This window comes from Chiloscyllium plagiosum, chromosome 10 (assembly GCF_004010195.1).
Source record: "Chiloscyllium plagiosum isolate BGI_BamShark_2017 chromosome 10, ASM401019v2, whole genome shotgun sequence".
Taxonomy (NCBI): domain Eukaryota; kingdom Metazoa; phylum Chordata; class Chondrichthyes; order Orectolobiformes; family Hemiscylliidae; genus Chiloscyllium; species Chiloscyllium plagiosum.
The window spans coordinates 76,454,622-76,585,008 of NC_057719.1; the positions used below are offsets into that span (position 1 = coordinate 76,454,622).

The window sequence follows — 130,387 nt, forward strand, 5'->3', positions numbered from 1 at the left end:
ATGCACCTGCACTTTGTGTCTTTCACTGTGTCTCACACCTGCACCCACACACCATGGGGGCTGGGGAAAAAATAAGCACTACCGCAGTTAGGCGGTAGTGTGGGGGTTAAATTTTTAAAAAAACTAAAAAAAAAGAAAAGAAGAAAAGAGGAAAAAAAAAGAAACAATGCACCTGCACTTTGTGTCTTTCACTGTGTCTCACACCTGCACACGAAAAGAAAAAAAAACAAACTAGCTAGGGCCTGGGTGTCCTTGGAGAAGGAGCATGCGGTGTCCACCAACACCCTGGAATTGTTCAGGGAGAGGTGGGCGCCGCAGGGAGTGGAGTGCATTATTTCCCCCTCCAACTCTACTTTGATTTAGTCCCTACCCTCCCCTTCACTGTTTTGATCACACAGCACTGTCCTTTGATGTGAAGGTGGTTGGGCGGGGGATGGTTCACCAGGATACAGAGCAGCGATCCAACTCCTTGTCATCGCACCCTCCCACCGCTGCTAAATGGCTCACTAGCAGCGCGTGTGATCTACTGGTTATACTGGTCAGCCAAAGTTCTCCTGATTGACCTAGGTTAACCAACACAGTAAAGAATCTCATAGTAAATGAGGTCCACCTGGTTCCAATCACTACATATATCTTTAAGTTTTATAATGCTCCTTGAACCACCTTGGGACATTTATTGCATTAAAGGGGTTTTACAAATACAATGTTTTTTATTATTATGGCAACATTTTGAAATGCTTCTTAACCTTTGTTCAGATTACATTTGATATTTGACTTATCAGGAATCTATCTTTTTTTTTGTACTGGGGAACCTAGGTAAAAGGTGGAACGGAAAGCTTTATTCGTCTAGGATTGAACATTGATTACTTTTCTATATCTGGAAAGCTCCAAACCTGTCTGATATTCCTGGACAAATACCAAACAAAGTGGAATTGACCAATGCTCAGTTCTATTCCAGTTGATGGAGTGTAATGGGTGGCCTATTTTATCATGGCCATTTTACACTTGCAGTCGGAAATCACTCTCTATTTCATAAATCTTGAGCAACCGTGGTCAAATATTAATGATCTTGTTTCATAATGCCAAGGTAAGTAATATAGGTGCTTTAATAAAGGATTCTAAAAATGCTTCTCCATCTCTGTCCTCACTCAATTTCACTCTTGTTGCCACATTGGAGGTGAGTTGTCTGCACAAGAATGCTCAACCACATCATAAGGTCTGAAGAGAATACACATTCCATGCTAAATGACCCTCTTACAATTAGTTTCACCATTTTTCACAAGTTTTCCTGTCTTTCTCTGGCCTGTCAGTATATTGGTCATCAATCTTTTAAACATTGTTCTCATTCTTTCTAAAGTCCCAGTGTGCCAAATGCATATAAAGGTACAATTCAGGAGCAGGAGAAGGCCATTTAGCACACTCCATTATCTGATAAAATCATTGCAGATCTGATTGTGTCCTCAATTCCACTTTCCTGCCTGCTATGTCCTGGAATTGTCTTGGTCGATTTATTTATCATAAGCTTCATTCTTTAGGTAGAAAGATCATTTGCTGCTAATCCCTTTGGAACACTTAGAGTCATATAAGCATGGAAACATACCCTTTGATCCAACCAGTCCATGCCAAACATAATACCAAACTAAACTCGTCTCACCTGCCTGTTCCTGCCCCAAATCCCTCCAAACCTTTCCTATTCAAGTACTTATCTATGTGTCTTTTAAACTTTGTAATTGTACCTGCATTCATCACTTCCTCAGGAACTTCATTCCACACATGAACCACTCTTTTGTGTAAAACATTTGCCCCTCATGTCTTTTTTCAAATCTCTCTCCTCTCACCTTAAAAATATGCCCTTCATTCTTGAAATCCCCCATCCTAGGGAAAAGACACCTACTGCTTACCCTATCTATACCCCTCATGATTTTATAAATCTTTAAAAGGTCACCTCTCAACTTACTACACTCCAGTGAACAAATCCCACTATATCCAGCCTTGCTTTTGACAAATTTGGCGAAGTGGTTTGGAATTTCAGTGCCACTAACATTTGTTGGTGCTTATTTTGGATTTACGATATGGGTGAATTTCCCAAAATGGTTACTGCTCATACACTTGGAAACTGAAGTTATTTCACCCATGTGTTGAAAATTGCGGGAAAATAAATTATTTCTGGGACACATCAGCAAAAAAACCTCTAAAACCATCTTTTAACTGAGCCAGGGCAATAGAACATGAGTCAGGTATGTCAAGAGTGAATTTTGAACTGACTCTGGGAGGTTTGCCTTAACACACAGTGATCATACAGCTGTTGTAGCTTGTTGACTTTAAGATGAGAGGGGAAAGATTCAAAAGGAACCTGAGGGATAACTTTATCATGCAGTACGTGTATGAAGTGAGCTGTCAGAGGAGTTGATGAAGGCAGGTACAATTATAACACTTATAAGGCATCTGGATGTAAATAAATAAAAAGGGTTTAGAGGGATATGGGTCAAATGCTGGCAAATGGGATTGGATCTGTTTAGGGTATCTGGTCAGTGTGGACACATTGTATTGAAGGTTCTGTTGTCCGTACTCGGTGACTCTATGGCTCTGTGAATCTATGACGTCCTGTCATCATCAGTTCTCTTCCATTCTTAAAAGCTAAACTAAATACATTGTCTTCTCATCTAATTTCCCAGATCTCCTGTAACTCCCTATCTCTTTCCATGCTCCCATCAACAACAGCAAATGTTGATATGACATCATAAATTTACATAGCGTATTAAAGTGTCCCAGGGATTTTCGCAGGACTGTAATCAAGCAACAACTGATCCAAAGAGGCAGCTGTCAGGAGGCAGCTGGAAGATTAGTGGAGGAGAAGAATTTAGGAGACGTCTTAAAGATGGAGATGCAGTTCCTACAGTCTTCAGCCTTTGAAGTTCATGTTTGTTATCACCGTATTTAAATTTATCTTCTGCTCTTTTTAATATTGGCTCAGAAATCTGGACAATATATTTCCACTTCAAGACTAGAGTGGTGCTGGAAAAGCACAGCAGGTCAGGCTACATCCAAGGAGCAGGAAAGTCGGATGCTGCCTGACCTGCTGTGCTTTTCCAGCACCACTCTAATCTTGACTCTGATCTCCAGCACCTGCAGTCCTCACTTTCGCCTAATATATTTCCACCTGTGTAACTACCAACAGCCCTAATTCACTTTGTCACTGCTACTTTTGTCTCTCCAGGTCTAACATTTCCAACATTTACCCTGTCATTTTCACCTTCATCCAACACAACCTCTATGTCATCCAACGTATTATATATTCTAAGCTGCCCTGTCCCAAATGCTATCTTTACTGACCTCCACTGAGGCTCTATCACTACTGTTTTCAAGAGCAGCATTCTCCTTTACAGATCTACGCATGGCCATGCCAAAATCTCAGCTCTCACTGTCCCCATTGTCCATACTGGCTGTGTGGAGTTACACATTCTCCCCATGTCTATGTGGGTTTTCTCCAGGAAATTTGGTTTCCTTCCATCTTTCAAAGACGTGCAGGTTGGGTGAAATGTCCCATCATGTCCAGGGACATTTCTCATTCATGAACATATCCAAATGTCTTTTTAATACTATAGCTATACCTGCATTCAGCATTTCCTCTGGAACTTGATGGGCCAAATGGCCAGCTTCTGTACTGTCGGGACTCTATGACATTCATTGGCCTGCTGAATGTTTTTCATTTCCTCTCTCACTCTGTTTTAGTTAAACAGTAACTGATGTTGTGAGTCCTGTAACAATTTTTGTTTAATTTACAATTGTCCATATAGCATGCACGGAACAGCTATATCAAAGTATTTAGAAGTGGATTAAAAGATCATTTTTAACAGATGAGGATTTGTTAGAATGCCAGCTTGGCCATTGAAGAATTATAACAGATGATACCACATGAACAGCTAATTGTCCTGTGCCCAATGCCAAAACAAGATTGCAATGGAATTAATACTTCAGCAACACCAAGTTAACATGTTCTGTCTCCAGCACCTGATAGTAGATAACAATAATAATCGTGGATGAACACTCTGAGGTATGAAATTCAGCTCTGTTGAATCCAATTGCTTTCTTAAGATACCCACTATACTGTCAGCTGCTTCTGGCATACCCTGTGTGAGATATCTTCCTCAAAATTTACTTCCTAAACATTACTTCTTTCCTTATGTTAATTTATTTCAATTCCACAACCTCACAAGAGGAAGTCTCAAAGAGACTTCTGTGTCTTCTTTGCTGAAGACTAACTATCTATTTCTGATTAAAAATTCTCCTGTCTCTGCCTGTACTGGAATATTACTTGGCTTTCCTAATCTTGTCCTTTTTACATACTTATTTTTACAACTCGTTTTCACGTTTCTTCCTATTTTATTTCATATTGTTTCTCTTTATTTTTTTTGGTCCATCCTTACTGAATTTTAATATTCTCCAAGTCTTCAGGCTCTCAACATTTTTGATAACTTTTTAAGCCTGTATTTGGTTCTGATACTAGCTTTAGCTCCTTCTGTTAGCCATAGTTCTGTTGATGTTCCTTATTTTAGTTATATTTGCCTTAAATTAATGCACATTTTAAAAAAATTGACTGATTCTTTAAATACTAGCCATTGCTTGTCCACTATAAAATGTCCTAATACATTTTTCCAATTTACCACAATAACTCTCTCCTCATACATTTAAAATTGCTTAGATTTTTGACCTTAGATTGAGATTGACCGATATTTTCTTCAGTCTTAATAGAAACTTCTGTCACGTTATGGTCACTATTGCTTACGTGTTCTTTTACAACCATATTATTAATGAGTCATTTCTCATTGCAAAATCCAAGATCCGAGATAGAGCCTGTTCCCCAGTTGGTTCCTCAACATATCACTCCAGATATATATTGCTCACACATATTCCAGAAATTCTTCCTCCAAACCATTGATGCTCATTAGATTTACACAAGCAATGGCAGGCTGGTGTCCCCAGGTGCATTCCCTGAAGGCTTTGAGAAATGTAGTCCCTAAAAGGAAAGATGTGCTTTTTCATCTATCCAGAAGAAGAAATCTTTCAAAAGGGTGACAGAGGTTAGCAGGTGACTGTCACAAGGAGAACATTGGTTCATTGCAGAAAATATTTAAATAATTTGATAAGGTCTGGAAAGGCAAGTGGCAAACAAAATAGAAGATGTACAGAAAATGCTTAAGACAAAGATGACTTAGAAAGGTGTCTTGGATTCTTCAACTTTTTAAACCTATATATTCCAAACTTGGGACCAAAGGATCTCTTCTTCAAAATCTTCTCAATGAAGACACACCATATATATGGCAGGAAGACAGAGTCATGTAGCATGGAAACAGGCCCTTCAGTCCAACTCATCTATGTCACGAATGTATGTCTCAATCTCAAAAAGATGTTTTATCATTCAACAAATGTGTACCCCGACATTATGATCTTCCAAGCTCACCACATTGGAAATAAATGCATTAGAGAAAGAGTTCAAAATGTGAATACGACAGGGTGGCAAACCCATTGCATCTGGTTCTAAGACTCTTACGACAGTTCAGGCTAACACTCCAACACTGAAAAAAGACTGCAGCTTCAGTTTTCAGGATACAACAGTTTCACATGTACCTACTTGACAAGTAGTTCATTGTTTATTCCAACCTCAACCTCACACATGCACCATGACTACAATATCTGCCTGTGAAGATTCAAGGTAGAAGTACCAAACAAACTAAGTTCCCAAATAACCTTTTCCAATGATTTTAGCAGACTTCCAAACCCCATGAAGAACATTTGGTTGACAAACTATTGAATCTGAACTGGAATACAGTCTCCACATTGACCTCGTAGATTTTGGTCACATCCAAACACAACAGATTCAGCAAATTGGATCAGATCATGACCAATTGCAACAGCTCAAAAAAACCATCAACAGCAGGTGACCTAAGTGCATCTCTGAGGTATTCTTTTTAAAATTTAGTCACGGGACATGGATGTTGCTGGCTCAGCCAGCATTTATTGCCTAGTTGCTCTTGAGAAGGTGGTGGTGAGCTGCCTTCTTCAAGTGCTACAGTCCATGTGCTGTAGATAACCCTCAAGGGTTGGAATTCCAAGGTTTTGAGCCAGCAGCAATGAAGGAATTGCAATATATTTCCAAGTGAGGACAGTGAGTAGTTTGGAGGGGAACTTGCAGTTGGTGGTATTCCCATGTATCTCCTACCTTTGTCCTTCTCGATAGAAGTAGTCGTGGGTTTGGAAGGTGCTGTTTAAGGGTCTTTGTCAAACATCTGCAATGCATCTGGTAGTACATGCTGCTGCTACTGAGCATTGGTATGTTCGTTCTGAGCATTTAGAGACAAATTAGTACTTTCCAAAAGTGTAGTCTTCAAAGGCAAACAAGCTATAATTTTGCAAGCTCTATATCAAGATACACCAGACCACAGATCTTATAGGTCAAATAAGAACAGAAAAGAATCAAGAGGTTGGCACATGAATCCAAATCCAGTAAAATATATTTACCATGAATACTAAAGGAACGTTGTCATAAGATTGGGTTTGATACATTGAACTAACAGGAATTGACATCCACCAATTTCAGTACCCAAGCTAAGTGAATTCTCATGTAACCAGCAATCTGAAAGGTACCTCCCTTGGCATGTGGTGGTTCTCCCATAATGCAACAGTCCAAGATTCAAAAGGGGAAATCAGAATTGTGACTTCTTGAAGGACTTACTAAGGCAGAGTGACTTACTGACCAGAGACAGAATGAATGCAAGCTCACAGAAAGAAGAGTATGAATCTTACCCTTGCAGAATGGAGGAAGTTGTTGACCTTCTTCCTTCATTGCTGGCTATTTCTCTGGACTGTGGAAACAGCACTGACCTAGTTGACCACTTTGGACCGAATAGTGCCAGTAGGTGTTTCTTATTTCTGCCACGGGTTACTTTTATAAAATAATGATATGGCACTAACTGGGGTATCTAAATGGAAATATCAATAGCTTCAAACAATTCAGCATCATTTGTCGAAATAAGATTAAAGGCTGCTCCCTATCACTGGAACAGTGAAAAAGATTGAGTCATCAGTTTAGATTCACTATTGTAAAATCAACAGAAATGTTTCAGTTGCAGTTAAGGCCTCTTGGGGGAAGCCAGGATTTTCTTTCAAGGAGTGCTCACAACCTACATTACTCATTGTTAGACATTTCCAGAATGGTTATCTAAGTCTAATGTTTAGCTTTTGAGTTAAACTGGATTCAAGAAATTCCCTCAAGTATAAATAGGTGTACATTCTCAACATCCTCGATGAAGTCAACACAACAGTATTAGCATGTTACGACCACTTGTGCAGTTATAACAAATTACCTCTCCCTTGAGTGACACCTCTGAATTGAATTAGATCACTTGTTCTTTCCAGTTTCTTGGAATGATGTTTCTGTGCTTCTGAGTTTTGTTGAGGCAATGATACTGTGTTGGGGGTGGGGGGAAGGGGGTTGGTAATGAACAAAATTTGATTGTGTAGACTTAAGTACCTGTGATCTGCTCTTAAATTGAATCCTAGGTTACTCAGGGTTTTGCTTTGGCAAAAAAGAATTGCAACTTTAAATGGTTAGAGATTTTTCAATGTGTGTATCTTTTTAAACTGAAGCAAAGATTGATGTCGACTTTAAGTCATTAAAAAATAAACAAAAACATCTGATGGCTTTCCTTAGTTAGTCAAATAATATATATATATTTTAAAAATTTTGAACATAAAAGAAGGCGATCCAATGTTTGCTCTGATAATCTATAATCCCTTTGTTCTCTATCTCTTTCTGTCACTTTCCCCCACCCTGATCTATGGGTCATCTGGGGCACAAGTGTAACATGCTTATGGCTTCGGTCAATGACAATCTGAGATAACTGCTCAAAGGCCCACAACGTAGCCTGGGGTTAACAGCTATTTTACGAAATGCCTTTGCCCTGCAGATAAGCATCTAGCCTTCACTTAACTCAGTGGGGGAGTTGGGAGTAACTGGGAACTTCACTCTCATGCTGCAATGCCATTATGTTGCAGCTGTACAGGTTATTAGTTAGGCCACTTTTGGAATACAGGTTCAAATCTGGTCTCCCAGCTATAGGAAAGATGTTGTCAAACTTGAAAGGGTCAGAAAAGAATTGCAAGGATGTTGCCTGGCTTGGAAGGTTTGTGCTATAGGGAGAGGCTGAATAAGCTGAGACTATTTTTCCTGGAGTGTCAGAGGTTGAGAGATGACCTTATAAATCATGAGGTGTATGGATAGGTTGAATAGTCAAGGTCTTTTTCCCAGAGTAGGGGAGTCCAGAACTAGAGGGCATAGGTTTAAGGTGAATGGAGAAAGATATAAAAGGGATTTAAGCGGCAACATTTTCATGCAGAGGGTGGTGCGTGTATGGAATGAGCTGCCAGAAGAAGTGGTGGAGGCTGGTCAAATTACAAGATTTTAAAGGGTAAATGATTAGGAAAGATTTAGAGGAATAGGGACCAAATGCTGGATAGTGGGTCTAGATTAATTTAAGATATCTGGTCAGTTTGGATGAGTTGGATGGAAGGGTCTGTTTCCATGCTGTATATCTCTATACTCTATGAATGAATGCTCAGCAGGAATGAATTGATTCATTTTTATCATGAGTACCTCAGCTGTAAGCTAAATGCTAACGTTCCCAGGATGTCTTTATCTCTGATGGATTCACTGCAGCTGAACAGGAGACACTATAGGAAACTTCCTTTTAATATTGATTTTGAACGTTAAAAATCACACAACACCAGGTTATAGTCCAACACCGGCATCTCCAAATCAGATTTTGAACGTGATTCTTTTTCTCCATTGAGCATCAGCAAAGTTCAATATCATTCCTCTTGTGCGATGCTTTAAACCATGCATCTGAATTGATAAGAGATTCCAGGAAATGTTATTGCAATCTTTCCACATATGCTACTTTACTGTTCTCTGACTTGTTGTCACCTGGGTGATTGCATTCCAGTTAAAAAAACATATGCCTTTCTGACAGCAAGTCTCTTGGCACTTTAATAAGGTGCAACTGCAAATCCAGTCATAAAACTTGCACTCCATTTCCTGCAGCAATTTCCCTTGCAAAATTCAATTAAATGATTCAAACTCACTCTGCCTTTACAAACCCATGTTGATAGTCAATGTTTTTGTTTTGAAACTTCATTTTGTTGTGGCTAAATCACCACAGCTTACCTTCAATTTGGTTGCTTATTTAGAAATCTCACAGACAATTAAGTACTGAAACAATTACTTAAACTTTATTGCACATAGCAACCAAAATAAGACCCCTCAAGTAAGCAAGTTAAGTCTCATAATTCAACTTGGCTTTCACCTGATTAATGGTAGAACTTAGCTGCAATTCCAACCAGCTATGTCTGTCTCTGATGTCCAAGGTTTGATCCTTGTGCAGTGTTGTTCTTTGAAGTTCTGCTGCTGAGGAATTCTGGTGGTTGGATTCTTACACAGTTTTTTTATCCCTCATGTCCATGGTATGGCATTACTGATTATCTTTTATATTGCAAATATTGCAAATTGGCAGCTTGCCTTCTTATCAGATGCAGCTTCTTCATTCCTTGTTGTTCTCTTCATGTGTAACAGTTTATCTGTGTTGATTCTTTCCATCTATAAATAGTTATTCAACTTCTGAAGTTTACACTATCACTTCATCCTATGTTAAAGCTTTACCCACAAAAGGAAACTAATTGGCCCATTGTTTCTGAGCTAAACATGGTTGTGACATTAAATACTCTCCAGTCCTTTGACAAGTTTATTTTTTTTCCAAAAATGTCCTTGAAAACTTCTGTTGACACTTCTATTTTCTCCTTCCCAAGATTCTTGAATGTGCCTGGTAAGTTTCAGGCTCACCTTTTAATTGTTTCTTTTAGTTGTCTGCAGCATGATACTTTTGAATTCTCCTGAGGTACTGTTGTCATCCTGTCAAGAAAAGATGGGTTGGATGGTTAGACACTGATGAACATGACTGACATTGTTCTAATTATCCAGTTTCATTGTTATTTGATTTCCATTACTACAGTTGTGAACTTTGATTGAATGTATTCTTGGAGGACTTCTTATCTTGAAACCTGCCCCACACTCCCACCATTGCTCAGCCAATGTGTAGATCAGTAGAACCCATTATTGCCTTCTCACAGCCAATGGACGTGAAACATTGATGTTTTAGGAAACGCAAGGTGAGAGACTGAATACATCTGAGTGAATATATTTACCATGACCATTAAAGGAACGTTGTTGTAAGATTGGGCTTGACCACATTGAACTAATCGGAATTGACTTTCACCTTATTTCAGTACAAATGTTGTCAGGGGAACTTGGGAAGTGTAGAACAGGTTCTACTTATTGAAGTGCGGAGCTTTTAAAATATGGTCTTGGGCCTAAAATGTGACCATCACAGTGCAGCACACAGTTTCATAAAGATGCTGATCTGCGCTTGGCCTGCAGGGGGCATTCTGGATTGTTGTGTGACATGAGGCGACATTGACCACCGGACGCTGCTTAGTAAACATAATTTTCAATATTCTCTGTACTTGAGGCCAGGCCAGTCTCTCAACGTCGCACCCGAACAATCAAGATGGAGAGAAATACAGAGAAGTAAGGCAGACAAAACTAGGAGCTCATTGTATGATTATATCACATGTTGCAGCATGCATGTTCTCTCTGTGCATAAACATAGCCATGCAAACCATTTCACAAGACCAACGTGTATCAGTTCCATCAGTTAAGTGCCTTCACAGCATGTTTTGGGAGGGATGGGGTAAAGGAAGCAACAATGTCTCCACCAAGTGGCTGACCTGCAATGCCCTCCTCCCATAATCAGAGCCCAATATCACTGCTCCCCTCCCACCCACACTCAATCCAATTTCTTCTTACTCTGCAATCTTGCCTGCCCCTCCACCCCACGGAAACACTGGTAGCAAAGTCTCCCTCTGCTCTGTCATTCTGCCACAGGTTTGTACAGGAGACAGCTAGCCGCCCAATCAATTAAGCCTGGCTATTGGGCAGGAAACCTGTTGCAAGATGTTCAGCCCACTTTGCAGTTTTCCCTTTTCTAACCTCTCCCTGATATACCGAATGTGCTTCCAAGGTAATATCAGGGCCTAAATGCATTTGCAATCTGTAATTTGCAAACTAAATTCTACTCTATTTTGTGGAGAGATTTATGTTTCAGCAGGTGAATTGCCAATAAACTAGCTCAACGCTGAAATCTCTTCATCCAAAGTGCAAAGATAATTGGAAACAGAAGTTCTGTGAACCGGCACAATTTAGGCTTAATGAGGGATATGTGGCTTGTTGAATCAAGGTGAGATTTGGTTATATTTGTTGCTCGATTAAAGTAAGCTCCAAATTTGCTGTGGTTTAACTTTGAGTCTTAAGTGCCTTGCAGGTCCACTGACTGACATTTATCAATGTTCGAAAAAAAATGGGTTCAAATGATAAAATAAAGTTGAATTTTGTTTGGTAAGTGGTGGGGTGAGTAACACCAACAGCCTACTCTTTGGAGAGAATATTGATAGCTTCCTGCATACATCATAAACCTACTTTATAAAAGTTACCACTAAAAGTACAAATAGAATAACAGCCATTTATTTTTGTATTCACAACTAGTAGGCCACAGTCTTTTTTTTTAAGATTGAAACTCCTGTAGAATGCTTAAGCACCAACGTTAACTTAAACAGAGATAGAGAAGAAAAATTGTTGCAACAAGCTTGTTTGGCTGTGATCCATCACTGCAGTGAATGTGCAGACAGAATCCAGGCAGGGTGGCATACTTAAAGTGCCGGGCACTTGTTTTCTCTCAAACTGGGCAAACTGGACTGGTGAAAAGATTATTGATGAGTTTCCAGCTGTTATGGCTTTTGTTTCTTCAACAGCCTTCAATGTTTGATTACTTTCTTGTGCTAAAGCAGTGCCTGGGAATTTGGCATTTCATAAATTTGCCTGGATAATTATATCAATGCCTGAGTCTCTGAACCTGAGCAAGGTCTGGGTGCATGGTGGGCTTACCATAATATGTGGGCATGTGGTGCTGTCGGAGCACTATATGCATTTACAGCATTCAGTGTAATACTTGGATGTGTGACATTTCAAGTTAATATGTAGATATATGAAACTATCAGTGTAATATCGATCCAAGTTGCACATCTGGCTAACATCTCCATGGAAGCCAAATCCATGTTTTTAGTGTGGGGAGACCAGCTACAAGATGAGATTGGTGAGATTTGCCCTCTAGCATTGAGTATATCACCATCCATTCCTATTTGAGAATGTAGATGAAATCTGTACATATTTAATGGATACATTATTTAATTACTTTTCCCCCAAAATGTGCTACATCGCAATTTCTCTACTATAGATTAGATTCCCTACAGTGTGGAAACAGGCATTTCAGTTCAACAAGTCCACACCAACCCTCCAAAGGGTAACCCACCTCCCTCTGACTAATGCACCTAACACTATGGGCAATTTAGCATGGCCAGTTCACCTAACCTGCACATCTTTGAAAGGTGGGAGGAAACCAGAGCACCCGGAGGAAACCCGCACAGATACGGGGAGAATGTATAAACTCCACAGAGACACTCACCCAAGGTTGGAACTGAACCCAGGTCCCTGGAGCTGTGAGGCCGCAGTGCTAACCATCAGGCCACTATGCCAACGGCAGAACTGCAGAAGTCATTTTAGCCCCTAAGCTTTTTGTTTTCCTGCAATATCTTACATTCCTAGTTACAGTTTCAATGGTCAATATCATCAGTAAACTATAATGTTATTGTTTCTATTTATAAAAATAGAAAACAAAGGATGTTCAGGTACACAACAGGGATCATGCCAAGACCTACATTAATCTGATGGATTATCCTAGGTTCTGGGATTTACTTTCTGGAAGATAGTCATTCCTCTGCCTTTATCCATCAGACTGAATTCTTTCCATATGCCTTAATTTTCTTTCTCTTACATGGCACCTTATCAATGCCTCTGAAAAACACTTCTACAACTTCCTTCCCAACCCAGTTTTATCATCTTCCAAAAGTGCCATTACATTATTTAAACATGACCTGCAATTAACAAATCTATGCTGACTGTTCTTGTTTCTTTAAATATTCATGCATGTTGTGTCATATTATCAACTCTTAGTGGTCTGATTTTATGACAGTACGTCACTGGCATGGAGTTCTGGCTACCCATCATGCATTGAGGGAGCATGACTCAGGATTTTCTGGAGAAAATCTACAACCATTGCGATGGATCATTGAAATGATTAGTTTTGGGCTGTGTGACGGGGTCAGGGTGGGGGAGTGTTGGTAGTCGATATGTCAATTAAATACAGATGGTAATTAGAGAGAACTTTACAGGGTCACATGTCCATTTTTTGCACGCTATGTAACCTAAGCCCTGTACATCTATTCTTGTTTGAATCATAGAATCTCTACAGTGTGAAAGCAGGCTATTCGGTCCATCCAGTCCACAGTGATCCTCTGAAGAGTCTCACTTAAACCCAGCTCCTTATCCCTGTAAACTTGCATTTCCTGTGTCTAATCCATCTAATCTACACATCCCTGGACACTATGGGCAATTTAGCATGGCCAATTGACATAACCTGAACATCTTTGGACCATGTGGAGGAAACTGGAACACCTGAAAGAAATCCATGCAGGCACGGGGAGAATGTACAAACTCCACACAGACAGTTGCCCAAGGCTGGAATCCAATCCAGGTCCCTGGTGCTGTGAGGCAGTGGTGCTAACTACTGAGCCACTGTGCTGTCCTCTAGCCATTCTCTAGCTCTGTTTAGTTTTTGTTCTGTGTTTTCCCTTTTCTGTTAAAAAAGGTAGTTATCTATTACTGCCCATTCATTCCATCTCTATCCAAGGTTCACCGAAAAATGTTCTCTCACTCCATTTTTGCACTAATTATCTCTAACTCTTCAACAATTTGAATTTTCATCTCAGTTCAGTTTATCCTTCCCAACCCCAACCTAAGCCTTTCACATTTGTGAATTTCCTAAGCCTTTCACATTCGTACAGATATACCTTCATTGTCACCAGCCCTCATGAGCCAGCTACAATTACTATGAACATCAATTTAACCTCACAACATTAACTTTGTCATGTCCAGAGGTTCTTTTATAGCACCCCTCCTGATCCCTGTCTGAAAACTATTCTGGGTGATATCTGATTGCAACAGGTCTGTTTCCAAATATGTACCATACTCTACTTTCCTCGGTATGGTTTACTTGCCCCTCTTGTTTTGCATGAATTTTGTCATGCCCCTCGGATCCCAATGCGGGAATGAACAGGGATCCTGAGTCCAGACTTGTTACAAGCCAGACTAGCTCATTGCTTTTAATAAAAGGCCTCCTAACTGACCTCCTGCAGCCCCACATTCCAATTAAAGATGATGGGTAGGCGCTTGGTGCTGTTGGCTTAATCAGTAAGCCTCTGTAATCTCAGTAGGAAAGATGTGCACCACTGAAGCAAAACTTTGGAGAAGTAAGTATTATCAAAAGTTCTGGAAGGTGGAGGATGGAAGACCCAACTGGCCAAATGGGAGATTTATTGGATGGGGTTATTAGGGTAACAAGGGCTGCTATGGAGTCAGTTTGACACTGAGCTCTATTCTTAACTTTCCGCCGTGAAGGCCTCCTACTTTCCTTCCTTAACATCTTCCACCTCCTTGTCACATTCTGCTTCGCCTACTCACATGTACTCCTTACTCGTTTACAAACCTGGTCCTGTCATATACTCCAGCTCATCCACGATTCTGCCCCTCATATTCAATCCTGCATAAGGTCGTCAATCCTGTCCTGGGTGAGCTGTGCTGGCTTTTAGTCTGTCAATCTCAAGTTTAAAATTACTATCCATGCTACTTCAATACAGTGAGTGAGTTTTTTTCGATCTCTCCTTGCCCTTGCCATTCTCTACTCCAGCTCTAAAGGCTCTACTTTAATTTGTATTGCCATGACAATGGCTTTTATGCAATAGTACCCTTCCTCTATCGTAGAACATAGGAAATTGAAGACCATTTTCAAACCACTACCCCCCCCCCCAAACCTCCACCTCCAAGCCTTCTCTGCTATTCCATAAGATCACGACTGATCTGATTGTGGACATGGATCCACTTCTCTGTGGAGTCACAACATCTGAATCCATTGCAGATCAAACATTTGGATTAGATTAGATTACTTACAGTGTGGAAACAGGCCCAACAAGACCACACCGACCCACCGAAGCGCAACTCACCCAGACCCATTCCCCTACATTTACCCCTTCACCCAACACTGTGGGTATTTTGGAATGGCCAATTCACCTAACCTGCACATTTTTGGATTGTGGGAGGAAACCGGAGCAAACCCACGCAGACACGGGGAGAATGTGCAAACTCCACACACAGAGTCGCCTGAGGCGGGAATTGAACCCAGGTCTCTGGCGCTGTGAGGCAGCAGTGCTAACCACTGTACCATCGTGCTGCCCAACCTTGAATATATTCAATGTCACAGCCTCGGATAGCCCCAAGTTCTAGCTTTCCCATGTGAGGGCAAATCTCCTCTGAGCGTCCAATCTATCAACCCTCCCCCCACCTCTGAATTTCAATGAGATGACCTCTCAATCATCTAAATTCCAAGGAACAAGGCTCAACCTTACCCCATAAGACAACTCCTTCACCCCAGGAATTTGACTGTCTCAGCTCATTTTCTGTGTGACCCTCAGTCATATGTTCATGACCTTCAGACCTAAATATTCCGATATACTCCTGACTGGTGTCATACATTCTACCCTCCACCATGAGCTCATCCACATCCCCGCTGCTCATTCATGAAATGCTCATGTGACTCCTGAATTTATTTTAAATTCTCCTTTTTGCTTTCAAATCCCTCTGTGGCCTCAACCCTCCCTATTTCTAGTAATCTCCATCAACCCTATAAACCCCGCCGCCCCCGAAATAGCTGCAATTCATAATTTTGGTTTCTTGTGCATCCCAAGTTCTAATCATGATTTCTGGCCAGCCATTTAGTTTTTGCCTAGCCCCCAGGCCATCGGAATTCATCTCTCCAACTCACTTGCCAGCTTAAAGCTCCTTCTTCTTTTATCATCTGCTTTAATACCTTTTTATGTGACTGGTGTCTGTCATACTTTGTTCTTTTTCGTAATGTAAAGCATCTTGGGATGGTTCATTACGCTACTGAGGAAAAAAAGTCCTCTTCAGCAATGACCGATTGAAACAACATATAAAGGAAAGGACAGGGGTCTTAGAAACATTAGAACAAGCATTGACTATTCATTGTTGATGTATATGTTAACTCAATTTCCCCACCTTTTTTCCTTAATGAATATCTTTGCTATCAATCTCAGTCTTTCAGAGGAATTTGCAGAGTTAAAGTGTTGGAATGAAAAGTAGGATTTCAAAGGTAATGAATAATTGAAGCTGTTGTTCCAAATTTTCACAGGACCTAATGCTAATGTTGAAGCAGAAGACATGTCTTTGAGAAGTAAAATTTAATGCATATCTGTGTCAGGCTTGTGTGTTTTATCATATCTGAATGAGAATGCATATCTTTTCGAGTGAAAGACAGGCAAATATCAAAACCTTGCCTTAAATAATTGAATTCAATTATTCTGCATCCAGTCGATTGGTATGCCTAAAACTGACTGAAATGTTTCTCTATTTAAATCGGTGCTTTTTTATTCTGCTGGAAGGAGATGACAGGTCCTCACACCAAGTGAATGCTTTTGAAATGTGAATACCCTTATAGCTATTTCAGAAGAGCTGTAACTGCTAAATCAAAATGCAGTTCTACCAAATATATTCATTTGGCGCTCCTCTCCATTTAAAAACATAACCTATTCTGATATATCATGTTCTTTCAAAAAAAAACTTTGCCTCCCTTATGGTTTAAATGGAGCTTAGAGCTTCAACAGAAATTTGTATTCAACTTAAGTGGGGCAATACTTTCAATAAACAGTCAGTAAAAGTAAAAAAAATGGGTTAATATTTCAGGATGGGCCCATTTGCCTGAATGGGTGCAGCTCCAACAACACTCAAGAAGCTTAACACCACCCAATAGAAAGCAGCCTGCTTGTTTGGCACGACATCCACACCCTCCCCCATCAGTGCTCAGTAGCAGCAGTGTGTAGCAGCAAGATGCACTGCAGAAATTCATCAACGGTCTTTAGGCAGCACCTTTCAAACCTTCAATCACTTCCATCTAGAAGGCCAAGGGCAAAACGTATATGGGAACAAGTTCCCCTCCATGCCACTTATTATCTTGATTTGGAATTATATCACCATTCCCTCATTGCTGTTGGGTCAAAATCCTAGAACTCCTCTCCAAAGAGTATTGTGAGTCAACCTACAGGACATGGAGGCTCAAGTTCACTACCACCTTCTCAAGACCTACTAGAGACGGGAAATAAATACTGGCCCAGCCAATAATTCCCACATCCCATGTGTGAATAAAATAAAAATGTGCAGAAAGACAAAGGGCCAAAAAATAATGCGATGCAGAAGTGAAATGCTATTATTTACTACTTGCTGAGTAAAGGGAAAAGATCATTCACAACAAATGGGGAGAAAGGTCCAATAATGATCACCTGAAAGAAAATGAAGAGCAACAGTAGTTAATCAGTATCTTCAGTGAGAAAAGGCTTTCCATCTGTGACAATCCTCTGACGCTAAGCCTGACCATTTACAACCTTATTGCTAAGGTTAGCTTCCAATTATATAGGTAGCCATCACCAAGCTCTGTTATTTCCAGGTTCGTAATACACTCCAACTCCCAACTTCCTTTACCTGATTACCTGCTGCTGAGATGCTCATCCATCCCTTTGTCATCTCTAGATTTGAGTGTGTCAGTTCTTACCTCATCAATCTCCCATATTTTATCCAACATAATCTCATGCACATCCAAAACTCCACTGCTAATATCTAATATTGCATCTCATCCATCACCTTTCTGCTAATGTACTGGCAACGCACAAGTGAATGTCTCCATTTCAAGATCTTCACCTTTATTTCCAAGACTTTCAATGGTCTTTCATCTCCCTCCTGCTGCAAAGTTCTCCAGGCCTACATCTCTTTGAGATCTCTGAGCTCTTCTAATTCTGGTCTCTTACACATTCCCAATTTTTGTAGGTTCACCTATTGGAGGCCATAATATCATGATTAACAACAGAATCCATGGTTATTGGAGTGGATGGGAACATAAAGTTGAGGCCACAACTTATTGAATGATGGGGCGAGCTCAAGAAACCAAGTTACCGAATTTGCATATCAGTTAGCTCTAAATTTTAGCATTCCCCTCTTAACCTCTACAACTCTCCCCTCCTTTAAAATGTACCTTCAAAACCTACCTCATAGATAAAACTCTTGGTCAGCTGTTCTGATAGCTCATGCTGTGGCTTGCTGTTAAAAATGCTTCCTTTTTTGGGGGTGGCGCGGTAGCTCAGTAGTTAGCACTGCTGCCTCACAGTGCCAGGCACCTGGCTTCAATTCTTGCCACGGGCAACAGTCTGTGTGGAGGTGCACATTTTCCCTGTGTCTGTGTGGGTTTCACCTGGGTGTTTTGGTTCTTCCCACATTCCAAAGATGTACAGGTTAGATGAATTGGCCATTCTAAATTGCCCATAGTATTCAGGGATGTGTAGGTTAGATGCATAACTCAGGGGAAATATAAAGTAATCGGATTGGGGAAATGGTCTGGCTGGGATACTCTTTGGAGGGTCGGTGTAAACTTGTTGGGCCTAATGGCCTATTTACTTACTGTAGGGATTCTATGATAATAATGCTTTTGTCAAATGTGCTTCAGCATTATGTGTGCTATATGAATGTAATTTGTTGCTGCTGTTTATATTGTTTAACTGCAGGAGACTAAGATAATGAAGAAACAACCTGATAGCAAAGAGACAATGGATGGATTGACAGAAAAGTAAAGTCTTGTAGATGCTGATCCACCATTATTCCATGATATTCCCAAAGAGTATTCTGATTTATAAGTGTAGACTAAAATACATATTAAAGTACTCCTAACAAATCTTGAAAAAAGTTACTTCAGATCATGTTAGCCTGATAAAACAAATTAACCTGTTTGTAAATAGAGTGCGGTTTTCTTATGTATTAATCTATGTTTCTGTCTATATAATTGTACTTGTTAATAAATTACACTTGTAGTTATTAACCTGAATCATGTGGCTGTCCAATACCATATCTATGTCATATATTCCAACAACTGATCGGTATGTTATTCAACACAAAGCAAAGCTGGATCAGTATTAGGTTCAGTAAGCTGTGGTTCAATTTGTAGGCATACCGACATTTGACTTTTATACTGTACACAAGTAAATACTTTTACAAACAAAATCCCTAAATTTTGACACAATGTATTGTCAGTTGTTTCCCTTATCTGTAGCTAGAAGCATGTCTGGTATCATAATTTTTAAAGTGCAGTTAGAAAATTATATGAACCTTAGTACATCATTGCTAATAAAATTATTTTGTTGTCAAGACAAATTTTAAGTGCATAATTACATTCTTTGTTTTTGTCTGGTATACAAATCAAGTTAAAATTAACACACTTCATATTTCTGAGGCTGCAATCAACCAATTAAACAATCCCTTATTCTAAACGTGACATTCAAAAATTATCTTATTTATTTGTCTTAAACAGATCGTGCGGAATTTTTCCAGTTATCGTCAGAGTGATTTTTCAAGTGAGATTTATTGTGGCTAGTTCCACCATTGCCCATGTCAACTTTTGTCATACAATCTTCCATTCTTCAGTCATAAATGCGTAACTGGTCTTTTTGGTGCCTGTCTCATGGAATTGTGCAACAGGAGAGATGGAGGTGCTCACCAATGCTTGCACTTTGCAATGTTTACAGTGCTGTGGCCACAGTTAAACCTGACCTGTACCACTTCAGATGTTGCAAAACAGGAACCGCTTTCACACCGTTCTGTTCCAAGTGTTGATCTCGATGTTTTGTTGGACAAGATAGTGGAGAAGAAGGCTGTCCTTTTCTCTGCTGATTAACAAAGAAGGTCACATCACTTGCTTCAGGACTGAGTTAGCAGCCCAACTCAGTCCATCAATGCAGGGAAGGGGCACATGATCTGTACTCCTCAAGGTTAAATGCCAATGTCTTTTCTCTGCTACAGCACACTCATAGGGCTACCATTAACTCTAAGTTTATCAGTACACATGCCTGAGATCAAGACCCTACAAGTCTAATACTTACTTACATTAGGTCCATTCAACAGCTCTCACCTACCTCATCCTCCCAAACTACTAACCTTTTTGTCCTCTGTACTTCCTACTCACTCACTGGGAACACTTTATCAACTCTCCTGTTCGTACATCACCATTAATTGCTGTTCCATCCACTATCATCATACTTAGACCCTCCCATTTTCTCATTCCACAATATCCTGACTGATATATCTATAATCCCAAGGCTAATTGTACCTGACTTGCAGGACTCACCATGGCCAAAGCCCTGGACTGGAATCAGACTACCCCCTTGACTGACAATGATGGCAAACTTTAACTTTGGTTGCCCCTTGATCCCAAGGGGGATGTCCTTTGAGTTTGAGAAATGGCCCTTAGATTGGGGCATAAGTAAATATACCATGTAAGCTGGCATATGCTGTAGGTGCAATATTGACATAGCACAGGACCATGCAGCAACATGTCCAACCCTTGACTACTTGGTGCTCTAACCTGTGACAAGCTGCTACCTTTCCCTATGCACTAAACAGCAATGCAAGCCATCGAGTCTGGCAGTCTCTAAGTGCGCAAAATGAATGGCACCGAAATGAAGGGTCATAAGTTGCAATGTGTGTGAGATGAGATGTGTGTGTGCTCCTACATGCAAACTGACCCAAAAAGCTTGCAAGTCATAAGTGTCTCTGAGCTGCATAGTGAAGTCCTGAATAGTTGAGTGATGTGTGGGTTGGGCCGAAAGCTGCCATGATTGGACACTGTCACCTTGCTTGGAGGTAAGGTGTAAAAAGATGATGTTCATATGTTCATGGAGCACATAGGGGCATTGTGGTGAAGACAGACAAAGACCTGGAGAAGCAATATGCAATGTGCCACTACCAGGTTACTGCATTGACTTTCATGTTGGAAATTGATGTTATCTAGTTTCTTGGGGAAAGAGAGGAGAATTGAAAGAGGCATAGAAATGAAGCAAGCTTAGCTAGTTTTGAGGTGCAAATGCTTGGAAATAAGGTAACAAGATTCAGAACTCCCTGTTTAAACATAAAAGTGTAAAAGCTGCATTTTTTTTCTCGCGGTCAAGAGTCTGATATCTTTGCAATCTCCCAGCTTTGTCACCATTGCCCATTGTTCTCAAGGGAAGGGAAAACACCATCAATTTTCAATTTTGGTTCTCAATGGTAAACACATTGTAACAAGGTCAGGGCAGGTTGACATCAGAGGATTGATAAATTCTTAATCTCGTAAGGAATTAAGGGATACAGGGAAAGTGCGGGTAAGTGACGTTGAAATGCCTATCAGCCATGATTAAATGGCGGAGTGGACTCGATGGGCCAAATGGCCTTACTTCTACTCCTATTTCTTATGGTCTTAATATGAGTTTCCTGATTGGGACTGTTAACCTGATCCAATCAGGGAGCCCTGGCTGACAAATATAAATAGGAGTGTTGGCCAAACTGGCCATTAACAGGTCCAGGCAGCGGGCCGTGGAGGGGGTCGTTAGGGCCGACTGCCTGCCCCTCTTCCGCGGTTACGTTAGGGCCCGGGTGTCCTTGGAGAAGGAGCACGCGGTGTCCACCAACACCCTGGAGTTGTTCAGGGAGAGGTGGGCGCCGCAGGGAGTGGAGTGCATCATTTCTTCCTCCAACTCTATTTTGATTTAGTCCCTACCCTCCCCCTCACTGTTTTTGATCACACAGCACTGCCCTTTGATGTGAAGGGCCGTGTTTGTCACTGGCCACCCGGGTGTTTTCCTATCTTCCTGGTGGTGGAAATTGAATAAAGATTCGTGCACTTTGTGTCTTTCACTATGTCTCACACCTGCACACAAATAAAAATAAAAAAAATAAATAAATAGGAGTGTTGGCCAAACTGGCCATTAACAGGTCCAGGCAGCGGGCCGTGGAGGGGGTCGTTAGGACCGACTGCCTGCCCCTCTTCCGCGGTTACGTTAGAGCCCGGCTGTCCTTGGAGAAGGAGCACGCGGGGTCCACCAACACCCTGGAGTTGTTCAGGGAGAGGTGGGCGCCGCAGGGAGTGGAGTGCATCATTTCTCCCTCCAACTCTATTTTGATTTAGTCCCTACCCTCCCCTTCACTGTTTTGATCACACAGCACTGTCCTTTGATGTGAAGGGCAGTGTTTGTCACTGGCCACCGGGTGTTTTCCTGTCTTCCTGGTGATGGAATTTGAATAAAGAAAAAAAAAATAAAAAATAAACAGGAGATGTGTCTCACACCTGCACACACACACCATGGGTGCTGGGGATAAAATAAGCACTACTGCAAAAAAAAAGGAGTGTTAGAGGTTATTTCTACCCTGAGAGCAGGCTCTGAGAAAGCCAGTCTAATATCAAAAACAGTGCATGCATAAATAAAGGGTGCCTTGGTGTTGGGATACTGGCCTCTGTGGACATGTTTCCAAATCCAAGTCATGAGTCTTACCCTTTACTCACCAAGAGCTTCATTCCTTATGTGTTTTTGATGTTGACAACTCTACCATTCATTAATTGCTAAAGTCATCAAATTAAAAAAGAACAGCAGTTACTGGTTCTTCCAGCTACTATATACAATATATGTTCATAGTTATTATATTCAGCATTACATTTTTATAAGAGGAGTATTCAAAAAGTTGTGGGGAGAAATAGGTCAACTCCATTGACATTCTACGCATTGACATTTGATTTGAATTGTCCCTCCCTATTAATTTCCTTCCCCATTCTAAAAGGTACAGTTACAGAGGTACAAGCAGTAACTAGTCACTCAATATGAACATACAATAATTAGAAGGTGTTCAATGGTTAGGGAAGCGAGTACTGGTTTATTGGGTGGCACTGTCTGACAGAAGAGCACCTCAGCTGAGACGCGTTTACTCAATAGATGTAGAGATGAATTCCAGGGTCATCCTGATCTTCATGGATCAGTTGCATTTAGTAACTGAGCCTCTAGGGAGAATACAGATTCTATAAGTAACATGCAAGCTGCTCATCACTATATCAAAAACAGTAATACACCATCGGGTGAACAGAGACATCCTTGAGTTTTTTTCAGAACTCATTAGAGAACCATAAGTTTATTAGACATAGTTATCATGTTAAGTGCACGATTGCCAGAGAGGATTTTTTTTTGCAATGTTAACCATTTCCTTATATTAAATATTCTGTTACTTTAAAGCACATTGTAAGTAAGAGTGACATCACAGTGTAGTACTTATATGAACAGAGCATTTTGCACAGACATTGAGTAGCCACAGAGCCCTGAGTGGTAAATAGTTCATCCAGCATCTTACACAATAGGTATCACTTAGATTTTCTATTTACTAGATATTTAACACCTAAATATTGAATTATAATCTTTAAAGCAACAACAGCAATTTATTATTATATAGCACTGTTAATAATTTATAAAAGTACTTCATAGGAGTATTGTGTAATGGAACATGGCAATGGGCCACGTATGGACAAATTAAGAGAGGTGATCTTATCAGAAATGTAGGTTTTAAGAAGGATCCTGAAAGGAGAGAGAAAACATGAGAAGAAAAATGTTAAAGATGGAAGCCCAGAGCTTTACACCTATTCAGCTGAAAACTCATCTGCCAGTGGTGGTATGATTAAAATCAGGGATGTGCAAGAGGTCAGATTGGGAGCACTGCAGGGATGTGAAAGCATTGTAGGACTAGGGGAGATAAGAATGGGTGGGTCCTTGCATTGATTTGAAGTTTAAGACAAGAATTTTAAATTTGAGGCTTTGCCACATGGGGTGCCAATGTAGGATATTGGGCTTAGTAGTAATGGGTGAGCATGAACTGAAATGGGTGCAAGTTAGGATATAGGTAGCTGAGTTTTGGGATTAGCCTCATGTTTGAATAGAGGGGAATATTAGGTGTTGGTTGGGAAGGCAATGGAATAGTCACGTTGAGAAGTTTAAAAAAAATTTGGTGATGGTTTCAGCAACAGATATGCTGAGGCAGAGACAGAGTGAAACACTATTATGGAGATAGATATGGGAAGTTTTGGTGACTGGGTAGATATGTAGTTAGATGCTCATTGCTTGGTCAAATTTGGATCTAGGATTGCAAATGAGCTGTTTTAAACCTCAGGCATTTGCAAAGGAGAGAGATGGACAAAGTGGAGTTTGTAGTACAGACAAAAGACAGCAGCTTCTGCATTCCAAATTTTAGCTATCATTTAAAAAGTCATTAGAAGGGCCTCATTGTAGTTTCCATGAAGCTTTGGTTGATGGATTTGAGTAATTCAAACTAACAAAGGTCACTTGTTCATAATTTGCCTGACTGTGATAGATAATCACAAATGATGTAGCAGTTGGGACCTTCCTTGCAGATGGAGTAGGAACACCAACAATCAGCCACAGTTCATAATCCTCATCATTATCCGGTGCTAAATGCTTAGAAGCATTTGTGCAGATGTCAAGTGCGGAGGGGATTCATTATGATGCTGTCCACAAATTTAAGTGTTTAAAATTTGACAATTTGATAATGATGAAGTGGCTTGTTCATATTTGTTCTGCCATATGGTCATTACCCCTCACCTCATCACTCTGCACGTTATTACCAGTGATCAGAGTGAAGAGCAAGCAGTGAAGGGCAGCATTTTCACACAAGAAATTCATGATTTTGTATCAAATGCATGTGCCTGCTATTTAAAAGGAGGCATCAATCCACATAAAATAAGCATCAATATGCAGAACAACACATTACAAAGATTCCAGAATATAAACCTTACTCTCACTACCAAAATGAAACTAGTATATTTCAAACATTGTTTCTCATTATCATAGAAATTATTGCAGGGATCAAGATAATCCTGTCCACTATTCTGATGATTTTACATTCTCTCTATTTAAATATCTACCTAGTTTGAATTTAAATAATATTGCCATCCCAATCTCAATATTGTCTTGTGGTGAAACGTTCTATGTTCAAATGATGTCTTACAATAATTCCTGTAATTTTCTCCCTTTGTTCTTTATATTAGTAACATGTTTAATTTTCTTACTGTAAGTAAATAATGCTTCTCTGCTTTTGGCACAACCCTGAATAATGCATAGAAATATAACTAATACTATACTTTATGCAATTTGTGTTAGAGAGGTTTGCAGTTAACTCACATTTGAAATAGAAGATCCACGTTGAGGTACGCAGAACTATCAACATCAAGCATTACATTAGGCTCACAGCTCATGTCACACATAACAGCTTACCTCATGGATCAGAAGGATTATGGGTTACATTGATCCTCATTAAGGACGATCAGCTACATTTGCCAATACTGTACAAAGCAAACATGTTGCACTGTTGCACAGTGACGTAGGGTATACAAGCCAGCAGTAGGTTCAAATTGTTAACTCAGATACCCTGCCTTTAAGTTAGATTCCATCTGAACTATATTCATCTGTATCATTTATGGAGACTGTATATTTTATCCTTCAAAGGAAAGATATGTCACCGATAAGACCAGTCTCTATTGCCCATGAGACATTGATTGTGAGCTGTCTTCTTTAATAGAATTTGGCTTGCTAGGTCATTGAGGAGTCACCCACAAAGATGTAAGTTAGGAGGCAGGTATATGGGAAAGGACATAATACACATTTCTTTTCCCTGAATGACATTAATAAACTAGATTTTTTAAAAAAAGTAATAGTCCTATAGTTCCATGCTCACCAAGACTGCGTCTAGCTTTTCAATCCAGATCTTTTTCCATTTATTTAATTAATAGAATTAGAATTCATGTTGTTTTTGGGTTAAGTCCTGTAACATAATCACTATAGTATCGTATATAGGAATTACCAGTTCATTAGTTAGAAATTAGTTAGCATATGATCAGTGACCAGTTCCAGGTAAAGTAAGGCCTATGACTAAGGAAAATAAACATTTAAGCTTTAACATTGTCATGTCAAAATATGTGATTTTCCAAGAAAAGCACATGATGTGATATGCTTGCCATACATTTCAAACCAGTTTTGGAATTATCAGATGGCTAAAGAGAGATATACTAGAACATACTAGTTAGTAAATTACATTGAAGGTATCTCCCGATACCTTCACTCAGTTATTTTTAAACTGAGTGTTAACAATGATTATGCACCATTTTCTTTATTTGGATTCACGTTCCTGGCAGACTGTCTATTTAATCGCAATGCATAGCTGTCTTACAGCGTTTACAGTCTGGCACTCGATGTCTTTACTACGTTTGGCAGAGACTGGAGCAGATCATCTTTGCAATGAAGATCACGACCATAGCAGCATTTCAGCCAGCCTAATTGCAAAGCGTTGTGGCTCATGCAGAACAGGAGACTTGGACGATCCGAACACTTCTCCACCTGCTGAAGCTCGGCCTTAAAGCTGACACGTGAAGTTTAGGAAATAGATGATGTGGGATCAGCCCAACGAAGTCTGACATCTTCATGTGGAGCTGCCACGCCCGATACCTTAACAGAGATTCTAAACGGTTTTAGAATCCCGTCAGAATAGCAGACAAACTCGTTCCAGATAAATGAACAAGGCGTTTGCACAGTACTGCAAGATATAAATAAGAAATGCATGGAAAGTAGTAGGCTGTAGTTAATTAAATTATGCAGCATATTCAAAACCTGCTACTTAAACTATTGGAAACAAAATGGAATAGAGTGCTAATGGAGTGCAGGCTGGCTTTAAGGTGTCCAATAGATCATGGGGAATGGGACGCAGGAAGAAAACAGACTCAGGTTGTTTATACTTCCAATCTGCTAAAGACAATAAGACAGTCGCTGAGTTGAACTCTATGGACAGCAATAACTGCTTAAAACTGTAAAAGCACAATAAGTCACAGTGAGATCCCATAATTTACCCCTCGACCAGTCACTGACCTTGCTCACTGGTTGGGAGTGAGGACGCTGCAGTGAATTTGAATGCTGTAGGTTATGAAGGGGAGGTGGTTTTTGGTTGAGTGTGGAATGGGGAGGCGGAGGAGGGTATAGCAGGGGGACGGCGAGGTGATGAACGCTGGTGTGATGATTGCCAAGGGGATCAAAAGTGACGGGGAGAAAGCGGGAAAACGGGGTTGAAAAACAAATCAGCCATGACAGGATGGCAGAGCAGACTAGATGGGCCGAATGGCCTAATTTTTTGCTCCTGCGATCTTACGGTGGAGGTGACACATTTAGGGTGGAGCTTGGTCAGGTGAGGGCGTGACTGGGCGGGCACCCGATGGGAACATGACTCATTTCCAAATCTTTGTCCAAATTCATTGCCAGCTGAGCCATTTCCCAACACACAAAAAAACACCAACAGAATGAAAAAGGGGCGGTGGCTGGGGGAAGCAAACTTGCATGAATCTGAGGATGGACACTTCAAAAGCTGGTCTTGGGCAAGAGATGGAGTAGTGTGAAATTAAAACAACCTGCCTCTGGGGGGAGGAGGGAAGGGGGCAAAAGGTAGTGGAAACCGGGAGGGCAGAACTCCCCAACGTTAGACATGAAGAAAACTATCCTCTATTTTGCTTAGAACCCTCTCGCCCCCCCCCCCCCCCCCGGGTTTACTCTCAGTAAGGCTGACCTGTTCCTCTGCCATTCATGCCCATCATTAACATCGGCTGTTCACCCACATCCCTGCTGGCAAAGTTCCATTCCCACTCCCTTAGCCTTTTTCCACCTTTCCCATTGGAACCACCCGGTCTTCTCCCTGTGCTTCCCGCCCCCGCAGCATTAAAATGAAACTCCGTCACTGTGGGGTCTTTTAGCTCAGGGGTACCTAACCTGGATGTGTGTCACAACACAAAGCTGATCAAAAAAAACTTTAATAATTTTAAAAAAAAACTTTTCCGGCCCCCTTCAGTTCTGAAGAAGTCACATTGGAACTCAAAACATTGACTCTCTCTCTCTCTGCACAGATGCTGACAGACCTGCTGAGTTTGTGTGGTGATGTGGAAAACGGGTGATTTGTTTTAGAGGGTGTGGCTGATCTGGTTTATGTGTGTGTATGAGAGAGAGAGAGATTTTTATACCCTGCAGTGAATTCGACCAATCGTTAACACGTCTTAAATGTACGACTTGAAGGGTGATTCGAGGTGCATTTAACCTCGACCCCGCTTCTCTCTCTCTCTCTCTCTCTAAACCGCTTCCAACTCTTTCTGTGATCTGTGATTTGCTTCTGCTCACCTCTCTCGACACTGATCGCTTTAATTAGAAACTGAATCAGGGTTGGATTACGTGTGGATGGTTCCAACTCTTCCGGGTCGACAATGATTTTTTAAGGGGGAAAAAAAACCACACACACATAAGAAGGGCAGATCGGAGTGAGTGGTGGACAATTCCTGCAATCAGTTCTAGGCAGAGAGACGTAAACAGACAAACCAGCCAGCAGAAGGTGTGCTAGCAAACATGAGGTATCGGGTCGGCGCTGGTGGCAGCAGCAGCTAAGAGATGGAAGAGAAAGCGGTGCCTGGGAGCCAGTGCAGCTCCGACGCTGGGCGGCCAGGAGATGCTGGTGGGTTGGGCGCAGGGTCAGCTACTCCCCGGACTGTCTCCAAGTGCGAGCACGGTCAGCCGGACTCCCAAGGCACCCTTCACAGAGCCCTGGACTTCAAGCTGCAGGGCAACCAGTGCTACAAGGCGAAGAAATTCCGAGAAGCCATCGGCAAGTACCACCGGGCTCTGCTGGAGATGAAGGGCTTCCTGGCGGTCACCGACCCCGAGCCGTCCCCGGCTGTCCCGGTGCAGCCTTCCTCCTGCGGGAGGGCGCCGGTCACACTGACCGAGGAGGAGAGGAGGCTGCTGGAGAGTAGCGAGATCGAGTGTTACAACAGTCTGGCGGGTAAGCCTCCCCCCCCCCCCCCAAAAGCCTTGTCCCGCGCAATTTACTGCTCTGTGTGTGTGTGTGTTTGTCTCTCGGAGCCACCTCGCCCAGAGTTCACCCGCTCCTTTTCCAGCCGGGATCAGCCGCCCCCATTCCTTGCTCCTTCAGCATGATATCCATCTGCTGAGGGATGGCCATAATTGATGGCATTTCTGAGTTCGTGGACCCTCAGGTTGGAACTGAAGTACTTCAGGCAACCTTCAACCCCAGATATATTCCAACTACCTGCATCCGTTCCCCTACCCCTGTAACTTGCGTTGCACTGGGATTTGCCAGGACGATATATTGGCTTATCATGTTGTGGAGAGCATGACATCACTGGGTGCAGTTTACACCCAGGGTTGTGAGACCAAGGACACGTTTAGAGGATGTAATACCACAGAAGTGATTCACAAGGATGTTATTCAGGAAAATGCCAGGCTATTCCTTACCCCGTGGACAGCGTGTGCTGACCAATTCCCAAGGGAATATGCTACCGTCCTATAGAAGCCGGAATTCTGCATGTTTTGGAGCTGTAGTCACAGAGGAAGTGGTGGAGGCTGGTACAATTACAACTTTAAAAGGCATAGAGATGGATATATGAATAGGGAGGGTTTAGAGGGATATGGGACAACTGCTGGCAAATGGGACTAGATTAATTGAGGATACCTGGTCACCACAGACAAGTTGGAGCAAAAGGTCTCTTTCTGTGCTGTACATCTCTATAACTGCAGATGCTGGAAATCTTAAACAAATACAGAAATTGGCAGAGAACCTCAGCAGGTCTGACAACATAAGACCATAAGACATAGGAGCGGAAGTAAGGCCATTCGGCCCATCGAGTCCACTCCACCATTCAATCATGGCTGATGGGCATTTCAACTCCATTTACCCGCATTCTCCCCGTAGCCCTTAATTCCTTGTGACATCAAGAATTTATCAATTTAACATCTGTGGAGAGAAAGCAAGGTTAATGTCCACGTCCAATGACCCTTTTTCAGAACTGGGCAGCACAGTGCTGCCTCACAGCGCCAGGGACCTGAGCCCAATTCCAGCCTTGGGTGACTGGGTGAAGTTTGTACCTTCTCCCTGTGTCTGCATGGGTTTCCTCTGGATGCTCCAGTATCGTCCAAGAGCCCAAAGAAGTGCAGACTAGGTGGATTGGCCATGTTAAATCTGGGATTACAGGGATAGGTTGTGGGTCTGCGTGGCATGCTCCTTGATGGGCCAAATGGCCTCCTTATGCACTGCAGGAAGTCTATGATTCTACATCTATATTAAACCCAGCCAGTGATTTGGCACAATATCCAAAGTGGCATATGAAGCAGTTTACAATGTTCACAGGTAATTAAAATAAGCTACCCAAGTATGAAACATCCAATGCAGAAATGCCTCTCTGCCATGTGTGTATTAGGCTAAAAGCAGCCCCCACACTACACTACAAACCAGCCAGCAGAAGGTGTGCTAGCAAACATGAGGTATCGGGTCGGCGCTGGTGGCAGCAGCAGCTAAGAGATGGAAGAGAAAGCGGTGCCTGGGAGCCAGTGCAGCTCCGACGCTGGGCGGCCAGGAGATGCTGGTGGGTTGGGCGCAGGGTCAGCTACTCCCCGGACTGTCTCACCTACTTGCCCACCCAGCCACATTGTCACTATATGCCCAGTAGGTACAGACAAGGACCCCTGCAATTTTGTACAATTTGTAAGCAAGCTTTAATTCCAAGCTCCTGTTATTGACTGGGTATGATCTCCATATTCTGTGCTATGAATATTTCAGAAGAATATATTAGCATAAAGCATAATGGTCTTTGGAGAAAAGAAAACTTAGAAACATATACTCAATCAAAATGTTAGTAAGCTTTTAGAATTAAATGATTGGAGTCTTATACTAATAAATCAATAACTACATATGAAGTAGTTATGTAGTGCTTGAATGCAAACTCAAATTATACCTATTGATCAGTGTTGCCACTTGCATGCAAAATAAATAAACTTTTGATACAAAGAAGCACCAACACATCACAAAGTACTTGAAATATGATTGGTTCAATTTGCTACAGCAATATTAATAGCTAGCCTAACAAGGAAGTTAAAGCTAGTTTATAGATGATAACCAGAGTTAAATCTAGTCAACCATCTTAATTGTCCAAGAGGTGGCTGGCCTGTCAATTACTTGCTACAAGAAGGTACCAAGACAGCTTGTGTCCACAGGCTATTTCTTTTAAAGGCTGCTGCTGACTTTGTACCATTCAATGTCCCTCGTACACATTTGATAGAAAGTTTAGGCTAGCATCTGCCAAATATTTTCCCACTGTGACTCCATTTTGACACTTGAAAATGGTCATGACCACCTTGTTGGTGAGAGCTGAGAGAGTGGGGAACCTGGCTGTTGTAACTTGATGCAAACTCAATGGTGGCCACTACTGCTTCGCATCTCACGATCTCCCTTGGAGTATGGACCTTTGTTTTGGCTTACATCAAGGGTCAACATAAGAACAAAGGCTTTAGGAATAAGCCCTTTGAGTCCACTGTGCTATTCAATCAGATCATAGCTGACCTGGTTGTGGTCTACTTTCTAGAACACTTGGCTTCTTTGTCAACAAAAAAAGCCTTGTAACTCAGGCTTGAATATATTTAATGACCCAGCCTCCACTGCTCTCTAGGGGAAGAGATTTCCACTGACTAATGAACCTCTGAGAAAATAATTGTCCAACAATGTGCAAAATGTACAACTATTGCATGTTTTTGGTTTCTGAACTGGAAAAAGAATTGAAGAAAATCTAAATTTTGCTAAGTCTGTAAGCAGACGGATGCATCATGAGTTGATTACTGAAGTGGTGGTATCCCCAACTCTCAACCATCTGCTGCAAGCATTTTAAAGTAGAAATGTCCCTAACTTGTAGAGAGCAGACATCATCAACCCAGCAGTCATCATGAAGGGAGATTAACCTGCTGGAGAATTCCAAAATCAGTCTGTGTGTGTAAATACCAAATAAAACATTTAAATCAAATCTGAGATTAGACTGTGACAATGAAGAGATTAATTGATGGAGGGACTTTGCAATACGTGCAAGTGTGACATCACACACTTGCTTCTAACAATTGCTTCGGACTTAACACTGCAGCTATAAAATCAGAAAAAGCATAGATTTGCAGTGGAAAATGTACATTTAAAATATTAATGGAAAATCCACAGAATGACTAGAACGCCAATGGAATTCATATAACACGAGAGAATCTTCCAGCGAGCCACACAAATCCACTGTAATCCACTGCTGGTAGCTGTGCTGACTCATACATTTGATAAGGGGAAGTGGTACGATAGAGAAATTCAGTCCGTTCTTGAGGTCTTTTAGAGAGCAAGGTAAGTCTGAATGCAAATTTCAGACTGCAGTTCAATAAAACCTACAAAGTCAATGCAAGCAAAAATCAAGACAGATGTATAAACGGTGGCTAATCCAATATTCTAACCTTGTGTATGCTATCATCACAAGTTAAAATGACCTGAGCCAGTATTGACAGGGACATCAACCACCTGGGGGAAAATCATATCCTGTCTTCATTGTACATTAACTGGCACTTTCCAGTAACAGTGGGAATAGGAATTCTTGTTGGAGGAACGAAGATAATACTTGTGACTTGTGCAGGTGAAATCACCAATCAAATTCCCCTCGCCCTTAAGTTAGCACTGATGTACACAAGCAGGAGGCTGGAAGAACACAGCAAACCAGGCAGCATCAGGGGGTGGAGAAGTCAGCATTTTGGATGTAACCCTTCCTCAGGACTTCACCTCCTGATGCTGCCTGGCTTGCTGTGTTCTTCCAGCCTCCTGCTTGTCTACCTTGGATTCCAGCATCTGCAATTTTTTTGTCTCTACTTAAGTTAGTACTTGCTAGGTGCCAATTCCGTGTGTGGATACCAGTGTTTTACACATTCATTTTGAAAAGCAGAATGTATTTTACAGTGCACAATGTTGCTATTTTAATACTGAGCAGGACTAATTTTCTTAGATTGGAAATGATATGATTAAAAGTGTGTTTGTATCAAATCATCATTCCTCCAGCATTGAAGTCCTCAATGTAAGTTTATCCGCCTTCAGGTCTCTTGCTTCCTTCAGAGTTGCACATAGTTATGTTTTTGTTGGTGTAGCTTGGTTTATATTTTTCTTATTCCCACTAAGTTTTTTTTTGGCCATTATAACTTTATTCAAAAATGCTGAGATCAATTGTATTTAACTCTTGAGTATCCATCATAGTCCTAACATTCTCTATGAAATGTGCCCCTTATCAGTTAAGCTGATTCTGTTGACTGCTAAAGCCACATATTTGCAGGCTAGAAATACCATAGTTTGAAGTCTCTACACTAATGGGATCCAGGTTTGTTGTGGGGGGGGTGTGGATATGGAGAAACAATGGATAAAATGTAGAGGAGTGTTTTCCATTGCTGTGACAAAGGCTTGTGTTGATATAGTCAGCAGGGCTACTGTAGATGGCGCTCTTGTGTCATCTCGCAATCTTCAGCAATGCTATTTGCAATCACCATAATTGTCATCGGGGCAATGGTATTTGTACCCAGAAGGAGGTACCAAGGGGTGAATAAGAATTGAAGTAGTACGCTTTAGCAGGAAAAAAGCACTAGAGACACTTGAAGCAGTAAATTCTCAGGACCTGATCGTCTGCATCCCAGGACTACATAGTTGTGGATGCAATGGTTATGACTTCCCCAGCTTCTAGATTAGGCATTGTGGATTGGAAGCTAGCAACTGTTCCATCAATATTCAGGATGGGAGGTAATGGGGAACATGAAGGCCAGTTATCCTGAATTCCTGAGTTGTTGAGGAAAATGCTGGAATTATTAAGGAAGTCCTAGCAATATACCTTGAATCAATGTGATCAGCCAAATTCAACGTGGTTTTCAAAAATTGTTTCTGAAATTTATTTATTGGTGCTTTTTGATGTACCTATTCAGGAATGTCATAGAGTCATAGAGATGTACAGCATGGAAGCAGACCCAACCCGTCTATGCCGACCAGATATCCCAACCCAATCTAGTCCCACTTGCTAAAGGGGAACAAGTAGATGCAGAATACTTGGATTTCCAAAAGATGTGCAATGAAGAGCCACACAAAAAAAAATGCACAAGATAAGGGCTGAAGAAGTGGGGGTAATATATTAGCAAGGGCAAGTGATTTGGTATGGATAGGAAGAAGAAAGTAGGGATAAGCAGGACTCTGTACAAGAAAGGACAAAGACAGCAGATGTTGGATGATCTTAGGTTGATGCTAGGTAGAAAATGAAAGATCATCCAGAAGAGGTCAGTTAATGCAGAAAGAACTCTCCCTTCCTGAAAGATGGGCAAATTACTGGTTCGCCACATGTGTCAAAGGCATGTTGTCCTATCAAACTCAGTGGGGAATGCATCCATTTCTAAAGGCTGCTTACTTGTTACATTCATTAATCTACTAGGTTGCACGTGTGAACTCATTTTTCTTTCATAAGAAGTGGCCATTGCTGGTTATGCCACCATTTATTGACTGTCCACTTTTTCTCTTGGGAGGCAATTAAGGAAGTAATAGCAAACCACCTTCTTGAATCATTGCACCCCATCTACACCAGGCACATCCACATGCTGTTTGAACGCAAGTGAAAAAATAGTGATATAATTCTAAATTGGGATGATGTGTCTAGGAGGAGAACTTGCAGGTGGTGGTGTCCCCATACAGCTGAAGTCCTTGTATTTCCGTGTGGTAGACCTTGCAGATTTGAAAGGTGGTTTTGAAGGGGGCTCAGGAATGTTGCTGCAGTGCATCTCGTAGTTGGTACACACTGCTGCCACTGTACATCAGGTGATGGAGGAAGTGAATGTTTAAGGTGGTTGGAATGCATGTCAAGTGAGCTGATCAGTCCCAGATTGTGCCCAGCTTCTTGAGTTGTTAAAGTCAGTCATCCAAAAAGGTGGAGCACTTTCCATCTCACTCCTGACTTCTGCCTTGTAGATGGTTGACAGGTAGGAATCAGGGAGAAAACACTCTAGTCATTGGAGTTGTGCCTTGCTCAAAGGAAGATTGTTTTAGGTGTTGAAGAGAATCAACACATATGACATCAGTGGAGAAGTTCCTCATGGTTGTATTCTCAATTCCACCATCTTAAAGTTGTTCCAACAATGACAGGCTTCATGGAGTCAAAACTGAGCTACTTGTCTGAGAACTTCCAGCTTCTGAACTGCTTTTGTAGCCAGAGTACTTATAGTTCCGTTTCTAATCAACATTAACCCCAGGATTTAGATGTCTGTGTGTGCCATAGACTGTCAAAGGAAGATGATTACATTCTGTCTTGTTCTCTTGTTGCCTAATACTTTTGTGTGGCGTGAATGTTTCCTGCTGCTTATCAGCCCAAGCCTGAACATTGCTGGTCTTGCTACATATGGTAACTGACTGCTTCAGCCCACTTATGAAGGAGGGAAGGCCATTGTTGGAACAACTTTGAGATGGTGGAACTGAGAATACTACCCTGAGGAGCTTCTCCACTGATGTCATTCGTGTTCATTCTCTTCAACAACTAAAACAATCTTCCTTTGAGCGAGGCACAACTCCAATGAATAGAGTGTTTTCTTCCTGATTTCTACTTGCAACAATTTTGCTAAGGCTCCTTGAGTGAAAGTGGAACGAAGTGTGAGAGACTGGATTCCTGCCAGTTGTTGCTATGGCAACTGGTCGTCAGTCAAAGCTGTAATGAAAACTCCTGCTTTTTTTTTTAGTTCTTATCACTGTAGATTTAGAGGCTTCAATTAATTCTGGCCAGGGAAGATATGTTTCAGCGCTGTTTGATTAAGATAACGGTTTGTGGGTATCTAGCTATAGTTGGGTGTGAACTTTGAAGGTGAGCTTTAATACCTGGCTAAGGTGCTGATACACTGAAGCTTTGCTACTTAGCCCAGTAGTTGCCATGGAAATTGTGAGCAGCCAATTAGAAAACACTCTGATAAGGTACAGCCATAAAATATGTGCTTGGATCCCTAATAAGATTTTGCATTATATTAAGTGAATTAAAATGCAGTCTTGTTTATTTAAATATTTTCTTATATAATGCACCTTAGATTAATAAGGTGTAGCATTCAAGAATTCAGTCAATGGTATTTTAGCCTTAATTGCAAAGGGTTGGAGTATAAGAATCAGGAAAGGTCACTACCATTTCTGACACTAGTTCTTGAACATTTTAGGTTAAAAGATCCTCTTTCAAATAACGTAGTAATCATGGATTGCATCCAAGTTATAACAGCATAAACTCATACTCATATAATATAGCAGAATTGCATGTCAAGGACATTTTAATAATGTTTTTCAGAAAACAGGTATTCATCTATACATTTCAATGAGATGGCTTTCTCTGTATCTCAATGCATCGCCTATCAGTGATGTAGTGCTTGCCAGTGATACTTGTAAATCACACTATACAAAAGCAAGTGTTTCTTTTTAAGAATAAAAAGGTTCAAACTGCAGAATGGGATCTCTGTAAACATCTGTAAAATTCCCATCACATTTAAAAACAGAATTTGATCTATTTATAGTCTGGTTAAGCAGTGGCTCTGCAGGGCTCAGAGTGACTAATCTGAGAAGCTAAAGATTGATCTGAGACAACTTCTTAAGTTAACCTGCTGCCTGCCCCCAAACCAGTGGGAGAATCTAGAATTGGGTTCAGGATTAGCGATCATCCATTTAAGACAGGTGAAGAGGGATTTCTCCTCTCCAGTTGTGAATTTTAGAATGCTTGACATCAAAGTTGCTTAGGAGTTGTGTCATCAGATATAGGTGAGGCTGAGATACAATTTTTGTTTTAAAATATTAAAAAGCAAGGATTACAGGGAGCAGGAAAGAATGTTTTTAGATTCAGGGTTTATTGTCACATGTACTGCAGTGCAGTGAAAAATGTACAAAGTAGCCATTCCTGGTGCCATTTTAGCCACAAAGGTACCTATGTATAAAATCTTAGGTAGAAAAATAAAGAAATAAGTTTAAAAAGTTCAACACTACAGTTCTTAGTATGGCTAAGCTCAGATCAGCCCTGATATTACTGAGTGATGAAGCAGATTTGAGGGCATGCAGCCTACTTGTGCTCCTATTTCAATTGCTATGTACAGCACATACACTGCCACCAAAATATGATTTAGGAGCAAGAGAAGGGCATTTGTCCCCTCAAGCACATTCTATCATTCAATGAGATCATGGCTGATCATCAGCTCCACATTCTTGCCTACCCCTGGAACCATTGGCTCCCTTGTTGCACCCTCTGCCTTTTAAAAGAATTCAGTGAAGCAAAAAAAAACTCTCATTCTCAGAGCTTCCAAATCTCTTCACAACCAATGAAGTATTTTAGAAGTAGTCACTTTTGAAATGTAAGGAATATGGCAGCCTAGGTTATGTGCTCACAATATTCCGACTCAGTGGTGAGGTTAGTATTTCTTACCCAGCACTTCATGTAGTCTTGAGATACAAAGGATCTCACTGAGCTTACTGGGATGAACTTAAACCTGTGGAGATTCGTGGTAAACCCAGGATGAAGGGTGAAAATGACAAGGACTTGTTATAGAATTTGTTGGGGTTAGGTAATTGATGTCTGGGAGGAGTGTCACAGGCACTCAATGCCTGGACCACTACTACTTCCAATCCAGGATGTAAAATAGTAAATAGCTAGTTAATAAGTGTTGCTCTTGCAGTTAATGTTTAAAACAGATTTTACAAAATGCTGCTGAAAGTGATTTTTGTTGAAAAGATATTAATAATGTTTAAGGATGTTATGTAGGACATTGCTACAATTGTTCTTGTAGATTTATCCATTGCTTATTCTCATCTTTGAGTATTATTTAAATTACGTGGCTGAAAAAACATCTTTTATGTAAACACAACGTTTTAATGTATTAACAGTTAGCCAATTATGATTTCAATAGTTTAAGTGTGTATTTACATATCTATTCCAATCTATGAAAATGATCTGGATTCAGAAATTCAAAGTAATATTCTGGAAGATCCAGTAGAGGCCAAACTAGGAGGACCAGTGGATTCAAAGAAGGCAGCTCAGAAATTACAGCAAGAACTGTGCAAAATGTAATAACTGCGCAGAACAGTGACAAATGAAATTTAACAGAGAAAACAAAACATTTTGCATGTAGCAAAAGGTTACAGTATCATGGAAAATGTAATGATATATTAAACAAATTTAGATTAAGTCTTTCGTCTTTTGGAATGATATATGCTAGTTTTGGTTCTTTCGTATGTACATTCCAGAACTCCTTTAAAATTATGTTCTTAAGATAGCTTCAGCCTTTCGAACAATAGGTGCCATCTCAGCTCAGACAGTGCACTAAAGGTGTGAGGTTAAAGTCTGTTTGTGTTCCAATGTTGAGTCATACTGGTTCTATTTCAAAAGTGGGACTTGCAGAATCTTACATGGATTTATGCAGTTTTTGAGCAAAATAAAATGTAATTCTGCAAGTACAAATTCACCCCATAAACTTATGGGTGCATGTGCAGGAGAGACAGAGTGAGTGAGTTGTACGTGTGTGTGTGAGAGAAAGCTTGGTCAAGTATGTGTGTGAGTGTGATGGGGTATAAGTCTTGAGAGAGTGTGTGCTTGGGTGTGAGTGCAGGGTGTGCATGTGTGTGTGTATATGAGAGAGGGTCTGCGTGTGTGTATGTGTGACAGAGACAGAGGCAGAGAGTGTAGAGTGCAGTGGGGTCACATTTAGTGTGACATGAACCCAAGGTCTCTGTTATGGCCGTCCCCATGGGTACAAACTTGGCTATCAGCCTCTGCTCGGCCACTTTGCATTGTTGCCTGTCTTGAAGTCCGCCTTGGAGGATGGTCACCCGAAGATCTGAGGCCAAATGTCCCGGACTGCTGAAGTGTTCCCCGACTGAGAGGAACACTCCTGCCTGGTGATTGTTGTGGGGTGTCCATTCATCCATTGCCATAGTGTCTATCTTGCCAATGTACCATGCGTCAGGGCATCCTTGCCTGCAACGTATGAGAGAGACCACGTTGACCGAGTCACATGAGTACCTGCCACGTATATGGTGGGTGGTGTCCCCACGTGTAGTGGTGCTATCTTTGTCGATACTCTGACATGTCTTGCAGCGGCTGCTTTAACAGGGTTGTACGGTGTTGTGGTCGTATGTATAGGTAAAGCTAAAAGATCCTCAAGTAATGTCATCGACCAGGTTGAACCTGCCCGACCAACATAAAGTTGGTAATCAATAAAACTGGAAGAATGTTAAATGACAGGGTCAACGTAACAGAAAAGAAGCCAAAAACTGTCATGAGCAAATGCTTTTTGGAATGAGTTGAATGCTTTGATTGGACTGAAACTTGAATAAGGCACTCAGTTGTGGTTGTCAAGACACAGAGAACCTTTTCAAATACTTGACACAAGAGAATGCTCATGAGCCTGAGCTGCCTGGAAGACAGGAGGCACTCCAGCTTTTGAAACTGAAGTTCCCTGAGAACAAACCTTACGAGTGACATAAGGTACTTGGGGAAACAACTGGGAAATCAGAATGTCTTACAATTAACGTTAAATTTGAAATGAAAATGAGATGTAGGTTCAAACATGGGGAGGAAGAAATTAGGACGAATATGGAAATTAGCTGTGCACATGAATAATTGTAATTTGGCACAGGCTTCCCGATAAAGTAATAGAGGATAAAATGTCAGCAAGATTTAAGAAGTCATTAGATACTTAAAATAAGGAGACCTTTAGATATTACTAGATTAATGCAATTGCGTAGATCAAATCGTTCTCTTTTTAATCCAAAAAGCTATCTTAATGCATTATGAATGGACAGGCAGATAAGAATCTGCTTAGGTTTATGGTATAGAATTGCAAGTCTACCAATTGGAGCAAGAGAGTGTGGAATAGAATGGTTTTGTGACAACCATCTCTGAAGTGAGGTATGTGAATAGAAATAAGTGTTGTTCAATTGTATTATAATAAATGAGTTGCTGCAATCAGTACAGTTTAGCATCAATGATATAAAGCCATGGCACCTGCCATGAGAAGGATCTCAGCCAACCCTTCAATTTATTAAAATGTTGCAATTCAGTCGATGAAGAGATAAGTGTTTGTACGTGGGCCTCCCAGCTTTGAGTTACTTTCTTCTATTCACTCATTGACAGCAGCTGCACAGCGTTCTGTTGTCGGTTCCTTGTGTATAGGTTTCAGAAAGGAATTGCTTACCAACACTTTGGAATGCAGCCTGTTCAGTACACATCTCATTAATTTTGGCAGAAGGTTGAGTTTAAGTGGGTAATGTTCCTGTATAAGTGTGAACTATTTGTGAAGGATTGAACACAGGGATATATTGAAAGCCTCCATTGTTACCTTTTGAATTTTTTTTTGTGTTCATCATTTTCTAAAGATGTCTATTTAAACACACCAAACACTACAACTTGTTCTCCTTTCACTAACCCCATTTAGAGCCTGTGATTAAAGGCGGCATGGTGACTCAGTGCTGCCTCACAATGCCAGGGACCCGGGTTCGATTCCAGCCTCCGGAAACTGTCTGCATGGAGGTTGCACGTTCTCCCGTGTCTGTGTGGGTTTCCTCCGGGTGCTCCGGTTTCCTCACACAATCCCAAAATGTGCAGCCTAGGTGGATTAGCCATAGGAAAGCTAGGTTACAGGGAGAGGATAAAGGGATGGGTTGCTCTTTGGAGGAGCAATGTGGATTTGATGTGTTGAATGGCCTGTTTCTGAACTGTAGGGATTCAATGATTAATGCAAATTGTGCTAACACCAAAGCTGACTTAACTCATGGTGTTATTACTCAGCTGATGGTAATACTGGAAATGTCTCAGAGAAATCTGGCCTGATAAACAACAAATTTTTATTTTTCCTTTTTTGTTTACCTTGGACATCAGTCACCAAACCTGGTTACAAAAGGCTGACAATGTAATTCAACAAAAGAACATGAAGGTTTATTACACAAAGGAAAAACACCAACTATGTTACATTATAAAAGAACTATTCAAATAATCTATGATAAACATCAGAAGGAAATGGTCATCCACTTTTCATGAGTGAAACATTTTACAGGCATTAAACTTCAGTGAAGAGCTATCCCTATCTACATCTAAAGTTTCTAATTCAGCTGGCATGGCTGAAACTGGTTTCCTTTTGGCAGATTCCTGCACATTTGCTTGATGCTATTTTCTTCAGTTTCTATTTGCCTCCAAGACCTTTTAAAGCAACCTGCTAACTAAGCTCTCCTGTTGCTTAATGTGTCCCCTCAACCCATGTCTTTCACAGCCTTGTAGGATGTCTTCCTCTCTGTCTCCTCCATGGCGTTATGCTTCTGGAACTTTCTTCACACATTTCTAAAAAGCTCAGCCCTTCTCTTCAGCCCTGACTGCTGATAATAGTATCCCTCTGTTGAATATTCTGTTGGAGTCGGCATTAGTGTTGGGCTCATCTCTTCCTTTTGCTATCCCTGCTGACAGCAAGGCAAGACCAAGAGAATTGGCATGGCTTGTAAGAAGAAGCACACGGGAGACAGTAAATAAGGGGTGAGACAATTGAAGTATAGGAATTCGGATGTCATGCTGACGTTGTACAGGATATTGGTGAGATCTCTTCTGGAGTACTGTGTCCCATTCTGGTCGCTGTGCTATAGAAGGATATTATATTGGAGGGGGGGTTCAGCAAAGATGTACCAGTGTCTTGCTGGGACTGGAGGGTTTGATTAATAAAGAGGGGGCTGGGATATTTTTCACTGGAGTGTAAGAGGTTGACCTTTATAAAGATTTATGAAGTCATGAGGAACATAGATAAGGTGAATAGCAAGGGTTTTGTTTACCTAGGATAGGGAATTCAAAACAAGGGGACATATTTTTAAGGCGAGAGGAGAAAGGGTTGAAAAGGACATAAGGGGCAACTTTTTTATGTAGATAGTGGTTCGTGTGTGGAATGAACTGCCCAAGAGAGTGGCAGATGTAGGTGCAGTTATAACGTTTAAAATACATTTGGGGAAGTATATGAATAGGAAACATTTAGAGGGATATGGGCCAAATGCAGGCATGTGGAACCAGTTTGGTTTGGGAACTTGGTTGGCATGGGCCAAAGGATCTGTTTCCATGCAGTATGACTCTATGCATTCCCAGCCTTTTCACTCCTATTAGGCTTCTGTCAACAAAGCCATCTCGTTGTAGTATGCCAAAAGAGATGGTAAGGAACAAGGTCAGCAAAAACAAAGTTTAGGACCCCCTAATGTGATCTAAACATTCTATCCCAGATAACAATCACACATAAGAACTTAGGTACACCACTTATAGTGATATCTACATTTAAACTGCTAAGGTATAGCATTTACCTAAAAAGAGAAGGGGTCTTAGGAGTACTATGTGATGGATCTGCCTTGGATGACATTAAGTAATCCCTAATTTTGGCCCATTTAATATATTTTTAAAATTACATTATATTACTATTTGAAATTGTACCTTCTAGTCCCCAATTTCAATCCTGCGCTTAAATAAAAACAAGTGTTTGTCTAGACTGTTATCGAAGCACACTTCAAAATCTCCAATGCAGAGAAGAATGAAGCATTTTTACGATCTGTCTCAAAAAGGAGCCACAGCTCCAGCAAAGTTGAAAAATCACTCTGCAGACTTTTGCAAATCCATACCTCGATTAAAATTTTAAACATTCTGTTCTCAAACTCTTAATTGTCAGGATAGCAATTTCTCCTTCGATGTTCCATTTCACCACCATGAGAGCACACAGAATTCTTCCACAACCAGTTTACATTATTTAACATGAAAAGAAAATATGATTTGTTATAATGCATTGCCTTACAAAACCTTTGAGTATGTGTGTGTGTGTGCATGGGCATACAAAAGGTGGGGCAGGTGATCAGGAGAGAGAGATGCAACGTCATATGAAATAAGGCTTTGACCTGACAAAGGACTTGGCAATGTCTGAATGGAACTAGAATTAATTGGTGGAACGTTGGTTTGTTCTGATACATCTGCAGAGTCGCGTTTGCTAGTTCTCCAGCTGGGTGGGGAGGTATGACAGACATTTCTCCCCTTATTGCCCTCCAAAGATTGTCCTTGTTCCTACTGAATGGAGACAATCTCACTGCCTCTTAAGCATTATCTCTGGAGTATAACGAATAGAATAGAATGAGATTTAATGTCACATATACTCCAATGAGTGCAGTGAAAAGTTTACAGTTTGCCAGTTAACAGCGCCATCTTAGGTATAAAGGTACCTAGGTATAGTTTCTTCAGTCACAAGACCTTAAAAGAGAGTAATAAAAAGTCCAGCATTGTAGAAATAAATGTTCAGAACAATAGTCTTCCAGTCCAGACTGTGCTGACACCTGGCCTCCTGTCCACACCGGGCCTTGGCTTCACACCATGCCTGGCTTCACCTCGAAGTTCATGAGGCTGGGTGATGGCTGTGGAATAACCTCGAAACTGGGAGTCCACACTGAGGCCATGCCAGACCGAGGCCGCCATGCCAGGTGAGAGGACCCCTTGGCAAAAGTGAGGACTGCAAATGCTGGAGATCAGAGTCAAGATTAAAGTAGTGCTGGAAAAAGACAGCAGGTTAGGCAGCAGCCGAGGAGCAGGTAAATCGATGTTTCGGGCAAAAGCCCTTCATAACCCCTCGTCATGTCCACACAGAGTCGACTGGGAGCCAGGAGAAAAGGAAAAAGAACGCAAAGAGAATAAGAAAAGGAATAGGTGGAGCAGACAAGCTGAGGCAGAAGCATCCTACTCTGCTGCCATCTTGGATTGGAATCATGAGTGTAACCGCCAAGTAAATAGTCAAATCACAAAATGCATCATGGAACCTAAATAGAGATATCGGTTCTTTATGACTGAATTGCAATATATAACAATTAATTTGCCCCATTCATTGGTATTTCGATTGTGTCTTAATGAGTATTAAATGCTGACCCAGCCAGTAAGGCCCCCTTATTCACTGTCACTAATGGCATTGTTGGCCAACCCACACCAAGTGAACTGCAATGGTTCAGGAAGGGAGCTCACTACTACCTTCTCAAGGGTAGCTAGGGACAGGCATGAAATGATGGCCAGCCGGAAAGGAATAGTGCATTGAAGCTTTGAGACAAAATGTTTGACAAAAGAGAATTTTTAAAGCTATAGAGATAAGATCTAGACAGGAATATGCTCACCTGTCAGATTGCTGAGATCTAAGGCAGAACATTCAAGAGCTCTGCTGTTTCCTCTCCATGTTGACCGTTCAATGTTCCATCGTCTTTAAAGACTCCTGCTCCCATTTGTTTGAAGACTTTAAATAACAGCATCATGACTTACAGCTGGTTGTAAGTGGCTTGACTTACAAGTGTCTATTTAACCAATTCTAAGAGGGTGTGGGTGATCCCTATGAAAGGGAGGAGTGTACTTTTATGAAGAACATTAAGACATCCCAAACAGCCAATGAAGTGTTTTTTGAAATACAGTTACTGTTATAAAGTAGGAAATATAACAGCGAACTTGCACACAGCAAGATCCCATACTGTTGGAATGACCGTGTCAGCTGTTTTCAGGGATGGTGTTTGAAGGATGAAGGTTGGCCAGATCACATTGTCAAGTCAAGAGGGTAGACTCAGACCACACCTGAAAGAGTTCACTGTTTTATTCAATCATGGGTAGTGGGCCTTAGCTGGCTTGGTCAGCAGTTATTGCCCATCCCCAGTTATCATTGAGAAAGCGGTGGTATGATGCCTTCTGGAAACACTGCAGCCTTCTTAAGCCTACCCCCACACGCACAGCAATAGCAAAGGAACAGCAATATATTTCCTAATCAGGATGGCAAGGAGCTTTTGAGAGGAACATGTGGGTGGTAGTGTTCACATGTGTCTGCCACCCTTGTCCTTCGAGATAGTGGTGGTCGTAGGTTTGGAATGTGCTGTTTACAAATCCTTCATGAATTTCTGCAATGTATCTTGTAGATGCTACACACTGCTGACATTGCATCAGTGGTGGAGAGAGCTTTAGATGGTGTTAAGCTTCATGAGTGTTGTTGGAGCTGCACTAATTCAGACGAATGGAGAATATTCTATCACATTTCTGATTTGTGCCTTTGTAGATGGTGGAGAGTCAGGAGGTGAGTTACTTTAGACACATTCCGCTTCACATTGTATGCCCATGTTTCCACGTGTAACCAATGCCTGGATAATAGTTTGTGTAGGTGCAAGTATCCATGGAATATCACTAACCTGACTTTTCCACATACATGTGCTAGTGGATGTTTATGGATATTTTCTAGTCAACCTGTTTAGAGATGTTATTACACATCTCTGGAGCACGTGGGACTTGAACCCAGGCCTCCTGGCTCACAGGTAGAGACATTACCTCTGCATCACAAAAGGCACATTAGTGTATGCTTATATTTAAATATTTGAGCAGACTAGGCTGATTTTCACTGTTGCCATCCTTCCCCCAAGCTGAGTAATGGTAGGTCCAGGTTGCAGCACTCCTACCGCAGACTGGGGCAACTCTCCCCTCTGTATGGTTACCCATGGTGGCCTTTCCAAAATGTATGGTGAACTCCATTGGAACACACACAAATTATTGTCATTGGGAGCAGTCCCTAGAGTCTGCAGCTGAGGGACTGAAGCATTTTGTTCAGGAGCTTGAAGTATTAGCTGTGTTTAAAGAAGAATCTCTGTGAATGTCTGGACAACACATTTTGTTCTCTTCTGCAGACAGTAGCTGTATACACGGCTGTCTTCCTGTGTGTACTCTTCTGTGTCAGCCAAAGGTACAGATATTTAACAGAGAGCTGGGCGCAATGAATTGTGAACTCATGCTTGCTTATGTATTTTAAAAAAAGACACCAGCTCCCCCATGCATGTAATGCCACGGGAAAGGTTAAGTGGATTAGCAGCTTGCATACCATGATGGAAACATTCACTGCAGTGCATGAGAACCAGTGTCCTTTGTTTTGAGTTTTGTTGAATTCCACTGCAAATCACACAACAAAATTCACCTTATGGGTTTGTCACAGGATAAAGGCCATCCACAATTAGGAGAGAGAAGAGCTTCTGGAGTTATTAGGAGTAACGTTCTTGTTTGAATGGTGTGGAGGTGCAGTGTTGGACTTGGATGGACAAAGTTAAAAGTCGCACGACATCAGGTTATAGTCCAACAGGTTTATTTGAAAGTACAAGCATTTGGAGTGTTGCTCCTTCATGAGGTAGCTAGTGGGGCAGAATCGTAGGATACAGAATTTATAGTGAAAGATCATAGTGTCGTACAACTGATGCGATATATTGAACAAGGCTAGATTGCTGTTAAGTCTTTAATCACTTAGCATGGGGATGCAGGTTTTGATTGATTTAATATGTAAATTCCAGAACTTTTTTCAAGTCACAGTCCCAAGATAACATAAGGTTTTATATTAAAAAAATGACATCTCAACTTAGGCAATGCATTAAAGGTGTGAGGTTAGAGTCTGTCTGTATTTCAACCTTGAGTCAGACTGGTCCTAATTCCAAAGTTGGAATTTATAAAATTTCATTTGACTGACTGCTGACAAATTGTATGCTTTTTGAACAAAATAGAATGTATCTGCAAATGCAAATTCACTCCATAGACGTGTGTGTTTGTGTGGACGGGAGAGAGAGTGCGTGCATGTGTTTGATAGAGTGTGTGCATGAGTGTGACAGAGTATATGCCTGTGAGGGGCTGTGTATGTGTCTGAGAGAGAAGGTCTGTGTCAGAGTGATCATGTGTAAGAGTGTGTGAGAGAATGAAGGATGTAATGGGGTCACCTATAGTATGACATGAACTCAAGATCCCAGTTGAGGATGTCCTCATGGGTATTGAACTTGGCTATCAGTCTCTACTTGGCCACTCTCTGCATTGTTGTGTACCCCAAAGTCTGCCGTTGTTGTGTACCCCAAAGTCTGAAGATCTGAGGCCAAATGTCCTTGACCACTGAAGTGTTCCTGGACTGGACCCCATCTGGTGATTGTTGCACGGTATCCGTTCATCCATTGTCGTAGCTTCTGCATTTTCAGATTTGCAGGGATTGTGATTTGAAAGAAGTTCTGATATTTACATATTAATTAATCAAAACTTGCATCCCCATTCTCACGTGATTTAAGACTTAACAGCAATCTAGCTTTGTTCAATGTATCGCATCAGTTGTATGACACGATGATCTTTTACAATAAATTCTGTATCCTATGATCCTGCCCTACTAGCTACCTGATGAAGGAGCAACGCTCCAAAAGCTTGTACTCCCAAATAAACCTGTCTGACTTTAACCTGTGTTGTGAATTTATTTTCAACTTTGTTTGAATGTGCACTTCAGAAAAATCTCCTATTCTGACCTGATTATTAACCTTGTGAAAAGAAATACCTCACAGGATTGCATCAGGAAACATGATAGAAATATTGCACAATGCAGAGGTCACCCTGTTACGAGGAGGGGTAATGTTCAATATGAAAGAGAACCAAATTTCTCATCTAGTCAGCACCTTCAGGTAGGTGGATCAAACATGCAGAGTAGGAGGAGCCTATTTGACCCTCAAGACTGCTCCCAATGAGGAGCAAGTCAAACGTAGGCCAATCACTACTTAAATGAGTGAACTACATCCTTTCCCTGGTGCATGTTGAGGAGAAAGCCACTGGGTGTTAGCTGGAATTATTGATGGTTATAGCAATATTTATTGCATGGACCTCCCTGCTGTTCTAGCCAGTAAACAACATTGCCAGGACAAATAGCAGAACACTGGGAAAACAGAGCTCTAAGGGTGATGTTAGTGGTCAGGCAGGAAAGAAAGAGAAATTCTACATTGGCCGAAATAAAACCAAGGTACTATGGATACTGGAAATCAGAAATGTAAATAGCAAGTTCTGGAGAAACTCAGTAGACCAGTTTGAAGAAGAATCATAATAGTCTCAATATTTATTCTGTTTCAGTTTCCACGTATGCAGCCAGACCTGAGTTTCTCTAATACCTTCTGGTTTTATTTCTTTTTTTTTTGCCTCTTCCAGCAAGGCTCTCTTCATACTGAGCATGATTTAAGACTCAAAATTTGACTATTGTAGATAATTCTAAATGACAGGATTAAAGAATGAAAAAGAAATTACAGCATTGCACAGGATAATGAATAGCTTTGTAACAGACAGTTATGTTTTTGGCAGTCCCCAATTCCCTTCCTGGCAACTGACAAGCAGTGTTTATAGAGAAAAAAAACTGTCTCGACTCTGTCTCTCTTCTTTTCCTGTCATGTGGAGGACAACCTGAAAAATAGAGTCTCATCTTTTGTATTCTATCAGTTGGCAAAGTGTGTAGAGGTAGAAATGAGCCTGAGGGGTAAAATGGAGGATTGCTTTTCTTTAAAACAAGGCAAGTTGGTTTTCAGATCCATTTATCTTTCCGTCTTGCTCCTCATCCATTATCTCTTTGACAGTGTGCATCTTCTCCCCCATCTGTTCTGTTTAAAATTGTCTCCATCACTTTATACCTTTTATTTTCTAGGTCTGAGTTTCTTTACTGTTATCTGTACATCTGTCCATGTTGGTGTATCTGTCCCTCCCTATGTGACCATTGATTCTCAATCATTTGGCGAAAGTGCCAAGGTGTTGATTGCAAAGTGATTATTTACATAACACTTTGCACTAAGGCATGATTATAAATATAATGAAATGTCCCATAAGAATATTATCAAACAGCATTTGACACTGAACCACACAAAGTGGCAGATAGAGCAGGTATCCAAATGTGTATTTTAAGGAGTGTTTTAAATGAAGAGAGAATGATGGACAGAAAGAGGAGTTTATGGAGAAAATTCCAGAGCTTGTGGCCAAGGAAACTCCAGAGTTGAGATTCAGAAAATCAAGAATGTGTAAGAGGTAAGAATTGGAGAGGTGCAGTGACCTCTGAGGATTGTAGGGTTGGAGGAGATTACAGTGATCAGAAAGAGTGAGACCATGAAGCCATTTGAATGCAAGGATAAGAATACTCAACTCAGGGATGTGTTCATGTATCCTGCTCTTAAAGTAAGACACTTCTCTTTTTGGTCTGCAGTGGTAAGGAATCCTTTTCACTGAGACGTGACATCCTTATCTTTGTAAAGCCCTGAATTATAAATAAGCACTGAGGCACCTTTTCATGAAAGGGCTATTAAATTTTTTTTTATTTCCAATAGGTGTAGGTAGGTGTATTTTGTATAGAAACAATTTGAATATTCCTGTTCTGAACTATTCCTGACTTAAAAGAACTGCTTTAGTCTTGATCAGTCGAGGCGATTGTCCAAATCTTCCAACATCTCAAATCAAACTTGATGGGATTAATAGTTTGGATCGAGGGAATATTGCAGGGGAGTTAACATCCAGCCACATTGAGTGGTGGGTGCAGGTGGTGTTTGACCTCCTAGCAAGAGATCATATGGTCTTGTCTACACTCCAACCCTGCTGACACCATAATTCAGGCATGTCTTAGCCAAGGAGAAAGTGAAGACTGCAGATGCTGGAGATCCGAGTTGAAAAGTGTGGTGCTGGTAAAGCACAGTAGGTCAGGCAGTATCCAAGGAGCAGGAGGAACGATGTTTCGGGCATAAGTCCTTCATGTGGGAGTAGGGGAGAGAGAGTTAACAACCCTAGTCACACATTCCAAGAAAGAATGCCCCCAAATGTCCGTTCATAAATTTTCAAATTCCTTTTACATTTCTTTCATATCTTTGAAGTAAGCCTTATGCTCTGAGATACTACATGTTATCTCTTGGTCAGGGAAAATTAAAGCCTGCAACTAGAGAAAGGGAAAAGGAAGAGGCTACAGCAAAATGGCAAGGAATTGTCAGAGGATGAGAGAAAATGTAAGAACCACCAGAGTGGCACAAAGGGAGCAAGACACTTCAAGGAAACCCTTGTCTATGACCCTCATTATAACAAACACATACATCCAGCAAATGACATTGACAATAGACCAGGGATATCTAAATGAGAATTTGAATAAAAGCCAACTTCCTCATGATGTGCAAATGGTAAAGTACGATAACTGCCTTAAAGTGAGCCGTCTGGCCAACTGGATGTTATACTTCTGGGAATGATTTTCGGTCTACACATGGGAACCAGACATGCTCAATATGTCTGGAGTAGGTAGTTCATGACTCCCAAGTAGAAAGGATTACTGCTATTTTGTTGTAAGTTTGATACCTCCAGTACTTCCACAGGCCCTGAATTAAATGCAGAAAAGGATAGTCATTCTATTTGCAACCTCCCTGACAGCCACAATTGTAAAGTTATCTGTGGTCTTCAGGGTGGTGTCATTGTCAGTTTTAGTCGGTGGGGTATAGGCAGAATTTCTTGGAGTATCTCTGCTTTTCTTAAACTGAAGGTGAGCTCATAGTTGACTATGCTTCTAAAAGTCAACTTTTGCTTCTGAAATACCGTCCAGTGTGAAACAAGGGCATAGTCACCAGCAAATACCGGCATATCATCATCTCTGGTATCTAAGGTGAGGATTTCAGTCATCTCAGGTTGAAGAGGATATTACTTGCTCTGAACTGGACATATATTCCATCAATATTTTAGATCAGTGCCTCAGAAAAGCCATTACCCTCAGCTGAAGGACCCAGGAGCTCTGCTATTTTCCCTCCATCTCCTCACTCCATTCTATGGAGTCACAGCATACTGTCTTTTCTATGACAGCACTCTCAAAATGGTATGAAACTTCCCTTTTTTTTCAGAAAAAGCATTTCTCTCAGGGCAATTTTCCATATCAATATCAGCAAGTACATGACTAGGACATCTAGTGACAAGCTTAGAATATTTTAAGCTCTTGCATTCAAATAAGTTCAGAAAATCAGTGGAAAGGCCTCAAGCCTTGCTGTTCCATTTTGCGAAACCTTCCTGGCTGTTTTCAGCTCGTGGTGCCTTTGTCTTTTGTTCTTTCTGGATTTGTAAATTAGGATTGGTATGCTGCGTACTTTATGGTCTAAATCTTTGTTAGTGCTCTATAAAGGGTACTTGTCACAGCATCATTCAGAGACAAATTTGATGGTAGCGGGTGATTGTGGATGTGTGCTTTCAGGAAATTTGATATGTTCACTTCGTGGAATCAGGGACTGACAGTGCAGCTGTCTGTTTTTTTTTCCATTTGTGCAGCTGTACTAGCCAACTGTTCCAAATAAATGTTAATTTAAAACCTTGTTAAAAGCTTTTCAAGAAACAAAATATGCAATATCTAACAGTACCTAATGCTTGATTTTATCTATTGCCACCACGTAGTATCTGTCCCTGCTCTGTTGCTACCTATCACTCTTGTATCCCTGACTTACCTTTTGCTGTTCTTTGCTAGAGTTCCCTTCTGCTTTCTGTGCTATCTGATCTTGCCCATTCAAACTCTCAACCTCCCATTTCTGCATGTTTTCACTCTCTGTAATTGTGTCTCCCTCATTTCTTTTGCTGGCTAATTTTCCTCGTGATGGAATTTGAGTATACCAAGTTCCGCCAAAGGCGAGTTGACCTGAACCCTCGAGCTCAAATTTCCCACCTTGGGATTTTCTCTGGCTATTGTGGCCATTTTACGTTTGTATGCGCCCAATTGCTGGTAAAACTTTCCCAGTTGCAGTGGTACCTCTGAATTTGTGGCTCAATTTGATGGGGAGGCGTATGTGGGCACTATTGCCATAGTGACAGGCAACCTTCACAGTCGGTCAGTCTTCTGTTCTTCCTGGTGGTACATTTTTAGTGGCTGGAAGGTGGCATTTAATTAAGTGAAAGGACGACCTCCATCATCACCTTCCTGTCTCCAGCCCGTGGATGGCTTTCCCATGCCGTGATCCATTGACCCCCCTAAATGGGCACTTAATGCCTCATTCCTGTCCCCTGCCACTCGTAGTAACCCAGTGATGGGCAGGGAGCTCACCAAACTGGGGCACAGCCATCTAGAATTGTTGCTAGTTCAAAGGCATTTGATGCCTGATCGGGGATGGTACCGAGAATGTTTGTCACCTTTTCTAAGAGGCAATTTCTACTGTGCCCGTGGTTGAGGATCTGCCTCCACATCCCTCCCCACTCTTCCATTTCTCACCTGTACTTGGGTCCTTTCTTGATCCTGCACTGGGTGTCACACCAGCAGCAGCCACTACCTTTTCCAGTAGGACTGTTGAGTAGAGATGGCTTCTGACTGGTTGGTGACTCTTGGTGGAGGAGGCACTTTTGGCCCCACCCGGGGTCTTTGATCCTAAGGATGGGCCTGGGGAATTGGCCAACTGCTGACTTTTATTAATTGCTTGACTGGCACAAGATGTGCTGAAAATGTGTTGCTGGAAAAGCGCAGCAGGTCAGGCAGCATCCAAGGAGCAGGAGAATCTACGTTTCGGGCATAAGCCCTTCTTCAGGAATCAGATGTGGCACAAGATGTGGCAGGGTCTTCTGAAAAGAAATGAGGTGGGAGATCTTCCCACATTCCAGTTGACACCTAAGACCCTAGTCATCTCTGCAAGAGTCCATTGAGAGTGCCACTGAGTGAATGAGACTGAGAGAGTGTTGGGGTGGGGTGGGGAATGGATGTAAAAAACACCCTCAAGTTATGAATAAGTCATCCCCGACTGGAAACGTGAACTCCGTTTCCCTCTCCATGCATGCTGCCAGACCTGCTGAGGTTCTCCAGCACTTTGTGCTCATTTCATAATTTCAGCATCTGCAGTATTTTTGCTTTCATTCAAGATGGCAGCTGCTTCCTCACCAAAGCACAACGTGTGATGTCTGTCTCCAGGGGATAACCACATTCCTTTGCCTGTGGTTCGTCCATTTACATTTTGAATTTACAGACTGCGTATAGTTTTTGTGAAGTTCTGACCTCCTGCTGTGCACTTGCCTCCTGGAATGAGTTGCAGACACTGCAGGGCTCCCAAGTAAAATTCCAGAGTGCTGTTGGAAAAGTTCCACTAATTGCTTTATTAACATCCTCTTTCAGCTTCCTGCTGCTGCTGGGTGTGTTGCTCTTAGAACACAGAAGCTGCATCCTGGAAGAGCAGGAGGAGGCAGGAACACGTTAGACAGGAATGCCAGCAACATTTTTCTAATATTCCTCCTTACATCCAGAGTTCCTGGTAAAGTTCATCCCTTACCTGCGCTTCATTCTCTGCAGATATATCTAGACCTTGCATCTGTCCATATATTGCCCTCACTACGCATCCTCACGTACACATCAAGCACAACACACACCATACAACCCACATACACCAGCATACATGCAGTCCTACCCAAACTCATCATCATTGTATACACGGACACGCCACCATCACATACAAACAAGCTATATATACCTTGTCACCATCTTTTGTCATTCCTTAAAACTTGCCTCTTTGACCAAGATTTTAGCTACAGTCCTATTAACTCTGTAAGGCTTGGCTTAAAAGTGTTACACTGCAGCAAATACCTTGGGATGTGATGTTTTAAAAACACTGCGCAAATGCAGAGCTGTGTTATCTTTTCATAGTGTGGATTCAAGCTGCAGACTACTTTCACAGCACTTAGCTGTCCCTGTTTCCTGTCCACACTCAGATGTATAGAATTAGCACTTAGTGCCGGAACTTCCACTAAGTGTGGGCTGTTGAATTTTTAGAAATGAGCATAGTGGGGGGATGTCTGGGTGATGGTGGCTGGTGTGGATGGGGACATGAGATGTGTGAGGAGAGACATGCTTTAAAAATTTCCTTGAACGTGATTTAATTTTACCAATAGGATGTTTGAACTTGTCCAACTTGTTTTGTAAATAACACAGAGTTCCCATTTAATTACAAGACAACACTGCTGAGATCTGTTAAGTTATTTACTGGAGATCTCTTAACCACGAGTTTTGATGTTACTGAAAGACCAGGCAGGAGGTTGTGACAGTAAATCTAATAGTACTAATCACTACTTTCAACAGCAAAGTTTAATAACACAGCATCACCTGCACTGCAGGCGAGCAAAGAAATGAATGGCTTGACTCTGACTCATTTTTATGTAACTACCTAATTGAATCTGTTTTCACAATTGCCCTTCTCAAGGGCAACTGGGACAGGCAACTAGGGATAGGCAAAAAATGTTGGCCTAGCCATTGACTCCCATGTCATGTGAGTGAATGAAAAGAAATGGCATTTAACAAGAGATAGGAATTGCTGGACAACAACAGAAGGTTACAAGTGGGATATAATAATGTGGTGAGTTTGGAGAAGGAATGGGACTATCTTTAATTAGTGGTCAGCACTGCTGACTCACAGCGCCAGGGACCCGGATTCGATTCCAGCCTCGGGTGACTGCCTGTGTGGAGTTTGCACATTCTCTCCGTGTCTGCGTGGGTTTCCTCTGGGTGCTCCAGTTTCCTCCCACAATCCAAAGATGTACAGATTAGGTGAATTGGCCATGCTAAATTGCCCATAGTGTTCAGGGATGCCTGGGTTAGGTGTATTAGTCAGGGGTAAATATACAGGGATGGGTCTGGGTGGGTTACTCTTCGGATGTTCGGTGTGGACTTGTTGGGTCGAAGGGCCTGTTTCCACACTGTAGGGATTCTATTTAAAAAAAAGAAGTGAAGGAATGCTTTCCTTTGGAGTTAATGGTGAAGCACATGGCTTTGAAGTAGCATGGTTGACCAGAAGTGAGCTTAAATCAGCATGTTGGTATTCGTACAGAAAAATGGACTGTTTGTTATATTTAAAAATAAATGATTTTGCAGTCTTGGTCTTGTACAGATCACCGTCCAGTCTCCTGCCCTTCAGCAGCGTTACCTTTCGAAGCAGATGAAAGAAAGTGAAATTCTTGTATTTATTGAAGTTCCTTTCACAGCCTGGGGATATGTCTCCGAATGATGCAGGAGCAAGCATGCAGTCAGTGTGCACACAGCAAAGTCTCACAAACAGTCATGAGATGCTAATTTGTTTATGGTGGTGTTTGCTAAGCACCAGGATCTTGATGCTTTTTTTGAGGGGGAGTGGGGAGTGCTGTAAGGATATTTACATCCATTTTAAACAACAATTTAACAATATCTAGTCTGGAGCATCTCTTGTCATCATTAACTGATGATGCAGCTTTTCCTCGTCAGAGTGCCTGTCCTGAAGAACACATTGGCTCCTCCCCAGTTTCTGACGTCAAGCTGATTGGGTAATTACCACATATCATGAGAGTTGCAGGGTAAGCCTGAGCCAGTGCATAGTGCCTCAACAGAAGGTGCCACTGAACTCCATAGCATAGCAAAGCCAAGGGGAGGACTGCCCTGACCTTCAGAATCTTTCATGTGCCATTTCAGAATCATCTTCAAAAACATCATATGTCTCAGTAGTAAATGTACCTTTCCAGCATTCTAGATAAGGTCTATGACAGCCACTCCCCTGAAGATCATAAAATTCTGACACCGAAGGCGCAGGCCATTCTGACCATAGAGTTCACACCAATCCTCCGAAGAGCATCCCACCCATTCTCCTACCCTATCTCTGTAACCCGGCATTCCCCATGGCTCATCCACCTAACCTGCACATCTTTGGACTGTGGGAGAAAACTGGAATGCCCACAGGAAACCCACGCAGACACTGGGAGAATGTGCAAACCTCACACAGCCAGTCACCCAAGGCTGGGACCAAACCTGGGTCCCTAGTGCTGTAAGGCAGCAGTGCTAGCCACTGAGCCACCCCCAGGATGTTTAAGCTGCCCTATTTTTTGCCATTGCTGCTGTCAGCATGAGGGTGAGGCTTCAAGAATCATTTATGAAACTTAAATGATGTAGCACTCACACAATACTGCACTGTAATATCAAACAGGAATATGTGCTCAAGGTCTGTAGTGGGAAGAGAGGTAGCAGACATTGAACAGCAATTAAAGGTATTTGGGGCTAGGAGACAGAAGGTCTAGTTCAAAGGCAAGATCTTCCAACACCATTAGGACAGTCTATACTTGAACTGTGCTGGGGCCAGAATTCTAAAGAGTCTTTTAACTATAGAGAGAGAAAGCATTTCAAACTAAATAACAGGATAAAGGGGTCAAATTTCAGAAGATGTGGTAAATCATAGGCAGTTGGTTTTGAACTTCTTAAGTTATTGTTGGAGCTGTACTCAGCTCAAGAGTATTCTATCACATACATGAATGGTGCATTTTACGTGATAGAGGGACTCTGGGGAGTCAGGAAGTGAGTCACTAATGCAGGAGTCCTAGCCTCTGGCCTGCTCTTGTAACAAGCAGATTAGATAATTGAAGCTGGGGCATGTAGCACGCACAGTGTTGTCTGGTCAAAGTTGCTCCATCCTCTTGATTTGCAACAACAGGGTGAATCTGATTGCTGCTCAGTACAGAAGTGTGATCACAATATGCAGTTGATTGAATGCTTGGGAGGAGGTTACCAGACTACCCTATTGTCCGAATATTCCTTTAATCTTCCTGATCTAAGCCCCAAAACTAGTCTGTGAAAAGTTAGAAGTGTGCCATATGGATGGCATTAATGGGAACAAAGAAAAGAGAGCATCATAAATTTGCCAGGAGGCAGTACCAACAACCACACTTTCAAAAATAATGGTGGGCTTCAAATGATTCATCGGTACAGAAGCAGCAATGTGAGATGTGGCAGCAACCTGTCTGCCTTGCAAACTGTTGAAGTATTACACATTGCTTCCTATGGAATGCCATGAAAGATGGACTGTCAGGCAAACCAGCAATGAACAAAATATGAGCATGCTGTACAAGAGAAATTCAGCAAGTCTGGGAGCATCTGTCGAAGGAGAAACTGAGTTAATGTTGAGCGCAGTATGACTCTTCCAAAAAAAGGACCTGAAGTTTGAAGAAGATTCACACTGGAATTGAATTGCCAACTCTGATTCTCCCTCTACAGATATTGAGTTGCTTGAGTACACTGTGATTATCTTAGATTTCCATCATCCATAGTATTTTGCTTTTAGTTATGGCAGTGAACACCATCTGATTGGCTTCATTGTCCAAAGTGGGACCAAGTGAACTTGCAAGACATTGTCTTAATGTAACAAGAGGTGTAGGGAAGCACCTTTCCTGGGCCTTGGTATACTGAGATCCAGCTCCAAACATAAACCGCAAACTTTAGGACACCTACTGACATTAGTTAAAGGAATGTGAATGGCTTCCTTCCCCATCCTTTTAAACCTTTAACCCTTTATGCATGGCAAAGACAGCTAATTAATTAAGATACTTTTTGAACCTTTCCAAAGCAGTTAAGAATTTCAGCACACTCAATTTTACAATTGTGATAAACTCTCCCCATCTCTTTTTTTTAAATTTCACCCATACTCAATTTTTGGCTCTCACCACTACTATATTCTTTGTTTCTTGTTATTTAATTGGACTGCTTTTTTATATAAGAATAAAGACGTTCACCGTGGCACCTTGATATTCCAATTTTTAACAATCATTTAGACTTAAACAGACTGGGGGAGGAAGGTTAAACCTTCATCTTTTTTTTAAAGAAAAAGTGTTCTACACAGTTTGCATTCCCCTCACTCAAAGGCATTTTATTTGTAAATGTCTGGCCAAGAGTGGGGGTGTGGAGTGATATTTCCTACAGGACTGGGATGCTGGCATCCGAACTGAAGGGCACAGGCCTGACTCAGAGGTTTGTCTCGCGATGTGAACTTGCTGAACTTTGGGACCTCCTGTTCAGCTCCCAGCTCAGCTTCTGCAGCCGAGAAAAAGGCATTTCCATAATTAACGTTAACGTATCGGGTTCGGGGAGGAAGGGTCACTGGACCCTGAACGTTGGCTCCTGATTTCTCTCCACAGATGTTGCCAGACCTGCTGAGCTGTTCCATCAATTTCTGTACTTGTTTCTGATTTCCAGCAACTGCAGTTCTTTTGATTTCTATTTCTATGGTGTGTCTGTATAGTGCGCTCTCATGTTAGCTGACTGACTGGTAGTATTGATGACAATTGTTTTGTAGACAACTTAGTTAAAATTTTCCTGAAATATAAACCTAGCAAGCGAACTTATTCCAAATATAAGCAGTTTTATGTTGTGCGAAGAATCTGTAGAAGGGAAAACCGAGTTAATGTTGACTCATCACAAGAAGAATCTGAATTTCGAAAAAGATTCATACTAGAATTGAAGTGCTAACTCTGATTCTCCCTCTGCAGATGCTGCTGGATCTACTGAGTTTTTTGAGTACTCTGATTATTTCTAACTAATTAAGTCGAGATAATTGGAAGCAATCTAATAAAGTCTAGGCCATTGAGTGAAGCTAATTGTTCCAACATTAACATATCTAACCTTTCTCATAATTATTTCTGTTTGGTCGTATCTATCTGTGTTAGTTCAGCAATGTATATGATAATCTTCCTGGTATTTCACAGTATAACAAAGGGGAGTCATTTATACAATTTTGACCTTGTGAATGCCCCTACATCAGAGTGGTTAGAGTCAGCAAACCAACTGATACATCAATTGATGTAATGTATAGCATGGGAATAAGTTTACTGGTTCACATTCCAATATTAATTGCTGTTCTAGTGTTTTTTTTAAATCTCTTGTTAACAAATTTAATCTAAGTAGACAAATGATTGTTTGAACAGAGGCTCAAAGTTAGCACAATTGCATTGGAATAGGCACTCGGGGAATTAGACACCTAATTGTGTTAATCTGAGTATAGGCTAAATTGGAATCCATTTCCTTAGTGTGGTGAAGGCAAACTGGGTTCAAACTAACCCAAAACACATCAGTCATTCAGAATGCACTTGTAGTAATGGGATTGGCCATGAAATAAACTGCTAATGTTGTACGCACCGAATGAACTGAAGCCGCCTCTGTGTAATATACTAACGTCCGATGCTTACGTTGTAGAGGATGAAGACAGTCAGTTAGTCAGAGAGACTGGATGAGACCTTCGTAAACTTGTGTGGAAATGATTAGTCAGATGATTGCTCCATGTGGTGTTTGATGTGGTGACCTCACAGAGGTTTATAAAATCATGAGGAACATGGATGGGATAAATAGACAAGGTCTTTTCCCTAGGGTGGGGGAGACCAAACTAGAGGGCATAGGTTTAATATGAAAGGGGAAAGATATAAAAGGGACCTCAGGGGTACCGTTTTCATGCAGTGGGTGATGCGTGTATGGACTGAGCTACCAGAGGAAGCGGTGGAGGCCAGTACAATTATAACATTCAAAAGTCGAAAACCACACAACACCAGGTTTATAGTCCAACAGGTTTGTTTGGATTACAAGCTTTCAGGTAGTTGATGGAGCCGTATCATAGGACACAGAAATTTTAGCAAAAGATCGTAGTGTCTTACACTGATGCGAGATATTGAACACGCCTAGATTGCTGTTGAGTCTTTCATCTTTTAGAATGGGTTGCAAGTTTTGATTCATTAATATGTAAATCTCAGAACTTCTTTAAAGTCACATTTCTGAGATAACTTAAGGTTTTATTTAAAAAAAAAAGTGACATCTCAATTCAGACAATGCATTAAAGGTGTGAGACTAGAGTCTGTATGTATTCCAATTTTGAGTCAGACTGGTTCTATTTCCAAAGCAGCGCTCTGAAAGCTCATACTTCCAAATAAACCTTTTGGACTATAACCTAATGTCATGTGATTTTTAACTTTGTCCACCCCAATCCAACACCGGCACCTCCACAACATTAAAAAGGCATCTGGATGGGTATATGGATAGGAAGGGTTTAGAGGGATATGGGTAAAGTGCTGGCAAATGTGACTAGATTAATTTAGGATATCTGGTTGGCATGGACAAGTTGGACCCGGGTCTGTTTCTGTGCTGCACATCTCTATGACTTTGTGACTTAACAACTGTGCATGTTGTGAACACGTCAAGGAATCATTCAATAATAATTCTGACCACAAGGGCAAAATCTTATAAAGTTGCTCAAGAAGATGGCTCTGCCAAAAATACAATATAAAAATTCTTCAATGGAAGTAAGATAGCAAATGCTGGAAATCAAACAAAATCTGTTAGAAAGACATGGCAGGCCTGTCAGCTCCTGCAAGTAGAAAAGACAGGTTAATGTTTCTGCTGGAACTCCTTTATTGGTTGTGCCAAAGACTCTGGAACAGAACAAACCAGAAATGTTGCGCCACCTCTCCTCCCCTGAATGTTGAGGCATCTGTTTTATAATTGCGGCGTTTTAAAATTTTGACCACATGGAGGAATTGAGAGAATAGTGTAAAATGGATTTAAGGGAAGGTAGCTAAGTGTTTCGAGGGGAGAGGAATTGAACGATATTGTGAAACGGTGAGTCAAAATAGAGTGGGAGGAGGCTCACATGGAGCAGAAACATTCATTAGCCCAATGGAATATTTTGTAGTTATACTCTGTTACTGAGTTCAATATAGCTCAAAGTAAAATTCATATATTTTTAGAAAAATGGAAACATTGAAATTAGAAGCAGGCCTTTCGGCCCTTTAAGCCCACTGTGCCATTCAATATGATTGTGGCTGTTTCTCTATCTCAATGGCAAATACTTGTTTTTTTCTCATACTCCTTTATGCCTTTGAACTCTTTAAAAAAAGGGCTGTCACATTCAGAGACTTCTCCTCCACAGGTTCACTGCCTGTTTGAGTGAAGACTCCACCCCCCCGCCCCCCATCTCAGTCCCAAATGGTCTGCTCCATACCCTGATACTTTGACCCTGATTCTAGACTCCGCAGCTAAGGAAACATCCTCCCTGCAGCCTGTACAGCCTTTATAGAACTTTGCACATTTCAATGAGATCTCCTCTCCTCTTTCTAAACTCTGGCGAATACAGGCTCACTCTAATCAATCTCTCCTCATTAAAAAGTCCTGTCATCCACAGTATCAGCTTGGTGAACATCTGCTGCACTATGACAGGTATATCATTACTGGATGCCACGATATGGAGATGCCGGTGTTGGACTGGGGTGTACAAAGTTAAAAATCACACAACACCAGGTTAAAGTCCAACAGGTTTATTTGGAAGCACTAGCTTTCGGAGCGATGCTCCTTCATCAGGTAGCTGTGGAGCAGAACCATAGCAAAAGATTACAGCGTCATGTAACTGAAATGATATGTTGAACCAACCTATATTGCTGCTATATCTTTCATGTTTTAGATTGGGTTGCAGGTTGTATTGGGTGGGGAGACCAAAACTGCATGCAATGTACCAGCTATGGTCTCACTAAGGCCTCGTATAACTGCAGTAGGATAGCTCTACTTCTGACCTCAAATTCTCTCTCAATTAATGCCAGTATACCATTTGGCTTCTGCATTTGCCTATTTATTTTCCTTGGCTCGTGTACAAGGACACCCAGATCCCATTGCAAGTTCACACATCCTAGTATATTGCCATTTAAATAATACTTTGCTTTTCTGGTTTTCACATTGACGTGTACAACTTCACATTTAGCCAGGTTGCATTGTTTTTTTTTAAACATTCAGACTCCTGCTTTTGAACTGAGTCTTTTGGAGTGAAGATGTCATGTAGTGCTGTGTGACTGCGAGGAGCCTCGACACCATGGGTGTTTCAAGGACATTCCCGTGTGTATTTTCTGTCACGGTCTGCATTTGTCACCTTTTCCCCATTGTCTTGTGTTCCAATTCTGTCGGCTTCAGATTGCTTTATGTATCTTCTCTTTTCTGCTGCTCATGTGATGCTATCTCTCAATAGGCATCAGTAATACCTCACATCTGAAAGTCAAGCCTGAGGAAATAGAGGAGAAACTCATCAAATGCTCAATATAAATCTCTTAATGGACACAAAAAATGCTGAAGTTAGATGTTTGTAATAATGCACGCTTTACCTTTTTACTCCTGGAAGCAATTTTCAAGAAATGGGAAAATCATCATTTTATACAAAACCATTACTTCTTAATGCACTATTTATGTATGTGCTGGCTCTAACACTCATTCTGAATTAACCCTCTAAGTGTTTGTAAATCATAACTAGGGAAATTAAAATTTGTGAAAATCAAATTTCCTGCTTTAGTTAACCATCTTACACTCCATCCTGGATAAATTTGGTGGTGCACTTGTCTGGCTTATACCTCATATATTACCCAATTGATATGCATGTTGCTATAAATCATGCAAGTCCCATGTCCACTAAAGCAACAAGTGATTTAGCCTAAGGCAAACAGTATTGCTAGTCATTTTACAAATCTCACATAGGTAAAACATATACCACATATTTCTGCAGTTTATACCCAACTACCCCTCAGATCCTGTGCAAAATTATCAGTGTCACATGCTTTGTTCACTGTTTTGCTGTATGTCATGGTTGGCAAATTTATCTTGGAGCAATGCAGCGAGGACACTACTGCTAAATGTGCAAGAGGTTTATTCAGGGTAATTTAAAATGTCTCAGAATTGGTAGTGATTGGAAACAGCCAGGTAGATCTCCTTGGGTATTAGATCCCTGATTGGGGCTGTTAATCTGGCCCAGAATCAGAGAGCGTTGGCTGTCAGATATAAACAGGAGATTCTGTAGGGACTGACTCTGAGCTGGCTGGCCAGATTCCATAGACTGTGCACATGTAAATAAAGGGTGACTCGGTGACAGGATACTGGCATCTGTGCAATTATTTCAATTCCCAAACATGTGGTCACACGTGATCTATCTCCATCTTTCCTTTGGACGTTTCTATCTCCAATACCCTTGTAGCTCCACCTACAGGCTTAAGCAGTCAAGAAAGATAGATCAGTGAACAAAATCAGACACACATAAATTAATCCATTGATTTCACCTCTTTAAATGCATTGTTAAATTTTGAGTACTGTTGAGGCTTCTTTTTCCCCCTCCTAGGGCATGGGCATTGCTGGCTAGGCCAGCATTTATTGCCTGTTCCTAGTTACCATTGAGAAAGTGTGGTGAGCTGCCTTCTTGAGCCGCTGTAGTCCATGATGTTGTACTGTTAAGGAGAGAATTCCAAGATTTTGATCTAGCAACCATGAAGGAACGAGCATTAGATTTCCAAGTCGAACTTCAAGGAGAACTTGCAGGTGGTGGTATTCTCATATATCTGCTGTCATTTGTGCTTTCAGGTGGAAGTTGTTGTGGTTTTGGAAGGTGTTGTCTAAGGATCTTGGGTGAATTCCTGAGGTGCAGATATATGAGAACACCACCACCTGCAAGCTCTTATAGATGCACTTGTACATTTGTATGTCTACTAATATGCATCTTTCCTCTATCATTGTCGGTGAAAATAGTGTCACGGTAGGAACACTGGCAGGGCATTCATCTGGATGGCTCCAAATGTGCACTTGGAATTTTCCATTTGAAGGCAAGTTGCTGACAACACTGGACAAAACCTCTCCTTAATTCCAACATGTCTACTTTTATGACAGTTAACCATAGATAGTCACCAAGGATTTTGTCACATTGATCACATCTGAAAGTTTCCTCACTCTTTTGTGTCAGAAATTGTCTCTTCAGGGAGATGGATTCTGAAATGAAGCATTACACTCCGGACATTGAAATAGTATCTCTTCCAAGAGTGCCTTTTGTGGTTTTTGTTCACCATTTCAGCAAATCCTTTTCTCTAAGGTTGCATTTTTAGGGTTTGTACTTGCTCAGGGTACATTTTACGTGGTGTCACTTATAGAGTCATACAGTAGGGAAACAGACCCTTCAGTCCAACTAGCCCATGCTGACCATAATCCTAAACAGAGCTAGTTTCACCTGTCTGCAATTGGCCCATATCCCTCCAAATCTTTCCTATTCATGAATTTAGTGCTGAAAATGTGTTGCTGGAAAAGCGCAGCAGGTCAGGCAGCATCCAAGGAACAGGAGAATCAACATTTTGGGCACAAGCCCTTCTTCAGGAATGGCTTGTGCCCGAATTCCTGAAGAAGGGCTCATGCCTGAAACGTCGATTCTCCTGTTCCTTGGATGCTGCCTGACCTGCTGCGCTTTTCCAGCAACACATTTTCAGCTCTGATCTCCAGCATCTGCAGCCCTCACTTTCTCCTATTCATGAATTTATCTAAATGTATTTTAAATGTTGTAAATGTCCCCTTATCTTCTCGAAGTTTGTTCCACACATCAACCACTATATTAAAAAAAAGTTGTCTGTCATGTATAATCCTTCTTCTCTCACCTTAAAAGAAGCCCCCTGTATTTTGAAATCCCTCATCCTAGAGAAAAGACAGCTGCTAATGGCCTTCTCTGTTCTTCATGATTTTATAAATCTTGATAAGGTCACCCCTGAACCTCCTCTGCTTCAGTGAAAAAAGTCCTATACTATCCAACCTCTCCTTATAATTCAAATCCTCTGTTCCTGGTACCATCCTAGTAAGTCTCTTGTAAACCCTCTCCAGTTTAATAATAACCTTCCCATGTCAGGGCAACCAAAACTGGACACAGTATTCCAGAATAGGCCTCATCAGCATCATTCCTGATGAAGGGCTCCTGCCCGAAACGTCGATTTTCCTGCTCCTCAGATGCTGCCTGACCTGCTGTGCTTTTCCAGCACCAATCTAATCTTGACTCTAATCTCCAGCATCTGCAGTGCCTACTTTCGCCTCATCGACATCCTATCCAACTCAACATGACATCCCAACTCCTGTACTCAAAAGGTTTGAGCAATGAAGGCAAGCGTGCTAAACGCCTTCTTAACCACCCTGTCTACAAGTGATGCAAATTTCAAAGTATTATGTACCTGAACCCATAGCTCTCTGCAACACTATCCAATGTTCTACTTTAAATTGTATAAGTCCTGTCCTTGTTTGTTTTACCAAAATGTAATACTCGCATTTATCCAAATTAAACTCCATCTGCCACACCTCAGCCCATTGACCCAATGTCTTTGTATCTTTCTTCACTGTCCACTGTACCACCAATTCTGATGTCATTCGCAAGCTTACGAACCATGTCTTCTATAAATCATTTATATAAATGACATACAAAAGTGGATGCAGCACCGATCCCTGTGGAACACCACTGGTAACAGGACTCCAATTCAAAAAACAACCCTCCATCACCATACTGTTTCCTGCTGTTAAGCCAATTTTATATCCACATAGCAAGCACACCATGAATCCCATGTGATCTAACTTCATTAATTAATCGACCATGTGGAATCTTGTCAAAGGCTTTACAAAAGTCCAAATAAAAAATATCTATCATTCTGCCTTTATTAATTTTATTGGTTACTTCCTCAAAAAAAATCAAGTTCGTGAGACACAAATTCCTCGCTCAAAATCATGCTGACTATCCCTAATCATTCCTTGCCTCCCTAAGTGCATATAAATCCTACCTTTCTGAATCCCCTCTAACAACCTACCCACTGCTGAAGTCAGCCTCACATGTCTATAGTTACCAGGCTTCTCTTCACATCCCTTCTTAAACAAAGGTACACCGTTGTTATCTGGTACCTCACCCATAGTTATAGATGATATAAATATTTTTGCAAGGAGCCCCACAATTTCCTCTCTAACATCCCACAATATCCTGGGATACACTAGATCAGGTGCTGGAGATTTATCCACCTGCATATTTTCTAAGACCTTTATCACTTGGTCTTCTGCAATGTGAACTGTTTTCAAAACATTGACATTTATTTTTGCACAGTAAAAACTGATGAGAAACATTAATTTAATAATATCTCTCCCGTCTACTGAGGTTCAACACCAAGATGACCTCTTTGATCTTTAAGGGACCCTACTCTCTCTCTAGTTGTTCTCTTGCTCTTAATGTACTTGAAGACTCTCTTTGGATTATCCTTAAACTTATTCGCCAAGATTGTCTCATATCTCCTCTTTGCCTTCCTGATCTCCCTCTTAAGAAAGTCCCTACATTCTTTATACTGTTCAAGAGATTCATTTGAACCCAATTGTCTATATCTAATATGACTTTTTTGAAAATTCTTAATTAGAACCTCAATATCTTTATTCATCCATTGTTCCCTAATCCTACCAGTGTATTACTATTCACTATAGCAGGAACATATTGTCTCTGAACTCTTGTTATCACACTTTTGAAAGCCTCCCACTTATCAGACATCCCTTTAGTTGCGAACAGTCAACTTGAAGCTGTTTGTATGTTCTTCTTTTTGTAATTGTATATACAGCCTGTGCTTCATTCTCAGGAAAAGACTTTTCTATTTGTTAAACCAATTAAATTGTCTTTGACTTGTTTATTTCTACAAATCAATTGCATCTCTAAATGTGCAATGGGAACACGTAAATTGAATAACTCGGGAAAGTCAAAGAAAATTGTTTTTTGAATGCACATTTTTCCTGAATTCTCAGGTATTTTAACATGCCATTTATTTGTATACAGTATTCAAATCTTTGTGCTATCTACCATTCAACTGATTGAAAGTTATTGCTAACACAACGGCCACTCAATCGTGATAGAAGAATTCATTCCATTATGATTATTTCATGTTATGTAACCACATCACAGCCCTTGGTTTTTTTTTAGATGAGACACATAGCCATTTTTATCAGGTACAGTCACTTTCAGTTCAGATCCATCACCTGGAAGAGTGGTGAATGCAGTTCATTACTTACTTGCGAATGAATCTGTGTCAGTGATGTAACAGAGATTAGACAATTCCAATGATTTTCTGTTCGATCTGACAGTTCCTAACCACTTCAGCCGTCCCTTCATGATGGATTGTCAGTTACAATCATATCACTGGGGACCTGTACTTGCAGTCTTTGCTCGAGAAGTAAGTGTAAACTGTTGAAGAAGCCACTCCCAAAGCTAACTCTGCTTCTGAAGTCTTTCAGGACAGCACAATAATATTTTTCAAGAGGTCTTCCTTAAATTCATAATGTTCCATTTAAGCAGTAGCTCTCCCCATAATACCCAGTTCTGAGTGTTCAACCTTAGGAAAAATTGATGAGGATCAATATTTCTCTCACCGCTAACAGCAGTGATCTGTTGGGAATGAGGAATTCTAGGCTTTTCCAGGATATAACAAAATCAAGAAAGCTATAATAGGACTTGGACAAGAGGCAACAATTATACAGAAGATTTGAGTCTACTACAATGGTTTGGGCTGGTTGCTCAAGCAGGAACAACTGGAATACCTTTCCTGGACAGCATCTTGTTCTATCTGAGGATGACTGAGGAAGCATCGGAAAGACTGTGAAGAGTGACTCATCATAAAACAAGGAAACTGGTAACAGAAACAATCCATCCAGTTCAAGATGACAATAACCATGTAAATTCATTTGTCCCTCTTGCTGCTGAGCTTACTGAAGGAAAGTTTGTAATATAGGACTCCCGCCACAACCAATTGATGCTGTTAACTAGCTATCATGTTGAGCAGGAGGCAATATTTTTGTGAATCACATTGAGTTCAGATTGTTTGAAATCCTGAAAGAATGAAGTGGCTACTGTTCAGAATATCATAGTTGGAAGGGGTGCAAAATTTTCTTCTACTGGTCTCTGCCAAGATCAGAACATTTAATGAAGAGGCGTTTTGGATCTAAAACCCAGGTATTTACTAAAACAATAAAACTCTGAAGTTTGTAGTTTAAAACATTGGGATTTTACTATACCGAAGGAAAAGAAAACTGCCCTTAAGTATTCTGTTACATCAAAGATATTAAATGTACAATGAACGCTGTAACTCGTAAGCTGAACTTCTTAAATAAAATATCCTCCTTCTACAACATTTTGGCTTACACCTACCATAGCACAATGAGATACTTATCAGAAATTTGAACATTAATGACTGTGTATGAGGACTCTTTCAGAGATTCATAAATGGTTTGAGTCTTTCTGGATTTTTAGCTTACTTCTGGTTAACATGGTTCCTCTAACTCTCATCCAACTATTCCAACCAGGTGTTGCTAGCATCTTACATTTGGATCAGAACTCTCCTGGTTCCATTAATCTTTAACTTTAGGGTCTTGCGTCTAAAGCCCTCTTTTCTCTTTCTGTCCTGTTTGCAGTCCTGCACTTACGCTCTTGCACTCATTCTCTTATGCTTACTCTCACCCACCAGCTCTCCTTTTTGTTTATTTTGGCTGTCGCAAAGGTTCACTGTATAGCTTGGAGTACTTTGGGTAAAAATAATTGTAAGCTCATTTAGCTCACATTGAAATTCAGTGAATCCTGTTTGAATGAGATGTTTCTTGTTCCAAATGAAAATCTTAACTGCTACAGAGGCACAACCGCAATCTACTCATCCCTTTTTTGATTGACCAATTTTGATTGACCCTTTGCTGTTCTATTTATCTCCTGCGGCAACCCTGTCACATGATCACATATTGGAAACCAAGAACTTGACAGAAATTATATCTTAGAGAAATCTGGGTCTTGAACTGACCATCATCTTAACATTGGATGAGATTTTCCCCAAAGGCAAATGGGCCATAATACCATGAATGACTCTTGCTGAATATTAAAACATATTCTCTTATTTTAGGTAAACTATCGGGAACCCTGCAGTTTCAGCAGATGGAACATTCCAAATCCTAATTAGTATTTAAGATGCATCCCTGTTTTTGTCTACCAGGCCCTGTTAACAGCCGAGACAGATTAGCTGACAGTACCGAGTGGGAGCTGAATTGGTGTTCAATGTTATGATAGGGGCATGAGAAAAGAGACTGAAGAAAACCAGAGGTAGGAAGAAGAGAGAATTGTAGAATGAAAATCAACTCCCTCCTGACTCTAAAAAAGGAAGTTTTAGAAAATTATATTGAAGCAATGTCTCATTTCAGGAGTTGAGGTAACGTCGTAAGACACGATTAAAATTTGAACGGTTTTTGAATTGCATTTGAAACCCAGGTTTACAGTATGGCCTCATTTCCCACCAACCACAGTTGCCATAAAATTAAAACCTTGGTGATTATGGAAATACCTTAATTTAAAGCTTTGAGAGGTTGTAAGATCACAATTAACAGCAATTATACAAAGCTTATAATAAAGACTGCAGCATGCTTTAAGCAGCAGTTTAAACTTAGCACATTTTCAGTATGCAATTAAACACCAGCTGTAGTATTGTGGTGATATTAAATATAGGGTGTGAACAAGGCCAGTAAAACTTCACAGTGCACAGAGAGCTCAACAAGGAATCCTAGAGATGTGTTTTCATTTCAGTGTATGCTGTGTCAATTCACTCTAAAACAAGTTGACAGAGTCAGCTTGTTCTGTCTGGTCCACACAGCATTCTGGTCAGAGGAAATAAGATATCAGTCGATTTTATTACAAATGGCTGGTGGGACAGTCCCGTAGCTCGGAGATGCTACAGTTACGGTTTTATTATTGCCTTTGCAAAGCTAAAGAGCTAAGAGCCTGCTTCCCGGAGGTGGCCAAACGTCATTTGACTAAATTCATCACTGATCTAATCTACACAAAGCGATTTGCATCGGTTAGAAGCAGAAGCTGTCTAAGCTGCTTTGCTTTGAGGTAAAAGCTGTGGAATAACTGGCTTATTCTATGCAGATTTAAAAATGAATTAATAACTTCATTAATAAATGTTCACATTAATGTGATGTGTCCATTTACTTTCACTTTGCTTGCAAATTATCAGTATATTTTATAAAATTAAATCGACAACCAATTACAGATCTTTATGCACCAAACAACATCGTGGCTAATGAATAATTAGCTTAATGCCTATTCATATGTACAGTAAAAGAGAGACAGTATTTCATTAGGACTAACAAATACAGCTTCCAGGCATGGTGTATTTAATAAGGATCTTTTGCATAACATATTAGGAAAAGTGTGCAACATTGTCTAGCTTTAAAACATTATGAGAGGACTTTTTAATCACTATTCAAATGTTAACTTGATAGAACACAAGATATGTTGGAATTGAAATCACTTACAAATCTGTGGTCTAGTATGAGAGAATGTGGGGAGATGAGATGGTGTGAGAGCAAGAGGAAGAAGGAAAAAGGCTTGTAACCCAGAGAATGGAATTGAGACTGGGAAGTTGGAGGGATTGGGGTGGGGTTGCAAGAAAGGAGAGGGTTCTGCAGATCATTGGAGGAGGGAGCAGAGGGAAATGGCTATGTGGGCCATGGGTAAGTGGGAGATAGCACGGAGGTCCATGGGAAGAGGGAGATGGCATTGTGGGCCATGGGTAAGTGGGACATGACACTGGGTCATGGAGGAGAAAGAAGATGTACTAGAGTTCATTTGGGGTGGGGGTGGAGGGAGCAGAAGGATGGCCATGTGGGTCATGGGTGGGAGGCTGGTGGGGCTGTGGGTCACAGGTAAGTGGGAGCTGACACTGTGGGTCACAGATAAGTGGGAGGTGGCACTGTGGGGCATGAAGTGGAAAGGAGATGTTACTGCAGTTCATTAGTGGGATGGGACGAACGATGATACTGCGGGTCATTGTGTGAAAGGAGATGGCACTGCAGGTTGAAAAGGGAGGCAGGAGAGTAACAACATTTAGTTATCTCTTCTCCCAGTTGCTTGAACAAACAGCAGTGAAAACAGCACTCCCAATGAGTGTCAGGTAACTTAGTTCTTAAAAAAACGTGCAGTAATCCTTTCCAAAACCCTTGGTTTTTAAGACTTCTTTTCTCCATTTCAGTTCATAATTAAAAAAAAGTAAAACAAAACAATAGATCATTATAACTGACTAGAACAATTCCATAATCCCGTTATCAAGCATTGCTATGCATCCATTTCTACTTTGTAAGGGCACCAAGCTGTATAGCTTTACAGATGCACAGCACCTAATGATCAGTCTTAAACTGCATTTCAATAAACAACTGGGGTAGTGGCTTTAAAATATTTGTGGGAGAAAGTGAGGACTGCAGATGCTGGAGATCAGAGCTGAAAATGTGTTGCTGGAAAAGTGCAGCAGGTCAGGTAGCATCCAAGAAGCAGGAGAATCGACGTTTCAGGCATGAGCCCTTCTTCAGGAATGAGGAAAGTGTGCCAAGCAGGCCAAGATAAAAGGTAGGGAGGAGGGAAATATTTGTGAATAAATAATGAGCCTAAACGAAGCTTAAATTCAGTGTCTTGCAAAAGCTAGGTCTGTCTGTTTATGGAGAAGCCTGGTATGGAAGATAAACCTATGTTCCTGAACACATTACACCCCATTGTTTTGCAGAGAGATTGGCTGGGTTTAAATGCCTTTCTCTATTTCTGAGTCCCATTCTTAGTACAGTTGCTTCAGCCTGAGCCAGGTATTCCTGCAGTGATGCTACTAGGTTTAATTTATGGAACCGAAACACTATGTGAGGGAAGAGTGGAATCACACAATCCAATGTATTTTTAATTTATCACCTCCGGTTGCAAGGGCTATTTGTGACTGAACTGTAGTCAACAGCTTCTCTATACTGACAATAAAGCTCAAAGTGTATGAGTAATGAAGGTTAGACTTTATCTATTAAGAATGTTTCAAATGGATTCAGTATAAAATCTTCACACTCCTGTGATCTCATTTCACTGAAATGTTATGCCCAGAGCACAGGAGATGCTACAGCCATAATCCCAACTAAAGGGAAGTGTGCTGTATCAGCAGTGAAGCATCTGATACCACATTTCATTTCTGCAGACCTCCTGTCTAAATAATGATGTGTTCTGCATAATAATACATTATTATAATAATAACAACAATAATGCCCTTTTACGTAAGAGGTCAATTATAGTAAAGTGCCTGCTATAGTAGGAATGTTGAAGCTTGCATTGGACCATCTCTCCCAATTATCACTATTTCCATAAAAGATGTTGTTATGTTTTTCAGTGATGTTGGCTACCAAATGTGGAGGAATATGTGTTCACTTTAATGCTCCGTTTAGTGCATTACGTTATTGTCGTTCTGTAACCACTGAAAAGAATCATTTTTGCCACATTATTCAAAACCTGTTTTGGGATGATCATTCACTGAAAATCGCTGGGATCCACCTCATTTGTTTATAATGTCTGTGCTAGTTAATAGGTCTGTGTGAAGTGAAGGTCAGCATGAAAAGGCGAAAGGGAATTGTGATAAGACAAATAAAGGTCATTGCCGTTAAAATAGCCTCCTTTCTTCAAGTCGGGAAAACAATGTGTTGTGGTTCATGCTTAGATCTAATCTGTAAGTACATTCAGTGTATATTGCCATAGACTATTTAAATGATGTCACTACACATTTATATCTGACTGTAGTTAAGAACAGATCACACCTTTTTGATAACTAATGCAGAGAAATCTGAAGTGGTCCATTTGGGGGGAAAAAAACAGTACAATGTGGAATGAGGCACTTTAGTAGCCTGAACATATTAGAGAAGCTGGGACGTTCTCCTCAGAACAGAGAGGGTTAACAGAAGAATTAATAGATGCATTTGAAATTGAGTTTTTAATGCTTTAAACAATTTTAAATTGTTTATTGCTGACAGGAGAAGTGCTGCTGAAGCATAGAAGCGACTGTGTAGCTTCTTCACAGCATGAATGACCACATTGTGAGCCAATCTGCTAAATTGTTACATCATAGAATCTCTACAGTGTGAAAACAGGCCATTTGGCCCAACAAGTCCACACTGACCCTCCAAAGAATAACCTACTCAGACCCGTTCCCCTACATTTACCCCTGACTAATGCATCTAACCTACATATTTCTGAACACTATGGGCAATTTATCTAACCTGCACATCTTTGGACTGTAGGAGGAAACCAGAACACATGGAGGGAACCCACGTAGACATGGGGAGAATGTGCAAACTCCATACAGACAGTCACCCAAGGCAGGAATCAAACCCGAGTCCCTGGCACTGTGAGGCAGCACTGCTAACCACTGAGCCACCGTGCCACCCCAAAGGGTGGAGTTCTGTAATCAGAAGATACAGATTGAAGATAATTGTTGAAAGATCTGTAGTGGGTCTGGAAGAGAATGTTTTGCATGTGGCGAAATTGTTAAGTTCAGGAATGCTTTCTGATAGGGTGGCAGAAACAGATTCAGTTGTGATTTATAAAAGGGTTGTGAATGCATTCTTAGCTAGAAAGACTATGGTAGNNGAGCACAACGTTCAGACCAATAACCAATAACAAGGAGAAGCATGATTCTGTCTTGCTTCCACCAAACCGTAGGACAAGCTGAACTGAACCACTAGCACTATGAGGATGGGGTTTGAAAAGATTTGGGCTGCTGTTGCCTGGAATTCCAGGTAAACGAATGGGAGAAAAAGAATGGATAGCAAACCATCTGATTTATGGGTTTAATGTATCCATGGACTGCATCAGCGATGGACAGGCCTCTGTGCTGAATGTCTCCTGATGAGATAGCTGACAATATTTTAATTGCTGAGCCCATTAGTCACACTGTTGCAGGCTGGTTGTCTGGTTGTTAATCCATCTCTAACACTTCATCAGAGATTAACAGCATAATCTACCTGTTTATCTCCGCTCTACTGATTCTTGAAAGGAATTAACCCAGTTGTCTTGCTTCCCTGTCATTTCTATAGCCTTTTCTGCAAGTCGCTTTTTAAAATATTCATCCATTTTACTTTCATTTAATATTTATGGATCTGCTTCCGTCATTGTTGCTTGTGTGTGGCATTACATGTTCTGACACTATTCATAACATAAAAGAGTATTGTCTGGAACCTCCCATTCTTCTCTCTCAGCAATTATGTTATGTTTGTAATGAAATACTTGCAGGGCCTGTTACAAAGTGAATTGTTGAGCAGGGGTGTTATTGCCATGGTAACTTGTCCTCTGAAATAACGGAGCAATTTTCCTTGCACTAATTCTTTTCTCCAGCCATTCAATATCTCCCCTTCTTCACACCCCCCACGCCGCAACTCAGCCACCATCCCACAAACCTGCACTCCTCCTCCCAATTCTGAAACAAAGCAGAAATTGCTGGATAAGCTCAGCTGATCTGGCAGCATCTGTACAGGAATTCCAAGTTAACGTTCCGGGTCCAGGGCCCTTCTTCAGAACTCCTCCAATTCTGGCCTTGTAAGAATCCCCAACTTCTATGCCCCTCCACCCCCATTGGTGAGCAGCATTCAGCTGCTGGGGTTCTCTATTCGGGAATTGCCTCCCTAAGCTTCTCCATATCACTGGCACTCTCTCCATGTTCGTAACTAGCCGTATTTTTAAAATAAACTTGTTGACTAAGCTCTTCGTCATGGAGATATACAGCACGGAAACAGTCCCTTCAGTTCAACCCATCCGTGCTGACCAGGTATCCCAATTTAATCTAGTCCCATTTGCCAGCACTTGGCCAATATCCCTCTAAAACCCTTCCTATTCATATACCCATCTGGATGCCTTTTAAATGTTGTAAATGTACCAGCCTCCATCACTTCCTCTGGCAGCTTGTTCCATACAGGTTACCACCCTCTACATGGAAATGTTGCCTCTTAGGTCCCGTGTAAATCTTTCCCCTATCACCTTAAACCTATGCTCATTAGTTTTGGACTCCCCTACCCAAGGAAAAAGACTCTGGCTATTCAACCTGTCTATGCTCCTCGTGATTTTATAAACCTCTGTAAGGTCACCCCTCAGCCTCCAATACTCCAGAGAAAACAGCCCCAGCTTATTCAGCCTCTCCCCTTCACCCAAACCCTCCAACCCTGGCCACCTCCTTGTAAGTCTTTTTTGCACTCTTTCAAGTTTCACAACATCCTTCCTATAGCAGGGAGACCAGATTTGAATGCAGTATTCCAAAATTGTCCTACCAATGCCCTGTAAAGCCACAACATGGCATCCCAACTCCTATACTTCATGCACTGGCCAATAAAGGCAAGCGTACCAAATGCCTTTACTACCCAATGATTGAGCCTAATTTCTCATTAGCTGGCTAAGTGTCAGATTTTATATGAAAATTTTTCCAGGGAGCACAATGGGACAGTTTCACTACGTTAAAGAGGAGTGCAAATTGTTATGACTACCAGCAAAGGAAATTGTCTCCGGCAGTAGTTAATGTGGGTGAGGTAGCCTGTCAATCTTACTGAGTATTTTACAAAAACATTTCAAAACAGGAAATTGATGTTTATCTTTTAGGAAAGGATAATTTTCATTTCCCCTTCAGCTTGCAAGGATGTCACAAAAACAGGAGCAGCTGGGAATGTTGGTATCCAGAGTGACAGAGGACTTGTGCTCATTTATCCAGTTCCTATGGAATCTGGGACTAATGCCCCAGAAATCATGAGAGTGTGTGAGGTCTCAAAAATATCCAGCAAAAAGTGGACACCAACCTTTTACAAACTATCCGTTCCAATGGGCATCTGGAACCTGAGTTTGGCACCATTTCCGGTCCTGAGCACCCACTGGCAAAACTTTGTTTTCCCTTCCCATTAAGAACAGCGAACAAATCAACAAGTAGGATCCTTATGGACTCCAAATGCTCCAAAAGATTCTAGCTTGTAATAACATTGTTATACTCCACCAATGCTCTAAGAATATTGGAGTTAATTGGTTACAGAGTGCACTATGTTAGACAGATAAAATGACTCACATTTACACTGCATTTTTCATGAACTCTGGCTATAAAGCATTTTGGGACATTCAAGGAAGTAATATCGGACTTTAAAGTAGGATGGGGTGGCTTATAGCAGAGTTGCAGCTTCCCTGTCTTTGGTCCAAAAGCTCCAGGTTCAAGTCCTACTCCATGATGTGTTGGCCATGAATGATGCTTTCATAACGCGATCGATAAGTTGTTTAGCAAGCTGCAGTATTTCCCTGTTGTGTAATGTAATAGTTATGAAAAAGTTATTATTGAGCTACAAAGCCTCACAGGCACAGACAGTGCCCAACCATAACAAAATAATGCTACAGCTGAAAAACTGTAAGACACTTTCAGAGAATGCATAGAAGTGGAATATCATTTCAGAGCAGCAAAAAGCCAAGTGTTTACTCATGATGTGAAGGTAGTTGGATCTCTTACTTTATACCTAAGGCATTCCTCAGGGAAATTAATCCTTTAACAAGATTGTTTATTTATGTCCATGGGTATTTCATACATTTTAAGGTCAATACAGGAACAAGTGTCATCATTCTGTCAGATCCGATTCCGTGGCTGAAGAAACAGAAGTTATAGTTTATTAAGCTTACACTATATGTTCCAGGAGTAACAACTCCAGAGATTAAAGATGTGCTATGATTAACACTAGCAGTGAACAAGAGTACTGAAAATATACACGTGGTTCAGAATCAATCCTGTCACCTTTGAACTCACTTACATGTCTTGGCCTCAACATCCTTAAGATAGCAGAAAAAATTTGACTAGTTCTCCAAGAACAAGTTCAGAAGCAAACTGTAATCAGCCAACAGGTTAAGGAGCAATTGGTAGAAGATGTAATTGGGCTGCCTAAATTTCTGGCAGAACTCCAAAATGTAGAAAAAAACAAATGAATAAAGATTACCTCTAATGGCAAAAAGGAAATGTTTCATATGGCCAAGAGGACCCAGTGGCCTTCTAGTGAAAAGAGGCTCCAACAGATTCTTCCAGAACCAAAGGGTAACCAAATGTGCCACCATTTGCCAGTTTTGTGTTGAAGACTAAAAATCCAGTGAGGTGGCTGAGAATACATAGTTTAAGCACCGAGAGCATTTCAGAATTATTGCTGACGTGGGGTCTGAAGACTAGTCACTCGAGCATCCCTTCAGGAAGAGATGTTGGAAAGAATACATTATGGACATTTGGACATTACCAGGTGTACAGCTGAAGCTCAGACAGTGGTGTGATTGGCAAGGGTCTCAAAAGATCTGTTAACTCATTGCAAAGCCTGGGAACCATTAGCTTGGAAAATACTTCCATCATTGCTGAAGATCGAGCAGGAAATAAGTCTCCAGAGTTTGACTAAAGAAACAAAGCCCAGCAACCTGATAGAAGTTTAAAAAGTCATGAGGGGCATGGATAGAATAAATAGACAAAGTATTTTCCCTGGGGTGGGGGAGTCCTCAAAACTAGAGGTTATAGGTTCAGGGTGAGAGGGGAAAGGGACCTAAGGGGCAACATTTTCACACAAAGGGTGGTGTGTGTCTGGAATGAGCTGCCAGAGGAAGTGGTGGAGGCTGGTACAAATACAGCATTTAAAAGGCATCTGGATGGGTATATAAATAGGAAGGGTTTAGACTGGTATGGGCCAAGTGCTGGCAAATGGGACTAGATTAGGTTAGGATGTCTGGTCGGCATGGACAAGTTGGACCGAAGGATCTCTATGACTCTAGCATGAGTTAGCAGTAAAACCCCTCTGACATCCTTTTGAGGAATCATTGACTGATCTTGTTCAGACAACAGGACACTATAGTAAACAAACTGATATAGCAGATTTGACTGTGAAGATCAATAATGAGATAACACAGGTTCAAGAGCAACATTTCAAACCTTTAGTGACAGAAATAATTGTTAATTAAGCAGCAAACCTCCAATAACACGACTGAGGATGTGAACGTGTCTCCTTCACTAGAAAGACATCCACAGGAGGCAACTTAAGACATCTAACGTATTGAAAAAGTTGAAGCAAAAAGCCTACAGGTCCCAACACAAGATGTATCAGCAGGTTGAGAGTAAAGAGTCACTTGAACAAAATGGAGATGAGCTGCATTATGATTCCATGGAAATCTGAGCCATGTCTACAGATGCAGGACATAGTGCAAAAGAGGAGATTTCTTGGTTTGAACATCTGGGATACTGCGAAAAAAAAGTTCCGAATCAAAAAGCAACTTCCTCATCCTGAAACCCAGATTTGTACTAAAAGGTATTCATTTAATCAGAGTTGCTGTCTTCCATGATGGATATTCATGAGATGAAAGATCTCTTTCCTCCACCTCCCAGATGAGGTTTAAGAGCCTTGATATGAGTCATCAGGGAAGAGTTCCTTTGTGAAGAAAATTCCAGCCATTGTAAGGGTCCTCCAGATAAAGTAAACAGACAAACTGCTGGGCTTATCAGGAACTGCATTCTCCACAAGTAGCATCCAAGAAATAAAAAATCCTCCACTGTAGATTCACAGTACACTCAAGGTCAAGATCAGATTCAGGATGAATAGTCCTCAAGACAAAGACCTACCAATCTTCCAAGTCAGAAGGGAGTGTTTTCCAGAAGAATTGTGCAAAATCCAGACTTCCAGTATTTGTGTCAGAAAATCTGAGGGGGTGGGATGTGAGACTGGGTAGTGGTCAATGTCAAAGTATGATGTCTAAGTGTTTAGTATAAAATTAAAGCACAGCTTGTGGAACGATGTTGTATAAGGTATTACTTCTGGAAGAGTTAACGTTGAAGTTCATTCAATGTCACTCAATCTTATATGTTACCCAGTCTTTGGGTGGAGAATTGGGCAGTCTTGCTTGAGATCCTGGGTTCCTGTCCATCTTAAGTAATTATACCTAACGAGTCAGTGTAACTTGTGCCCACTGCTAGTGTGTAATGAACTAACTCTTCTTCTGTAAGATAAGTTGCTATTTTCATTAACACCAGTACTGGGGAAGGAGGGAGCTGTTCTAATGGGACAAGCTTTCCCTCAATCATGCTCGGACTGGCATCCTGGCAAATTGCATAACTAAGGCTGTGGCCAGGGCTTTAAAATAAATTGGAGAGAGAAGGGGAGTGGAAGTCAGTTGCATGGAAGATTTTGCACAAAGTTAAAGGGGAAGAGGGTTCAGGAGAGATTACTAAAGTTTCCAGAACAAGTGATAGGATAGAGAGTATGGAATGGGTTTGGAATATAGCTTCAGGCATAGCAAATAAGGGGAAAACTATGAGAAGAGATGTGCTCACTGCAGGACTGTGAGAGCATTATACTAAAATACACGCTGTATATGAAACAATGTAAATGAGCTTGCAGCACAGATTGAAATTGATGGGTACAATGTTGTGGGTATCAGAGAGACTTGGGGATCAGGGGTTGCAAACTAAAAATCCAAAGATCCACATCCTACTGAAAGGACAGGCAGGTGTACAGCAGGGGCCGTGTTAATAAGAAATGAAATTAAATCAATTGAAGCATACAGGGTCAGAAGATGTACAATCTTTGAGAAGAATTGAGGAACCACAAAGGAGAAAGGACTCTGATGGGAGTTATATATGGACCTCCTAGCAGTAGTGAGGATATGGGGCAGAAAATAAATAAAGAGATAGGCATTATTACAATAAACATATGGGACTTCATTATACAGGTGGACTGGGAAAATAAGGTTGGTATCTAGTAAATGAAATCATTGAATGTCTACAAGTTGCTTCTTGGAGCAGCTTGTGGTAGAACCAGTGGGAAACAGGCAATTCTGGATTTGATGATGTGTAATGAGGCAGACTTGATTAGGGAGGTTAAGGTGAAGGAACCCCTAGGGGCCGTGACCAAAATATGATAGAATTCACCCTGAAGTTCGAGAGGGAGAAGCTGGAATCAGATGTAATGGTATTACAATTGATTAAGTGTAACCCCAAAGACATGAGGGAGGAGCTGGCCAGAGTTGATTGGAAGGGGAGCATGATAGGGAAGACAGTGGAGCAGTGATGATTGAGGTTTCTGGGGTAGTTTGGGAGAAAGAGCAGAAATTCATCCCAAGGAAGAAGAACTGTACTAAAGGGAGGATGAGGCAACTGTGGGAAGTTGCTGACTGCATAAAATCAAGAAAAAGCCTACAATGTGGTGAAGGTGTGGGAAGCCTTTAAAAACCAGCAGAGGACAATAATTTAAAAACAAATGGCAAAAAGATGAAATGTTAGGGTAAGCTAGCTAGCAATATAAAAGAATATTGCAAGTGATTTTCAGGATATATAAAGGATTAGAGAGAGGCAAGCATAGATATTGGACCACTGGAGAGGAATTGAATAGGTATTTTGCATCAGTTTTCAGTGGAAGACAGTTGTAGCATCCCAGAACTTCAAGAAAGTAAGGGAACAATAGTAGCCATCACTAAGGAGAGGTTGCTGGGGAAACTGCAGGTTCTGAAGGTGAATAAATCACTTGGACCAGATGGACGACACTCCAAGATTCTGAAGGAGATAGCTGAGGGGATTGTGGAGGCATTGCCGGTGGTCCTTCAGGAGTCACTGGAGTCAGCAAGGTCCCAGAGCACAGGAAAATGGCTAATGTAGCACTCCTGTTTAAGAAGGGAGGGAGGCAGAAGGCAGGAAATTTTAGGCCGGTTCGCCTAATCTCGTCCATTGGTAAGACTTTAGAATAGGTTATTAAGGACGAGATTGCGGAGTACTTGGAGGAACATGGTAAGATAGGCCTAAGTCAGCACTGCTCCTTCAAGGGGAGATCATGTCTGACAAACCATTAGAATTGTTTGAGGAGATAATGAGCAAGCTAAACAAAGGAGAGCCAGTGGACATGATCTGTTTGAATTTCCAGAATGCTTTTGACAAGATGCTACATAGGAGTCTGCTAAATAAGGTAATAGCTCTTGTGGTGTTGGAGGCAAGATACTGGCATGGATAGAGGAATGTCTGACTGGAAGACTGGCAGATGGTGGCGATAAAGGGGTTTTTAATATTGGAGCTCTGCAGAGGTCAATATTGGGACCATAACTGTTCAAGTTATACATTAACAATCTGGACAAAGGAATTGAGGGCATTGTTGCAAAGTTTGAAGATGACACAAAGATGGGTGGAGTGACAGGTAGCGTTTAGGGAGTGGGGAGGCTGCAGAAGGACTTTGGATATGCTAAGTGAGTTGGCAAAGAGGTAGCAGATGAAATGCAGCTTGGGAAAGTAGGAACGTTATGCACTTTGATACAAAGAATGCTGGCGTAAACTATTTTCTTATTTGGGAAAAGCTTCAGAAATCTGAAGCACAAAGGGATTTGGGAGTCCTAGTTCAGGATTCTCTTCAGGTTAATGTGCAGCTTCAATTGCTAGATAGGAAGGCAAGTGCAACATTAGCATACATTTTGAGAGGGTTAGAATACAGAACAAGGATGTACTGCTGAAGCTGTATAAGGCTTTGGTCAGACTACATGTGATATATTATAAATCGCATATCTAAGGAAGAATGTGCTAGCATTGGAGGGAGTCCAGAGGACACTAACAAGAATAATCTTGGGCAAGAATGGCTTGTCATATGAGGAGCAGTTGAGTACTCTGGGTCCAGAGGATGCCAGAGGGTGGTTAACCTGTGGAGGCTAAGTCATTGAGTATATTTAAGACCGAGATAGATAGGTTCTTGGTTAATAAGGGGATCAAAGGTTACAGAGAGAAGGCAGGAAAATGAGATTGAGAAACATATCAGCCATGCTCAAATGGCAGAGCAGAATCAATGGGCTGAATGGCTGGCTGAATTCTGCTCCCATATCTTTTGGTCTAATGGCCTTGCTGATAATTGTATATGTTCTTAGACTTACACAGAAAGGTGGATTGATGATAGCACTATATCTCAGCCATGCAGAGCCCAATATGATGAGATGATAGGAGCAGGAGAGAACTCAGTTCAGCCAGAGCCTGCTGAAGCCAATGGCAAACCACTGCAGTACCTTGTCAAACGTAAACATGGACCAGCATGTGGCAGTCCACTCTCAGCACAGTCCTATCAGGGTGTGGTACCTGATGGAGAGAGAGCGAGCGTAGAATAGAAATTGCTGTTCTTTGTTCAGCCTTTTAAACGTCAAATTGTTCTTGGCCTGAGAGCATTACTTGGTAAGCCTGCATTTACCCATGCCTAATTTCCTAGAGGGAGGTTTAGAGTCAATCACATTGGTTGGGAAGGAACTTTACCATCCCATCTGGTCTGGAGTCATTTGTAGGTCAGACCAGATGGGATGGTAGATTTCCTTTCCTCAAGGACATTTCGTGAATGAGGTGGGCTTTTACAACAGTCAAGAAAAAGGTATATGGTTGCCATTAGGCCAACTCACTATCCAGATTGTTATTGAATACAAATCCCAGCACCTGCCATGATTTGAACTCCTGACCCCAAAGCACTGGCTTGAAGTTCTGAATTGCTAGTTCAGTGACATTCCTGCTTTACCCATGCCACCCTGGTGGCTCAGTGGTTAGCACTGCTGCCTCTTAGCACCAGGAATCTGAGTTTGATTCCAGCCTTGAGTGACTGCCTCTATGAAGTTTGCACATTTTCTCTCTGTCTGTGTGGGTTTCCTCCCACAGTCCAAAGATGTGCAGGTTAATTGAATTGGCTATGGGAAATTGCCCTGTAGTGTCCAGGGATGTGTAGATTAGATGTGCTAACCATAGGAAATATAGGGTAGGGGGTTGGATCTGTGTATGATGCTCTTCAGAGGATTGGTATGTGCTAGTTGGGCCGAATGGCCTGTTTCCACATTGTATGGATTCCTGTAAAATTCTAATAAAACAACTTTTAAAAGACATGCTACTTTGCATATCACATTGCTCTCTTTTTTTAAAAAAAGTGAAAAATACCAGTAAGCTGAGTAAATTAGATTCCCTACAGTGTGGAAACAGGCCCTTTGGCTCAACCAGTCCACACCGACCCTCTAAAGAGTAACTTACCCAGACCCATTTCCTTCTGACTAATGCACCTAAGACTATGGGCAATTTGGCACGGCCAATCCACCTGACCTGCACATCTTTGGATTGTTGGAGGAAACCGGAGCACCCGGAGGAAACCCACGCAGACACGGGGAGAATGTGCAAACTCCACACAGTCACCCAAGGCTGGAATTGAACCTTGGACCCTGGTGCTGTGTGGTAGCAGTGCTAACCACTGAACCATCGTGCCGTCCCTATTCTGTAAATAGTAATGAAATTGAATGAAAAATACATTAGTCGTTTGTAAGTTACCTAGTTTGATGAGGATGACCTTGATTGATGTGTGTTCTCTTTCACCGTAATGGAACTTCCCCTTGCATTTATCCGGTACTAAACAATCCTAGGTGTGCCAGAATCACCGTAATATGTGCAGTTCCTTGTTACAAATTTCATTATTTTTTGTGTTCGTGCTCCAGCATGCTTGAAGAATTCTAATAACTGATCCCTTTATGCTTCTTCTTTCTCTTTGTGTTTTTTTCTCCAAAGCTTGCTTGCTACAAGCTGAACTGGTGAACTATGAACGAGTAAAGGAATACTGCCTCAAAGTCCTGAAGAAAGAAGGAGACAATTTCAAGGCCCTGTATCGCTCTGGTGTGGCTTATTATCACCTTGGAGATTATGATAAAGCATTACATTATCTGAAGGAAGCAAGAAACCGAGAACCAACAGGTGAGCTATTTCCTACTTTGTAAAACGGCGGGAGTTAAAGAGCATATTTTATGTGTGAGGGGATATATACACAGTTAAGTATCTTCATCATTTTGATTGACGCTCAAAATGAACAGCATTTGTTTTCCAAAAAAGAGAGAAAAATGTGCACTCTCTGTTTCATATGAAGCTCTGGGTTAAGAATCTAACATATCACATGCTTGCTTTAACCGATTGCTGGAGGGCTGTTGCCTTTGAATAGTGTTGTCTTATCTGTCTTATTGTGTGAAAACTGGTGCACAAGTCTGTGCCTCCCTTAGATCAAGCATGGATGTGACTTTTACCAGTTGGTGGTGAAAGGTGTACAATATATAATTGTCATATTTAGAAGCGGCATTTTAAAATAGAGACAAAGGAAGTTTGAGTCCAGTGAAGGTTTTTGATTTAAAAAGGTGAAAGTCTGGCATATGCTGCCTTGGAATGTAGTGAAGACCGGTTCAAGCCATGACATACAAGGGGGAGTTGGATTATTATCTGATAAGTAGGAATGTACAGGGTTGTGGAGAGTGCAGGGGAGGGAGTAGCACTAGACAAGTTGCTCTACACAGACATGGTGAACTGAAAAGCCTCCTTCTGCTCTTCAGCATTGAAACACAGAAAATAAAAGCAGGAGTAGGCTGTTTGGCCCCTCTTTGAGCCTGCTCCATCATTCTCTATGATCATGGCTGATGATCTAACTCAGTACCCTGGTCTGCTTTTTCCCCATAACCCATCGCTCTAAGAACAATGTTTTGGTCTCCATCACTTTTTGTGGCTGCCAATTTCACAGGCAATTCTGTAATTCTAAAGTAGTGAGAGGGTGAACAGGGAGGAAATCTCTCTAATGCAAATAGATTGAGACAATTGAAATCAACCCATTTTGTGACAAGAAAGCGTTATTTCTGATCTTTCTGACTAATTTTACACATCATTGATGAATCTAACGTGTATCCTGAGCTTCACAATTCTTGGTGTGATACCATGGTAACAAATGATCAGGTAGTGAAGGTTAAGAGCACCATTGTTCCTTCATAATAACACTGGAACAAGCACCACATCAGGCATCTATTTCCCAGCTGGCTGTGGACAGATGTTTTAGAATGTAAAGCTGGGTAGCTAGGAACAACTGATGATTAATTGTGCAGCTTTAAGACCATGGAACAGTTCAGCAGTCTTTACTTCCACTGGGTAACATAGCAGAGGTAGATTGGAACAGTTGAAATCAATTCTTTTCAGTACAAGAAAATATGTTATCTTTGATTGTTCTGAGCAATTTTACACAATATCGAGGGAACTGATGGGTATCTAGAGTTTCATCAGCCTATCACAGGTACTCTGAATTTGCTATTAAGATAATATAGTTCTGTGACCAAGCCAGCACTGTTCAATACACCAAATCTCAGTGGAATATTTTGAATAATCAGTAGGTTTCCAAACACAGTCATTTCTCAAAGTTAATATTTATCCTTCAGGTGTTTAAATTTAATGACTTTTTGGTTACTCATCTAATTGTTTCTGGAGTCTAGACCAAGGAACATACGATTGATAACTTCAACTGGAAACAAACTGTTCTAAATGTTGTTTAATTGTAATTGTGTTCAATGTTTATCTACAGAAACTCTCAACTTTATGAAAGTGTCTTTAAGAGGTGCAGGAGTTGGGCCAATGCTGTACGTAGGATAGAACAAATAAGTGCGTGAAATTACAATTGATCCTTGACAGTCGATCAATCTTCTCAATTTTAATACCTTTTGTTATTTATCTTTAGTCAATCCAAACCCAGCACGAGTTAGTGAAGCCACGCTGCATCTTTTAGTTTCAATTCCACCCTTTGTGACAAGCTTGCTTATACACACAATAACTAGTTTATATATATGTATCAGGGAACATTTGGGTTGGTTGAGAAGTTAGTGTTAACAATCTTAATCTTGACCCTCCTCCACTCCACTCTGATTTTACGAAAGGCTATATGGGGAAAGCAAACCACTAACTCCATGCCCAGGAGGTCAGCTAATTGGCAATTTTAAATAAAAGAATGAGGCTATCGGGAATATATTAATCATTTCATACTTTTTGTTCTGGCCAGGAATTCCACTGGTTGAAGTGAGTTCAAGTCTGCTGATTCTGAAGGTATGTGGCTTTCCAGTGAGCTGGTGAATCCAGTGTAGCTGGACTTGCTGCATTCAGAAGCTACTTCATCCCCAATTCTTTCGATCTTCTCAATGAGACTCCAATTTCACCCCGCCCTCTCACCCTGCACCAGATCTCCACGTCCCCTCTGAAGGGTTCTGATCTCAATATCCACACACCCCTTCCTCCACCAGTTCCTGAAGCCTCCATAAAGTGTATGACACCCTCCATCCAGGCTCCAATCCCTAACTCCTCTAATTTCCCACCCATCTCCAAGCATCCTCCCAGGATCCGACATTACGTGCACATGCACACCCTTCCACCTCATGGCCCTGATCCCACGATCCCTTTTGGCAACCAAACCTTTCACGAAATCACAAAAATTGAACCTCCCACACCAGACCCAACTTGTCCGCGTGTCCACCCCCCATAAAAAGAAAACAATGTTTGTCCCATTAACATTGTGAACTTATCAAACTCCACGTAGACTAGGAAAGCTCAGGTTTAAGTCCTTGACTGTGCTTGCTTCAGCTGATCTCAACAGAGATGGTTTTGAAGGTCACACTACTGATTCTACTCAGGAAGGAGGAAAATTTGCGAGAGCACCCTTGACACTTCAACCTTGATGAAGCATGTAGGAGGGAGCAATAATCCCCTTGAATCTGTTCCATTTCACATCATTCTAGACTACAACTGATTATCTACCTCAAAGCCATACTTACGTCCTTTCCCAATATTCCTTGATGCCACTAGTAAGTAGAAATTTATCAATCTCTCTCATGAACTAACCTATTGTCTGAGCTGCCACAGTTTTGTTGATTACCTTTTAATCAAGTTGCCATAGTCTTATCAGACCATAGGATTCCTCCCTCAATGGAGAGAGATGACTGGTGGTAGTTTCACCTGAGGGCCACTATACCTCAGACGAGGGCGAAAAGGTTGAGAATGTAACCTCCACTGGTGAGGGGATTGAACCCATGCTGTTGGCAACACACTGCTTTGCAAACCAATCATCCAGGCAACTGAGCTAATTGCCACTTAATACCTTACCTTTGTCACTCTAGCTTGGGACAACCCAATACGTTAACTAGAAACTATTACAGCTCAGGAGCCCCAACAGAAGGCTTTGAAAACAGTTTACTGTCGTCATCATCTGTGAGAATAACACACAATGTTACCACTAACTACTTCTGTCCTTAAGTGGCTTCACAACTTGGTGAATCCTTAATCCTAAAAATACAATTGTAATGTTTGAATTTGTGACTGTTTACCGGCTGATGAATGCAAGTTCAGAAATCCCGGATTCGCCTTTTCTTTTCATCTGCAGGAAAGCTGTTTGTCAAATAATTCAGTTTTTTTTTGTTCAGACAAGCTTGATTGAGCACTTCCTTTCTCTCTATAGCATTGCTCAGGCACACATTGTCACCCAGTTACTGCAGTATGGGAATGGCCGGAAGGGAAAGGAACAGCATTAACCACCGAGGTGTAACAGTTACCGATTGTGGTTGGTGACCAGTTACAACAATTGATGCCATTTGTTGAACAGTTCCTGTATCTTGTGGCCTGTATCTTGTTATATCAAGAACACAAAAAAAGGCACAAATCAAACTTTTGATCCTCCACGGTGCTGCTAGGCCTCTAGACTCTCTTTCTATCTTTCTCTCTCTTGTCCCCTGTCCTGAGCCTCGCACAATTGTCTTTAGGTCCTGCTGTGGCTTGGGGTCCCTCTCGCTTTCTTCCTCGCTGCCTGGTCATTTCTGGTCTCTCCCTGGCCAGTATCACCACTCTCTCAGCTCCTTTAACATCTCTTACCACAGATGAGTCCTACTTTTCAGGAGTCTCACTGAGTCAGCTGCACTTCCGTAGCCCCTGTGCGTGCATGACTGAAGGCTGAGTGAGTGAGTTCATGAAGGAGGGCATGGTGAAGACTGGTCAGGTCGATGGGTGACCACTCACATGCAATAGATTCAACAGGCCTTCTCGCTTCAACTGTTTTCTGTTGAATGGATATGCGTTTGTCAGGCACCAGGGACTATGCTTCATTTGCTCCAATCTAATATCAAAACTAGTCTCTGTTTAGTCTTGTACTGTGGTCCAAGTAAGACAAATGAATTGTAAATGGGAATAGGCACCTTATTTAAAGCTGCTGTCTATTGCAGTTCTCGGGTTCGACTCATTTCTCTCAAATTTCCAAATGATGCATTTGATTTCATAATTTCATTAGATATAGGAGCAGAATTAGGCCATTCAGCCCATCAAGTCTGCTCCACTATTCAATCATGGCTGATATGATCTTCACCCCTATTTTCCTGCCTTCTCTCCATATCCCTTCAACCCATTACCAATTAAACATCTGTCTATTTCCTCCTTAAATTTACTCACCGTCCCAGCATCCACCGCACTTTGGGGTAGTGATTGATCAGGGACAAATTAAATACCCACCGAAACAAGTCTACCAGCAGTCAGATGCTGTGTGTGAGTCACCTGGCCTTTACTACCCAGTGATAAAAGTAACATATGTATAGAATGTACATGTAACCAACAGATGTATTAGAATGAAGGATCCCAATGCCTTTGGGAAATGGTGAATGAATGTTTAGTATTAGTATTTCTAACAAAAGTGGAGGTCAACATTCTGAAAATTCCAAGGAAGCTAATTATGAATCAAGCAATGGGACTCATCAAAATTAATATGAGCAAACTAACAGTAATGAAGAAAATAATAGTGCGAAGGAGTGACAAGTCTCCAGGACTGAATGGTTTCTAGCTCAGGATTTTAAATGAACTAGGTGAGAACCTAACAGATGCCCTGCTTATTATCTCCAGCTTTCTGTCAATTTTGAACCATTTCAGGAGGATGGAAAATTGAAAATGCCGCTCTATTTGCTAAGAAATGCTTGAGAGAGGAATTTTGGGGCGGTTAGCTCATTATCTTTTAGGGAATTATTAGAGACAATAGTTAGAGATGATGGAACAACTTAAATTTTCAGCTGATCAGTAACATCTTTAATTGATCTCTTTTATTCGAAAGATGGAGGTCAAGCCTGATGAACACGATTATACTTTTTTGAAGACGTGACTGCAGTAACAAAAAAAGGGATGGTCTTGGGATGTTTTTCGTGTGGACTTCAGAACACACATAACCCCTTTAGAGAAATTGTTAGCTAATGCTAAAGGATATATATGAGGTTAGAGAATCTTAAGACTGGAGAGTAATAGTCAAAAGATTCAAGCAGGGCTTTTTTGGAGTGAAATTGGTCAACACTTTTATATGCAACTGGTGGTAGAAGTTTGGAATTTTCTTGCCACAAATGGCAATTGATGCCAGATTGGCTGGTACTTTTGTTATCACATAGTATTAGTGAAATGGATTTAAGTTCCAGATCAACTTTGATTTCGCTAAATGGCATGACTAGCTCGAGAGGAGAAAGTGAGGACTGCGCAGTAGGTTAAAATCTTCTAGGAGAAAGTGAGGACTGTGCAGTAGGTTAAAATCTTCTAGGAGAAAGTGAGGACTGTGCAGTAGGCTAAAATCTTCTAGGAGAAAGTGAGGACTGCGCAGTGGGTTAAAATCTTCTAGGAGAAAGTGAGGACTGTGCAGTAGGTTAAAATCTTCTAGGAGAAAGTGAGGACTGCGCAGTAGGTTAAAATTGACTAGCTCGAGAGGCTGAATAGTCAGCTCCAGTTTCTACATTTCTATGCTCCTATTCCTTTTTCCTGGCCTGGCTCACAATTTCATAGCAGTCGATAGGACTTGGCATGAAAATGCCTATAAATCCATACGATTAAACGTAATGAGCTGTGGTAGAACTTCACTGAAATTATTTGGTGCATGAGGTGGGAGTAGACACTAGCACTCCAACCATTTGGAAATTCAGTCCTCCTTCATTTATCTGGAGTCTCCCAGGTTTAAAGATTTATCTTTTGGGGTGGGGGAATAACACATGACTGGGACACTCTGCTGGAATACATTCTAGCCAGTGATTGATAACTTGGGGTTGATGCTCAGAGTTCAAACCAGAAACATCAAATGGTTTTGACCCTGCTCCTGCAAGAGTTGGCAGGCCATCCATATCCTACTTTCTCCCACTCTTAAAACCGGCCTACCTTTTGTGGAAGAAAGGAGCAGAATCCAAACTAAAGAGAAGGTTAACACAGGCAAGCAGGAGTCTCTGTGCCAAGGTGAATGTGTCAGGCAGTGGCAGACATAGCATTGGCAACTGTATATGCAGTTTTCATTTGAAACGTACTGAGCACTGGAGCCCACTGCAATTCCCATCTGGCACATGGGGTACATGGATAAGTAATGGCCTTTGACAGACTCTCTTTCAGTTATCTTTCCTGTGCTTCCTGAGTTTGAGTTTGTTTCCTTATTTTCTCCCCTCTTCCTACTCTGCCATTATTTGGAATTTTCAAATGCTTTCTGTGACTTCCTGTTATGACGAGAATGAAAGAAAGAGCACCTGTTGAAGGAGCTATCACTGCAGTTATCACCCTTCATGAAGATGGTTGTTGCAATTGTTTTTATAGATTGGTTTTGACTGTGCTATAAATGTTGGATATCTGGTCTCCAGTCAAGAAATGTCAAAAAAAGCCAGGCCATTCCATTAGTGAAGAAAATAGAGTCTCCCTGTCAGGTGAATAGGTAGCCAACTCTCTACAGGCATCAGTTGGTTGATTTAACAAAGCAGACCTTTCAATGTAAGCTGTTTGTTCTATTTAGTTTATATCTCTATCCCACAGGGTGAGTCTTGTCAGCACAACACTGATCACCTGCACTGCAGTCAATTTGAATGGATGTAACTCTCTGGATTGGCTTAAGGAGATCTGCTAATGTGAAACTTACATGCTGTGGTGACATTCCCCTCTACAAGTGTTGGGTGTCACTCATTTGTGAGCCTTTCAACTCTGAGTTGCAAGGCTGTGGCTCAAGTCTGACTGCAGTCATGTGAAAACTTCATTGGCATCTAGCTACTTTTTTTTATTCATTTGAGACCTGGGTATTGCTGACTGGCCAGCATAATTACCCATCCCTAGTTGCCCCTGAGAAGGTGAAGGTGACCTGACTTTTTGAAATGCTGCAGTCCATGTGCTGTGGATTGACCCACAATGCCCTTATGGAGGAATTCCAGGATTTTGACCCAGTGACAGTGAAGGAGCAGTGCAGTATTCCTAGCCCCTGACTGCTCTTGTAGCCCTGTGTTGATGTGTCATATTTAGTGGAGTTTCTAGTCACTGGTAAACCCCAGAATGTTGATCGTGAGGATTCAGTGATGGTAATATCATTGACTGTGGAAGGGTAACGGTTAGATTCTCTCTCATTAGAGATGGTCATTGCCTGGCATTTGTCTTATGGGAATATTACTTGCCATTTGTCAGCCCAAAACTGGATATTGTCCAGATCTTATTGCATTCGAATATGGACTGTTTCAGTATCTGAGGAGTCATGAATGGTGCGGAACATTATGCAATCATTGACAAACAGCCCCATTTCTGACCTTATGATGAAGGCAAGGTCATTGAAGCAACTGATGCTAGTTTGGCCTATGACACTGTCCTGAGGAACTCCTGCGGAGATGATGTGGAGAGTTTGCCCCGATACCCATTGATTCCAGTTTTGCTAGGGCTCCTTGATGTCAAGGGCTGTGGGTCTCCCCTCACCTCTGGAATTCAGCTCCTTTGTCTATATTTGAACTAAGGCTGTAATGAGGTCAGGATCTAAATGGCCCTGGCAGACCCAAACTGGGCATCACTCAGCAGGTTATTACTGAGCAGGGCAAAAGTGAGGACTGCAGATGCTGGAAACCAGAGTTTAGATCAGCGTGGTGCTGGAAAAGCACAGCAGGTCAGGCCGCATCTGAGGAGCAGGAAAATCGACGTTTCGGGCAAAAGCCGTAGGTACTGCTTGACAGCACTGTCCTTCCGTCACTTCCCTGATGGCCAATGGTAATTAGCTGGTTGATGAATAGTAATTAGCTGGTTGGATTTATCTTTGTGTACTGGACATACTCGGCAATTTTCCACATTGTCAGGCCGATGCCAATATTGTAACTATCCAGGAAGAGCTTGGCCAGGGGAGCATCAGCATCCAAGGAGCAGGAGAATCGACGTTTCGGGCATGAGCCCTTCTTCAGGAATTCATGCTCGTGCCCAAAACGTCGATTCTCCTGCTCCTTGGATGCTGACTGACCTGCTGCGCTTTTCCAGCAACACATTTTCAGCTCTGATTTCCAGCATCTGCAGACCTCACTTTCTCCTATGGGAGCATCAGGTTCTGGAGCACAAGACTTATCAGTAATATTGTTGGTATGTTATGGGCCTATAGCCTTTGCAGTATCCACTGCATCCAACCATTTCTTGATATCACCTGGAATGAATCAAACTGGTTGAAGATTGGTATCTCTAATGCTGAGGAGCACTGAATGAAAGCACAATGGATCATCCACTTGGCATTTCTAGCTGTAGTTTGCTGCGAATGCTTCAGCCTTATCTTTTGCATTGGTGTATTGAGCTCTTCCAACATGGAATGGAATGAGGTATTTGTGGAGCCTCCTCCTCCAGTGAGTTGTTTAATTGTCCACCATCATTCACGACTAGATGTGGCAGGACTACAGAGCTTAGTTTGATCTATTTGTTGTGGGATTGCTTAGCTCTGTATATCACTTATTGCTTATGCTGTTTGGCATGCAGGCAGTCCTGTCTGGAAGCTTCACCAGGTTGACACCTCATTTTTAAGTTTACGTGGTGCTGTTCCTAGCATGCCCTCCTGCATTCTCCATTGAACCAGGGTTGATGGTAACAGTTGAGTGGGGGGGGGGTGTACCGGGCCATTAGGTGACAGGTTGGGCTGGAGTACAATTCTGCTGCCATTCATGGCCCACAACACGTCATGGATACCAAATATTGAGTTGCTAGAACTGTTCAAATTCTGTTCCATTTAGCTCAGTAATAGCATCCTACAACATGATGGAGGATATTCCCAATGCGAAGGTGAGACTTTGTCTCCACAATGACTGGATGTGGTCACTCTTACTGATACTGTCATGAACAGAGGAAATCTACAGCTGGCGACTGTTAAGGACAAGGTCAAGTATGTTTTTCCTTCTTGTTGGTTCCCTCATCGCCTGCTGTAGACTCAGTCCTTTAGAGGAATGAGCTCGATCAGTAATACTGTTGCCCAGCCACTTTTGGTCATTAACATTGAAATCCTCCACCTAGAGTATATTTTGCGACCTTGCTACCCTTTGTGTTTCCTCCAAATGTTCTTCAATGTGGAGCAGTGCTGTTCCATCAGCCGAGGGAGGGTAGTACATGGCAATCAACAGGAGGTTTCTTTGTCCATGTTTACCTGCTGCCATGAAACTTAATGGGATCTTGAGTAAATGTTGAGGACTCCCAGGGCAACTCCCTCCCAATTGTATACCACAGTGCCGCTACCTCTGCTGGGTTTGTCCTGCCAGTGGGATAGGGCATGGATGGTGATTGTGGTGTCTGGGACATTGCCTGTGATTTGGTAAGCATGATTATGTCAGGCTGTTGCTTAGGCTCTGAAATAGCTGTCCCAATTTTGACACTAGCCCCCAAATGTTAGTGAGGAGGGCTTTGCAGGACTGTTTCTACCATTGTGTTTTCTGGTGCCTAGATTAATGCCAGATGGTCTGTCCAGTTCCAAATTTGGAACATTATCCTGAGCTAGTGAAAAGTAGTCTGCGAATGTACGTATGTCTCCCCTATGCTGCCTGAAGACCTTCCTGCAGGACATGTCAAAGACATCTAAAAGTCTGTATTGTGAAGCAGAGGGTGTGAAGGCAGACAGTCTCTGGAAGTTGTAGGTCCAAGTTGCATGGTCTGTGTGTTTGTGACCTGGGGTATTGTTGATTTGAGATGGATGGCACTCCTATTAAACACCTTGAGATTTTTTGGTATGTTAAGGACTGTATATAATGCAAGTGTTGATTAGCCTTTTAAATAATGTTATAGGGAAAAATATTCACAGTCCACATCCACTGATACAATTCAAATTTCCTGAGAGCATTCATTGCATTTCACATCAGCTCATAGCATTGGAAGCAGTCACCAAAAAACTGACCCGGCAAATTTGAGACACTTCCCTGTTTATAAGCACATCGGTAACTAATTCTTTACCATTTCTAGATCCCCCTGCTACCTCTGAAATCTCAATGCCTGCCAATGGCAAATGAGTGGCTCAAAGACTGAGGTGTGAGAGAAATAGCTTCTGAGTCATAGAAGATTGAGGAGTGATCTTACAGAAACATGCATGACTGAGGGGGCTTGACGGGTTGGATGTTGAGAAGGTATTTCCACTAGGAGGAAGGCTGATCAGCCAGGAAGCATAACTATAGAATAAGAGCTCATTCATTGAAAACTGAGATGGATAGGAATTTATTTTCCTAGAGGATAATGAAATCTGGAATCCTCCATCCCAGAGAATTGTGGAAGTGGATTCACTGACAGTATTTCAAGAGGAGGAAGATAGATTTTTCAAATCTCAATGTGGAGGGCTATGACACAAAAGAGGAGTTGAGGCTTAGGGCATATGAACCATGATCTAATAGAATAGGAGTGCAGTTGGGGAGATAGCAGGCTCTGAGGCACCAAATAGACTGCTCCTGCATCTATTTCTTATGTTCTCTCCTTGTTTCGAGGTACATTCCTTCAATTCGTTCTCACTGAAGATTCCCTACCACTAGTAAAGGAGATGGCAACTCCAATTTATTTGTGTCCCTTAGGCCTCCCTTGTTCACCTTTATTTAAATGCATTGAAATCACAGGATCAAAGTAAGACTGAGGAAGGATGACGTGTGGTATCCCCACCCCTATCGTTGCTGTGAAAGACTATCCTTGAAACACAGTGATGACCTTGTGGGTTTTGAACTAGCCAGTGTGGTATAATTTAGGAGAAAATGAAGATTGCAGATGCTGGAGAGTCAGAGTCGAAAAGTGTGGATCTGGAAAAGCACAGCATCCGAGGAAGGTACCTGAGGAAGGACTTATGCCCGAAACGTCGACTCTCCTACTCCTCGGATGCTGCCTGACTGGCTGTACTTTTCCAGATCCACACTTTTCCAGATCCAGGGTTGCACTTTTTGACTGTGTGATGTAAATGCCAGGATAAGAAAGGAGTGAGAGGAGGGTATGAGCCCTGAGGTGGGCGATCTCAGTCAGGGTGATAACAGAAGCACTCAGATTGGCACCAAGATAGAGGGAAGGTGGCAGACTCTACCAGAAAGTCAGCTATAAATCTTTCTCTCTCAACTCACTGCTTTAATTTTCTTTGTATGGACAATATCACTCACACTACCCAAGGAGGGGATGTTGGGGACGGTTGGTGAAACTTCCTAATCCAAGATACAACAGTGAATGAATTTACGTGTGTCAAGTGGCTCAACTTTATTCTTTTTCTGTCCTTGTTTAAATGCAGATACAAATGTCATCAGATACATCCAACTGACAGAGATGAAGCTCAGCAGATGCTCGCAGAGGGAGAAAGAAGCACTTTAAAGGCATTCGATACTGCAGGGGTAGGAGAGGACAACTGCTGCGGTGACTGGTGGGCTTTGTTTCACCATTAAACTTTATTCTCTGGATTGGAAGCTTGCCTGCATGAGACGAGCTCCGGTTCCCCAGCTGAGGAACTGCAGAGCCAGAGGCCATTTGAAGTTTGGCATTTTGTGTAGCCAGAAACGGATTGGGAAAAGATCTTGAGGCTGTGACGTCATTACAAGAATTTCGGCAAGCTTTGTTAGGAACATTTTTTTTAAAAATTGCATCGCTTGTTGAGGAAGGTAACGTGTTTAAAAAGTTCTTCTTTTTTTTTTAAATGACTGTTAACAGAAGTTTACAGAGAAACTGAAAGTGGGAGTAGTTTACCACTCTCCGTGGATGGGGAGAGAAGTAAGTTTGCAATGACACCACAGCAATCTCTCAAAATGGCCAACTCCAGATCTCCTGATTGAAAACTGGCCAAGGGAGATTATCATCAAACAATTGATTTGATGGACAGCATCCAAAACATTTGAGCAGAAAGCAGTCCTGTATATTTGCACTGCCATTTAGCCTTTACTCATTAAAGTTTTAGCAATTTGAAGGGAAGGTTGAGAGTTGTTGCTCGTAGAACCTATTTAGAATAATACACGTGAATTATTATATTCAGATTTTAAGAAGTACCTGTACAGTGAGGGAACAAGTATCTATAACTATTATCAATTTTGATAAACATGCTTTAAATTAAAAAAAATACTTTTATTGAAGTGGTATATAACACAAGTGTTGAGCATGCTAAGTGCATTGGCAAAACAAAGTGGAAGAAGAGCACAATAATTGTTTGCAATTACCCTGAGATTATGTTGCAGTGTGCAAAATGCATAATGCACTTGTCTAGAGCTTTTCTATCCATTATTTTAGTGGCGATATTAAACAATTAAGACAGAAACGTGCACTTGGTAGCTGGAGCAATGGAAGAGAGAGAAATGTATTATTTTTTAACTAGAAAAGAAGATGGATGTTTTTAGGTCTCACTGATAGCCATTTGTTTCCATGGTGATAGAGTCCATTAGCAACTGCACAGAAAACATAGATGTGTGTTCTAACACAGTAGACTTTGAATATCTTGAGACCTGAGGGTGTTAATATGTATCTGCTGGTTGTGAGACTTTACGTGTTAGTCAGTACTCACAATTTCATTAATAAGTCATTGACTTTGAACAGTTGTTTAAATGATTTACTAGGAGACGGTCTCTATTCTAACAGGCACATTGCAAAAGAGAGTGGAAGCTGAACTACTCATTAATAAAATTACAAGTGCCAGGGCAAATGCTGCACTTGTCAATTTTCAAATAATTAAATAATGGATTCAGCTCTTATTAGCCTATGTTGTGAACAGTGCAAGCAATATCTTAAGACAGTGCATGGAAGAGTAAAAGAATGTGTTATAGGATAAGAAAGCGTTGGAACTGCACAGTGAACATCTGAAAAATAAAAGATAATATTGTGTGTGGTACCAGAGCAGCTGGGTATTAAAGCCATTCCCCTCTAATTTCAAATATTTATAAATTTGTTTTCTCCAATTGATACAATGAGCATGTGTTATTAGAGGGAAATATTAGAGCAAGGTATTTGGAAAATTTATACATCAAACGACACATCTACCCAACAATCTGGAAGAATGCCCAGGTTTGCCTTGTGCACAAAAGCAGGACAACCCCATCCTTATCAGTCTACTCTCCATCATCAGCAAAGTGATGGAAGGGATTGACAGTGCCATCAAATGGCCCTTGCAAAGAAATAACGTGTTCACTGATGCTCAGTTTGTATTCCACTTGGGCTGATATCATTACAGCCTTGGTCCAAACATGGACAAAACAGCTGAATTTTCAGAAACTAGGTGAGAGTGATTGCCATTGACATGAAGGCTACATTTGACTGAGTGTGGAATCGAAGAGCCTTAGCAAAACTGTAGCTGATGGGTATCAGGGAAAAACTATAGTTGGATCATGTCTGGCACAAAGGAAGATGGTTGTGTTTGCTGGAGGTCAATCATCTCAGCCCCAGGGCATCACTGTAGGGGTTCCCCATGATAGTGTCCTAAACTCAACCATCTTCAGCTGATTTAAGAATGACCTTCTTTCGATCAAAAGAAAAGAAATGGGATGTTCACTGATGTCTGCTCCGTGCTCAGCATCATCGACAACTGCTTAAATTCTGAATCAGTGTCCACATGCAAGATCTGTACAGTATACAGGCTTGGACTGATAAGTGGCAAGTAACACATCACCAATGACAGAATTTAATCATCGTCTTGTGATGTTCATTGGCATTACCATCACTGAATCTTTCATGGTCAACACTCTGAGGGTTATCATTGACCAGAGACTGAACTAAACCAGCCAAATAAATATTGTAGCTACAAGAGAAAGCCAGAGGCGAGGAATCCTGCAGTAAGTAATTCACTTCTTGACTCCCTACAGTGTCAGTCCACTATCTGCGAGGCATGTTTTAGAACTGTGATATATACTTCACTTGCCTGGATAGGTGCAGTTCTCTATTAGTGGGCGGCACGATGGCACGGTGGTTAGTACTGCTGCCTCACAGTGCCAGAGACCCAGGTTCAATTCCTGCCTCAAGTGACTGACGGTGTGGAGTTTGCACATTCCCCCCGTCTCTGCATGGGGTTTCCTCCGGGTGCTCCGGTTTCCTCCCACAGTCCAAAAATGTACAGGGTATGCTAAATTGCCCGTAGTGTTAGGTGAAAGGGTAAATGTAGGGCAATGGGTCTGGGTGGGTTGCGCTTTGGCGGGTCGGTGTGGACTTGTTGGGCCGAAGGGCCTGTTTCCACACTGTAAGTAATCTAATCTAACTCCAAGAGTCTCAACACTATCACAACAAAGCAGTTGGCTTGATTGACACTTCTTCTAACACCTTCCACAATCACTCCCTCACCACCAGTACTATTGGCTACAGAATGTATTATCTCCAAGGTACATTGCGGCAATTGTCCAAGGGTCCTCGGACATATCTTCCAAACCCAGAGGTTTTATCATCTGGAAGAACAAGGGCAGCCAAAATATAGGAACCTGCAAATTTCCGTCCAAGCCACGAACCATCTTGACTTGGAAACACATTGCTATTCCTTAAGTGTAGCTGGATCAAAATCTTGGAGCTCACTTTTGAGGGGTACAGTGGGTGTCGCTAGAGCCCCAGGGCAGCAATGGTTCAAGAAGGCAGCTCACTACTACCACCTCCAGGTCAGTTAGGGATGGGTAATGGATGTTTGCCTACCCAGTGATGCTGCATTCCATTTGTGGTGTTTTTTAAAATTGTTATGCTAGATTAGGTGATATGCCTGAGTAATCTCAGTATTAGTCATTTTGAGGCGTGGCTCAGAGTTAAGGACACTACGACTGCACGAAAGCTCATGATATTTCTACCTGGTTTCAAGTTAGCTAGTGCAATGGCATGATTTTAATCATGTTGTGTAGGGGATGAAGGTGGACATTGAGATCCCAAAATAAGAGACTGGTTAATCGATCATTTGGATGGGCTAATTGAGGGAGGAATCTTGGAGGACACTGAGTTTGTTGATCTAATTGAACTTTAGCTTAATGCCTCATCTAAAGGACATCCCACTAATGATACAGCACTCCTTTAGTGCTGCCTTGGGCCACTAATGTCTTGAACCAACATACACACCTGACAAAAAATTGAAATGTCAAGGTACCACTTTCCTACAGTATGCCCTTTTTCTTTTAAATATAATTATGAGCATTCTCTCTCTTCTAAGAAATCAGTAAGTTATCAGTATATAGTTTAAGTAAACAGATGTAGGCTTTGTTGAAGGAACTGCTTGGAGAAATTATTGAATTTGACAAATTGTGAGGGAGCTAAATTACATCAATACTGATACAGTCATCAGCTGGGAACATTTCAGTAAGTTCAGATGTGGCTATGTTGATGCAGCTTCCTCTGCTGTCAGACTCGATAACAACTTCTGAAAAATAATCACTAAGTGCGGCTCAGCTAATTCCGAGTGATTTATCATTACCACTGGTGACAAGGTTTGCTTTTCAACAATGAATTAGGTCACAAATCCATTTATTCAATACAACAGATTGAAGCATATAATGTTTATTTGTTCCCCCACACTTACAAAAATTGGGGGATGTCTTGAGTCAAAGTAATTGCTCTGATCTGCTATAACTCTGTATAATTCTGCTTGAGGGAATCTCAGTGCCCATTGTATATATTGAGAAATGGTCTCTTGTTAATTTACTTTGCTATGCTAAAGCCACGGTATTAGCTGTTACTGATAGACCAGATCTTTCCACATCTTTTGCTATTTCCTGGTTAGTTTCAATTTCAATTTGGAAGCAAAATTTCAAAGCACTTAATTCTGACTCAAGGATAGGTTACAAATCCCAAAGTACATAAAAGTGTGGCGCAGGTAAAGTGAGAGGTGGAGCTAATAGCTACATCACACTTGCTCGATTTACTCAATACATAGAAAATAGGTGCAGGAATAGGCCATTCGGCCCTTCGAACCTGCACCACCATTCAACATGATCATGGCTAAGCGTGCAATTTCAGTATCCCACTCCTGCGAGGGCTCCATCCAGCTCCCTCTTGAATATATCTAATAAACTGACCCCAACAGCTTTCTATGGTAGAGAATTCCACAGGTTCACAACTCGGAGTTGAAAAAATTCGTCCTCATCTCAGTCCTGAATGGTTGACCCCTTATTCTTAGTCTGTGACCCCTAATTCTGGACTTCCCCAAAATCGGGAACATTCTTCCCTCATCTAGCTTGCCCAGCCCCATCAGTATTTTATATGTTTTGGAGTTATTCCCCAATCCCCATCCAATTCTAAATTCCAGTGAGTAGAAGCCCAGTCTTTCCTCATATATTGCATACAGTTCTGGTCACCACGCTACCAGATGGATGTGGATGTTTTGGAGAGGGTACAGAAAAGGTTTACCAGGATGTTACCTGATACGGGGGATTTTAGCTATGAAGAAAGGTTGGTAGACTGGGTTTGTTTTCACTGGAAGACAGGAGGTTGAGGGGTGATTGGATAGTACTTGTAAGATTGTGAATGGCATGGATAGAGTGAAAAATATGAAGCTTTTCCCTAGGGTGAAACACAGGTTCAAAGTACGTGAGGGGAGGGATGTTTAAAAGAGATTTTCGAGGCAAGTTTTTCACACAATCGGTGGTGAGTGCCTGGACTGCACTGCCAGAGGAGGTGGTGGAAGCAGACACAATAGCAGCATTCAAGAAGCATCTGGACGAACACATGAATAGGAAGAGAATAGATGGATACAGATCCTGTAAGTGAAGACGCTTTTAGTATGAAAGAGCAAAATGTATCAAGCAGGCTTAGAGAGTCAAATGGCCTATTTCTGTGCCATATTGTTCTTTGCCAGTCCTGTATGGTTCTTTGCCCAAGAACCAGCCTGGCACATCAAATCTGGAGGAGTAGTTGAATGAAGAATGGTCACCCGGGCACTTTTCTCAGCTTCTGGGAGAGACAGAAAGTGAGAGAGCACTAAAAGCAGAAATTGAGAGAAGCTGACTAAAATAATGGCCCCACGTCTTGTGGCTGTACCTTGAGGGCAGAGAACAGATTTCCAACAGATCCGAACTCAGTTTATGCTGCTTCTAGCCAATAGCTAGGTTAGGTACTGCATTGCAGTTAATTTTAAGACCTTTTCTGTACTGAGATCACATGCTGAAAGAGAAAACTTTGCCTTCTAATGCTAGCGCATTAAAGCCATGTGGCAGCCACCTCAACATGAGCGACTCCTTTCCCCAGACAAAAATCCACCTTTTTACTGAGTTAAGCTAATCCAACTCCCTTATTTTTAGTGTTAGAAGCTAATTTACTGTAGGTTGGTGACAGTTGGGTGAAAGCAGGATTAGGCTCATCTGCAGCAAAAGTAACCATCTGGCATTATATAGATAACCATTGGGAGATCATATCATATTGCCAATTTTTCCCTGTCTAACTCCAAACTCTCAAAGTCAGTGCTGGAGTTGACAAAATCACATAGGCAAGGGATTGGACCTGCACCTCTTCAACTCAACTATTCATTAATGACCTCGGAGCAAATAAATTAAGTATTGAATATTTTCATTTTTTTTTCCAGTTTTGAAAATTTCCAGAGGTCTGATGGTTCCAACTATTTGTTCTTCATGATGCCTTATTGATTTTCAACCAGGCCAGTCCTCCATATAGTGGCCAGGCTGTAGATACAAATTTGACGTAACCATAAATATTAGTTTTACATCATGGGAAAACAAGACAGTGTGATAATTTAAACTTAAGTGTATGGTTTTTTTATTTATTCTGAATTGTCCCAAGTTGCACCATCTCCTATGTATCTACCTGGGGCTTTAGTGATTGGAAATGGGCTGATTTGGAGAGCTCATCTGACTTGCTGTCTTCCTATGCTCTGTTGTAGCTATAGCTTATGTCATAGAACAACATTTTTTTGTTACCACAAAGGACTGTAGGAGATTAATCGTAGCATGTGATTAGTGAAGGACATGGTCAAGTCATCTCATGTGAACTCCTGATCTTAGCACAGCCTCAATGTTTCTGAGCTACTGCATGTGTTAGAAATATGTATCCTAATTTAAGTTAGTTTTGCCTCCAGTGCATGATCAAATTTGTCCAAGACTTAAAGGAGTTAGAGTATCAATTTAGGAGTCACTCAGAGATGTTCAAAAAGACTGGTGTGCTCTTGGACACTGCCTTTAGCAGGAGATATTGATGTCTAAACAATTTGATAAAATGTCTTGCTGAGGAGAAATGTTTTCTCTCATTGAAGTAAATCTCTTCCCTTTACAGCAGTCTAGGTAGGGTCATTGACTATTTTTAAGACCGATGTAGAGAGATAGTTGACTAACAAGTAAGGCAACCATTATTGGGGTGGATGGAAATGTGGAATTGAAGCCCCAATCAAATCAGCTATAACCTTATTGAATGACTGAGCAAATTCAAGGGACTGAATGGCCCTTGGATGTTCACAGGAGAGGGAATAATTTAGGCTGTTTATTTTGTTTTAAGATTCATTTAACTCTAACAATGGTTAGCTCCTTAATTGATAAAAATCTAATGGCCTTATCAGCACTCATCACCAAGAGTCCTTCACTAATACTTCATAAACCTGTGATCTCTACAATGCAGGAGGACAAGGGAGGCTGACGCTTAGGACCACTACCTCTTGAAAGTTCCCCTCCAAGTCATACATCATCCTGACTTGGAAAATTATTGCTGCTCCTTCAGTGTCAAAATCCTGGAAGTCCCCTTCCCACAGCACCTTGGGCATAATCACTCCACATAGACCATAGTAATTCAAGAGGTTGTCTCACTGTTAGTTTCTTGAGGGCAATGGGGAATGGGCTTGAAATGATAGCTCAGCCAATGATAACTGACTACTTCAGTAACATCACAAACCCCGAGTCTAAGGGTAGTTGATTAAGGTCTCATTTTTAAAAGTAGAGCAAAGCTTAATTCCCAAATCCTTAACTGATTTTGTTTAAACTGGCAGGCATAGGGCAATTGTTGGAAATGTTTCTAAGGTATATTTGCTCAGTCATTCTTCAGCCATGATTGAATGGAAAAGGTAAATTTACTTGAACATGCTGGTGATGGGAGCTCCTGTCTCTGGTTGCACAGCAATTAATTACTCTTTGATTTAACAAGTATGAGACTGTCTTAAGGTATTTGCATAAGCTGGCTTACACAGCATAGAAAGTATGATAAGATCTGAAGACTTCTATTTTCAGCATTGAGTTCACAAACTAAGTGATTGCTAGACAAAACCCAGCTCTACAGTAAGCTTTTTCCACTGACAGCTCTCCTCTCCGGGAAGAAAAGTGCTGGAAAATGCAGTCCATTAGACCATCCAAAAATTGACACTCAGAATTTTCACACAGATCTTCACTTAGTACATTTGGCCTCTGAAATTGGCCGTACTGAAAACAGAAAGAATTTGGTTATATCTTAATAGAAATGGACTTATGCCATATCAATATATAATACCCAAGTGAAAATTGAGCATTAATTCAGTCTGTCTGAGTTAACAGGCAAAACCTAAAAGCAGCAGTTCATGTAGTATCGTGATCTGGCAGAGTCTGATTTGTTCTTGGTGTGCTGTACGTAACAGAGCTGACTCTGTCACCTTTTACATCATTTGCACCCAAACTGGCAGTGAGGAATGGGATTCATTTGCTTTCGGGATTCATAGACCCTGGCATCCCTTATTACTATCTCACTAATCGTGAAGAGATGTTAGATGTTACTGTGAAAAAGTGGGTGATGGTGTTGACCATAGCTGTGGGGTACCTTGTAGTCTTGAACTGGGACGTGCCTTCTCTCTAAGGCTTTGTGTGCGTGGCTACAGATCAATCATTCAAATCTGGAGGGTCTTGCTTTCCTTTAATGGTTTAAGTTGGCATACTTATCTCAGATTGTAGTTACTGACAGTGCGCTGGCCTCAGTGGTTAGCACTGCTGCCTCACAGCGACAGAGACTCTGGATTGATTCCACCCTCAGGTGGAAGGCTGCATGGAGTTTGCACAATCTCCCCATCTCTGTGTGTGTTTTCTCCCCCAGTCCAGAAACGTGCAAGTTAGCTGGATTGGCCATACTAAATTACCCATCGTGACCAGGGATGTGCAGTCTTCGCATTGGCCTTTGGCATATAAAGCACATCCACGTCCTTTTAGCACAGATTTGGGCTCAGACCTGATTCCTAGGAACGTTGAGAATCTACTTGATTGAGATCACAGAAAATAGAATTATTTTGTTTGAGAAAGCGGACTGGTATCTGTGCCTTTGAACCATTACCCAAACATGAGCGAGTGCCCAAACGTGGAAGAGAGGAGAAATGGTGACATTTAAAAGGAAGGAAGTTTAAGGTTTGCTGTTTCTCGGCCAGGTCAGCGGATTTTGGTCATGAAGTTGACCGAGTGGGTCAGAACACTTTGTAACGTACAGCTCCATTACTCTGCTCAGATGCAGCATTTCAGGACAGTTTCGAAGGGAAAAAAAAACATGGTACGCTTTTTCCTAGGTCCCACCAGTCTTCTGGCTGCCATTAAATTGGCCAGTTTAAGACTGGAGTTGTGCAGTTTGCTCTTGGACAGCAGGAATCACCTTGACCCTGACACATACTGGCTAGCAGACAGAAGGAAATCTCAGTCCTTTCTCTGTGGAATTTAAATCGAGGTACAGAAACTCCATGGCAGGCAACAAACACATGGCTACCCGTGTTCTGACAGAGTGGGAATTCTTAAAGAAAAAATGTTCCATGCGAGAGAACATCAGTTTTAGGGCGACACTGATTGCTTTTTACAAAAACTGCTGCCTCAGCCAAAACACAGACGATAAACAAAGAAACCATTTAGTCCAACTACGACAGATATCCATTAGCTACATAGAAAGTAAAAAGGGAGAAAAGAGTGTTGAAACCAATTTTTGCCACAGCGGAAGAGATTAATTGAATTAAAAGCACTCAGCTGCCTGTCTCTCTCTCTCTCTTGCATCAGCATGTGGTTCTTATCAGTAAACTCATTCGGTCGTGGGGGCGAGCTAGCACATTTTTACTAAAATGAAAGGGCAGTGGTTCTGTTGAGTCAGTACATTTTCACATTGCTGCAATATAACAGTCTTTCAATTCATTTGGTGTAAGAGCTTTTACAATGTTTTGGCATTCTCCTCCCTGCTCTCTCTCTCTCTCTTTGTTCATGCCACATATGTAAGATATTGTCTCAGTTTGCAACAATGTCAACAAATGGTCACATCTGTTTTCCTCACGCATGGTGTCTGGAAGCACCTATTTTGGCGACAAAACCGAGGAGGGGGGTTTGACCAGATTTATTCATGACAGCGGGAACAATGAAAGTGAAAACTGGAGGAAAAAGCAGAGTGAGCATTTAAAAGTAAAACCTCGTAGAACTGTTTCGCATTTTAAATCAAGTTTACTGACCTTCACTTGGTCAATAAAACCAAAACAAGATGTTGCTTTTAGTGACTCGAACCCTTCATTTGGTACTTTGGGAGGCACGTACTCTAAGGTCTAAACGATAGTGAAGATCACAGTCAAATCTGCAGGTCTAAGGTATTATTGCTTCAACTTGTGAAGCACAGTTCAGTTGGAATCGATACTGAGTTTATTTACAAGGACATTTTGTGTTTCTGCCTGGGTTGATATATTTAGCCACACGCTCAAATCAGCAGCTGGACTGCTCATGATGTGGAATCTGAAAGCTGTTCGAGCTATGCAGGTGCTTAGAGATGATCAAAACAAGAAATAAAATTGCATCCATCTGAAGGAGGTCAAGCTGAAGCAACATATGCAAAACATGATATGATTCCCTACAAGAGAAACACAAAAACCTGGCATGGATTCCCCCCCCCCCCCCCCCTAGCCCGACAAGGGAGACAAAATGTGACTGAGCTGAAAATGTGTTGCTGGAAAAGCGCAGCAGGTCAGGCAGCATCCAGGGAACAGGAGAATCGACGTTTCGGGCATAAGCCCTTCTTCAGGAATCTCATTCCTGAAGAAGGGCTTATGCCCGAAACGTCGATTCTCCTGTTCCCTGGATGCTGCCTGACTTGCTGCGCTTTTCCAGCAACACATTTTCAGCTCTGATCTCCAGCATCTGCAGACCTCACTTTCTCCAGACAAAATGTGACGCTGACGTTAACATTTCCTCAGGGTTCTCTTCTCCGCCCACTAAGCAGACAGTGAGATCCTGCCCCTGCCACCACCCTCGTGCTCCCGGTGAACACGCGACTCAGGAGTAAGCCTCCTGCCCCAATGCAGTGTCTGTCAGGTCCCAAAGTTCCACGGCGGGGATGGTCACTGTTTGGACTGTGGGGTGGCGGCAATGCTAGTTAGCCAGAGATGGGGAGGGAGGGGTAAGAAAGAACTGTGTTGCCTCTATTAGGTTCAAGGGACCTATAAAATAAGGATCTCCTCACTCTGTAGTCCAAGAAATGAAAAGTGGCACCCTTCAAATGGGGTCCCTTCCTCCACCCACCAGAGAATTGTTACAAGAGGGTGGGAGGAAGCCAGTAAGTGGCCATTAATTACCTCAATTGACCCAAGGACAGCAGGGACATCTCACACCTTCCTCACCAGATGATACGTTATGGTCTATTATCCTGCCCCAGAGGTTCATGTCATTCTGGGTCATTACATTGTTGAATATTTTATATCCTTCCATCTCATTACCCTTCTCTAGTGCAACATCTATCTTAATCATTGAGAGGGTGACAACACAACTGCTTCCAGGTCTTTACCATGAGTACAGTATAATTGGCCATTTACAGCTCCCAGAGGACCACACCATTCTGGTTAGGAGTTAGAAAGATCACAGTAGTCATCAGAAAAATGCATGGACTTAAAGCAATATTATATTTTCCACATTCCTAAAGCAAAATTATGTTGTCATTAAATCTGTCTCCGACAAATTACAAAACCATGTTGTCTATACTTTATATATTCTGACCATTGATGAATATAATATGAAGCCATGTTCATATCCATTGATCTAAGGTAGATGTGATCTCGAATGGGTTGTAAAATACCATAAATCTAAACCTGTGTCAGACTTGCAAAGACTTCACAGCATTGTGGCATTTTCTAATCTTATATAAAATGGTATAAGCTTATAAACTCAGTTTGAAAATAAAGTTGTAAAACTGCAATGGTAAATATTTATTTTAAATCAATAATAGGGCTCCCGCCTGGTCGATTTTCCTTAGCCCAGATTTGACCTCTTCCAGGAATCGAACCATCTTCAAAGCTCTCACATTACTGCAATATCCTTCCTTCACAAGTGTTAGTAAGTGCAAGACAGTTCGAGGAATGGAACGATTAAGGTTGGCTAGTCAGTTATTTGGTGAACTTGGTCATTTCAAAGGCTCAAAATGGAAATAACAACTAATGACTTCTGACAGATTTCATCACCGTTTTGTAAAGTTGCCCTATAATCATAAATTCAGCTGTTACTACAATACATTTACACTTGATGGAATAAAATAAGTAGATTATTTTGTTTGCATTTTGTACTTGTGGAATGTACATATCTGCATCCTTTGGATAATTTGTGATATTTTCTATACATTGGTGTAAGCACACTGATTCATGGGAATGATTGAATTGCCACAGCGGAAGAGATTAATTGAATTAAAAGCATTTGGCTGCCTGTCTCTCTCTTGCATCAGCATGTTGTTCTTATCAGTAAGCTCATTTGGTCTTGGGGCTAGCAAGCACATTTTTAATAAAATGAAAGGGCAGTGGTACTGTTGAGTCAGTATGTTTTCTACAATCCATGCTATTGCTTATAAAGGCACCCTTGACCCTCTCTCTGTTATATTCAGGCAGACTGGCTTAGTTTCTTGGCAGCACTGTATACAGAATGCAATCAGTCTGGCTTAGAGTGAGTAAGTAATGGCCATTTTGGTACAATGTCATCTCCACTACCTCGTGTCCCTCCCACCTCCATTCCCCCACTTGTCAACTTTGCTTCACAAAATTACCAACCTCAGCCTTTACTCCCCACACCACCATCCCCACCACCACCCCCCAACATGTCCCTCAGCTTAGCTTCCTTCTGACATTGCCTTCCTCTGCCATTACTTTATCTTCATCATTGAAACTATTCCCTTCTGGCTGTTGTTCTAAACTCACACTGAAGGCGTCCATCTAGTGACAGAGGTTGGTCAGTGCAAGGACTCGATATCTCACTGTACTCACTATAGGCTTCCACTAGATGGAGTGTGATCAATCTAGAAGTACAGGTATATTTTTAAATATTGTACGGGGTAAACTGTGTTGTATTTCCTTTGTAGTTAGTGATATGTGTGTTATCTGGAGTCTCGCAAAATATTTCAGCTGTTCATGAATGGTAAAGTATTTTAACTTTTTTATTCCAGGCATAAAATATCCGAAGGAACATAACTCGGACTTTAACATTGATTTGTATGAGAATCTGATACTCACTTAAAGTCTTTTCTTTTAAAGGCGCAGCTACAACTTTGGAGTGACAAATTACTGTAATGCTCCAAACAGAAACTGTACTTATTGGGATACAAATAAAATACTGCTAGGGTACAAGATTTTCAATTTGTGTTTTGAAATAGTTTTTGAAAAGCCCATTAGTACAGTGACAAATTCAGATTTTATCATAATGTCCATACCAAAATATCCATGTGCTAAGGTTTATAAGGACACAATGGTATCAGTAGCTGTCCAGATATTAATGATTAGGAAGAGTAGGAACAGCTCACTCAGTTGAATTCCAGCTTACTTGACTTACATTTATACAGCTTATTCTTGTTGAGGACTCTAACGTGTACAACAGACTGCACATCTATTGTGCACCTCTATTCCTGATTAAGGGCTTTTGTCCGAAACGTCAATTTTCCTGCTCCTCGGATGCTGCCTGACCTGCTGTGCTTTTCCAGCACCACTCTAATCTAGACTGCACATCATCAACCTATTGGAGAAAGAAAATCATTGACCTTTGTTGAACCAAGATGTTGTGTTTTTCAATTGATCTTTGGACACCTGAGTCCTCAGTGATCAATGAACTGCAAGATCAAACATCTTCATTCGAGGAAAAGGAGGAGGGGGAAAAGAAGGAAAGTAGTTCACATTGAGTCATTGCATTTGTTGAATATTTTATATTCTTCCACCTCATTACCCTTCTCTAATGGAACATACATCTCTCTCATTGGGAGGATGGCGACATGTTTGCATTCGGGTCTTTACCATTAGTACAGTATTATTGGCTACTTGGAGGTTTGGAAAAGTAGACCTTTCACCATGTTGAATGGCAAGGAATGGTGCATTTGGACTGATATATCCAAACAATGGTCAACTATGATTGACAACTGGGGTTGATGTCTTAGATATCTAGAATACTTAGATTACTCATTCTGTCTCTCACACACACACAGTTGTCTTTTATTTTAAAATGATACATGGTAACTATACAATCCAGTCATTGAAAGCAGCCATTTTGGTCAGACAATCTTTTAGAGATTTCAGAGACATCCTGCCCATTACAACTGGAGGTCAAAACAACACTTTCTCTGGTAACACTGTCAAAAATGAAACACAATTTGAGCTCACTGTTGCCTGTATAGTTGTTCATCATTTTATTTGTAGCTAAGGCAGGGAGAATCTTAAATTGGGACAAGCTATTGTTTCATAGAGGGAAATTAGAGTTGTAGTAATTTACCTCTTCAATCATGGGATGTCTGTTGCTGGCCAGGACAACATTTATTGCCCATCCCTAATTGCCCAGAAGGCATTTAAGAGTCACCCACATTGCTGTGTTGTCTGGAGTCACATGAAGACCAGACCAGGCAAGGATGGTAGACTTTCTTCCCTCAAGATCATGAACCAGATGGATTTTTCCCTGACAATCATCAGTAGTTACTTAGCTGCTGTTAACCAGCTTTCTATTCTAGATTTTTAATGAATTGCAGTTTCACCACCTACCATGGTGGGATTTAAATCCAAATGCCCAGACCTTAGCCTGGAGTTCTAGATTGTTGGTCCAGTGACATTACTACCACACCATCTCCTCCCCTCCTTCCTCCCTCATGAACCTTGTAAATCTTGTATTCAGTGTTTATCTCTAAATGGATGTTATCATGGTTTAAGCTCATATATGGATCTTGTATTGAGGGCTTAATATGATGGTTTTCTCATGACTGCTATTTGTGACTGTAATGACTGCCACATATCTTTCCTCCAACAATGTAACCCAAGACAAACATACAATTAGATTTAAGTCATTTAACACTACTTTCATAAGTAGATTTCCTATGTACTGGACACTTTAATCTGAACCCAGGTCAAATAACCCAAAGTTTACATAGAGTAAATGGCATCAATGAGGAGACAGGCAGGAAAGTTCATTGACTATAGTTTTGTGTTGTTGTGTCCTTGCAAAGTCTGGTCAGTTGTATTTATTGATATTTTTAAAGGGCAGCTAATTTTAGAACAGGTTTGGGTAGATGAAATGTCAACAAGCATTATAGTAATTTCCTTTTCTCGTACAGTATTGCATAGAGTTCTTTGCTTTCAGACTGAACAATAGGACATGAAGTCTTTTCACCTTCTTTAACAACAATAATGTAACTGAAGATAAGAATTCTCCATTGAAAACAACTACTGTGGTTTCGAGGGCATGGATTTACCCAACGACATTCTGTAGAAAAGCACAGTTTACATCACAGAATGAGGCCACGTGGCCCATTTGATCTTTGCTTATGCTTTATCCAGAGTATCCTCCCACTGTACCTTCTTCACTTCACTCTTTCAGTCAATCTTTCCTTTCCTTCATCCCTTGTGGTTTTTTTTTCTAATTTCTGCTTGAACACCAATGATATTCACTCAACCACTCCAGGTGCCTGCGCGTTCTGCATTTGGACCATTCTCCAAGTGGTCCAAATTTTTCCCCATTTTTCCCCAAATTCCTTACTGGATTTAACAGCAAGTATCTTTCATTTGTAACCCCTTTGGTGACACAAGGTCAGAAAGACTGATGCAAGTGATAAATTCTATTTATGCCTCCATTAGCAGCACTACAAGCTTCTCTATGATGTCAAATAGATCCAGCAGTGTTTTATTTGCGTGTATTTTGGAAGGATGATCTTTGAGTGCGACATTGTACAGACAGAATTGGGCTGATGGGTCAATTTACCTTTTTGTTTTGTTTCCCTGGTGGATTAGACAAAGAAAACCAGGAAACCAAGAAGCAGCAAGGAGATTGGGAAGCTTACCTGAATAATGAATGTCACCAATGATTTGAGATTTTAACTAGAATCTGCAATTTGAGGGCAATTTGTTTAAGGTGAGAGGGGAAAGATTTAAGAAAGAAACTAAGGAACAACATTTTCATACAGAGGACAGTGCATCTATAGAACCAGCTACCAGGAGAAATGGTGAAGGCTGGTACAGTAACAATTTAAAAGGCATCTGAATGGGTACATGAATACGAAGGGTTTAGGTGGACATGGGCCAAGTGCTGGCAAGTGGGACTAGATTGTTAAGGATATCTGATTGGCATGAACGAGTTGGACTGAAGGGCCCATTTTTGTGCTGTATATCTCTATGACTCTCCAACATTATTGAAGAGTCCACCCAGCACAGCACTCCACAATGCACAGAAACTGATTTGAAACGTTGCCTTCCATTGTAACGGGGACCATCGTGGTCTCGCGTTGGTGTAGAGTTTCTTATTGTTGCATTCAGGCTAGCGTCTGGCAGAGGTCAGAGAAGGGCAGAAAAGGGATCTGTCTGTTTCATGCAAAGGACTACTTCAAAAGCTTACTTCAAAATGAAGTCGAACCAGCCTTAAATTAGTTTTCTTTTAAAGTTTGTTCATGAAGTGTACGTGTTGCTGGCTAAGAGGACATCTAAAAGTCGATCGCACTAAAATGTATCTGGAGTCACATGGATCAGATCACAATTACAGATTTCCTTCTCTAAATGGTAATCAGATTGTTGTAAAAATCAATCAACAATTGCCATTGTTTGGCAAGTTATGACAGACTGTTTCTTAATTGACTTCATGTTTCACCCTCTGCTATGGTAGGATTTGAACTCATGTCCTCAGAATGCAAGTTCTAGACTGCTGGTTCAGTGGCATAATAACCTATCTCTCCTAATACTGTGGTATGTTTATACGTGACCATCTCCCTGCCACATGTGGGAACCTCTGGGTGAAATTTCACAATTTATTAAAGAGGAGGAGTGGCTGAAGCTGCAAGGAGTTTTTAATATTTTACTCAAACTTATTTTAAAAGTATTCTATTCAGTAGCTTAATCTAATAGTATAATGAGCAGTGAGTAAACTGACTGTAAAGGTTAGTGATTTTTGAGAAGATTTGTAGCTTAGGTTGATGATAAGTATGTAAGCTTGCTGAGCTTGAAGGTTTGTTTTCAAACATTTTGTCACCATACTAGGTAACATACCACCAGCGCTTCACCAGAGAATCACTGATTATGTTACTTAGTACGTTAATGAAACATCTGAAAACAAACCTTCAAGCTCAGCGAGCTAACTTACATACTGATTGTAAAGGCTTGTTGCAAAGATTAAAAAGAAACTTCAATAATTCTACATTATTAATGCAAAAATTAAAGAAATGATATCCTTCCGTCCATCCAGTTGCTGCACACACCATGACTAATCTGCATTACCATGGATCCGCATCCAGCTTAACACATTTTTGTTGTTCACTTCTTTTCTCTTTATGTTCTTTTCTCTTGGCTAATTATTCTCACACGTGTGTGCACACACCAGATTTAACATGGACCAGGTACCCCTCCCAGGCAGGCAGATATATGCAGCTTAGTGGGAACATTGCCATGAACTCCAAACAACTAACAAGGAAGATTCCTGTAAAATTTCCATGTGACACTCTAAGGTAATTGGGCAAATCTTCAGATTACCATTCCTCTTTATTGAGTCCTCAGAAGATTAAATTCCATTGCTGTCTTGTGGCCTCAGCAGTGTGGAAGCCACTACAGTGCTCCCTTTGAATATTGATCATCCCAGTCTGTATTGGAGTCTCAATACTTATCCTACTAATCTTGTACTACTTGTTAAAGTTTCTGAATACTTCCTGTCAGCAACTTCATATTGACCCTGACTCTCATTATGAACACATGTCATTTATCCTCCCCAGTGGAATGTAGTACATTAACACTGACGTCAATATGTCATGTCCAGTTTTTAGGTGACTTGGAATGATATTGAGAGGGAAAAGTAATAAGAATACTGTTTCAGTAAAAGGCAGTATAGTGCGGATGCTGGAATTCTGAAATAATCACAGTGCTGGAGTAACTCAGCAGGTCTGGCAGCACCTATGGAGAGAGAAAAAGAGTTAACATTTTGAATTTGGTGTGACTCTTCTTCAGGACAGACAAGGAATTATGTTTTGCAGGCTTTTTGGATGGGCCAGAGTTGGCCAAGTCCACAAATCACATTCACTCACAATGTATTTTGCAGTGCAGGAAAAATAAAGTTGTTTAACCCAACACAAGCATTGATTGTGATCAACAATAAGTGACCTGGCTGTTTTATAAAAGCTGGATGTTGCGTAATTGCTTTTAGAGATGATTTATCTACACCTGAGTTTGCCCTTGCTGCTGTCAGTGTTAAAAGTCAGTGTCTTGATACTAGCTTCAGTAAAACTAGCTTTTCAAGCCAGGCAACACGTTACATCCTCACTCTACACTCACAGGAAAAGGTATTTAAATTGAATACTTACTAAACCCTACTTTGAACAGCAGCAATCTGCTCAAAGTTGGTTTACATTTATATTTGACCACACCTTCCTCCTGAAGATGAGACAGGAAAGGTAAAATGAAGACAGGGAATATGGTGAAATATAAATATGATCCTTCACCACCGTCATCACAACTCCTCTCACATTTTGTTCTCCATCATCATCTTCTCTTTCATCACCACCTTCTCTCCATCATGTCTCCGTTGACAGCATCCCCTTCTCTGTGTAACCTTCAGACAAAGTGCCATTATCATTCACGAATGCTTCAGACTGGGACAGGCAGTCCAAGGAGACTTTGTGGGGCAGCTGAAGGAATTCAGCTATGGCAGGCCATGCCATTTATAGTACCCTTGCAAGTGGTCTCACTCTTCTCTCATGGTATCGGCAAGAAATCAGCATTCATTATTCAATCCTGCAAGCAGCAAATTAATTGTTCTTTGTCACTGTTACAATGAATTATCCATTGATAAATTCTGCAGCTAGAATTGGGAGTCAAGAAGATTTTTATATCCATTAGTACTAGTTTGTGCTTTTACAAGATACTCTGGATAGGAAGCCACATTAGATATAGATTAAACATTCAGGCATGTTAAGCTTCTACATTAGGAACAGTATATACTTCATATCTACTCGGAAATAGTGAATGTACATTTCTTTCAATCGTGGTGTTTTCCCATCAAAATGTGCCATCTCACAAGGTATTTGCTGGGACACATACACCCTGAACCATTACCAGTTTGGTGGTTATTTGAAGTTTCTGTGGCTTTTAATGTTTGATACAGAAGCAATGTGATCATGGGGGTGGCCCAGTGGCTCAGTGGTTAGCACTGCTGTCTCTCAGCACCAGGGACTCGGGTTCAATTCCAGCCTCAGGCGACTGTCTGTGTGGAGTTTGCACATTCTCCCTGTCTCTGTGTGGGTTTCCTCCGGGTGCTCCGGTTTCCTCCCACAATCCAAAGATGTCCAGGTCAGGTGAATTGGCCGTGCTAAATTGCCGACAGTGATAGGGGTGAATATAGGGTAACGGAATGGGTCTGGGTGGGTTACTCTTCGGCGGGTTGGTGTGGACTAATTGGGCCAAAGGGCCTGTTTCCATACTGTAGGGAATCTAATCTTAAAAAAAGTCCAACATAAAGTTGGTTTAGGCCTGTGAATGTAAAAATGTTCAAACTGAGAGTTTGCATATGTAAGTGCCTCAGTTGTATGACAGCCATTGTCAGAAATGCTCCAAAATTAGTGTTTCAACAAATTTTAGGACAAATTATTGTCAGGGATATTCCCAACACATTGCCATCAATAGAATGTGCTTTATTTTAAACATTTAGAGCAGGGCTTCCCAAAGTGGTACCATGAGCTAAAATCTTGAGGTCCCAAACTAAGACAGTAATGGCCATTATGAGCTTTACTGTTGTAACCACTGAGCTTCTAATGGTGTCACAGTGGGATAACATTTCAGTGTTTAATTTCCAGAACATGCTGGTTAAACAAATTAACTTTAAATTCCTCTGTGTGCCATTTTAAACACGCAGTCATTTAGATTTTTTTTAAAAAAGTGAACATTGAAATGTGTACAGAAAGAGATTTAAAGTTGAAATGTTAAATCAATGCACTAAGAATAACAAGCAGTGTAATTAAGTACCACACAGTGTGATTACCTAATTAAGAGCCATTTCAAAAACACCAGACGCAGGCCACACTCGACAAAACAGTGTTTCTTACAAAGACGTTAAGGTGCTTCTTGAATAGGTTGGGTGGAATTTGGTGAATATGGGGGCATTCAAGAAGATGGGGCCGATAAATGAAGGCCAACCTTTCTCAACAGTGAGCAAGACTCTGGGCAATGTCTTGCAGCTAATTAATCATGAAGTCCCAGGAGCTTCACATTGAGGAGAAGGATGCAGCATTGGATGCGAATCCTCCCAGAACCAGAGCTAATGCACCATGGAGAAACATCACTCCAACGTTCATGATATCTCTCAGTCTCTCAGACATCTATCAGACTTCAGTTAAATCAAGGCATTTGGTGTGGATTTGGTGCTATTGAAACTTTAGCCTGGATAAATTAAACTGATTCTTTGTCAGAGCAGGCTCAAAGAGCTGCATTATCAACTCCAGATCCCCTTCTTTATGTCCCTCTGTTATAAAATTCAACTATTTGCCTTTCTGTACTGTTCTATAACTTAAGATGGGCACCTTTCAAGATAGACCTATTAGAGCCCTCTGTGCTTTCTGCTTGACATGCAGGTTCTGCAAGTTAAATAAGTGAATAAAGATAGAATGCAGTTTGTTAAATCATTGGAAACGTTGTAAGTAGGTCCTTTTAAATGATACCATGGTGTCCAACAGTTCAAAATATGCTGTGGCTTTTATCACCAGGATTTCAGCAAGTATAAGTTTGGCAAATTTTTATTAGTGTCTTCTAATAACTCAAACTATTTCTCTTGGCTTTTTCAATGCACTTTTTCATCCCAAGTCTAATGGCTTATGTATTAGAAGAAGAGGTTTCAGTTGATGTGTTTACTTGGGCACAGTGAATGAGAGGCCTTACCTACACTTACATATGTCATCTGTGAATCAGGAGAGCTCCCAGTAGTCCAGCACTTTAAAAAGCCCATTGACAGCAGACCAATTTGACAGAAAGTCAGACAGATTAGTTGTGAGAGATATTTGGAGAAACTCCACTTTCTCTTTACAGATGCTGCTGAACCTGCTGAGCTAATATTTCGGGTCCAGTGACCCTTCTTTGGAACGCACACAGGCCGAGATATCAATGCTAAAGATTTTTGAAACCGTTAACTCATTTTCCGCAGGGAGTCTTTCAAACAACTTGTTTTCACCTCCTTTTGAAAGAGATGCACAAAATGTTGAAAATACTCAACAGGCTAGGCAGTGCCTTTGGAGAGGAACAGAGTTAGTCTTTTAGGTCAATGATCTTTTGTCAGGACACTCCTTTTTGAGCTCACTTGTCTCATGACATGCTGCTGAATTCTTCCTCCACTGACTGTCTTTCTCTTCCCCCAACACTCCCACATATAAAAGCTGAAATCAAAAGTAAATATTTGTGTCACAATTTGGTCATTGCACTGAAACCTAAGAAGTGTTGGAAGAAAGGAGTGTGTGGATGTTGCTGTTACTTTTAACAGTGCCATCACATGAAGTACAATTTAAAATGTGTCTACATCCAAAGGCAAGGGAGATGTGAAAGGAGTGTCAGCCATGACCTTGACCACTTCCCTGCTCTTGCAAGTTGCAATTAAAAAAGGAGGAAAGATTTGCAATTATATAGCATCTTTCATGATCTCAGGATACCCCAAAGCACTTTGCACTTAATCATATCCTCTTGACATGTATTCACTGCTATAACATAGCAAATGTATCAACCAATTTGCATGTAGCAAGCTCCCACAGGCAGCAAAGAGGCAAATGGCCAGATAATGTGGGTTTTTCTTAAAAAGATGGTGTTGATTGAAAGTTCAGCAGAGGCTTTGGGGCAGGTATTCAGTCTGTCCTGTTTAACCAGGGAATGCTAGGTATCAGGAAAGGAGACAATATTTACTTTTGATTCAGCTTTTGCAAACTTTTTTTTAATTCATGGAAACAAATGCTGAAAATAAAATTTAAAAAAAGAAGGGGAAGTCACTTGAATGACTTTGGGCAGATTTGGTAAATTGCAGGCAAGTTCCATCACCAGGGTAACAAAGGAGAGACAAGCCTCACTTAAGGTGATGGGCCCTTGGGGTGGGGTCGGGCAGGCGGGGAATGGGTGATGATTAGGGGTGAGGGGAATGGCGATGAGACAGTTAGCAGCGTCTGCTGGTGGTGACCATCGCTCAGGCTGTAGTTCCTGGGGAAACACACCTCAACAGCAAAAGTTGGTGAAATCTTGTTTTAGGCAGCCAGGTTTAAAAACAAAATCGGTGGAAGGAGGAAAATTCGTTGCTGCGAAAATAACTTTTGGGTGGCCCATATAAGAATGCAAGTTAGGGAGGCTCTCACCACCCCTTGAAACACATTGGTAGGCTTTACAGGGCTGTAGATCCTCCTATGGTGCAGAAGATACCAAGGGAGGCAGGGGGTGGGACTAAAACGTTCACCTAAGTGACTCAGTTGGCTTCCACATGTCTGAAGCACTAACTTTCCTGACAGTGGTAATATGGGCAAGGCAGTGGGAAGACAATTGGAGAAAAAAACCAGTACAACTCTCGAATGACGCATCCTGGTCCGATGCGTTTTTCATACCTCAGACCAGTACAACCAGGTCGTTCATTTCCAAGTATTACTGTTTTTGTTGCTGTTCGAATTTCCATCTGGATTCCCATTTTGCTAGGCCTCCTGTCTCCCAGCCTGCCCCTAAAGGATCTGGAAAATTCCAAGCTCAAGGCTGTCAGTGGCAGAATAGGCAAAGTTAGGCAATTGCCTCAGTTGTGTCCCCATTAGCAGAGTAGGTGGTACCTCAGCAAAGGTATTGCTGTTTTCAGAAATACTGTCTGCTGTGGTACACTTTGAGTGTTGCGATTTGTACAAGTGAGTGCCTAATTTACATAACCGGAGACAGTGGACTATTAATTCAGGGCCAGTCTTAAAACAACTACTGGCTTTAAAAAAACTAAAGCTTATAATTTAGTTATACGATGTATTATTTAATATGCAAATATTTTGCAAGTTTGTAAAAATACCGAATGTGCGAGAATTTTGGGGTATGGGGGCTTTGTATGGATAAGATTGTGTTATGGAGAAAACCAAACTGTTTGCTGTAAATTTGGATGGTCTGGCAGCACTAATTTATTAAAATAAAGAACTGACTGTGCAAAAGAAACCAATTTGAGGACAATCTCATATTTCAGTGTTGACTACTTCTCGTTGCTTTTCAAAAGAAAAAAATTAAAATTCCAGCCTTCTTCCCAAAGCTTGCTGCAGTTTCTTGGCCACAGTTCCATCCAGGCTGAATTGCTCCTGAAACCCCTATCCACAAGGTATTGCAGCTCCGTCAGCAAGTCCTGCTGCAGAGAACCCGAAGGGAGTCAAAGCAATAATGAAACGCATGCATCAGCCACTGCAGCTAGAAGCTGAAACCACTCACTGGTTATGTCAGCACAGAAAATGATTAATAACCCTGTCCATATTGCTCAGTCATGTGATTTACTGTCTTAGGAAGTTTCAAAAATATACTCCCTTCAGATAATATTACAGATTAAGTCAACAGATACTACATATATTTTCATTGTGTTTTATATGAAAGGATGACTGAGTGTAACAGTGTTACATCCCGATAAATGACCTTTAAAATTTCACACTACGCTGTATCTCTACACATTCCATAACATGTTGTTTGTCCAAACTGTGGATTTGGACATGTAGTAACAAAGATACACACTTATTCACTCTTTGACTGGTATACTATAGTAACACAATTGGAAATACTTTGGAGATTTTGAAATTCTATGCTTGGCCCAGATATCTGGCATTTTGTGGTTTCTGCTAGAGATATTTTTAAAAAAAGACATACATCATCTCATGTTTGCATAGTTTATATTCCATCACAGGAGAATATTGCTCCAAATCATTGAATTCTCATTTGATGCTCATTTGAAAGCTTCCATCATTGGTAGCCCTCTAGGTAACAGTTAAGCTAACAGTTTGCATGTTAATCCCTCAGAGTAGAAAATAGTTAATCACAAAGAACAACAAGATTAACTTTCTTCTTTTCTCTTGTCTAGATTCTGCCATTATAAATGCAGAGATGTGTATTTTCTCTACACCGCCAATCCTCCACTACCTCATTGAACAGTTAGTCCCAAACTACCAACTTCCTCCATCTGACTCACTTTGTACACCCCTTGAAGGCCTCGTTTTAATCTACTCACCTCCTTGGAAACATCTCATCTGTTTAACGTGCATAAGATCTGTGTTATATATTTTGATGTTGGAGACTTTTTAAAATCTAAAAACATCTAGTCATAGAAGCGTACAGCACAGAAACAGACCCTTCGCTCCAAGTTGTCCATGCTGATCAGATATCCTAAATTAATCTCGTCCCATTTGCCAGCATCTGGCCCATATCCCAGTAAACCCTTCCTGTTTATGTACTCATCCAGATGCCTTTTAAAATGTTGTAATTGTATCAGCTGCCACCACTTCCTCTGGCAGCCCTTTCCGTACACTCACTATCCTCTGTGTGAAAAAGCTGCCCCTTAGGTCCCTTTTAAATCTTTCCCCTATCACCTGAAACATATACCATCTAGTTTTGGACTCCCACACCCTGGGGAAAAGATCTTGACAATTCACAATATCCTTTGTAGCCTAGACCATGTGTAAGGGCGACTTAATAGATGGGTTAAGCACCACATCATTCATTGGTAGATTCCCTTTGGTTCATTATATCAATAATGATCCGGAATAGAAATTCTCACACTTCAAGAGGTAAATTGTAGTTCTAGAGAAGGCATAGAAGAGTTCATCTATTACATTCCCCAGCTCAAGAGTAGTCAGACATGAAGGCTGGCATCATGACCTCACCATTATACACTCTCCTTTTTGCTCACCACAGCTTCTATGTGTTCTCTCACTGATTGCCAACTCCACCATCCCAACCTCCCACAGATGATCAAAGCATCCCTTTTCCTTCTCAAGTTTTAGTCTTCAGACTGATCTTTCCAAGGATTGTCCCCAAACCTTCCAGCTACTGAGAGGGGCAATAAGAGAAAAATGTATTCGGTTTTGGTGCTGATTTTGGTGGCAGCTGGTTTTGGTGGCAACTCTGCCCCAGGTCTTCCCTAGTTTCGCCCTCACACAATCACACTCCACAAATGCTCTCCATAAATATTGTGACTTGGTTTCACTAGCAAGGTGAAAACTGAAGGCAGCTTTTTCACAAAATTGTACTATTTCATCTAGGAATGACAGTTTAAGGCACTATTAAATCTTCGTTTGAGATGATGTAGCAAGCGAATTAGATCTGATCCATACAAAAACATAATAAGATGAGAAATAGAGGCAGGAATAAACCATTTGGACCCCCTACACCTTGCTGCATTATCCAATTCAGTCATGGCTGTTCTGATGTCTCAACATCATTTTCCTGTCCACACCCCACACCCCTTTGTTCCCTAAGACATCAAAAATCTGTCTACCTCAGCCTTAAAACATTCAACAATGGAGCATCCACAATCCCTTGGAGTACAGAATTCCAATGATTCAGAACCCTTTGACTGAAGAAATGTTAAATGAAGATAAGCTTCAAGTAAATATTAAATGAAGAGCCCCTAACCTAGTGAACTAACCCACCCTGATATTATCAATACCCCAGCCGGTAGAGATGGCTTGTCAGACTCTACCCTGTCAAGTCTTGTCAGAGTCTTGACTGTTTCAATGAGATCTCTGAATATAGACACCCCCCCCCCTGCCCCCACCAACCCAGCTCATTTACTCAACCTCTCATCTTAGGACAACTCTCTTCCCCAGAACTGGGTGAGCCCTCACTGATCCACATCCACTCCAAGCATATCCTTCCTTAGGCATGGAGTTACAACGATGCACGGCATTCCAGGTGCGGTCTCACCGAAGTCCAGAACAACTGTAGTGAGAATTCCTTCTTCTTCCACTTCAAAACTATTGCAAAAAAGGCCAATGTATGAAGTGAGAAAGCAGGGTGTAATTTTCAGAAGGTTATGCTTTTCTCAGGAAGTGACCACACTGTGGAAGAGGATTCTGAAGCTGATAATGAGAATTGTCTCCTTCAAGCAGATGCATGTGGATGTTGGAGTCCAAAAGGTGAAACATTATAGTTTATAAATTAGATCGCATTACAACTGGACTACAGTAAATAGGAAAAGTTTTATTTTTTCTTATTTTTAACAGGAAAAATTAAGGCTGAAATAAAGAAAGATTTACTTCCTATGAAAGCCACAAGAACCTCGAGCTATATTTGCAGTGCAGTGATAGTATTATAATGGTCTTACGCAGTATGTTCTTTTATGTCCTTAATGCCTTATTTCATACTGGGATGATCTGTTGCATCACCTAAAGATCTCTCTTTTTTTTCTTCTAAGGCTGTTACTTACCGATCAACCTTGTATTTCAAATATCTGTTAGTTTCTTCCTCCCTCTCATCAAGCAGCATTATTATCACCCCTGCAGACTAACACACTTGTTTGGCTTTCAGGTTGAGTTTCTCAAGGAAGACTTTTGTCAGAGCACTAACATGCCTTTGGATCAATGCTGACCACCTTAATGAGTATTTCAAAAAAAATTGTCCTGTTCTTGTTTGAGAATAACTGACATTTATGCAGGTGACCATGAACAAGGGCAAGAAACAATCCGGAAATAAAAATAGCATTTTGGAGGAAGGGCAATTTAAGTGAGGTTAAGAATGAACCTTTTCTGGTAAACTGGCATCAAGGACTGAGTAGTTAAACTGTAACGGAACAATGGGCCAATCTTGAAGAGGACATGATTTGTGTTCGGTCCAGGGTACATTCCCATTGAAGGAGAAAGAAGGTAACCAGGCCTGAGCTCTGTGGATGATCAGAGATAGTAATTCACAGCAGGAAACCAGGATGTACCATAGACCCAGCAGAGTCCAAACACCAACAACCAAATTACTAAACCTTTTCTGACTCTCTACAAAGTCTTCACATATTCTCCTTAAACATTGGTGCCCAGAGTGGCACACCACTGGTCACAGGCCTCCAGTCTGAAAAGCATCCCTCCACCACCACCCTCTGTCTTCTACCTTTGAGCCAGTTCTGTATCCAAATGGCTAGTTCTCCCTGTATTCCATGAGATATAACCTTGCTAACTAGCCTCCCATGAGGAACCTTGTTGAACGCCTTACTAAAGTCCATATAGATCATGTCTATGCTCTGCCCTCATCAATCCTCTTTGTTATTCTTCCCCAGCAATCACTTCCCTAGCTTCCAACATGGTTCTAGGGTACAACTGATCAGGTTCTGGGGATCTATCCACCTTTATGTGTTTCAAGTCATCTGGCACCCTCTCCTGCAATATGGGCATTTTTCAAGATGTCACCATCTATTTCCCCACATTCTATATCTTCTATGTCCTTCTCTACAGTAAACACTGATGCAAAATACTTGTTTTATATCTCCCCCATCTCCTGAAGCTCCACACATGGGCTGCCTTGCTGATCTTGGAGGGGCCTTGTTCTCTCCCGAGTTCCGTTTTTGTCCTTAATATATTTATAAAATCCCTTTGGATTCTCCTTAACCCTATTTGCCAAAGCTGTCTCATGTCCCCTTTTTGCCCTCCTGATTTCCCTCTTAAGTATACTCCTACTGTATTTTTACTCTAAGGATACATTTGATCTCTCCAGTCTGTACCTGACATATGCTTCCTTCTTTTTCTGAACCAAAACTTCAATTTCTCAACTTCAACATCCAGCCTTTCCTTTCACCCTAACAGGAATATACTGACTCTGGACTCTTGTTATCTCATTTCTGAAGGCTTCCCATTTTCCAGCCGTCCCTTTACTTGCGAACATCTGTCCCCAATCAGCTTTTGAAAGTTCTTGCCTAAAACCATCAAATTGGCCTTTCTCCAATTTAGAACTTCAACTTTTAGATCCGGTCTATCCTTTTCCATCATTCTTTAAAACTAATAGAATTATGGTCGCTGGCCCCAAAGTGCTCCCCCACTGACACCTCAGTCACTTACCCTGCCTCGTTTCTCAAGAGTAGGGCAAGTTTTGCACCTTTTGTAGTAGGTACATCCACATACTGAATCAAAAAAAATTATTGTACACGCAACAAATTCCTCTCCATCTAATGGCAATCCCAGTGTATGTTTGGAAAGTTAAAATCCCCTACCATAACCACCCTATTATTCTTACAGATAACTGAGATCTCCTTACAAATTTGTTTCTCAATTTCCTGCTAACTATGCTATAATACAACCCATTACGGGTGACCATCCCTTTCTTATCTCTCAGTTCCACCCAAATAACTTCCCTGGATGTATTCCCAGGAATGTCCTCCCTAAGTACAGCAGTAATGCTATCCCTTATTAAAAAGGCCACTCCCTCTCCTCTCTGCCCCGCTTTCTGACTTCCTATAGCATCTGTATCCTGGAACACTAAGCTGCCAGTCCTGTCCATCCCTGAGCCATGTTTCTGTAATTGCTATGATATCCCAGTCCGATGTTCCTAACCATGCTCTGAGTTCGTATGTTAAGCTTCCAGAATGGTGACATCATGAGGTTTGCCATTTCTGCAGTCACCAGCCACCCATGATCAGCATGAAGAACTGCACTGTCAGATCTAGTTAAGAACCTTGACATTTATAGATGGTTTCACATCTCTCAGTTTCCACATTTGGCAACAAAACTGTGTGAAAATCAAGTGGAAAACATTGAAAACCAAAGACCCTTGGGTACATTTAGAGGATGGCAATTTCCACTTGGAACGTCATCGAAATTCAAGAAAACAAGATACTGACTAATAAAAGGATCCAGGTAAACTAAATGACAATCCGCCTTGACCTACACAGTTCACCCCCCATAGGAGTTTTAGTGGAAGTGCATTAAACTATTTTCGATGTGGTTTGCTCCCCAGGAACTAGATGCCGTCTACTCAAAATTCTCTTGTTCTGCCTGACGCAGTTTCCATCCTAATTTCACATATTGCTTTCCATAAAAAACTACCAATGGACTTGTGAATGCTTTGGATCTAACAATATTTTCCCACAAACTCTGAATAAACATGGATAGTAATACATCTAAGAAGAATTTATTGAAGTGTGGTTCTTGGATATGCTCTATGTGTGGAATTTACTTGAAGGACTACCCATCATACACATTAGCAACAATGTTCTGAATGTTGCATGATGGCAAATGCATGAGCCATATGGTACATACATCACAAGTGGGACAAGTGAGGTGCGCAAATCATAGGACCCTTCAAGACCAGATATAATTTGGATAATTTCAGGTCAGATTTAAGGGGAATTTTTTAACCAATCGAACTATCTGAAGAAATGCAATAATTTATTGACAGTGTGGGATCGTGTTCAAATAATGACCGAAATCGGTGGTGGCAAAAATGCCTCTTTTATTCAGCAATTATAGCACATTCCGAGGCAGCAATAGAATCCCAAAATACTGTCCTTACAAGAGCCCCTTTATACACAGTTCTTACTATATTAAAATTCCACTACTATGGTGTTACATTTTTTATCTCTAGTACACAAAGGTTTGAAGGACTTCTGTCCTGGGAGACAGGAGATGGGTTAAAACACCTATCGGAAGGATGTTGTGAAACTTGAAAGGGTTCAGAAAAGATTTACAAGGATGTTGCCAGGGTTGGAGGATTTGAGCTATAGGGAGAAGTTGAATAGGCTGGGGCTGTTTTCCCTGTAGCGTCGGAGACTGAGAGGTGAGCTTTATAAAATCATGACGGGAATGGATAGGGTGAATAGACAAGGTCTTTTCCCTGGCGTGGGGGAGTCCAGGACTAGAGGGCATAGGTTTAGGGTGAGAGGGGAAAGATATAAAAGAGACCTAAGGGGCAACTTTTTCATGCAGAGGGTGGAGTGTGTGTGGAATGGGCTGCCAGAAGAAGTGGTGGAGGCTGGTACAATTGCAACATTTAAAAGGCATCTGGACAGATATGTGAATAGGAAGGGTTTGGAGGGATATGGGCCGGGTGCTGACAGGTGGGACTAGATTGGGTTGGGATATCTGTTCGGCATGGACAGGTTGGACCGAAGGGTCTGTTTCCATGCTGTACTTCTCTATGACTCTATGACTAATTGAACACATCACAAGATCACTACAGTTTATGATAAAACTTTGCTTTTGGGAATGTACGGAACAAAGTTTAAACCTGAAGCTGACACAAAACGTGGAGTGTAACAAGTGGTGAAAAGGATAGTAATAGACTTCAGGAGGTCATCAACAAGCTTTGGGATGTGCAAGCATGTGGCAAATGAAATTCAATGCAGAACATTGAGGTAATGCATCTTGGTAGAATGAAGAGAGACAATAAATGCTAAATGGTACAATCATGAAGTCGTTGCAAAAAGGAGCAGACTGGAGTGCCTGTGCACAGATTTTTTGTAGGTGACAAGACAAGTTAACAACCTAGTTAATCAAGTAGACTTTATGAATGGTTACAAAGGTTTTAAAAGCACTTGGAATAAGTCAAACATTGTATAAAACAACCCCAGTTCAAATGTTTCTAATTCTGGACATCACACGATATGAAGCCTTTGTAGTGGGCATGGAAAAATGTTCTCTGGAATGACTCCAGAGATCAGGGATTACAGTTTCAATGATAGATTAGAAAAACTGGAATTATACTTCGAGCAGTGAAGACTAAGAGGAGACTTAATATGTGTGTTAAATTATAAAAGGTTTAGTCAGAATTACTGAAACTGTTTCCAGTGAACTCTAGAGGCTAAGGGACTGATAATGAAAGGGCACAAGTTTAAGATGTTTGACAAATGGAACAGTGCAACATGAGAAAAAAAGAAATTATCTCATGGATGGTTATGATTTGGAATGCAGTGCCTCTCAAAATGTGGGTATAGGTTTAATACTAGTCTTTAAAAAGGAGAACTGGAGAAATTCTTGAAGACTAAAAAAATTTGCAGTGGTATAGAGAATATGCAGAGAGGTGGGACTAATGGCTGTTCAAAATGGTATGTTTAATATCTGACTCAGACTGCACACAAAGGCTCTTAAAGTTACACAAATTACCTGAAATAACCACAAAGGCCAGTATCCCATCACCCTTTACTTACATGTGACAGTACACCGGCTCAGAGTCAGTCTCCAAAATGAGGGGATTCTAAAACCCCTGTTTATATTTCTTTTTTGTTTACTTAACCCCTTTTTTTATTACTTAACCCCTGTTTTTTTTGCTGGCTTTCTTTTTATTTTATTAAACAATACACAAGAATTAACATTAACAGCTGTATACAGAAAACAGCAATTTTACAAGGGAGAGGAGCAGCAAAGCCAGGCCCCAAACCCTACTGTTCAACCAGTTTACAGGGAGATGAGGACAAACCCCAAATCCCAGTTTCAATTATTACAAACAGTAACAATGACATTTGGATATATAAGACAGTACAATTGCATAAAAAGGTGCATACAATACAGACTCCCAGCAACCCAGCAAGCTCCCCCATCCTTCCCACCTTCTCTAGGCCCCTTCTGGCTCTTCCAGTTGTCGGTCTGCCTGGACACACCTTCCAACCAACTCGAGAATAACCAATCCTGCTTCCCCCCTCCCCCCCAGGATGACAACGGTCAGGACGGCCTATCCAGCTTTCGGCTTCCTTAACTGCTCTTTGCGCCCTCCGGCGACCTCTAGGACAGCCTGCCCCATTACCTGCCTGGGGTGACATTGCTGAAGATGGCCTACCTGTCTTAGCCCCTGTTTATATTTTTTTTCTTGTTTTATCTTTTTCTTTTCTTTTTTTTTCTTTTCTTGCTCTTCTTTTTTCCTTTCCTTTCCCCCACACTACCACATAACTGCGGAAGTGCTTATTTTTCCCCCACACCCATGTTGTGTGTGTGCAGGTGTGAGACTCAGTGAAAGACACAAGGTGCACAAATCTTTATTCAGTTCCCACCACCAGGAAGAAAGGAAACACCCAAGTGGCCAGTGACAAGCAATGCCCTTCACATCAAAGGGCAATGCTGTGTGATCAAAAAGGCGAAGGGGAGGGCAGGGATTAAATCAAAATAGAGTTGAGGGGGAAATAATACACTCCACATCCTGTGGTGCCCACCTTTCCCTGAAAATCTTGAGGATGTTGGTGGACACAGGGTGCTCCTTCTCCAAGGATACCTCAGCTCTGACATACCCGCGGAAGAGTGTCAGGTAGTCGGCCCTAACAACCCCTTCTTTGGCCCGCTGCTTGGACCTGGTTATGGCCAGTTTGGCCACACCTAGGAGCAGACCCACAAGGAAGTGCCGTGCTATGCCATGCCCTCCACACCAGGTGCCACCCCTGTTTTTTTTCCTCTTTTCAAAAAGGGAGACTCCTGTTTACATTTTTTTTCTAGGACTGTCTAATCCCTGTTGATTTTTTTTTCTGGAGAAATTTCCTGTTTTTTTTCTTTTCCTTTTTAAAACATTTAACCCCCACACTACCTCCTAACTGCGGTAGTGCTTATTTTTTCCCCAGCACCCATGGTGTGTGTGTGCAGGTGTGAGACATAGTGAAAGACACAAAGTGCATGAATCTTTATTCAAATTCCACCACCAGGAAGATAGGAAAACACCCGGGTGGCCAGTGACAAACACTGCCCTTCCCATCAAAGGGCAGTGCTGTGTGATCAAAACAGTGAAGGGGAGGGGAGAGTAGGGACTAAATCAAAATAGAATTGGAGGGAGAAATGATGCACTCCACTCCCTGCGGCGCCCACCTCTCCCTGAACCACCCCTGTTTATTTTTTTTTGTTTTTGTTTTTTTTTGTTTTTTTTTCTCTTTCCCCTTTTTTTTATTTATTTATTTTTTTAAACCCCCACACTACCACCTAAATGCGGTAGTGCTTATTTTATCCCCAGCACCCATGGTGTGTGTGTGCAGGTGTGAGACACAGTGAAAGACACAAAGTGCACCAATCTTTATTCAATTTCCACCACCAGGAAGATAGGAAAACACCCGGGTGGCCAGTGACAAGCACTGCCCTTCACATCAAAGGGCAGTGCTGTGTGATCAAAACAGTGAAAGGGAGGGTAGGGACTAAATCAAAATAGAATTGGAGGGAGAAATGATGCACTCCATTCCCTGCGGCGCCCACCTCTCCCTGAACCACCCCTGTTTATTTTGGTCAGTCAGGGCACCCTGATTGGCCATGGTTAACAACCCCAATTGAGGATCTTGTAGTCAACAAGATTCACCTGGTTACCATCACTACATTAACTAATGTAATAAGGTCACAAAGGAAATGGTCATTTATTAAAAAAAAGTGTTAACTCAAGAAACGTTGCTTCGTCAGACCCTACACGTTGATAGTTTTTTTTGAGTGTATTTCTCCTGTCTTAAAGATATGTTCTTGGCCACATCCCTTATGCCAGAGACAAACCTAACTGATTAGATGAATTTGTCCAAACTGTCAGGATTCAGCTACTTATGTCAATGTGGTCATATACTAATCAATAATCACCCTCCCACCTAAGCAGAACAGATATAATTCATAAGGATTATTATTATAATGTTTAAAGTGTGTTTCCAAATCCTGCAAAATTTCTCCAGTCTGGACTTTCTGCTCCTAAGCTGTAACACAACTTGTCGCTCTCTTTCCCTCGCACTGATAGGAAAGTTGTTCCTCCTATTTGCTCAAGTTTTCAGAATTAATTTTGTCATTACTTCATTTCCACCAAGAATGGGGAATAAAATCCGATTCTGCTTTAAATCTCTTTTATTTCCCCAGCTGGCTAGAACATGTGCAGACATAGTGGCCTGCCTCTGTAATTCAAAGTTGCAGGCTATTGTTTTTGCTTTTACTTCCTCCTTGTTATTTCCTATAGTTGTTGGGCAGCTTACAGCTCTGAAAATCCACACATTTTCAGCTGCACCATTCTTGACACCATGTGGTGTGTGTTTCATGGCTGCCCCAGCCTGCACATACAAGCACTTACAACAGAAGTGGATGTCACATGATATGGCAAGCCAGCCAGTATACTAGGTACAATTGCATTCCTGCAAACAACAGGATTAGGCTTAAATGGCGACTCAGTGTGCCAAATTACTCTGTGCTGTACCGTTACACATTGAGCCAGAAGACCAGAATAACACAAATATAAGCTTACCACAGAGGTGCTGGCACAAGTGACACAATATTTAAAATCAAAAGGGTAAGCAAATTTTAAAAATAATCACACTAGCATCACAAATGGAAAGACAGAATTTGCTAATGTGTCAGAGCAAAGTCCATTTTTAGCCATCTGATGTGAACAATACCCATATAGAGAAAAGCTTCACCATTCCGGCTAGCACGTCAAATGGCCACTTGAGCTAGCATTACAAACATAATTTTATGGAACAGGAAAACATCATTCAGATCAATTGGCCCATGCCAGTGTTAAAGCTCCACATGAGCCTCCTCCCACACAATTCCATTGAATTTTAACTGCATGTCCTAATTGTCTGTCTCCTGTTTATCTAGCTTCCCTTAAATGCATCCCTTAAATTAATCAAAACCACACCATGTGGCAGCATGTTCAACTTTCCAACTACTAAGCAGCTTCTATTGAATTGCTTATTGCATACATTAGTGACTGTCTTGTATTATATCTCATAATTTTGGACTCCACTGAATATCTCTGCATTTAAAATTATGGAAGGGTTTCATAAAGTAAATGTTCAAAATGCACTTTAACCTGTTCATAATCATCTGGTCCACTTGGTTTAATCAACAGAATTGATGTGAGGAAACCTCAACGAACCAAACAGCACACAGAATATCATTGATTGTCTCCATCAAGCAAGCTGACACTATGCTCACTGCAGCAATGACTTATTTTATATTTTATGAAAGACTCATTTATTATTCACATGTACCGTATTCAGATTATTTTTAAAGAGGCAGATTCAAGAGAAAGAAATTCAAACTGGTGCAAATCCTGCTGCTGAAATAAAGAAACTGAACATTTGGCTAACAGCAAATAATAATTAATTTTGACACACCATATTTCTGAGAACTCACTGCAGGGATTAGTGGTGGCATTTGATGCAATATAAATTTCCAAAGTGCATTGATCAGGATAAGTAAATTGAGAGATTGACTGTGGAGTCTGTTTTGCTTGGAGAGTCTGGGAGAGGTTTTGTTTTGGAAATTATTATCCTGCATCCCCAATAGAAACCCTGCTTGTACAAGTTAAACAGCGTCACTACAGCTTTAGGGGATATTTCACAAAGAATAAGAAGTAATATTGCAGGCTTTCCCTTAATGCACATTCCCAATATAGGTGGTAGCTTCCTTAATATGGTTTGTACTTCCTTCTGTAAGAGACTTAACAAAACTAGAGATTTTCTGAGTTAGCATTCCAATATATTCCAGGAGCACATTGTCACTGATTGTCCATTGACTTATTTAGAGCTGAAAATGTGTTGCTGGAAAAGCGCAGCAGGTCAGGCAGCATCCAAGGAACAGGAGAATCGACGTTTCGGGCATAAGCCCTTCTTCAGGAATGAGGAAAGTGTGCCCAGCAGGCTAAGATAAAAGGTAGGGAGGAGGGACTTGGGGGAGGGGCGTTGGAAATGCAATAGGTGGAAGGAGGTCAAGGTGAGGGTGATAGGCCGGAGTGGGGTGGGGGCGGAGAGGTCAGGAAGATGATTGCAGGTTAGGAAGGCGGTGCTGAGTTC

At 41.2% G+C, this 130,387-nt stretch overlaps 1 protein-coding gene across 1 annotated transcript; it reads left to right on the plus strand.

Annotated features, from left to right (window-relative positions):
• Positions 1–28,110: 28,110 nt before the first annotated feature.
• Positions 28,111–97,310, plus strand: LOC122553797 (tetratricopeptide repeat protein 9A). The gene is made up of 3 exons (XM_043698134.1): positions 28,111–29,059; positions 82,875–83,057; positions 94,648–97,310. The coding sequence occupies exons 1-3, from the start codon at positions 28,669–28,671 to the stop codon at positions 94,725–94,727; spliced, it is 654 nt and encodes a 217-aa protein (XP_043554069.1). The 5' UTR covers positions 28,111–28,668; the 3' UTR covers positions 94,728–97,310.
• The last annotated feature ends 33,077 nt before the right edge of the window (positions 97,311–130,387 follow it).

Excerpts from the sequence above, each read along its gene's own strand:
- LOC122553797 (XM_043698134.1), top strand. The coding sequence starts at position 28,669 with ATGGAAGAGAAAGCGGTGCCTGGGAGCCAGTGCAGCTCCGACGCTGGG. Across the intron at positions 29,060-82,874 it reads GTGTTACAACAGTCTGGCGG|CTTGCTTGCTACAAGCTGAA; the intron begins GTAAGCCTCCCC and ends TTTTCTCCAAAG. Across the intron at positions 83,058-94,647 it reads AAGAAACCGAGAACCAACAG|ATACAAATGTCATCAGATAC; the intron begins GTGAGCTATTTC and ends GTTTAAATGCAG.